The sequence below is a fragment of the Bubalus bubalis genome, chromosome 21, assembly GCF_019923935.1.
Source record: "Bubalus bubalis isolate 160015118507 breed Murrah chromosome 21, NDDB_SH_1, whole genome shotgun sequence".
NCBI classification, from domain to species: Eukaryota; Metazoa; Chordata; class Mammalia; order Artiodactyla; family Bovidae; genus Bubalus; species Bubalus bubalis.
In genome coordinates, this window is record NC_059177.1 from 51,074,563 (window position 1) to 51,187,851 (window position 113,289).

The 113,289-nt window shown below is 54.2% G+C and overlaps 6 protein-coding genes across 15 annotated transcripts; all 6 read left to right on the forward strand.

The window, feature by feature from the left end:
* The first annotated feature begins 2,363 nt into the window (after positions 1–2,363).
* Positions 2,364–25,966, forward strand: IP6K2 (inositol hexakisphosphate kinase 2). 4 transcript variants are annotated; one of them, XM_006065145.4, is made up of 6 exons: positions 2,364–2,519; positions 18,106–18,436; positions 20,308–20,530; positions 21,650–21,825; positions 24,563–24,738; positions 25,195–25,966. In XM_006065145.4, exons 2-6 carry the CDS (start codon positions 18,235–18,237, stop codon positions 25,693–25,695), a joined length of 1,278 nt encoding a protein of 425 aa, XP_006065207.1. In that variant the 5' UTR covers positions 2,364–2,519; positions 18,106–18,234; the 3' UTR covers positions 25,696–25,966. The 4 variants fall into 4 exon arrangements, 2 of the variants coding, with proteins under 2 accessions (XP_006065207.1, XP_044790150.1); XM_044934215.2 differs by lacking the exon at positions 2,364–2,519 and having other exon boundaries at positions 17,991–18,436; XR_006547507.2 differs by lacking the exons at positions 2,364–2,519; positions 20,308–20,530; positions 21,650–21,825; positions 24,563–24,738; positions 25,195–25,966 and adding an exon at positions 19,316–19,450 and having other exon boundaries at positions 18,184–18,818.
* A 1,806-nt stretch (positions 25,967–27,772) lies between these two features.
* NCKIPSD (NCK interacting protein with SH3 domain) lies at positions 27,773–40,129 on the forward strand. Its single transcript, XM_006065147.4, has 13 exons — positions 27,773–28,062; positions 30,557–30,666; positions 30,880–31,084; positions 31,261–31,351; positions 31,551–32,059; positions 33,240–33,410; positions 33,541–33,627; positions 33,725–33,863; positions 33,949–34,029; positions 34,202–34,330; positions 34,433–34,525; positions 34,647–34,819; positions 39,205–40,129. The coding sequence occupies exons 1-13, from the start codon at positions 27,892–27,894 to the stop codon at positions 39,406–39,408; spliced, it is 2,163 nt and encodes a 720-aa protein (XP_006065209.3). The 5' UTR covers positions 27,773–27,891; the 3' UTR covers positions 39,409–40,129.
* Positions 40,130–47,104: 6,975 nt separating this feature from the next.
* On the forward strand, positions 47,105–72,917 carry CELSR3 (cadherin EGF LAG seven-pass G-type receptor 3). The gene is made up of 35 exons (XM_044934224.2): positions 47,105–51,122; positions 52,973–53,623; positions 54,226–54,451; positions 54,682–54,797; positions 55,117–55,205; positions 55,314–55,471; positions 56,017–56,180; positions 56,439–56,564; positions 56,657–56,826; positions 57,465–57,650; positions 58,187–58,303; positions 58,796–58,967; positions 59,135–59,276; positions 59,375–59,495; positions 59,788–59,971; positions 60,261–60,362; positions 61,970–62,064; positions 62,285–62,494; positions 62,724–62,919; positions 63,167–63,322; positions 63,644–63,818; positions 64,382–64,549; positions 64,775–64,901; positions 64,990–65,196; positions 65,394–65,568; positions 65,788–65,900; positions 66,858–66,937; positions 67,450–67,573; positions 67,979–68,095; positions 68,201–68,349; positions 68,597–68,712; positions 69,005–69,163; positions 69,685–69,885; positions 70,700–71,588; positions 72,782–72,917. The coding sequence occupies exons 1-35, from the start codon at positions 47,381–47,383 to the stop codon at positions 72,807–72,809; spliced, it is 9,951 nt and encodes a 3,316-aa protein (XP_044790159.2). The 5' UTR covers positions 47,105–47,380; the 3' UTR covers positions 72,810–72,917.
* A 2,557-nt stretch (positions 72,918–75,474) lies between these two features.
* SLC26A6 (solute carrier family 26 member 6) lies at positions 75,475–86,317 on the forward strand. Of its 7 annotated transcripts, none has more exons than XM_044934225.2 (21): positions 75,475–75,626; positions 77,690–77,848; positions 78,155–78,294; positions 78,528–78,638; positions 79,165–79,328; positions 79,524–79,688; positions 79,767–79,919; positions 80,301–80,383; positions 80,468–80,615; positions 80,874–80,987; positions 81,112–81,189; positions 81,505–81,600; positions 81,692–81,798; positions 81,975–82,044; positions 83,156–83,248; positions 83,341–83,445; positions 83,797–83,892; positions 84,985–85,164; positions 85,404–85,458; positions 85,713–85,849; positions 86,052–86,317. In XM_044934225.2, exons 1-21 carry the CDS (start codon positions 75,604–75,606, stop codon positions 86,064–86,066), a joined length of 2,292 nt encoding a protein of 763 aa, XP_044790160.1. In that variant the 5' UTR covers positions 75,475–75,603; the 3' UTR covers positions 86,067–86,317. The 7 variants fall into 7 exon arrangements, 6 of the variants coding, with proteins under 6 accessions (XP_044790160.1, XP_044790161.1, XP_044790162.1 ...); XM_044934226.2 differs by having other exon boundaries at positions 84,988–85,164; XM_044934227.2 differs by lacking the exon at positions 75,475–75,626 and adding an exon at positions 75,643–76,432.
* A 144-nt stretch (positions 86,318–86,461) lies between these two features.
* TMEM89 (transmembrane protein 89) lies at positions 86,462–90,014 on the forward strand. The gene is made up of 2 exons (XM_044934231.2): positions 86,462–88,804; positions 89,176–90,014. The coding sequence occupies exons 1-2, from the start codon at positions 88,511–88,513 to the stop codon at positions 89,359–89,361; spliced, it is 480 nt and encodes a 159-aa protein (XP_044790166.1). The 5' UTR covers positions 86,462–88,510; the 3' UTR covers positions 89,362–90,014.
* Positions 90,015–101,546: 11,532 nt separating this feature from the next.
* Positions 101,547–110,602, forward strand: LOC102405660 (cytochrome b-c1 complex subunit 1, mitochondrial). Its single transcript, XM_006065162.4, has 13 exons — positions 101,547–101,705; positions 101,957–102,097; positions 103,806–103,892; positions 104,955–105,084; positions 105,268–105,466; positions 106,008–106,087; positions 108,081–108,196; positions 108,398–108,541; positions 108,824–108,984; positions 109,074–109,159; positions 109,454–109,542; positions 109,847–109,922; positions 110,368–110,602. Exons 1-13 carry the CDS (start codon positions 101,637–101,639, stop codon positions 110,430–110,432), a joined length of 1,443 nt encoding a protein of 480 aa, XP_006065224.4. The 5' UTR covers positions 101,547–101,636; the 3' UTR covers positions 110,433–110,602.
* The last annotated feature ends 2,687 nt before the right edge of the window (positions 110,603–113,289 follow it).

Sequence of the window (113,289 nt, forward strand, 5' to 3'; positions counted from 1 at the left end):
TTCTTGCTTATTTTTAGTAAATGCTCTTATTTTAATTATATTTTCTTATATTTATCACCTTAACATTTTCTCTTCTCTTTGTAATAGTTTTCAAGAAAACTATGTAGTAGTTTTATATATTTACAGTCATTGCATTAACTAAAGAGAGGATGAGGATTTGGTAAGTCATTTGAATTTCTGCTGTGTCCATTCTTGCCAGGTACCCAGTGTCTAACCTGGGGAAGCCTGCATTAAGCACTTATGGAAGGAATGGAAGAGTGAATTAAAACTGAATGGCCTCCAGGGAGACCTCGCCCTGTCCAGCCTCCTCCCCACACATAGGAGCACTGGAATGGGAGATTGGGTGGGCAGAGGAAGGGACAGGATACATCTGTGAGCAAAACAGATTTTCATCTGAGCCACCAGAGTGCACAGAATGTGAGATGTTAGAAATTTTAGGAGGTGAGCCATGGTGCCAGAGGCAAACAAAGGAGATGCTGGCAGAGGTGATAGGGAACAATGTTGCCCCTTCCACTCTGGCTTTTCTTTGAGGGAGTTGCTACTGCAGGCTTCTGAGCAGGGTAGGAGAGGTTCTGATTTATATATACATAGGCTGACGAGAGGCGGAGAAGGCAATGGAAACCCAGTCCAGTACTCTTGGCGGGAAAATCCCATGGGCGGAGGAGCCTGGTAGGTTGCAGTCCATGGGGTTGCTAAGAGTCAGATATGACTGACTCTTTCACTTTTCACTTTCATGCATTGGAGAAGGAAATGGCAAACCCACTCCAGTGTTCTTGCCTGGAGAATCCCAGGGACGGGGGAGCCTGGTGGGCTGCCGTCTATGGGGTCGCACAGAGTCGGACACGACTGAAGCGACTTAGCAGAAGCAGCAGCAGCAGGCTGGTGTGAGAAGAACAAACTGAAGGTGGCAAGGGCAGCAGGAAGAAACTGGGACATGACTGAGACATTGTCCTGGGGAGAGATGGTGGTGCCTTGAACTAGGTGGAAGCCATGGACCTGGTAAGAAGTGGTTTCATTGTGGGTAGATGATTCTATGGAAACTTTCTGATGCATTGAATCTAAGTGGGAAAGAAAGTCATCAACATGTACTCTGAGGTGACTGGCCTGAGCAGTAGGAAGGAGAGAGCTGCCATCACTTGCGCTGGTGGAGCTGGGGTAGAGTAGCTTTGGGGGATGAGCTGGAGCTAGGGTGGCACAAGTTGAGTTTGAGATGCCAAGAGGAAAGTCAGAGTGAGATGCCTAGTCCACAGCTGGACATTGATTGAGTCTGGCACTCAGAAAAGGTCTGACTGGACATACACCTTTGGGACTGATTGACATGTAGGTGGGATTTGAAGTCATGACCCTGGGTAAGATTATGAGAGCAATAGTGTAGACAGAGAGAAGATGCAGACGAGAAACCACTGACGGCAGAGGAAACCAGAAGCATGGAGCCCTGGGAGCCACACAGGGAAGGTGCTTCAAAGAGAGGAGAGATCAGCTGGTCACAGGAAATCTTTCCAGCCTGTCATCATAAGGGCAGGCTTTTTCTTTTTTTCCCCTACTGCTTTTGTTCACTCACTGCTGTATTTCCAGTATGGCGCGTAGGTGCTCCATAAATACTTGTTGGATGAATGGGTATGTTCATGAATCCACACTTCTGTGAGCTCCCAGCACAGGTGATTTTGATTTTTTTTTTTTTTTTTTCTTAAGAGCAGAGAACAGGTAGGAGGCCCTACCCACTCTCAGTAGCATCCTTGTCCTGCCTTGCCTTTGACAGCCACATTGACATTCACTCAGGTGGGAGCCCTTCTGGCCAACAACAGGGCATAGGACAAACAAGCTTCAGACAAGCACTGAAGGGTGGAGCTTGGTGGAACCTGGGTTGAACCCTGGCTCACCCACCAGTCCACAAAGGGACTAAACAGCCCTTCCTCTGTTCACCCCTCTATTACCCAGTCATTTGTCCTTCCATCTACATCCAGTCATCTGTCCGCCTATGCATACAACTGCCCTTTATCTCCCGTCTACAGCCACTCTTTTGTCTATCTTTCTATCCAACCTCATCCAGCCCTCTGTCCATCCATCTACTAGGGTGACCAACTTCCCAAGTTGCTGCACACACTCTCGATGTGAAGTCCTGCATCCCAGGAAACTCCTCGGTCCTAGGAAAAATGATACAGTTGGCTCATCCATCTGTATCCCTGGCATCCCTTATTACACCCATGGGTTCGAAGCCCATCTGTCCACCCACCCTGACCTCCTTGGCCACCCTCTCCCTTGAAGGCAGACAAGAGTCCAACCCTCTCCCTAACTCCGCCCATTCTCCGCCCCTTCCGGAAGCGGCTACAGCGAATCCGGGCGCCCTAGCAACAGCGCTTTTTGGGCCGCCCAGTCCGCGAGCTGGGCTCCCGGTGCGAGCCAATAGTGAGGGGCTCAGGGAGTGAGACGCAGGGGGCGGGGCTCGGCGCGGCGGCCGCCATCTTGCTGGGAGAGAAACAATAGGAAGGAAGCTCCGAGGGACCGGGCTGAGGCAGCAGGTAATGCCACCTTTCCTCGGCCTACGGCCCTGCCGCCCCGGGGACTTTGGAAGAGGGTTTCTCTGGGTCTTTAGGGAGCGAAGTCTCTGGTCATTAGGGGTGTCCCCAGGTTTTGTGGGAGGGGTTCTTCCCCGGTTAAGGGTGTAAGAGAGATCTCTCAGGGTCCCTGTGGGGCCAGATTTCCCCCGGTCACTTGAGAGAGGCATTATTTCTTCAGGTTACTGGGGAGAGAAGATCTCCCCTGATTTTGAGAGGCAGAATCTTCCCTGGTCATTGACGGGGGGGGGGGTCTCCCGAATATTTTGGTGATACGGGGTCTCTGTTGGTCATTGGAGTCTCCGCTCTTTGTAAGAGGGCAAGATCTCTGGGTCGTTGAGGGAGGTCTCCCCAGGACATTGGCGTCCAATATCTCGGGTTATTGATGGGGGTCTCCCTGAGTCTTCTGGAGAACTCAGTGCCTCAGGTACGGTTACCTGAGGCTGGCAGCTGTGCAGCCATTTTGAGTGTTGAATGTCAGTTGGGTTTGTCAGCTGGTGTCAGCGGGAGGAGAGGGGGGTATTTGCAAACCTAACCGTCTTATCCCCCAAAGCCCTAAAATGGATCCGAGGACGTCTTCTTCATAGTGATAAGCTTCACCATGGATGGAGCGTGCAGATCTTTCACGTTGGGTTGATTGCAGACTGCATTTTGTCTCTTGCGTCCAAGTGATTAGTTTCGTTTTTGGATTTTATTCAATTTCTTATAGCCGAATTGCAGAAAAATGAGTCCAAATGTTGTGAAAAGAAAATGTAGAAACCAGTAAAATCTAGTGCTCTTAGATACTGGGGAAGTAAAACTAATCACTGCTTGGAATGAAACATTTTGGTAGTGAAATGTACCTAGAACAAGAATAAGATATAATCATGTGAAAGAATAGTTTTAAGCAGTGGAAGTTCTGAAAAGTGATAACAAAAAATGTTGCAGATCACAAGTTTTATGATACTTTGTATAAAGCACCATGATTACAGTAGTTTTCATGAATTCTAGTATTTAATTATTTGCTGTATTTGCATTTTTAGCAGGGTAACATTTTAAGTGAACTAAAATGCTTATTTACATAGATTGCTCTTGTGGAGTTTGTGTAATTTCATCCTGTAACGTGGTGTTTAGGATTTAAAGATAAGTTTCAGGCTGGTATTGTTATTGTTTTAACTTTAACCACTACCAAAATTAGAAACCTGAGCAAGATATATACTTTTATCAAATTGGCGTAATGAATATGTTATCATGTTGACGTAATAAACCAGTTGATCACTTGGTATTTTTTTCTGGAGGAAAAAGTTGAATGGTTAGCTGGTATTCTACTTGGTTTACCTGCTTTGTAACTTTAGACTTTAGAGTAGAATTCGCAGGAATTGTTAGGAATCAGTCAGATGAGAGCTAGGACTGGGGTTGATACAGTTGTAAAAGCCAGTTTAGCAGATGTAATAAACTTCTTTTCGTCTCAAGGCTTTGCAGGTGACATCCACCAGCCCTATATCTGTCTGAGCAGTGGAAGGTCTGAGGAAGGCACGACTACTGACTGATGAACTGTAGCCAGTCTTTTTTTCAGAGGGGTGCCAGAGACTTCTGTAAGCACTGAAGATGTCACCCGTCGCTAGGCAACAGGGCTAAGACTGAGCCTCCCCAAGGCCAGCTTGCTGAGGTGAAAATTTTCCATTGTTTGGCTCAAAAGGATGCGCTGGGGATGAATTTTTCCTTGAAGTGAAGTTATTTTACCTCGTGGGGTAATCACCTTAAAGACATTGAACACATTTTTGTATAGTAAATGATTGCTTTCATGTGATTACATTTTAAAGCATATTTTTGTTTTTTAAATAAATTATATTTTTGCTTATTTGCATACCAACTAGCAATAAGCAGTTCTAGTGTTTGCAGTATATTCTGGTAGCAAGGAAGAAGCCTTTTCCCCCAAAATTGAGTTAAGTGTTTACCTCAGAATCCTCAGAATTTGAAGGAAAAGAGTCTCCGAAAATGATGGATAAGGTGGTTTAGGTCTGTTAACCATCCATCCATCACCAGCCTCTGCAGTTAGGAACTCCTATCCGATCTTTTATCCGATCTTTACACTCTGCCTTCCTCCCCTCCCCTTAAAAAAAAAGTTGAAATTTTAGGAGGCCTGTCCCCAAACTATAATATCCATAAGTATTTCATGGCATATCACCAAGACAAGGGGCTACCCACAGTTTCTACACCAGTAGGCCTTTTGTTTGTTGTTGTTCACTTACAGAGTCACGTCCAACTATTTGCCATCCCATGAACTGCAGCACACCAGGCTTCCCTCTCCTTTACTATCTCCTGGAGTTTGCTTGAACTCATGTCCCTTGAGTTGGTGATGCCATAATTTCTTGATTTTTCTCAAATATTTAGTCATGGTCAGATGGCCCTGATTGTTTCATTGTTTTTTTTTTTTTGTTTTTTTTTAATAGTTTGTTCAAACTAGGATCCAAATAAAGTCTGCAATTGCATCTGATGAAGTGTCTCTTAGATACGTATATCAGTTAAGTTCAGTCGCTCAGTCGTTTCCGACTCTGCGACCCCATGAATCGCAGCACACCAAGCCTCCCTGTCCATCACCAACTCCCGGAGATACGTATATGGTCACTCTGTTTTGTAATTAATCTGTTGAAACAACTGTCATTTATCTTGTAGGGGTTCCCACATTCTGGCCTTAACTGATCACACCCTGCGTTTGAGACCTTTTGACAATGGTGGCCACATTTGAAGGGGTCACAACACCTGTATATCTTTTTAGTGAAGAAGTTGTGATGGAGTAGCCAGGACTCAATCAAAAGTGAGCCCCGAACCGTGAACTCTTGAGGACTGTCAGGGACCTGTAGGGCCACACAGTGTAAGACCCTCCTCCTCCCTCTGTGTCATATGGTCCAAATTTTCCATGTGGAACAGTGAGTCTTACCCTTGGCCTCCAGGAGAATGTAGGGATTTTGCTCCTTGTCTCCTCACAGACCTCCTCCTCTCACTAGTGTTGCACCCTCTGCCCACAGGCTGTTCATTTACAGGCATCTTGACCCAGAGCTCTTCTTTCTTTGCATGTTACTTCGAGTGCCATCTGCTCTTTCCTTTGCAGCTAATTTCCAAATCTGTTTTCAAGTTAGGTTCACTTAGGCTTCACGCCCACCTTACCAATTACCTGCGGTACATTTCTTCTTGATGGCTTGATCATCCCTTATATTTAATTGTTGGCAGGTCAACGCACATCTTCTCAGTTGTATCTGACTTCATGAACAAAACATCCTTGTTCTGACTTGTTTTGAAGACTTAGTATCTGACTCATTCCTGTAATTTGATTCCATGTATTAGGGGTTCTGAAGAGAGGGTCTGTGCTCGCCAGCTCCACACATCTTATGCAGAGTTCAGGGAGGGTATGCATTTTCAGGACAGAGGCCTACAGTTGTCTCAGATTTTCTCCCGGGTCAGCTGCCCCCTCAAGGGTTTAGGGGGGCTACAGCGTGCTACACCTCACCCTCCACCAGATCCTTCTCTATCTTCTCCCCTCCCTCCTTAATTCCCCTGTGTGGGCTGGGCTCTGTGGGTGCAGTGGAGAAGACAGGAGGCCTTGTGCCCTGCCATGTGTGCCACTGAGTAGGGGAGAAGACGATAATGAGGTCACTCCAGGTGAGACAGGTGTCTGGAGATGGCAGTTCTGATGTCTTAGTGGTCCTGGAGCCTGGGGGCTGTCAGGATGTTTTCTCACCTGCCCTCTTGGGACAAACAGATGCAGAGAGACTCATAAGAGGAGGAAGCCCAGGTGGTGAGATGATGGAGAGATCAGCTTGGTTGCAGTCCTGATGGCCTCCTGGGGGTCACAGCCCTGTTTGTTGGGGGGCGGCTCTTCCTACTGTCATATCCTCCCTCCAGGGAACTCCCAAACTTGGGACTGGGAGGGTGTGTTGGCTCCTTCTATTTTACCTTTAGTTTTGACATCTTCCAGTAACCAGATACTAAATTCATAAGCTTACAAAGTTACCTGAAATATTTCTGTGGTATGAAACATGACAGAGAAGCGTGAGAGAGTTTTCTAAGGCACTCAGTTTTTCTTTAAAAGCTTAAGGATTTCTTTCGAACCCCTTTTACACATGAGCTTCTAATAAATATGAAGAAGATTGGTATCTCTTCCTTTGTTCCTTAGGTAAGAATGCAGACGGAGAAGGCTCCCGGCAAATGCTGGTTCCTGCTGCCCCCACCCTCCACTCATGTCACTGTAGTAGTGACCGGCTGGACCTCTCTGAAGCCACGTTTTTCCTTGTCTCTTCTGCCTGGTTAACTTTCCTGATATAAAATGTTACCCTAGTGCTCCAGGATGCAGTAGCTCACATACCTTGTGGGTCAGGTCAGAGTAAAGAATAGGTGCAATCTTTTAAAATCTATGCTCTGTCCCAGTGGCAGTTCTACTTCTAGGACTTTTTCTTACAGAAATACTTCACAGGTATGCAAAGACAGATACAGGCATGCTCACTGCATTATTATTGTAATTTCAAAGTTGGAAATAGTGTCGGTAGGGAAGTAGATAAATACATTACGATTTTGTGTGACTATTACACAGCCTTTAAAAGGAATCATGTATAGATAGATGTAGCAGGCTGTCTAAGCCATATAGTTTAGTTGGGGGGAAAAAGTGGCAAAACAGAAGACAAATGTTGAATAATTTTACTCAAAATCATAGAGACAGAAAGTTGAATGGTGGTTTCCAGGGGGCAGTGCTTGGCAGAGTGGGAAGTTACTACTTAACATGTATAGAGTTTCAGTTTGAGATGATGAAAAAGTTCTGGAGATGGTGGTGATTATTGTACAACATTGTGAATGTACTTAACGCCAGAGAACTGTCTACCCCAAAATAGTTAAAAAGGTAAATTTTATATTGTGTGTATTTTATCAGTATTTTTTAAACATTAGGTGAGAAAAATAAAGCTGATTTTACTGGCGGGAAGAAAGGCAAAACAACGTATATAGCCTGATCCTGTTTCTGGAAAGAATAGAAAAGTGCACTGAAGAAAATCGACAGGATGAAGAGACCCCAAGCTAACAATGGTGGTCATTTTATCACACTTGTAACCAGTTTAAAAGTCTCTTTTGTAAGAAGTGAACAGGATGTGCTTTGGCGCTCTGTTCCTTTACCTGTCACCCCTTTCTTCACCCTCCGCCTCCACCAGGGCAGGCTTAATACGCCCTTATCCACTTACACTGTCAAGTCCATCCTCTGACCTCCATCTCCCGCTGGACTTTCTGTAGGAACTGGGACAGTGGACAGAGGACAGCTCACGTTTGAGGAGTGCATTACCCACCCGTAAACGAGGCAAGAGGCTGGATTTTTCATTGTGTTCCCATCTCATGGCACCTCCTTAAAGTTACCGTGCCTGGTGTACAGATAGAGACATGAGAGTACGTGAAGCACCGTTTATACCCAAGCATCAGACAGGCCCAATATGTCAGGGAGAAGATTTGTAAAAGAGTTTTTTGGTACAATTTAAGTGTGCAGACTTACAGAGAGGTATTGAAAGTTGGGTTTCTTCTAATATTTATTTTTAATTGCACATACGTGTTTAGTTATTATCTCTTTATAAATAAATAACTTCCTTTAGAAGTTACGCTTTTTATCCACACAGGAAATGGCAACCCATTCCAGTACTCTTGCCTGGAAAATTCCGTGGATGGAGGAGCCTGGTAGGCTACAGTCTGTGGGATCACAGAGTCGGACACAACTGAGCAGCTTCACTGATTGGTCATGAATTGGTTCTCTGAGTTGCCTGTGTGCATTTCTGCCATTACCGTGGCCACAATTGGAGGTGCTCTCCTCTTAAATACTTTCCACTCCTCTCAGTGTTGACATTGTCACTGGAACCTTTCTCCAAGCTGGTTGTGACCCCTGCAGTGCCGCCCTTTTTTGTGTTGATATTTTAAAATAATAGCTTTATTAAGATACAGTTCACATCTCATGTGACTCATCCCAAAAAAAACCCTGTATCCCCCACCCGCCGTGTTGCCCCCTCCCCGCTGACCCATCCACCTTCCCGAGAGGCCTCGCACCCTGGCTTGTTTGAAAGGACACCACTGCACTGTGTCCCACCAGAACTGGAGAGAGGAAGTCAGCGCTGCCCAGCTGACCCTGCTGTCAGCTGTGGTGGTATCTTCCAGAGACCGTTGCCTTGTGACCAGGGAGGCTGTAGCCCTTTACCATTTTGCCATTTTCCACATGGGAGATTGGAGGTTGAGGACTCCCACTTACTCAGTAAGAGTTAGCTGCCCCTCGGCGTGTGAAATCTTCCCAGATCAGGGGTCGAACTCGGGCCACCTGCATAGGCAGGCAGGTTCTTAATCAGTGGACCACCAGGGACGTCCAAAGCTGCTGTATTGGTCCTGTTAGCATGGGACGCTTTGCATACCCTTGAGGGGAGCGTTCACCTGAACGAGGTATTGTGAGACCCGGAGGAAACTGCCCTCCGAGCACGGGATCTGGTATAGCGCAGGGCATGCCTTGGTTCCTCCACCGGCAGGCATAGCACTCATTGCGCTGGCCTGCGCAGGTTGGGGCTGCTTGGGTTCTGTGGCTGCCCATGAGGACTGAATCATTTTTGGCACCATTTGTTTCAGAGAATGGGTTCACGTGTCATCTGGTTTGGGAACTGCTGAGAAATGAGCAGGGTAAACACTGACCGCAGGCAGGGAGCATATGATCTTGCCTGAAGCTAATGGACTGTTGCTTTACTGGCACAAGAGAGAACCATGAGTCAGGGTAGGAAAGTCCCCCATAGATCAAGATCAGTTTTGGCCAGTCTTCAAGCATCACTTCTGTTGTTCCTGTTGGGTATGTTGCCTACACAGTGGTAGGAGTTGCAGTTGCATCAAGGAGGAAGAGGTGCCAGATGGAAAATGGCCCTTGAAGAGCGGTAACAGGCTTTTTAAGGAGGACTTAGAATTCTTGGTCTGTGTATGGAATACATTTAGGTTCAGTTCAGTTCAGTCCAGTCTCTCAGTCATGTCTGACTCTTAGCGACCCCATGAATCGCAGCACGCCAGGCCTCCCTGTCCATCACCAACTCCCGGAGTTCACCCAAACTCATGTCCGAGTCGGTGATGCCATCCAGCCATCTCATCCTCTGTCGTCCCCTTCTCCTCCTGCCCCCAATCCCTCCCAGCATCAGGGTCTTTTCCAATGAGTCAACTCTTAGCATGAGGTGGCCAAAGTATTGGAGTTTCAGCTTCAGCATCAGTCCTTCCAATGAACACCCAGGACTGATCTCTATTTATAAGTAGATTTGATATTCTGGTAAAGGGGACATGTGATAACTTAGAATCAACAATTTAGATTTTCTTGAAGGAGCAGTGCTCCAGTTTTAGTTTGAAAAACTTTTTAAATTGCTCAAACTCTGTCATTCAAGCATTGTAACTGATAAACGTATTTCTGGGTTGGCGGCAAGTTCCTTCTCCTTGTCCCCCCTCCATCTTGCGGCCCTCAAGTCTCATTCCAGAAATCTGGTCTGATGAGGCAAAGAGATCGACCAGTGTGATCCTCAGAGAATCCTCTGGGAGGCTGCTGTTCGCCTTATGGAAAAGTTTGTCTGCATTTTTGGAACAGAATCTGCTGTTTTATTTGTTCCTCAGAATTGGTGGAAGGATCTGCATTGTTGTGACTATCATGAAATACACTTACAACTTGTAGTTTCTCCTTTATTAAAACTAGAAGAAGATGCTAATGCGGGGGGAAATGAACACCTGGTGTTGGACCCCAGGCATCTGTGTCAGGTCAGTTGCAGGGCTTCTGTGTTGTCTCTCCAGCCCTGCTGTGTTCTTTGGTGGAGCCACTGCTTGCTGTGACATGAGGGTGACCTCGTTCATCTCAGAGAACATCTTGTTTTCCATGATGAGGCCTAGGTGGTCTGGTGCCTCAGTGCAGCCGTGTGTAGGGGAGTGATCGCAGTATTTACTCCAGAAGGCTGTGGGAGGAGGGGAGGAGTTACAGAACAGACTAAGGGCTTGGTAAACAGTAGCTCTTGTCTCTGGCATGGTTGTATCCCATCGTCACTGAAGGTTGAGTTGGTCACTTCCTCCTCTGACCTTTCAGCACCTTGTACACACTCTGGGGGCAGGATTATTGGGATTATTATCCTCACTTGTTTACATGTCGTTGGTCTCCCAGTGTCTCCATTGTGGAGTAGAGCTGTGAGCTTGCAGTGTGGGTGGCATCAGTGTCTTTGTGGATGAGTTCATAACCTTCGAGAGCTGAGCAGCCATCTGTATTTTTCTGTTTCGGTCATAGTGAATTCTTTTGTTCTTCCTCCTAATGTTTTCAGTCTCAGTTATAAAGATAATAGACATGCTCCGAGTTTGAAAACATTTCAAGAAGTTTGAAGCATTCAGGAAACTAAAGAGAAGGGAATAATGATCTTACCACTTAGTACAGGGCAGATCCAGCTTTTCTGGTGGCTGAGGTTTATATAATGTAACATAAATATATGTAATTGATTTATATAAACATATAAGTATCATCCATCTTTAAACAAAAGAATTTACAGTTATGAAAACTGTAAATAAGAAAATGAACTTACCTGCAAAACAGAAATAGGGTTACAGATGAAGAAAACAAACTTAGAGTTACCACGGGTAAGAGGGGAGGGATAAACTGGGAGATTGGGATTGCCATATATATATACACTACTGTATATAAGATAGTTAGTAATAAGGACCTGCTGTATAGCACAGGGAACTCTACATAGTAACCTGTAATGGTCTATGTGGTAAAAGAATCTAAAAAAGAGTGGATATGTCTATATGTAGAATTGATTCACTATGCTGTACATCTGGAACTAACCTAACGTTGTAAATCAATGATACGCTAATAAAAGAAAAAAACACCAGTAAGGTAAGAAAGTAAATTTGGATTGAAAGAAGGAAACCAAAAAAAAGTCATACATTTAAAAAATCGGTACTACAATACTTTTTTTTTTCTCCTGTGGTGAGTGGCACGTGGGATCTTAGTTCCCTGAACAGGGATCGAACCCATGCCCCCTGAGTGGAAGTGTGGAGTCTTAACAACTGGACCTCTAGGGCAGTGCTAATACTATAGTACTTTGCCCCTGCCTTTCAGGGCACTGTGCTGACCGCCTCATTTTATGACAGCAGTGTCGTAATTTTTCTATAAAAAGGTCACATAGGGATTTCCCTGGCGATCCTGTGGTTAAAAATTTAATATTTTTTTTTATGCAGTGACTCCAGGGCCTTGGAAGGAGATGAACAGCCATGACCCCTGTGAGTCAGTGTTACTTTTTTAAGTGATAACTTAGCAACCTGAAAGCTGGGTCTTTGGGATGTCAGCTCAATGCTAACGCAGAATTTCTGAATGCTAATTAGTATATTTGTAAATGGCGAGAGGATTTTAATCTTCTTGTATCCACATTTTAAAGTTTTATTCTTCAGTGACCATGCTTTTGCCTGATTTTCTACAGAGAGAATTTTCCAAGAGATTGGCTCTTATTAGATTAAGAGCTTAGGCTCTGTTGACATGAAACGGTTCCACAGCAGCAGGTCCCAGATGAGTGTTCAGGTGCAGGGCCCTTCATTTACACGCCCCGGTTAATGCAGACTTAATACAGTGGGAGATTATAAATACAAAATTAACACCTAGTCGATGCCGAGAATGCATTTGGTGAAGGGTGTGGCTATTTAATGGTGGTACTCCCTGTATGATTGGGGTGGGTTTGGATCATTGCAGCGGGTGCCTTTCGAGATCTCTGTTGATCTGTGTGCAGCAGATACTCACGACGCAGAGGTGATTTGAGGCACCTCCTATGGGGTGCTGACTCTGTGCTGGTGCTCTTCTGGGCTATGGAGATTGAGCAGTAAACAGAGCAGTCACGAATCTCCAACTTTATGGACTTGGTTTTCTGGTAGGGGCAGGGTGGAGGAGACAGAAAATGAACAGGACAAATAAAACATATACAGCATGTTAGATGGTGATAAGTGCTGAGGAGAAGATAAAGCTGAGTTGTGTAAGGCATGCGGATGGGGAGATATGGCACCTTCAGATGGGGTGGCTAAGGAAGACTTCATTAAAGAGGTAATGTTTGGATAGAGAGCTGAAGGAGGTAAGAGAGTGGGCCAGAGGGATATCTGGGAAAGAGTGTACCATGCAGAGGGAATGGCAAGAACAGAGGCCCTGAGGTAAGTGTGTATCAGGCATGTTTGAGAAATAACAAGAAAGCCAGGATAATTGAAGCAGATTTCTGTTGACCTTTCGTGATGGGTGTTTTACTGGAAGGCTTATTGGACCATTTTGTGTCTCTTCTGCTTATTTGTGTGTAAAGGATGCTTTTGCTTTGACTTTGCAAGAATTAAAAAAGATAACTATGCAACTGGTATAGGTCTCCTAGTATTAGCCGTGTGTGCGTGCTCAGTTCAGTTCAGTCGCTCAGTCGTGTCCGACTCTTTTTGACCCCATGAATCGCAGTATGCCAGGCCTCCCTGTCCATCACCAACTCCCGGAGTTCACTCAGACTCACGTCCATGCGGTCGCAGCCGCCCGCGCTAAATGGGTATGTGTGCTCAATCCAGTCCAACTCTTTGTGACTCTATGGACTGTAGCTTGCTGGGCTCCTCTGTCCATGGGATGCTCCAGGCAAGAAGACTGGAGTGAGTTGCCATTTCCTTCTCCACTCTTAGTATTAAGAGTAAAAGCCTGCTAAAAACTAGGCTTTGAAGGTGAGCAGATGGCTTCAGGATTAGCAGTGGGTGTCATGGATTTAAGAGAGAACATGGCTGTCCCTGAAAGTCTCTACCGTCAGGGAGCGCTCTCACAGAAAGGGCAAAGCCCTTACTTTGACCAGGATGGCGACCCAGGCTTACCTTGCTTGCATGAGTGACTCAAGATGCTCAGTGGAGGCAAGTGAGCCCAGTTAGAATAGACAGGAGGGTAATAGGGGGTGAATTCCAGCCAGTGTGTTTGCATGTAGAAACTATTTGTCAGCTGATAGGATCTTTTAACTACAATCTTTCTGATTGTTTTAATTTGTACTTGTTCTGAAATTTTTGTAAATTAAAAAAGTATAAGGAAAAATTCAAGCTCTTTATTGAAATATAATTTATATACAGTAAGATTCATTGACATTAAATCTCTAATTTGATGAGTTTTGACAAATTTATGCAGCCATATAATCACTGTCCAGTCACAGCATAGAACATTTTCATTACCCCTGAATGTTCTCTTGGGCCTCTTTGCAGTCAGTCCTGGTTCCCTACCCTCTGCCCCCTGGCAACTACTTACGTACTTTCTGCTATTGCTTTATCTTGAATGTCATGTAAATGGAATCATACAGCAGACATTCTTTTGTAATTGGCTTTTTTCCAGTTAATCATAACGTTTTTGGGATTAATCTTTGTTGTTGTGATTAATCTTTGTTGTGTATATCAGTACATTCCTTTTATTGCTGAATAATATTCCATTATATGGATACATCACAGTTGGTTTATTCATTCCCCCATTTGATGGACACTGGGATTTTCCCCACCTTTTAGTTATTGTGACTAGTGCCACTGTGAACATTCAAGTACAGTGTGCTTATGTGGACATTTGTTTTCATTTCTCTTAGGTCAGTACCTATGAGTAGGATTACTGAGTCATGTAATAAGTATATGTTTAACTTCATACGAAACTGCCAAACTGTTTTCCATGGTGGCTGTACTTCTTTTTTCCTACCAACAGTGTTTGAGAATTACATTGACTGACCCTGGTGGTATAGTCATGGGTTGTGAATGGATGTGGGCACTGGCTCTGAGGCTCATGGAGGAGGTTCAGCTGGTAAAGGTTGTTTTGTTGCTGTCCCCTGTGACTGCTCAACCCTGGGGCTTTTCTTGAGGCAGAGTAAGTGGCCCCAGCAGATCCCGTCTGTAGCCTCCCACGTTAACCAAATTCTAGATGTGTGAGCTAAGGGCCCAAGGATCTTAGTTGTTTTATTTTCAGTATTTTAAAGGATACAACTATTAAGGCATTGTTTCCAGCAGAACCTTAAACAGGCTTAGGGGCATGAGCTGTGGGGGAAATATGTGTCATGTCCTAGGATGAATCATGTTCTGCATTTCTCACCGATTGATAGTTTCGTGGACAAATGTGAGGCAATGTGGAAAGCTAAAACAGATGCTAAACGTGAAGTCAGTATTTTCCGATTATTCCCTTTCACACTAGGTTCAGGGTCCATCACATGGACTTCTTAGCAACCATTAATGTTTTAGGATTCCTGGGAAACCAGGCCTTAGACGACTCAGATGTTGAAAAACCTTTAAGAGGCCCACCTGCTCAAACCACACGTGGGAAAAGATTAGCCGTGAAATGCAGCAGGTTCTTGGGGCATTTTTCTTCTGACCAGGCTGAAGCCACTAGAGATATGCTGCTGCTGCTGCTAAGTCGCTTCAGTCGTGTCCGACTCTGTGTGACCCCATAGACAGCAGCCCACCAGGCTCCTCTGCCCCTGGGATTCTCCAGGCAAGAATACTGGAGTGGGTTGCCATTTCCTTCTCCAATGCATGCATGCATGCTAAGTCGCTTCAGTCTTGTCCAACTATATGCGACCCCATAGACAGCGGTCCACCAGGCTCCTCTGCCCCTGGGATTCTCCAGGCAAGAATACTGGAGTGGGTTGCCATTTCCTTCTTCAATGCATGCATGCATCCTAAGGCACTTCAGTCGTGTCCAACTCTGTGCGACCTATGGACAGCAGCCCACCAGGCTCCTCTGTCCATAGAATTTTCCAGGCAAGAATACTGGAGTGGGTTGCCATTTCCTTCTCCAGGGGATCTTCCTGACCCAGGGGTTGAACCCACATCTCCTGCACTGCAGGCAGATTCTTTACTGACTGAGCACAAAGGGAAGCCCTCAGAGTAGATGTCTACCTCAGGTCTTTCCTTCCCACCTTACAGACCAGAAAACTGGAACCCAAAGGGAGCCAGTGACTTGGGAGTCTTTCTCCAAGCAATGAAATGGCAGAACTGGGGCTAGAATCTGGTTCCATCTAACTACAGGATCAGTTTTCTCCCCAATTCTGCCATTTAGGAGTTTCCTCCATCATCAGACTTGGCACAGGCGGGAAAGGGCCTTAGTTTTCTTGCCTCTGTGTAAGGTGATGATTCTTCTCCAGGGAGCAGTGTTCTGCGAAGTGCCAGAGTTGGGTGCTGGAGGGAGGGTGGCAAGGTTCCATACCAAGGTTCCAGCCACTAATGAACACATGGGAGACCTGGGAGAAGGTGGAGACCCTCACTGGGCTTTTCAGCCTCCAGCCACACCCATGAACCATACTCCAGAGAGCTTTCATGAAGGGCCAGTTACTGTTTGGGATTTTTCACTGGAGTAAGAGAGATGCCTGGAGAGAGATTTTTTTTTTTAATTGAATACATTTAAGGAATCTTGAACAGAGTTATTAGAAAGGGTGTTAGGCATTTGGTGTTAGCATTGCTGTGGCAACAAAAGGAGTTTTCACATTTGTGAAAGGTTTGAACTGTGTTTCTAAAGCCTGGCCGATGAAGAACATCTTGTGCTTTCATAATTTAATAATTATGGTACCTAGTTCTTTCTTGGGTACTGGCAGACCGATCATGAATCAGTAGCTTTCCTTTGGGGTTGGCTCTTACTCCAGAGGTCTTTTTCATTACTGAAAAACTGGTGTGAACAGCTCTCTATAAAGCTAAAGGGCTTGTGTGGCCACGCATCTCAGAGCTCCACCTTCTGTCGAGAGTCTGGAATGGCTGGAAGGTACTCGTCCGTTTAGCTGATCGCCTGTGTTGTGTCTTGGGACGCTTCTCAGCACCTGCCCTCCTGAGGGCTGCTGTAATGAGAAGGTAGTGCCGGGTGTGAGAAATCAGAACCTTTGACTTTCTGCTCTTTGCATGTAGGAAAGCGTATTGATTTTTAATCCCTGAGTCCAGTGGGAGGGAGCCCACTGTCAGTTCTCTCTGAAAGAAAAGAGTAACACCAACTAAACTCTTTGAAAGAGGCTGCTTTATAAATAGAAAATATAAAAATATGGTGAAAACACCATCACAGGACAAGCTAAGTGCCCCAGGTACGTCTGAGTGCGGAAGCACATGTGCCAGAGACCCTGGGCCCCAGAGGCAGCTGTGGAGGGACAGACAACAAATTGAAGTTTGTTTGGAAACTCCGGCTTCTTGGCTCTAGCCCTGGATGAGTTTCCTCAGCTCCCCGAACCAACTTCCTTGTTTCTGACAGGGAGAATAATGTCTCATAGAAAGTATCGGGAGGATCAAATTAAGTCCCTGCAGTGAGCCTAGCACAGAGTGGGTGCTTTACCCACCTTAGAGGACAGTGGGCAAACCTCCATCCGACCCATTCTCACCACCACCACCGACTCATTTGGAGTCGTGGGAATTGGAGGAGTTCCCAGCAAGAACCCCTTACAGATACTGAAGCATAGCCCAAGCCCCCCGTTAGTATTGCTAGTAGCACCTGTGTACTCAGTCTGTAAATTCTAGACGGAAAACAGAATGAACATGGCATACCCTGAAACGGTTCACTAACGTGTGGAGGTGTGCTTTCTGAGATCCAGTGTGCTTGGGGATCTGAAGTTCCTGGACCTCAGTGGACAAGGGCCCCAAGAATGCAGCTTTGGTTTAAAGGTGTGCCCCAGCTTTTGGAGATAGGGAGAGAACCAGTAAAAATAGTCTGTGACCTAGAACACTGTGTATCTTTTTTAAAAGAGTTAGCCAGCCGTGATCTGTTGTTTTTAGATACAGAGGTTAATCATTAAAGCTGGGCCCAAGCTCCACTGCTAATAAGGTTAATGGGCCTTGTTTTTGGCCTTGAGCAGGGGCAGTGCGCACACCTGTTGGGGGCGGATGGTGGGTAATCTTACTAGGTGCATAAGCAGGTTTCCCTTTAAATGCATTTTATAAAAACATAAATAACGACCAATAGGGAACCCTGTTACCACCATGTAAACCATGCTGTGTTAGTATAGATTCATCATTATCTGTAACCAGTGTACCACTCTGATGGAGGATATTAATAATGGAGAAGGCTGTCTATGCATGTGTGCGGCAGATGGGTATGTGGGAAACCTCTGTATTTTCTTAGTTTTGCCATGAACCTAAAACTGCTGTAAAATATAAAGTCTATTAAAATATATTAATTAACGGAGAGCCTTGGATGTCAATTACTCTTAAATCTAACAATTGTAGTAGAAAATGGTACGATTTAATGCGACTATTAGGTTTAAAATTGTGATTTCACCTCCTCGTGGCTTCGTGGTAGTGGCTTTCTAAGGCCTGGTGGGGGAGATTGGAGCTGTTTGGGCTTCGCAGCCAGTCCCTGCGAGTCGGCATCCGGCCCCGCCCGGCATCCGGCCCCTCCCGGGACAACGGCGGCTGTTTGTTTCTGCGGGAGTGGGCGGGACCGGGGCGGGGCCGAGTGGGCGGCGTGGGCGGGACTCCGCGGGAGCTCAGGCTGTTTTGTCTTTTCTTCTCGAAGAGGACGGCCAGCGCCTCTAAGGCGGTGCCCGGCTGTTAACAACTCCGTTGTCACTCTCCGCAGAGCGTCCTGGCCCACACGACCGCGAAGCTGAGGCCAGGGAGACGGACGCACGGACAGACGACAGACGGAGGACGCGCTGGCCGCTGGACCCCGCTGCCCCCCCTTCTCCCTGCTGCCCGCACCTGGAGGATGAGCCCAGCCTTCAGGGCCATGGACGTGGAGCCCCGCGACAAGGGCATCCTGCTGGAGCCCTTTGTCCACCAGGTCGGGGGGCACTCGTGTGTGCTCCGCTTCAACGAGACGACCCTGTGCAAGCCCCTGGTCCCCAGGGAGCACCAGTTCTACGAGACTCTCCCAGCTGAGATGCGCAAATTCACTCCCCAGTACAAAGGTGAGCCCGCAGCTGCCTTAGGGGTCGCCAGCGCCTGGCGAGGACACGTGAGGCGCCGCGGCCAGAGGAGGTCCGGGCAGCCACCCTTGGAGCCCTCACCCCTCCCACCCGCTCTGTGTTTTCCCTCCTCCTCCTCTTGGCCCTCCGCCCAGCACCTCACACCCTCAGTTTACAAGCCCTGGTAAGATTGCTCAATTCTGTTTTGTGGGTTTGTTTTATTTTTGGTGGAAGTGTAGTTGTGTTTTATGTTCAGGTGTCTCTTGATCACGGTAACCTATAGTCCCCCATGAGGGGACATCGGGGAAGACTTTGAGAGGATTTTACCCAGAATACTTGCCGCCTGCTTTTTGTCCTCCAGGAAACCAGAAGCCCTGGTGATTAGGTAGGCTGGGAGCAGGGTTGAGTCAGTTGGAGCGCAGGAGTGGGAGGCTTGTGCTGATTAGTTGAAGCCCTTTGCTATTACGGAATGTCCCCGAAATTGCTATATTACGGCAACTCTTTGATTCACATATGGTGACTCTCTCCCTTTTTCTAATGGGGGGAATCAGCATGGTGTGGTCTTTCCTGGGGAGGGGGGATCCTTTGTAAATCAAAGAAGAATCCTTTAAGGAAATTAATTGTAAAGCTGCATTGCCTGCTTAGGCAAAAGACTCTTGAACAACTTGGGTTCTTCTGGGACTGTCGAAACATATTCTTTGAGGATAGAATGTTACAGTCGCCTCCGTCTGTACTCTGAACATGCATGGTGCTTTGGTGGGGGTGGGGGAGTTGGGGCCCTCACTTGGTCCTCTCTATTGTTTTTTCCAGGACAGAGCGAAAGGTCCCTTGTTAGCTGGCTGCCCTTGCCCCCATTTTTTCCCTGGTTCTTTCCCACCACAGGAAAGTGTGGTCCCCTGAATTCCCCACCCCAGCTCCTCTGCGCCCAGAGCCGGGTACCACCTCAGAAGCGTCGTCTCTCTAAGCACGCATTCCCTTGCAGCGAGCGAGCAAGCGGGCAGGCAGCAAGAACTGAGCAAATTGAGTGATCCCAGGCCAGAGAGGCCTGGGAGGAAAGGTGTTCAGCCAGTCGGTTTTAAGGCACTCGTCGGCACCTGCTGAAACCCTCCCACCCGACAGCCCCCTCCTCAAAGACTGTCTCATTACACATGGCAGGTTCTAGAGACTCGGGGAGAGCTGCTTTCAAGGCCACTACGCGTCTGTGTTCCCAGCCCAACCCCGTTTGCCTTGTGTTCATCTTGTTCTCTTGTGACATGAGACTGCAAAGACCAATAAAGGAATATATTTGAGAAGGACGAAAGGCTTGGGTGCCCACCGTGTGGGGGCGCCGCAAGAAGCCTTTGCCGGGTGTCTTGTGCTGTGTGCTTTGTTTTGTTTGCTCCTTTATTTTGTTCTGCTTGCCCAGTCTTCCCTTACCCTCGGACACTTCTTACCCCTCAGGCAAATCTCTGTTTAGGCTCTGCTTTAAAGCAAGCCTCAAGGCCGTCGGAGATTCTGTTTAAGGTAGTAAAAAAATCCCACAAGATTTAAAAAGCAAATGTCCTCATGTCTCTCTCAGGATTAGAAGAATTACATAAAAATTAATAAACATTTTCAATGATGGAAAAATGTGTCTTGTAATTCTTTGGCTCTTGCCTCGTTGAGTGAATCATAGAGGAAGACTCTCGGCCATGTTTGCTCCCTAATCGCTTGTCTTGTATGGTGTCATCTTTTCTAGCTGTTTTGATATTTGTTAGGTTTGCAGATGAGTTTGGGGCCTCTGGCAACATAGAGACTAAGGAACAGGGTAAGAAAAAAACAAATGTTCCAATCATGTTATTTGTAACACATGTTCCCGTGGAACTGAAAGTCCTCCGTGTTCACCCTCCTTCTAGGTGTGGTATCCGTGAGCTTCGAAGAAGACGAAGACAGGAACTTGTGTTTAATAGCATATCCAGTAAAAGGGGACCACGGAACTGTGGACAGTGTAGATAATTCAGACTGTGAACCAAAAAGTAAGCTGCTCAGGTGGACAAACAAAAAGCATCACGTTCTAGAAACAGACAAGACCTCTAAGGACTGGGTACGGCAACACCGGAAAGAGGAAAAAGTGAAGAGGTGGGTATAGACTTGAGAGGGGACTGGACGCGGTAGGAGGGGAGGGGTCTCAGTTACAGCCCAGTGCCCCGGGGCTGAGGGCTCACATAATGGACTCAGTAGGTGCCGTGTCACTCGGGTCGGTTCCCACGTGGCGTCCCCGGCTTCTCTTTGCTTGACTCTGAGTTAGATTGTGCCATTTTGGGTGAAACAACTGTCGTGGCAGCTGTAAGAGAGTTTGAGTCACTCATTCCTCCTGCAGCTGTCCTGTGCCAGGCCCCGCGTGGCATCTGGGAATGTAGCAGTGACCCAGACAGAAGCCATCCCGTTACCGCAGGTGTTCACTGATAGTGGGAGACAAAATGGATGCATCTGGGGGATCCCCCTAGGCAGAGCCCTCCCAAGTGGCACACCTTGACAGAGCTTATGAAAAGATAAACTGTGTATGCATATGTATTAAAAACGTAGCTAAGGACTTCCCTGGTGGCTCGTGATAAAGAATCTGCCTGCCAGTGAAGGAGCCACAGGTTCAATCCCTGGTCTGGGAAGATCCCACAGGCCTCGGAGCAGCTGAACCGAGTGGCCCACAACTGCTGAGCCTGCTCGCCCTGGAGCCAGCACCGCAGCAGGAGGAGCCGCCGCAAGGGGGCGCCTGTGAGCTGCGGCTGGAGCGCAGTTGTCACAACCAGAGGAAAGCCCACGGAGCAGCCAAAGATACTTTTTTTTTTAGTGTAGCCAAGTGGATTGACTTATTCTCATGGAATTTCACTTCAGCCTCTGTCTCCAGCGTCCTGAGTTAGGGAACTTGGATGTACTCGAGGCCAGGGGGTGGTACTGCCTAGAAGGTGGGAGCAGGGAAGGCTGCCTTGTGGGGTGTGGGCTGGAGGGAGAGGCTGTCCTTGCATCTTAGGTTTTCCTAAAGCAACAAGCTAACCCCTTAATTTTTTTATTAAATCAACTGTCTTGAGGTGTGGTATACTACAGTAAAATGTACCCATTTGAAATGTTTAATGTGTCCACTGAAACAGCCACCACATCAGAGCATCAAACTTCCTATCATTGCAGAAAGTTCCTTCATGCCTCTTTGCCCCTGACTTCTGATGAGATGTTATGATTTATCAGCTTCTTGTCTCTTTATAGCCATAAGTTAGAAGAAGAATTTGAGTGGCTGAAGAAATCGGAAGTTTTGTACTACAGTGTAGAGAAAAAGGGGAATGTAAGTTCTCAGCTTAAACACTACAACCCTTGGAGCATGAAGTGTCACCAGCAACAGTTACAGAGAATGAAGGAGAATGCGAAACACCGGAACCAGTACAGTATCCTTTGCTCACAGGGCATCTCTGCATTGGGGAGAGGGGAGCACAAGGGAGGAGACCCTTCAGGCTTGGAGAGAGAAATTGGATTTTTTAAAGTCATGGTTGTGCCAGGACACCCTGTGTGATAACTGGGCAGACATCACTTCCCTCTGGGCTGAGCGCTGGTCTGGGAATGCACGTGCTGGGGAGGAAGTTGGATGGGTTCCTAGGGGTGAGGGTCACCTCATGGAGGGGCCAACTTGCATTCGGGGTGCTTTACCCTGGAATGCAAGGAGCTGGTTTATGTTTTCACACACTTGCAGAAGTCCCCAAGTAGAGCTTAAATGCCAGGGTCTGCGGTGGGGTTGGACTGATCTTTCAGTCTGGTTTACCAGGCTGCCACATGAAGAAATCACAAGGGAAAGGCTCCTTTCTTTTTTTCAATCAGGGAACCTGGATGCATACTATAGAGAACGCACTGAACCTAATGGTACCGTCACCCAGTTCCAGCATCTGGTTAACCCGCTCATGTCAGTCTCCTGTCTCTCTATACCCAGCACCCCCAGTTGAACTCGCTGTGAAGCAAGTGTCAGATAATTCATCTGTATACACTTCAGCGTATATCTCTAAAAGATAAAGATATTTTAAAACACAATCGTTACTCCTTGAAAGTGGACAGTAATTCGTTACTGTCAAATATCTGTTTTCCCATTTTCCTAATTGTCTCATAAATGTTTTATTTATGGTTTGCTTGAATGCGGGTCCAAATGATGTTCACATGTTGCATTCAGTTGAAACGTTTAAGTCTTGTAAAATACGTTTCTGTTTTTTTCTTCTTGGAAATTTCTTGTCAGAGAAACTGGGTCTTCTAGAGTTACCCACCCTCTGGTTTTTACTGATTACATCCTGTGGTGTCTTTTACACATTACTGTTTCCCCTCTGTTTCCATTAAGTTGATAATTTGATCTACAGGCTTGATTAGATTCAGGGGCAGTTTGAGGGAGTCAGGGCAAGACTACTTCAGAAATGGTATTTACCCGTTGATTGGGAAGCGGAGTTTCATTGTCCTTCTCTTTTGTATTGCCATTGCCTTACATCAATTTTTTAAGTAGGTGGTTTTTTGTCATTCCTTTTTCATTCATGAGCTGGAATCCTGCTGAAAGAGAAGCTTTTCCTCATCAACTAAGTGCTTATCATGAAGTATAGTTCAAATAGGAAAGGCAGGTTAAATGTTTATTTTCCTTAGTTTACTATTTGAAATAACGAGATGGTTTCTTAACATCCTCCAAAGGTAACCAGTGAGGTTTTCCGCATCATCATGAACCCATGAATTTAAGTTTTTGAATGCGGCATGTGGGATCTTAGTTCCCCGACCAGGGATCAAACCTGTACCCCCTGCAGTGGAAGTAGAAAGTCCTAACCGCTGGACTGCCAGGGAATTCCCTAAACATACTTGACGTGTTTCAGTTCATTGCAGTTATTTCTGATGCTCAAATTGTCCTATGCGTGGCGAGTGTTGTAAAAAACTTGTAAAAAACTAGGCTCCTGAGTCATTTTTACACAAGCCCAGTTGTCTGTGCAGCTGCCTTCCTTTTCTGGAATGCAGAGATGGTACAGGGTCAGGTATGTTTCATACTCCAGATGTGCATTCAGTCATTCCTTTAAAGCAGGGGTTGCAAGCTTTTTCAGTAAAGGGCCAGATAGTAAATATATTAGACTTTGCAGGCCATACACTATCATAGCTCTGTCATCTGTAGCATGAAAGCAGCCATAGATGATGTAAATGAACGTGGCTGTATTCCAGATAAACTCCTAGTTATGGTTGCTGAGACTTGAATTTCATTCCGTTTTCATGTGTCATGTAATATTATATACACTTTTTGACCTCTTAAAAATGCAAAAACTGAAAATTCCCTGGTGGTCCAGTGGTTAGGATGCCATGCTCTCACTGCCGAGGGCCTGGGTTCAATCCCTAGCCAAGGAACTAAGATCCCGCAGGCCATGTGACCAGAAAAAGAAAAAATTGATTTATAAGAACCACTTGTTCCTAACTTATCAGCTGTAAAACAGTGAGCAGGGGCCCACGGTTCACCAGTCCCCTCTGTAGGAGCTGGTCTGGGCATTGTGCTAAGTCGCTTCAGTCGTGTCTGACTCTTTGCAACTCTGTGGATCAGAGCCCGCCAGGCCCCTCTGTCCATGGGATTCTCCAGGCAAGAATACTGGAGTGGATTGCCATGCCCTTTTCCAGGGGACCTTCCTGATGCAGGGATTGAACCGGCGTCTCTTATGTCTCCTGACTTGGCAGGCAAGTTCTTTACCACTAGTGCCACCTGGGAAGCCCCAGGGGAACTCATACATCTGGTCATTGTTTCTCTGCCTTTTCAGTGCCCCCATCTGGGAAATACATATTTATTTGAAAAGAGAAAACTTGATGAGTTCCTAAGTGACATTTCTAGTTCTTGTTTAAGACTGGGATTACAGAACTTCCTAATGTTCTGTGTCTGATTTAGGACAGGTTGTTGTTGGACTGTGGTCCACATCTTGCTGAGTCAGGAAATGGTGTGTGTGTCTCCCATGCTTCTCTCACGCCAGTTCCCTGGCCAGAATTGCAGGTTCCCTTTAGCCTTCTGGTCAGCCCTGGGCCACCCGCCTGGGAGGTAGAGCAGGATTTCTGGGACGCCATGTGTAGGCCCTGCACCCTGGGAGTGCCATGGGGCAGCACCTTTTCTTTAGAGGGGCCTTATCCTTAACCACTCAGAATTTATCTTACTGGAGAACCTGACTTCCTGTTATGAGGTGCCTTGTGTCCTGGACCTCAAAATGGGGACACGCCAGCATGGTGACGATGCTTCAGAGGAGAAGGCAGCTAACCAGATCCGCAAGTGCCAGCAGAGCACGTCGGCAGTCATCGGTGTGCGCGTGTGCGGCATGCAGGTGAGAGTAGTGTCGGCACATGGTGGGCGTGGGCTGGCTGGGCAGCCGGGAGCTGCCACTCTCCCACCATGGCAGAGCCCCATTTTCTCAAAAGATTCCAGATTGGACTGATCCTGTTGCTCTCTGGTGAGGAAGGAAAGCCTGTGTGCGTGGGTAATGCTCTCTGGGGCTGGCCGAACTGGCTGAGTCCAGAAGCTATGGACCGGAGAGAGAGGAAAGGGGAGACATTGGGCACTCTCCACCAAGCCACACACTAAACAGAGGGCTGGCGACGGCGCCCAAGTCAGAGGGCTGTAGGGGTGTTGACTGGCAAGGACAGGGCCTTGTGTGACTGGTATACTGAACGAGTTGAAGGATCGGGTCCAGGGCTGTCGTCTTGCTGCCACTCTCCTGGGGCTGGGCCATCTCTGCCAGAGATGCCTGTCGGTCCCTGACCTGCTGGTCTCCCTCCCACAGGTGTACCAGGCAGGCAGTGGGCAGCTCATGTTCATGAACAAGTACCACGGACGGAAGCTGTCCGTACAGGGCTTCAAAGAGGCACTTTTCCAGTTTTTCCACAATGGCCGGTACCTGCGCCGGGAGCTCCTGGGCCCGGTGCTCAGGAAGCTGACTGAACTCAAGGGCGTGCTGGAGCGACAAGAATCCTACCGCTTCTACTCAAGCTCCCTGCTGATCATCTATGACGGCAAGGAGCGGCCTGAAGTGGCCCTGGACTCAGACGCGGAGGACTTGGAGGACCTGTCGGAGGAGTCTGCTGACGAGTCAGCCGGCGCCTATGCCTACAAGCCCCTCGGCACCAGCTCGGTGGACGTGCGCATGATCGATTTCGCGCACACCACGTGCAGGCTATATGGTGAGGACAGTGTGGTCCACGAAGGCCAGGATGCTGGCTATATCTTTGGGCTCCAGAGCCTGATAGACATTGTCACAGAGATAAGTGAGGAGAGCGGGGAGTGAGCTCTGGCTGCACCAGCACCTGAGAGACTCTGTGTGTCCCGGGCACAGCTGTGCTGCGTCGGGGAGGCGGCCAGTATGGCCAGGCGGTGGCCCTGCAGCCTGGAGCTGATGCGCAGAGGCCTCTGGGAGTCCCAGCCTGAGCCAGCCCCAGCCGCGCTCGGAGTCTTTATTTATTTTAACTGTTTCTTCGACATTCCACATTTGATGATGCAGATACCTCTTTCTTCCCTGAGTGTAAATGTTCTAATACAAATCTTTTTGTTAATTGTAACAGTGCTGCTGTCGTTCTTGCCAGGGATAGGGGGCCGGCAGCCAGCCCCCCTCCCAACCCTCGGAAGCTTCCAACGTACCACAACCTCCACCCTGGTCCAGCAGTGTCCCCCTTGCCACTGCCCCCACCCCATGGGCCCTGAAGTCACCATAGCCTCTTGGCTAAGTCCTCAGTCCACTAACCAAGGACCCACAGGCATAACCTTAAATGGGTCCATCCCAGCACCCTTATGCAGAGAACTGCACTTGACTCTTGACACAGGTCTTTCCCTGCCCTCACGTAGGTTTAGTCAGAGTTGGACAGCAGGTGTGCCTAATCTTGGGTCCAGCTCCTGTGCCACTGGCAGCAGCTAATTGATGGGACATTGTGATGTCGGGCATCCTGGAGCCAATCTTGGGACCTTAGGTGGCCACCAGTCTTTGGTCTGTTGGCGGTTATTGGCTCTGTGGTCAAGGTCCCAGGAGGTAGGGCGCTTGATGGGAGGGTGTCTTCTGGGCCGAGTGGGCATCTTGGCCACACCATCTGCTAGCACTCCTACCCAGCCCTGGAGCCCACAGCAGCCATGCCAGTGCCATCCTTCATGTGGTTCCAGCCTGGGCAGCCCCCAAGAGAGCTGTTTCTGCTCTGTTCTCAGAGGGTTTCAGGGAGAAGTGTGGCACGAGATCTTGAACTGCTGACACAGGCACGAGGGAGAAGGATACAGAACTAGTGCCAAGAAAGGAGGATCTGGATGTCCAGGTCTAGCAGCCCCACCTCTTACCTGAACCTCTCAGCACCTCTCCCAGATCCACTATGCCTATATCCACTATATCCAAAATCACCCAACTGCATACACTGGCCGGGTTGTGCCTACCTGCTGCCTGGGTCCAGGCTTCCAGAGAAGAATGTGGCTGGACCAGCCTCTGGACGGTGATAGGAGGTCCCAAGGACACTGGGTTTACCTAAACCCAGGTCCCCTTGGTTTTCCCTGCTCCCTGCTGCTTCATAGGACTACAAATGACCTCACCAGGTCAGGGCTGACTGGAAGTTGGGCCAAACAGGCTCTTAACGCCACATGGTACCCCACTCCCCATCCACCAGCCCTTCTATCTGCTCTCAGAAGGAAGCATCAGAAATAACCGGGATTTGTAAGTCTCCAAAGACAACAGAAGAGAGTGATGTGAAAGTGACTGATAAGGGTGGGAGCCTGACCTTATGCTGTGAGGAGGGGAATAGCGTCCCAGGCAGAAGAATGGATATGCAAGAACCCACGTTAGAGAGGAAGAGAGAAGTTAGTGGCAGAGGAGAAGAGATGGGGACTGAGGATGGGAGGACTATGGACAGCGAAATGGCCTGACCTGGTTTTTGTTTCTGCAGCCCCCTCTCCACTCTTGCTCCCCGTTGCCCACCGCTGGAGCTTAAAGAAGTGAGCTCAGCACGCCTCGAGACACACAGGAGACCCGGGGTCGCTGTCCTTAATTTAGTAGGTCAGGATCCACTTCTCTGGGGTGGCATAGATGCAAGAGGCTTATCAGCACAGGACACAGGCTCTGCCTTTGGGCTGCGGGCGGACTCTCCTTCGTGAAGTAGGGTGGGCCGCAGTATTAGGGCTTGAGCCGGTAAAAGGAGTGGAGGGCCGGGCAGGGGCAGCTGGGGCTGGGGCTCTAGGCGGGGTGCCGGGTCAGGGAGTCTGGAGCTTGGAGACGACCAAGTCCTCGGAAAGGGCGGTGGACTCTCGAGAGCCGCGCCCCTTGGGGCCGCCAGGGGGCGCCGCGCTTCCGCGCAGGAGCCGACACTGTCGGGGCGGGACTGCGGCGGGCGGGCGGGCGCGCGCGCGCACGCGCCGTGTGTCACGGGGCAGGGCGAGCGCGGCGAGGAGGTGCCGGCCTGGCGTCCTGGTTCCTCAGCCCCCCGCCGTCTCCCCTGCCCCGGCGCGACTCGGCCTCATGTACCGCGCGCTGTACGCGTTCCGCTCGGCGGAGCCCAACGCGCTGGCGTTCGCCGCGGGCGAGACCTTCCTGGTGCTGGAGCGCAGCAGCGCGCACTGGTGGTTGGCGGCGCGGGCGCGCAGCGGTGAGACCGGCTACGTGCCGCCCGCCTACCTGCGCCGCCTGCAGGTGAGTGTGCCCCTCCCCGGCCCGGCCTCCGCCGCCCCTAGACTGAGCTCCATCACCGGCCGGTCGGGACCTCCGGCAGATGAGGACTTTGAGAACCTGACCGAGAGACCCCGCGAGGACTGGGACCCTGAGAGCCCGCTCCCCCTACAGAGGACCAGGCCCTTGACAGGCAACTCTTGAGGACTCCAGACCTACCTAAAGCCTAACTCTGGGACCGAGACCCCAGACCCAACATCTGAATCCCCAGCCGAATACAATTCAAGAGTCAGCCCCGAGATTCCAGTACACCAGATTCTGAGCAGTTCCCCCGGTCACTGAGACCCCTGACTTAATTGGCCCCTCGCCTGAATCACCAGGATCCCAACACTCTTGCCTCCTCTTCCGCAGCTTCCACCCCTGAGCCCCCCGGCACCCCTGGGCACTTTCTGTTTCCCCAGCCATCTTCCACGTCTTCACCCTCCCATCCCACCCCCTGCACTTGGACCAGGGAGCCGTGGACACCCCCATCCCCTAAGTGACCCCCCAAGCCCTGAGACCTCAATATCTTTTATTGTCCTGTACTTAGTCAGCCCCTAAGCTCTTCCAAAAACACCCTTGTCAGTCTACTTTGAGCCTGGGTTCCCAGCTCCTGCTGACACTCCCTGGCACTACAAGCCTCAGGCCCTGACTTTTCAGACTTCCTTTCTTGGAAAGTGAGGGAGCCTGAGCCTTCCTTGTCCCCAGCCTGGGGTGGGGAGCTGCTCCCTTAGCAAGGAAGTGGGACTTCCCCATGGCTTCCCTGGTGTGGCCATAGCCCCCCTGTTTCCTTCCACTGGAGGTACAGCCCCAGTTCCTGTTTCCCCCAGAATAGTCCTGGTGTGGGGGTTGGGCTGCATTGTCTCCAGCTGGTCTATTCTGATCTCAGGGGGAAGGAGGGCCCAGAGCCTCCAGGCCTGCCCTGTGCCAGACACCCCCGCCCCATCCTAGTCTCTGGCTGTAGGAAACATCCCAAGCCGGCCCAGTTCAGGACAGAAATAACAGGATAAATTTGGAGATGTCATCTGTGGCCTTTATTCGAGGGGATGGGCCTGGGGCCCTGGACCCTTGGCCTCATGGCATCCAGGAGTGTCTGGGTGAGAGTGGAAGCCCCGGACACGAGGGCTGCTGGGTCTGGAAGTGAGCATGTCAGAGCCAGTCTCTCTGGGGCTGGGGGCTTGTTGGAGGCCTCCAAGGAGAGTCCCCCACTTCCCCCCAGGGCCTGCCTTGGCTATTGGGCTGGGTGTTTGGGGAGGGCAGAGAGGGTGCCGTCTTCTCTGTCTCTTGGTTTCTTGCTGCACATCTCCCTCCGTCTCCGTCTCCCTGGCTGTCTCTGTGTCATCCTGACTCTCCCCTTGTGTGTGTCCACATCCTCCAACTCGCTCCCCTTCTCTGTCTCCGAATCTTAATTTCTTTCTGTGTTCTCTCTCTCTGCTTCTCTCTTTTCCTCTCTCTCTCCCTCCCTCTCTCTCTCACCATCTTTCTTGCTTTCTGTGCATCCTCTGCCATTCTGTCTCTGTCCCCTTTTCTGTCTGTCTCCTGCACTCTGACACGCCCCCTGTTACCTTTGGGGCTCTGCTGATCTCTGAGTCCATCTGTCTGTCCCCATCCGAGAAGCCTCTCCAACCCACTCTGGTGTGATCTCACCTTAGTTCTGAGGCCCCTGTGCCTGATGGACCATGGGTGCCAAGGGCAAAGGAGGGGTGGGAGTGACTGGTCCCACAGTTGCCAGCCCCTTACTCCCCCCACCCCATGCCAGCCAGGCTGGGTCAAGGGGACCCCTGAGTTGCTGCGGATGGCGACACAAAATCTGGGGCAGGGGCCAGGTTCCACGCTTATGTCTATCTTCTGCCACAAACCCAGAACTGCTGTTTCCCAGCGCAGCTCTGGAGGATTCCCTTCTCACAGCTAGAGGGGATGAGGGCTGGCAACACGGGTGCAAAGAGGAGGTCCCTTTGGCCTGTCCTCAGCTACCAGGGCCTGCAGAAGGCTCTCTGAGGATGGGTCTGTCCTGGTTTTGTGACGGGTCAGCAAGATCCAGAGGGATTTGTTCAGAGCACCAGACCCTAGAGGCTCCCTGCTTGGCATCTCAGCCTGGGATCTGAGCCAAGCCTGGCGATAGATTAAGTGTGCACTCCTGGCCTCAAACTGGGGGTCCGTGGGCTGTGTTTTTGCTTCAGAGCCCAGACTTTCAGAGATGACTTAGCCAAGAGCCTCGCCATAGGTAAAATCCCGAGCGGGGACCCGATATATAAAGCAGCAGCCTGGGCCCCTCCCTGTGGCCCAGCTTCCTGAGTGACGCAGTTTGAGAACCCCGATTGATATTCTAGTTCATCTTGCTGTGTTGATCTCTAGTATTCCAGGCTTTAAGAGCAGTTGTGGCCCTCTGGCTGCGCCAGGCTCCCTCCAGGGCTGGCTCTGGCCTCTGTGCCCTCACCTGGCCCCCAGGGCTAAGACCCCACTCCTGCCCTCCTCACAGGGCCTGGAGCAGGATGTCCTCCAAGCCATTGACCGGGCCATTGAGGCTGTGCACAACGCGGCCATGCGGGATGGTGGCAAATACAGCCTGGAGCAGCGCGGGATCCTCCAGTGAGTGTGTGTTGGTGGGGGGGCCTCCCAGTGAGCCCCGGGGGATGGGGTCCTTCCGGGACTCTAAAGGGCAGGGTTGCTAGTGCAGAGACAGGTGGGGCATGAAGGTGATGGGGGCCCTGGGCTAGGGTGGGCAGTGTCCCTCAGGGAGCATGGGCAGACTTGGGGAGTTGTAGGGTGACTCCCCCAGTAACCTCCCTGCCCCTGCCTCAGGAAGCTGATCCACCACCGGAAAGAGACCCTGTCCCGCAGAGGCCCCTCTGCCCCCAGCCCTGCAGCTATGACCCCGTCCACCAGTGACCACCATCTGGATGCCGCCGCCACCAGGCAGCCCAATGGCATGTGTCGAGCTGGGTTCGAGCGGCAGCACAGCCTGCCCAGTTCTGAGTATCTCGGGGCGGACGGAGGCCTCTACCAGGTACATGGTGAGAGCAGCCTGGGCAAGGGAGATGGCGGGGGGCTTAAGGCTTTGTCTGGAGGCTCCAAGCGTCCACCCCGGTCAGCAGTGCCGCCTGGAGCCTTGGTCCTGCCCCGCCGAGCTCAGGCCTCACCCCAAATGGCAGTCTGCCCTCAGATCCCACTTCTGTCCTCCAGATCCCGCCACAGCCTCGCCGAGCAGCGCCTACCACGCCACCCCCGCCTGTGAAGCGCCGAGACCGTGACGCCCTGATGGTCTTGGGGAGTGGTGAGAAGGCGGGGATGGGGGAGTTGAGGGATGGGACACCCTGTGCTTAGAACGGTTGCTCTGCCTATGTCAGAAAACTGGAGGCTCCAGGCTTGGGGGTGAAGACAGGGCAGGGGTTGGATGGCTGGGGGCTCTGGGCTTGGGGGGATAGGGGTCCCCGGGGGGCTGCCCCAGCACAGCATCCCCTCTCTGCCCACAGGTGGCCACAACACCACGCCCTCCGGGGGCAGTTCTGTGTCCAGCGGCGGCTCTGTCAGCAGCACCTCCCTTGACACCCTCTACACCGGCTCCAGCTCATCCGAGCTGGGCCCCAGCTGCTCACCCACGCCCCCACCTGTGCCCCGCCGAGGCGCGCTTACCGCTGTGTCCCAAGCTCAGCCCCCTCCCTGCAAGGTGCCAAACCCCGAGCCCCCTACAGAGGAGGAGGCAGCGGCGGCAGTGGTGGAGACAGCCCCAGCTCCGGCCCTTGATGAGCTGGAGGCCCTGGGGGCACTGAACCTGGGGGCCACAGAGGAGAAGGCAGTGGCTGAGCCCGCCGTGCCCAGGACCATCGGGGCAGAGCTGATGGAGCTCGTGCGGAGGAACACTGGCCTGAGCCACGAGCTCTGCCGCGTGGCCATTGGCGTCGTGGTAGGCCACATCCAGGCCTCCGTGCCGGCCAGCTCACCTGTCATGGAGCAGGTCCTCCTCTCGCTGGTGGAGGGCAAGGTGAGGGTGGGCCAGGGCCAGGGGCCGCCCCGCCACCTCTGCCCCTTCCCCGCCCGCACATGTATCCAGCCTTTACCTGACAGGTATTTGTTGAGCTCGAGCTCTCGGCTTCCTTGTGCTGGGTGTTGGGGACTTTTGGGGACAATCCGTGAAGAAGAAAGGGAGGAAGAATACTGCAGACAGAGGCTCAGCTTGGATGAGGGCCATAAGGCAGCACCTCATGCTCAGCTCACAGGAGGGATTGGAACGAGGCCAGCATGGCTGGAACACCACAGAGCTTCGAGAGCTATGATGGAGGCCTGAATGCTGACTCAGATGGTGGGGGGGTGTGGGCATCGTGGGATGGGTGGCATCCCTTGCCAAGGGTGGGGGGCACTGATCAGGGAGCAGGACTGGGGGCCAGATGGGCCGGAAGTGCCTCCTTCCTTGGGAGCTGCAGCTCTGGTTCGGGGTGTGGGGAGCAGTGAGGCCATGGGCTTGCCTGTGCAGGAGCAGTGGCCAGCAGGCTCAAGAAGAACATGGAAGGCAGGTTGACAGGCCTGTCCCACTTTGTGTAGAATCAGAGAGTACAATCTCAAGTCACATGCAGGCTGTGAGAAGTCCATGGCCTTCCTCACAGAGGATGTTTATGCAGGGACAGGAGGCAGGTTGTTGGAAAATTCCCCGCAGACATGTCTCGTGCAGAATCCTGTCTCAGGAGGTTATTAAGACTTGGGGGCGCAGGAATTCCTTGCAGTCAGTCCAGTGGTTGCGACTCCATGCTCTCACTGCCAAGGGTTCAATCGATGGTCAGGAAAATAAAATCCCATAAGCTGCTGGTTTATTGGGGGAGGTGGCGGGGGATGGGGGGGAAGACTTGGAGGCAGTAGAATTCCTTGGAGAGGGTGTGCAGAACAGGGCTAGTGCCCCTGGGGGCCTCGATGTTGAGGGATGGGCTATGGGAAGTTGATGGGGAACAGCAGGGAGGAGGGAAGAAAACCAGGGGCTGGTCCGCTCACCAGTCCTGGGAGGACGCTGGCTCCAGGCAGCCATTGTAGGTGAGGCCCAGGGCCCCTGGTCTGGCACAGGCCAGGAGCGCACACCTGGACCTCGGGGTCTGGGTTGAGACCCAGGCCTCGAGGGCCTCCTGGACATGGTGCGGGGCAGGTGTGCTGAGCACCCCCTCGCCGTCTGCCCACAGGACCTGAGCACCGCCCTGCCCTCAGGGCAGGTCTGCCATGACCAGCAGCGGCTGGAGGTGATCTTTGCAGACCTTGCCCGGCGGAAGGACGATGCCCAGCAGCGCAGCTGGGCCCTGTATGAGGATGAGGGCGTCATCCGCTGCTACTTGGAGGAGCTGCTGCACATTCTGGTGCGGGCTGGGGGCCCCCAGGTGTCCCCACCCCTCCCCCGTGCTCGGGAGTCTCCTCTACTGGTCCTCGGCACGCTCACGGGCGGCCACGCACACTGAGCGACTCCTTCACATCTCCTCCCCCCTGCAGACGGATGCAGACCCTGAAGTTTGCAAGAAAATGTGCAAGCGGAACGAGTTCGAGTCTGTCCTGGCCTTGGTGGCCTACTACCAAATGGTGTGTGTGTGAGAGCGAGGGGGGGTGGGGGGACACGGAGGGACCCAGGCAGAGGTGGGGCATCCGGGCACTGAGCACACACGGGGTCCCCTGCCAGGAGCACCGGGTGTCACTGCGGCTGCTGCTCCTCAAGTGCTTCGGTGCCATGTGCAGCCTGGACGCGGCCATCATCTCCACGCTCGTGTCGTCCGTGCTGCCCGTGGAGCTGGCACGGGACATGCAGACAGACACGCAGGGTGAGCGAGTGAGGGCCAGCTCCCTGCCCCCTGGGGGTTCCCGCCACCTTCAGGGGCTCTGACCACCTGCTCTGCACCCCTGCAGACCACCAGAAGCTCTGTTACTCAGCCCTCATCCTGGCCATGGTCTTCTCCATGGGCGAGGCAGTGCCCTACGCACACTATGGTAAGAAGGCAGGTCACGGCCCAGCTGACTGCAGGGAGCCCACAGCCTGAGGGCTGGGGACCCCCCCGACCGGGGTCGCATGGAGCGTCCCCAGGGCTCACGAGAACCCAGGGAGGCTGGGCGGGGTGGGCGGTGGGGCTGGTCTGCAGACCTCAGTGTGCCCCTCTCCTAGAGCACCTGGGCACACCCTTCGCCCAGTTCCTGCTGAGCATCGTTGAGGATGGGCTGCCCTTGGACACCACAGAGCAGCTGCCGGATCTCTGCGTGAATCTACTTCTGGCTCTCAACCTGCATCTGCCAGGTGAGGGCGGGGCCTGGGGTAGCTGCCTCGCGCTGCAAGGGTGGAGGAGGACCCACCAGGCTCAGCACCGGTGCCCTCGTGCACACCCATGTCCTTCCTCAGCCCCGGACCAGAACGTCATAATGGCCGCCCTGAGCAAACACGCCAATGTCAAGATCTTCTCCGAGAAGCTGCTGTTGCTCCTGAACAGAGGGGGTGAGTGCCCAGGAATCTGCACAGGGCCACTTAGGTCCTGTGACTCCCCACCACGCCCCTGCCGTGATGCCTGTTGGCGCTCCCCAGAGGACTGCCCTGAGCCCTCTTCCCCACCTTCTAGATGACCCCGTGCGCATTTTCAAGCACGAGCCACAGCCGCCGCACTCCATCCTCAAGTTCCTGCAGGACGTGTTCGCAAGCCCCACCACGGCTGCGATCTTCTACCACACGGACATGATGGCGCTCATCGACATCACCGTGCGACACATCGCGGACCTGTCGCCCGGAGACAAGGTGCCTGGACGTGGCTGCAGCGGGGTGGGAGCTGTCACAGCCTGGGGGGGGGGACCTGAGACGAGGGTGAGGGGCATGCTGGAGCCGGTAAGTAGGGGAGGCCGCTCAGCCAAGACAGGTGTGCCAAGACCCAGGGGAGCCCGCCGTGTGGTGATCAGGGGATGCGCTGTCTGGAGACAGGAGGAGTGGTGGGAGGTGAGAAGAGCAAGTGGAGTTTACTCGAAGCCTTGGGGGCTGCGGCAGGAGGTGGTTACCTTGTAGGGGAAGTGATCTGATTACCATCCTGAATGAAACGGAGGCTGTGAGATCACAGCAGAAGCGGGAGGCTGGTGCGGAAGCGGCCGCCGCCCTCCAGGTGGTACATGTGGAGTGGGAGAGGAGGTCAGGCCTGGATGTGTTGGAGGTGGGTTGGCAGGACTCACTGCTCAATTGGTCTGGACCAGCCTGGTGGAGGAAGTGCTGATCCCTCTGGTGGGGAAGACCTTTTGAATAGAGTTGTGTTTTGATGCGTCGAGATTGAGAAGGTATCTGCTGGACATCCAGGTACAGAGGACGTCAGCGAGGCGCTGGGGTGTGAGTGGGGACGGGAAAGAGACACTGGGAGTGCGCTGTGCATACGTGTGCTGGGAAGCCCGTGACAGTGCGGTCACCTTGGGTGTAGGATGCATGGGTCAGAGGGAAGCTTAGGCTTCAGTCGGGGCACACAGGAGATACTCAGGAGGGAAAACCAGGAGAGCAGGAACCCAGAGACTTGTGTGTGAAAGAGGAGGGGATGAGCCGTTGCCACAGTTAGGAGCCTGAGTGAGACGAGGCCTGAGAGGGAGACACAGAATTTGCCACACGGAGGTCAGGCGTGACTGACCAGCAGTGTCCATGGAGTGGAGGGAAGAGAGTCCAAGTAGGAAGTTGAAGAGAAGATTTGACGTTGGAGGGGAGTGGAAAGAGAGGGAAGGTGGGAGCACTGAATGGAAACAACCCTCATGTGTTTTTATGTAAACTTGAACTTGTTACTCAGTCCTGTCCAACTTTTTGCGACCCCATGGACTGTAGCACATCAGGCATCCCTGTCCTTCACTATCTTCCAGAGCTTGCTCAGACTCATGTCCATTGAGTCGGTGATGCCATCCAGCCATCTCATCCTCTGTCATCCCCTTCTCCTCCTGCCTTCAGTCTTTCCCAGTATCAGGGTCTTTTCCAGTGAGTCAGCTCTTTGCATCAGGTGGCCAAAGTATTGGAACTTCTGCTTCAGCAGTAGTCCTTCCAATGAATATTCAGGACTGATTTCCTTTAGGATTGAGTGGTTTGATCTCGTTGCTGTCCAAGGGACTCTCAAGAGTCTTCTCCAACACCACAGTGCAAAAGCATCAATGCTTCAGCATTCAGCCTCCTTTATGGTTTTTCTTTATGGGAAAACCAGAGCTTTGACTCTTTGGACCTTTGTTGGTAAAGTGATGTCTCTGCTTTTTAACACACTGTCTAGGTTTGTCACAGCTTTGCTTCCAAAAAGTAAGAGTCTTTTAATTTCATGACTTGCTCAGTGATTTTGGAACTCAAGAAAATAAAACTATCACTATTTCCACTTTCTCCCCTTCTATTTGCCATGAAGTGATGGGACCAAATGCCATGATCCTAGTTTTTTGACTGTTGAGTTTTAACTCAGCTTTTTTACTCTCCTCTTTCACCCTCATCAAGAGTCTCTTTAGTTCCTCTTCACTTTCTGCCATTAGAGTGATATCATCTGCATATCTGAGGTTGTTGATATTTCTCCTGGCAGTCTTGATTCCAGCTTGTGATTCATCCAGCCTGGCATTTTGCATGATGTACCCTGCATAGAAGTTAAATAAACAGGGTGACAATACACAGCCTTGTCGTATTCCTTTCCCAATTTGAAACTAGTCTGTTGTTCCATGTCTGGTTCTAGCTATTGCTTCTTGACTCACGTACAGGTTTCTCAAGAGACAGGTCAGGTGGTCTGGTATTCCCATCTCTTTAAGAATTTTCCAGTTTGTGTGATCCACACAGTCTAAGACTTTAACATAGTCAATGAGGCAGAAGTAGATGTTTTTCTGGAATTCCCTTGCTTTCTCTATGATCCCTCGAATGCTGGCAACTTGATCTCTCATTCCTCTCTTTTCTAAACCCAGTTTGTACATCTGGAAGTTCTCAGTTCATGTACTGCTGAAGACTAGCTTGAAGCATTTTGAGCATTTCCTTGCTAGCATGTGAAATGAGTGCAATTGTGCGGTAGTTTGAGCATTCTTTGGGATTGGAATGAAAACTGACCTTTTCCAGTCCTGTAGCCACTGCTTAGTTTTCCAAATTTGCTGGCATATTGAGTGCGGCACCTTGCATCACCTTTTAGGATTTTAAATAGCTCAGTTGGAATTCCATCACCTCCACCAGCTTTGTTCATAGTAATGCTTCCTAAGTCTCTCTTGACTTCACACTCTAGGATGTCTGACTCTAGGTGAGGGACCACGCCATCATGGCTATCCAGGTCATTAAGTTCTTTTTTTGTATAGTTCTGTGTATTCTTGCCACCTCTTCTTAATCTCTTTTGCTTCTGTTCTGTTTATGTAAAGGGGAGTAGAAAAGGTGGGGGATCACTGGAGGGAGACATGGGATCAAGGGAAAGTCTTTTTTTTTTGTAAGTTTATTTATGTATTTTATTTTGGGCTATGCGAGGCTTTGGTTGCCGCACAGGCTTCCCTAGTTGCGGTGTGCAGGCTTCTCGTTGCAGTGGCTTCTCTTGTTGCAGAGCATGCACACTAGGCATGGGGGCTCAGAAGTTGCAGTTCCCGGGCTCTAGAGCACAACAGGCTCAGTAGTTGTGGTGCACGGGCTTAGTTGCTCTGAGGCACATGGGATCTTCCTGGACCAGGGATCAGACCCGTGTCTTCAGCATTGGCAGGCAGATTCCCAACCACTAGAACACCAACTCCAAGAGAAGGTCTTTTAAAGGTGGGAGATGCTGGTGGATGTCTAAGCCAGAGGGACTGATCCAGCAAGCCAAGTATGGCGAAGAGGCTGAGGTGCTGGGAGGGTCAGCCACTGTGGGAGTCAAAAGTAGGTCAGGCGGCTGGTGAGAGTTCAGGCCTGCATAGAGGGATGGCGCCTGGCAGGACCTGGGCAGTCCATTCAGTAGCAGGACAGTAGTTGAGGTGAGGATGCCAAGGGAAGACCAGGAGTTCCTGAAGTTGTGCTTGTTTTCTCCATGAAGCACAAGGCCAGCTGGTCAGGGACTTTAGATTTGGCAGATGCAGAGAAGGTGGGCAGTGGCCCTTTAAGGAGCGGTGGGCCCAGTGGAGAAAAGTGGCAGCGGTCCTGGGCAGTGTGGTTTGTGGTGGGGAATGGTGTCCAGGCTTGTGCACGGCTCCGTAATGGTCTGCTGCTTAGCTGTTTATACTAAAATTTGATGGGCAGGTGCTTTTTGGCCTGACCAAGGTTGGGAGTTAGCAGGGTGATACTGCCTAAGAAAGGTTTGGGTACTGACTCCTCTAAGGAGACGTGAGAGATGGTAAGGGGGCAGATGGAGAAGAAGTACTGGGGCCAAGTCAGCGGATCAGGGTCTAGTGAAGGTAAGGAGCCCCTGGGGTGTCACATTGGAGGGACTGTTAGAGCCGTTAAAGCCAGAGGTGCTGGGAAGGTGGGTTGGGAAGGAGGGTTGGATATGGATTCAGAGCAGGTAGAAGGTAAGACGCCTGGTCTCAGGGATGGGTTGGGTTTGGGATGTGGGGAGAAAGGACTCAGAGAGGACACCTGTAGTTTTGACTTGAGCATTTGAACAGATAGCAGTGCTCTTTATTAAGATAACACAGGAAAAGCCTTCAGCTTTGGGCAGATAGGGATGATTGTGAGTTTGATGGTAGACACAGGAGTTTGAGTTCTGAGATAAGCAGGGCATGACCAGTGGGCAGCTGAAAATTCTCATCTGCAGCTCCCTGGAGAATCTAGGAAAGAAGTCTGAGTGTGGGTCACTGTTTGAAGCTGTGGGTGTGAATGAGATCTCCCAGGGTGAGAGGAGAGAAGCAGAAGGGCCTCCAACAGACAGATAGCAGCCCCACAAGGGCCCAGCATCAGACACGGGTAGGGGCTCACCACTTCCTCCTGCCACCTCTCTGAGCCAGGACTTCCTGGGCCAGCCACGTTCTGGGACTGCGTGTGGACTGCGAGGACTTACTTATTTACTCACGCAGTGACTGTCGAAGGCCAGCTCGGTGCCAGGTTACATGCTGGGTGCTGGGATGCAACCCTGATCTTCAGTGGTGTCAGGCGGTCACATCCATGTGGCCGCCAGAAGGCGGTAGTGGCCTGTCTGTCCCTGTCTGGTGGCAATGGCACACAGCACCTCCCTGGGTCCCTGAGCTTGCCTGCTCTCCCCACAGCTGCGCATGGAGTACCTCTCCCTGATGCATGCCGTGGTCCGCTCCACGCCCTACCTGCAGCACCGCCACCGGCTCCCCGACCTGCAGGCCACACTGCGACGCATCCTGGCTGAGGAGGAAGCCTCGCCCCAGTGCCAGATGGACCGCATGATCGTCCAGGAGATGTGCAAGGAGTTTCCGGTGCTGGGCGAGGCCCCCAGCTAGCACCTTCCTCTCCTCCCTTCCCTGCAGCCCTGGGCAGGGTGCAGGGGACTCAGAGGCTTGGCCCTAAGAATGTTTTGCACAGATAGTATGAGGGGAGGTGATGGTAGAAGGGACCTGAGCAGGGACCCCCACCTGACATAGAGCTAACGCCAGGGGCCAAGCACAGAATTGGGGACCACACGCCAGGAGCTCTGCTGGGGCACGGGGAGCGTGTGAACTGAAGCCCCTCCATCTCCTGGTAGGCTGCCTCTTCAGCATGCCCCCACCCCCGCCCTTATACACACACACAGTCCTGCTGCTGCTCCAGGCTGGGCCCGAGCCCTCAGCCCCCGCGCCCACCTGGTCTGTGTCCTGGGCTTCGGCACGCCGTGTCCCTGGGGTGAGAGGGGGCATCCTCCGCCAGCTCTGTTCTTTGCCTTAGCTTCGCAGTGAGTGCCGCTCGTGTGCTCTGCCCACCCCCAAGCCCCGCCCCGTGGGGGCAGTCGCTGCCCCTCACTACGACCCCCAGAGGTCTTGGCCAAGCTGCTGCTTTGAGAGCAGAATCTTAGAGACAGGCCATCCCTCCTGGAGCCTCACAGAACAGGGTGGGGCGGGGGTGATGGCACTGATAAAGCCAATGACAGAATCTATTTTCTCTGGAAAAACGTAGACTGAGAAGCCATGTGTATTTTCCTGTGTGCTGCAGCTCACCTTTGGAAATAAATCACAAGGCATCTGGAAACAGGCCTCCCTGTATGATCCTGAGGGGTGCTGGGAGAGGGTGGGCAGGGGTGCGGGAACCTCAGGACCTCATCAGTAGCTTGCCCTGCCCTCTCCAGCCTCCAGGTGGTCTGTCAGGACCTGAGGACCACCTGTCAGGTGGTCCCTGACAGGCCCCTCCATCGAGGTCCCTTGAGTTCCCACATCTTGCCTGGGTTCCCACTTCTCCTGGGCCACAGCCACAGCCACCGGGGGCCCAGCGGTCCATCTGCAGGTGACTGCCCCTGCAGACTTCACTTACATCTCTCTCTGCCTTGAATGCTGTGTCTCTCTCCCCCATTAAAACCCCTATAATCCTTTACAGCTATTCTCAAATGAAGCATCTCCCCCCACCCCCACCCCCCCGCCCCAGCCTTCCTGAACTCCTCGGCCTGCCCAGCTGTTTCCATTCCTCATTTGTCTTCCACTGGATCCAGCAAGATCCCCTCACCTTGCAGCCTTAGCAGGGATTTGGTAATTACCGTAGAACCAAAAGAGTATCTCAACGAATACGGGGTTATAGATGCACACTGCTGTCAGGGGAATCAGAGGCCAGCGTTGGGCAAAAACTTCCCTTGTGGGCTGCTGAGTTATCAAGGGCTTGTTGCTGTAAGTCGGGGAGAAAAGTCAGAACCCATAGGCGGACACCAGACTGCAGTGGTTTCCAACAGTCCCTTTCATTCTGTTACTCAAGATGATTCTCAGAGGATTCCACACTTCAAAAATCAGATACTGTGACTTCTGGCCATGAGTTTTCCTTTCTTAATGGGATGCTGACAGCAGGGGGTTGTTACTCTCCCAGCAGAGCGAAATGCAGCAAAGAAAACCCCCTGGGGTGGGGGTCCCAGGAAAACAGATCTGTGGGTGCAAAGCACAGGAAGACAATGAGACATCCTTCCTGAACTGTTGACTCTTCTAGAAGGTTAGGTGTACAGGTTCACCTGGACCGGAGGAGGAACTGACACAGTGGCCTGCAGGAAAGCTCCATGTGGTACAGCACAGTCACTTCATCCTGGAGGCCTCTGCCTCCCTTTCACAGCCAGAATCAACACCGCTGACTTCCAGGTACAAGTCCTTTCTCATCGGAGAGCTGAAGGCAGAGCCCTGTGGTTCTCCTCCTGAGAGCGTGTAAATCAGGGATGAGCCCAGGCCCTCAGGAAGCTGGGACAGGGACATTCGGTGGCCTCCGTGCCTTGCTCTGTTCACTGCCAGGCTGCACACGCTGACCTCGTGGGAAGAGCAGGGCTGGGCTGTGCCATCTGTCCCCGTGCTGGCCCCCGTGAGGAACAAAGCTCAGCCCTGTGGTGGGAGGGTCGGAGCCCCTGCCTGCTTCTGCGTGAGTGACTGTCCAAGGGGTCCTTGCACGTATTCATCAGGGCTACTTGAGCCCCAGCGGACAAATTTAAAGAAATGCCAGTTCCAGGCAGCAAACAGGGGCCAGGACTCGAGGACCCCTCAGCAAACACCTTGATGGTGGTCTCACCGCACAAAATTAAAAGCACCAGGGAAAACAGTTAGCCAGAGAATTCCTCAGGGAAGGAACTATCTGGGAGAACAGCTCTGCCTGCTTGATGGTAGACATGGATATGGTTAGGGGAAAGGGCAGAGACAGAGAACCAAGCCACTCAAGGAAAGAGGGGTGTTTGGGTGGGGCTGAGGAAAACTCACAATTTTGAGGGGCCCTGCGGGCTGGGGGTTTGGGCCAATCTCTAGGCTAGAAGTGGGTCCCTACAGGTGTGGCACACGTCCGTGCAACACAACTGAGGACGGCAGGCTACACGTGCATAAGGCAACTCCAGGGCAAGGGGGTCAGGCGAAGACCACCTGCCTGCTCAGCCCCCAAAAGATACAGACTCAGGCTCCAAGTCCGAGAGTACAACCTTTTCTTTTTTTCCTGTTTAATGGAAGAAGAACATACTGTGAAACTGCAGAGCGCGAATATGAATGACAAGATGCTTATCTCGTCACCAGCCAGTGTCACCAGCTCCCCAAGCCCACCGTGCAGCCCCCTGAATCACCACCTCCTCCCTTCTCCCCAGACCTCCTCCCTAGAGGTAATTCCTCAGGAGTTTTGCCCGTTTTCCAGCTTCACTAAATGGAGTCACGTTAGTACTGGCTTCTTCCCTCACCGTCAGATCTCACAGTTCGCCCACCATAGTACGCAGTTGCGGTTGGCTCATTCCCACTGTCGTGTATGGTGCACCCTCGTTTATTTATCCACGTTGACAATCTTTCCGTTGTTTCCAGTTTTTGTCTATTTCAAATCATGCTGTCAGGAGCACTGTTGTACTCGTCTTTTGGTTGCTCATATGCATTATATTGGGGGAGTGTATATTCTCAAAAGTGGAGTTGCAGTGAAAATGCCAAATAGCTTTCCTGAGTAGTTGTACCAATGTATGCGCCTCCACTGGTGTCTGAGTGCCAGCTCCTCTGTCTTTCCCTAAACATGGTATTGTCAGTCATTTTTATTTTAGTCATTCCGGTGGAGTACAGTAATACTTACTTTCACATTTAAATTTCCCTGATGACTAAAGAGGTTGAGCATTTTTTCATCAGTTTACTGGCTATTTAAATCTTCTCTCGTGAAGCACCTCTTCACGTCTCTTGCCCATTCATTGACTGGGATGTGGATCTTTTATTGGTTTATAGTATGTATTCAGGATATGAGTCCTTGGATTGTATATCTTAACCTATCTTCTCCCTATCTTATCTTAATGTCTTAACCTTATCTTAACCTATCTTATCTTAATGTCTTTGGATGAAAGAAGTTCTTAATTGTAATGTAATCCAGTTTTTCAGTATTTTCCTTTATGGTTAGTCCATTTTGTGTCCTCTTAAAAAATGTTTGCTTAAAAGTCATGAACTTTTATGTTCTCTTCTAAAAGATGTATTGTCTTTCCTTTCACATTCAGATGTCAGATCTATCTAGAATTGATTATGTGGGTAGTATGAAGTAGGGGGTCTCATTTTTGTCTACATGGATGTCCAGTTGATGTGGCATCATTTACTGGAAAGCCCATCCTTTGCTTGTGTTGGCTCTTAAGAGCCATGCTTGTAAACATTCAAGCCTTCATGCACCTGTAGGCCCCTCTCTGGACTTTGTTCTGTTTGTCTGTCTATTCCTGTACCAGCAACATACAGTCTTGGTTTGGTCGCTGTAGCTTTCCTGATCTCTAGTAGAGGAAGTTGTTCTTCTTCTTGGGTTTCCTTTGGACTGTCTTGGGTGTTCTTGGCCCTCATACATTTTAGAATCCAGTTTGTCGGTTGACACACGCACGTACACTACACAGTCTTTACTGAGTTGCATTGAATCCATATATCATTTGGGAAGAATTAGCATCTGCACAATACAGGTATACCACATTTTATTGCACTTCACTGATACTGCATCTTTTACAACAAATTGAAAGGTTTTGAAGGTTTGTGGCATACCTTCAATAGATAATAGATGATAGAAAGTCTATCGTCACCAGTCTTCCAACAGCATTTTCTTACTTCATGTCTCTGTGTCACATTTTGGTAATTCTCATAATATTTCAAACTTTATCATCATTATTATATCTGTTATGCTGATCTGTGGTCAATGATCTCTAATGTTATTTATTTTTGGCTGTACCAGGAAGCCTGCTGTCTATGGGGTCGCACAGAGTCAGACACGACTGAAGTGACTTAGCAGCAGCAGCAGTACCAGGAAGCATGTGGGATCTTAGATCCCCAACCAGGGATCAAACTTGGCCCTCCGCAGTGGAAGTGCAGGGTCCTAACCACTGGACTGCCAGGGAATTCCTTGATGTTACTTTTAAAAAGATGATGCTTAGGCCCACCCAAGGATGAAAAAAAAAAAAAAAAATTGATTATGATTCACTGACGGCTCAGATGATGGTTAGAATTTTTTAGCAAAAAGGTGTTTTGTTGGTTTTTTTTTTCTTTTTCAGCCATTTGTCATGAAGGATCTTAGTTCCCTGAGCAGGAATCAAACCTGTGCCTCCTGCAGTGAAAGGCAGAGTCTTAACCACGGACCAACAGGGAAGTCCTAGCAATAAGGTATTTTTAATTAAGGTATGTACATTTTTTTTAGACATAGTACTGTTGCACACTTAACAGACTGTAGTCTAAACACAAATTTTATATTCCCTGGGAAACCAAAACATTTGTATAATTCACTTTACTGTGATATTTGCTTTATTGCGGTGGTCTGTAACCAAACCCACAGTATCTCTGAGGTATGCCTGTATTAAATCTTCCAATCTTTGAACATAGATTTGCATTCCATTTATGTCTTTATGTTTCTATTTTTTCTTTCAGTGTTTATTGAGATATAATTGACTATGTAGTTTAAGGTATACAACATAATGATTTGACTTACATCATGAAATGATTATGATAGTGTTCAGCGTCAATGTTTTATTGTATGTGTGAAGAGTCATTGCACATTCTGCACTATATTTATTCCTGGAATTTTACGTTGCACGATGCTACTGTAAATTGCATCATGAAGAAAAGTTTTCACTTGTTGATATATAGAAATTACAACTGATTTTTATATATTGACTTTGCATCCAGTGACTTTGCTAAACTCTAATAACTTATCTGTAAGTTCTTTTCACTTTTTTGCATACACATTCCTGTTGCCTGTGAATACTTTTTTTTTTTCCTTTCTAATCCTTATACCTTTTTACTATTTTTTTTCTTTTTTTACCTTACTGCACTGTTGAAGCCCTCCAATATAATATTAAGGCTTAAGGTCAAGAATTCAAAGTGTTGTTTTTCTCTAGTAATGCTCTGCTGCTCCAGAGGTAAGGAATTCACAAATAGTCTGTTTTAACTAGGGTTAAATTTTAGCCCAGTGAGTTTGTCTAAGAAGAGCCAGGGTAGGAGAATTGTTATCTGACTGGCTAATGGTTAAGGTAAGGACTTCCCAGGTGGCTTCATGAGAAAAGAATCCCCCTGCAATGCAGGTGACAAGGGCAAATACAGGGTAGAGAGGAAAAGGCATGAGGAGAGGATCTGAAATGTCTTAGAGGGCAGTGGAAAGAGGAGCTCTACTTGCTTTGCCTTTACAGGGAGCATGAGAAGCTGTCACCGGGGGTGGGGCATAGAGGTGAGGGCAGAGGGAGAGGGACAGGCTTCCACGGAAAAGCAGCCGAAAAGAGAGGACAGCAGTGGAGGCAGAACTTCAGGGAGGACACGGAGCGTCCTCTGCAGGCACCAAGGGTGTTAAGGCAAGGTCCCAGTCTTCTAGCCCTAGGACAGGGAGCAGGGCATAACATGGCCACGATCCCTTTAAACCTCAGAACATTTGCCCACACAGCCTCCAAGACCTAGGTGGCTCTTCCATCTTTTGGTTATTCAAAGATCTACTGAGGCAGATGGTTACACTGGCTCAGGCACCTCCTCTGGGATCCAGCATCCTTCTCCCTAGCGTCCCACCTATCTACCACCTTCGTTAGTGTAAAGCTTTCCGCCTTCCTCTCGTTAGATCGTGAACCCTGAGGACGAAGGTGCGATGGAAACCATGTCTTTGGCTTCCCTCCTCCAGCCCCTGCACCGAGCTCCCATCCAACCAAGGTCTGCCTTCAGCACCTCTCCAACGCCCATAGTAACCCAGACCGTACTTTACTTTGCTCTGACCTTAGGAAGTCCTCAGATTCTGAGACACCAGAGGGCACCACTGGAGCCCACCCACCGGCTCTCCGTAGTCACATGAGGTGCTGGAACGGGGAATCCTGCCTCCTGGAAGCGAAAAAGTCAATAAGGGGGCCTAAGAATACGCCATTTGATTGGTTAGTGGTGATGTCATAGGTACCATTTGGGGCGGGCCAGAGGCCGTAGCCCGAGTTCTCGGCTGGTTCCAAGCAGGAGCCGCGCCCCTTGGAGCGTTCGGGGCCTTAGCCCTAAACCTCTCCTCGATCCAGGAACGCCGATGCCTTCTGACTGTGGCGTTGCAGCCCACTGTCGGTGCTGCTTTGCAGGCTGGGCCGTAGAACACCTCCTGGATTGTCTCTCCCGGCTATTCTGGAACCAGTGGAGCCTCCTCCCCCCAGACAATGAGTCTGCCGTGGGGGTGGAGCCACCCATTGTCCCAATAGAAACAGTGACTTTCTGATTGGAACGCTCGGTGTTCACGCCCCACGCCCCCGCTCGTCTTCGGTGACGTTTATTCCCCGGCGTCTGCCCATTGGATCTTACTTGAGTCTTACTTGAGCCTAGAGTAGAACAGCGCGGGCAAAACTGAGCTTTTCCATTAGTTCCTTCAAGGGGTTAAGGGACGCAGTCGTAGAGCGCAAGGGAGGGGATCTGAGGAATCCGAGCCTCAGTCCTGCGGCAACGCAGGGTTCATGTGGTGTTCCAGAACACTGGAGACCCCCTACCTAAGAGAGGGGTGTAATTTCCAGTGGAAGAGCAGCCGGCCGAAAAACCAGGGAAGTTTAGCCTCTGTTCCGGCTTCGGGCGGGTCACCTCTGGTCCCTGCTCGGTTGGGGCGCTCCAAACAAGCAGATGGTCGCGACATGTTTCATGAGTTAAAACTCACTGATCGAACGGTTAAGGCTGTTTGGGCAGCTGGCACCCCAAGTCACTTCCGACCTCATGATGGTATCTCCACCCAAGAGTTGAGAGAAAACTCTGCACATCGTAGGCACCAAAATTTCAGACCAAAATCCGGGACAGGGTTCGGAACTAGTGGTCAGGAAGGCGGGGCATAAGAGATCCGCAAGCAGAAGGCCGAAGACAGAGCTGAGACAGCGCCCTAGAGGGAGGGAGGCGGGTGAGGGCGGTAGCCACGAAGAGGAGGGTGGGACCAGGGGCGGTGAATCTCCCTGCCCGGTTCAGCACCGTGGGCAGCACTTGCGTTCTGCCCTCAATAAAGATGGCGGTCATGACGTCTAAGTCGGCAGCTGCCATGCGCGGTGGCCTGTACCATAGGATTTTGAGCTCCGGGGCGGGGATGGAATGAACCATCGCAGCGGCCGGGAGCCATGTTGGAGCGGCGGGAGGCGGCAGCAGCGTCAGGGATGCTGTGGTGGGGGCGGCAAAAGCCGGGGCCGCTCGCCAAAGGGCCTCTGGCCGCGAAGTAAATGGTGCCCAGAGGGTGGCGGCGGCGTGGAGCGACAGGCCTAGAGGCAGGGGACTGGGGTGGCGGCAGGGGTCCGGGTGGGGGTCCGAGCAACGAGGCGGGCCCAAGGCCTGGACCGGGGTGGAGGACAGTGGAGGCAGTGTGGGGAAGTGGGGGGTGATGGCGAGGCGGCAGCCGTGGTGGGATCTCAGGGGGCCGACGACCCCGCTACTCCTGCTCCTTTCCCTCCTCTCTTTGTTCCCTCTTAGCCGGGAGGAGCTGGGGGACGGTGGGGGCCACGGCTGGGATCCGGGGGTAGCTGCTGCTACGGGACCAGGGGCGCGGATCGGCAACGGAGCCTTAGCTCTTTGTCCCGAGCCTCCCGGGGTCCGAGAGGATGGAGAGCCTGGCCTGGGAGTCAGGGAACCTGTCTTCGTGGGGCTCCGAGGGGGAAGGCAAAGCGCCCAAAGCGGTCGAGGGCCCCCGGAGCAGCCGGGGCTGGGAGCGGAATATGGGGTCAAGACATTTGGCAGCCGCGGGCGGGAGACCGGACAAGGACCAGGGTCTCTGTTATGCTGGCGCCCAGAGGTCTCCTCTTGCAGGCGGATAGGGCCTTTGCGAAGAGATAGTCTGTCACCAGAGGGTTTGTCCCCAGGGGTCCCAGGCCCGGAGAACAACCCTCCCTTCCCTTCGGACCTTCTGATTCGGCCCCGTGGTTCTCAGCCGGTGTCCTCTCGGAGGAATACTGGGAGAGGCTCCTCCCCAAAAGTGGGAACCACGCGCTGCTGCGGGGAACTGTGGGGACCAGGGCGCAGGGGTCAAAGCGAGAGAACAGCGATATCCCGAGCGAGGAGGACAGGCCCCCGGTCGGACCGCCCTCCCAGGGCCGTGGGATCTGGCCCCGGACTGGATTCAGCACCTCGCACAGCGAGGACAGCTCCCGAGTCTGGTTCAGCACCGCGCGAGTCTCGGACAGCTCCCGAGCCTACGCCCGAGCGCATGCGCTCCCGAGGTCTCTTCCGCCGCCGCTTCCTCCCGCAGCGCCCCGGGCCGCGCCCCCCTGGGGCCCCGGCCCGGCCTGGAGCCTGGAGAATACCCTTAGAGGGCCGGGCCCGCCCCCGTCGCGCCGCGAACCGCCACCCACAGTTTCCGCAGTACAACTACCAGGCACTAGTGCCGGAGAATGAGGCGGCGGGTACCGCGGTGCTACGCGTAGTGGCGCAGGACCCGGACACCGGAGAGGCTGGGCGCCTAGTCTACTCGCTGGCTGCGCTCATGAACAGCCGCTCTCTAGAGCTGTTCAGCATCGATCCGCAGAGCGGCCTTATCCGCACAGAGGCTGCTCTGGACCGCGAGAGCATGGATCGCCACTACCTGCGCGTGACGGCGCAGGATCATGGCTCACCGCGCCTCTCTGCCACCACCATGGTGGCCGTTACAGTGGCCGACCGCAATGACCACGCGCCTGTATTTGAGCAGGCGCAATACCGGGAGACGCTTCGCGAGAACGTGGAAGAGGGCTACCCCATCCTGCAGCTGCGTGCCACAGATGGTGACGCGCCCCCCAACGCCAACCTGCGTTACCGCTTTGTGGGGCCGCCAGCTGCGCGCGCCGCCGCCGCTGATGCCTTCGAAATTGATCCGCGCTCGGGCCTCATCAGCACCAGCGGTCGTGTGGACCGCGAGCACATGGAAAGTTACGAGCTGGTGGTGGAGGCCAGCGACCAGGGCCAAGAGCCCGGGCCGCGCTCTGCCACCGTGCGTGTGCACATAACCGTGCTGGACGAGAATGACAACGCGCCTCAGTTTAGCGAGAAACGCTACGTGGCACAGGTGCGCGAGGATGTGCGCCCCCATACGGTGGTGCTACGCGTCACAGCCACGGACCGGGATAAGGATGCCAATGGACTAGTGCACTACAACATCATCAGTGGTAACAGCCGCGGCCACTTTGCCATTGACAGCCTCACAGGCGAGATCCAGGTGGTGGCCCCTCTGGATTTTGAAGCAGAGCGAGAGTATGCCTTGCGCATCCGGGCTCAGGATGCAGGCCGCCCCCCGCTGTCCAACAACACTGGCCTGGCCAGCATCCAGGTGGTGGACATCAATGACCATACTCCTATCTTTGTCAGCACACCCTTCCAGGTCTCTGTCCTGGAAAATGCACCCCTGGGCCACTCAGTCATCCACATTCAGGCAGTGGATGCAGACCATGGAGAGAATTCCAGACTGGAGTATTCCCTAACTGGTGTGGCACCCGATACACCCTTTGTGATAAACAGTGCCACTGGCTGGGTCTCTGTGAGTGGTCCATTGGACCGTGAGTCTGTGGAACATTACTTCTTTGGTGTGGAGGCCCGAGACCATGGCTCGCCCCCACTCTCAGCCTCAGCCAGCGTTACAGTGACTGTGCTGGATGTTAATGACAATCGGCCTGAGTTCACCATGAAAGAGTACCACCTCCGACTGAATGAAGATGCGACTGTGGGCACCAGTGTGGTCAGTGTGACTGCTGTAGACCGTGATGCCAACAGTGCCATCAGCTACCAGATCACAGGAGGTAACACTCGGAATCGCTTTGCTATCAGCACCCAGGGGGGTGTAGGTCTGGTGACGCTGGCCCTGCCCCTGGACTACAAGCAGGAACGCTACTTCAAGCTGGTGCTAACTGCATCTGACCGTGCCCTTCATGATCACTGCTATGTGCACATCAACATCACAGATGCCAACACTCACCGGCCTGTGTTTCAAAGTGCCCACTACTCAGTGAGTGTGAATGAGGATCGGCCAGTGGGTAGCACCGTGGTGGTCATCAGTGCCTCTGACGATGATGTGGGTGAGAACGCTCGCATCACTTATCTCCTGGAAGACAACCTGCCCCAGTTCCGCATTGACGCGGACTCAGGGGCCATTACCCTGCAGGCCCCCCTGGACTATGAAGACCAGGTTACTTACACACTGGCTATTACAGCTCGGGACAATGGCATCCCACAGAAGGCAGACACTACTTATGTGGAGGTGATGGTCAATGATGTGAATGATAACGCTCCGCAGTTTGTGGCCTCCCACTACACAGGGCTGGTCTCTGAGGATGCTCCGCCTTTCACCAGCGTCCTGCAGATCTCAGCCACTGACCGGGATGCTCATGCCAATGGCCGGGTCCAGTACACTTTCCAGAACGGGGAAGATGGGGATGGAGATTTTACCATTGAACCCACCTCTGGCATTGTCCGCACCGTGAGGCGGCTGGATCGGGAGGCAGTGCCGGTGTATGAACTGACTGCCTACGCAGTGGACCGAGGTGTGCCCCCACTCCGGACTCCAGTTAGCATCCAGGTGACAGTGCAGGATGTCAATGACAATGCACCGGTCTTCCCAGCTGAGGAGTTTGAGGTGCAAGTGAAGGAAAACAGCATTGTGGGCTCGGTGGTGGCCCAGATCACTGCAGTGGATCCGGATGAAGGCCCCAATGCTCATATAATGTACCAGATCGTGGAAGGGAACATCCCTGAGCTGTTCCAAATGGACATCTTCTCGGGAGAGTTGACAGCGCTCATTGACCTGGACTACGAAGCTCGCCAGGAATACATAATTGTTGTGCAGGCCACATCAGCCCCTCTAGTCAGTCGGGCCACTGTACACGTCCGCTTGGTTGACCAGAATGACAACAGCCCTGTGCTCAACAACTTCCAGATCCTCTTCAACAACTACGTATCCAACCGCTCGGACACCTTCCCCTCAGGCATCATTGGACGCATCCCAGCTTATGATCCAGATGTCTCTGACCATCTCTTCTACTCCTTTGAGCGGGGTAATGAGCTGCAGCTGCTGGTGGTAAACCAGACCAGCGGGGAGCTCCGACTCAGCCGCAAACTAGACAACAACCGCCCACTGGTGGCCTCCATGTTGGTGACTGTCACAGGTGAGGGGCGGGGGTTAAGCAAGTGAGCCAGTGACCTTAGCCTGTCAGGTCCTCAGGGTCCCCCACAAGGCACTTCAAAGAGGGGTTTCCAGACTTTCCAAGAATCCCTTAAGTGCTGGGTTCCTGCACCCCACAGGATCTGCCATAGACCTCCCAGGTTAGGGTCATATAGTCTCTGCTTAGGGTCTTGGACAGTCTCCACTGAACCCCAAAGATTCTAGGGCATTATGAGCAGACCTCATAAAGACTCTTAAACTACTTTATTTAAATAATTATTCTATTTTTTTATTTCTTTCTGGCTGTGCTGGCTTTCTTTCAGTTGTGGCAAGAAGGGTCTACTCACTAGTTTCAGCATGCGGGCTTCCCATTGCAATCGTTTCTCTTGTTGCAGAGCGTGGGCTCTGGAGCACTTGGACTTCAGTAGTTGAAGCACAGGGGGTCAGTAGTTGTGGTTCCGGGCTCTAGAGCACAGCTCAGTAAGTTGTGGCACACGCACTTAGTTGCTCTGTGGCACGTGGGCTCTTCCTGGATCGGGGATCAAATCCCATTTGTCTCCTGCATAGGCAGGAGGATTGTTTACCACTGAGCCACCAGGGAAGCCTAAGAACCGTCTGCTTGTTAATCTAGGGATTGCTCTCCTCCTTCTGAAAGGCTGGAGTAATGCTCTGGATGTCCCAGGAAAAGCCAGCATCATACCCCTGTTCAGATGAAGGGTTACTTTGGGTCCATTCTGATTCTCAGCCTGTGGAGAAGAGGGAGGCCAATCATTTAGTGGTCAGGAACAGCATCTTCCTTTGGCAGCTTCAGACAGAGAGCAGACCCATATTAGCCTGGCTGCTATCGATGGGGCTGACTGAGCCCCTGCCCATTGGGAGAAAGTCTGGAGATCCACTTGTCTCTTCTGCAGCCGTGGATCAAGGCTTTTACAAACTGTTCCCTCAAAGGAGAGCGCGGGTGGGAAAAGCTCTTGCAGGCCTAAATACTGGAGGCTGCAGGGGTTGGGACAGGCTTTACCAGTGCTTATTCTCCAATTCTGAGGCATAGGACTCCTGGCACTGCCAAAGAAGGCACGTCTTCATTCATCCCTCAATTCCCTGGACAACAAACCCTGTCGGCCACCCAATGTGTGGAGACGAGGCATATATGCACCTCATCCTCATTTCTGAGGGTGGCCACTGAAATTGCAGGACCCAGGTCTGGGGTGATGGGCAGCTTGCTGATCCAAGGATGCTGCGGAGGAGGTCAGGGTCCAAGATTCTCTTGGAGAGAAGGAATTTGCTGACCCAGGGTTCTGGGAGATGCGGTTGAGTGGTCACAGGCCTAGGGACCCTTCTAGTGAGCTGGGAAGACAGTTGGATAACCAGAGATAGGGAATAGGTGATCCCTCACCTGGAGGATATTCTCAGAGGGGATGTTTTGCTAGTTCTGCAGTGCTGGGGAATGGGAGGAAAGAAAGTCAGTCATCAGTGGCCTTTGCTCCCTTTCTATCCTGATTGGCCTGCTGACCATAAACCTGGGGAAGGGTGGGCTACTGATCACTTAGGGACCATCTTGTGTGCTTTTAGAGGAATGACCTGCTGACCCATGGGCACTACTGGCCGGCAGAGAGTGGGTGGGTTGATCCCTGGCTCAGGCCATTCCCCATGCCGGAGGGAGGAGACAGGAAACAGTACCTTGCTGACACCTTGGTGCAGAGAGTTGGTGATCATAAGCTGAGACCCCCTTGTGTCCTGGTAGGGTCAGCCCACTAACACAGAGGTGCTGGGGGACTGGGCTAGTAACCCTCCTCTGTCCCTGGGAGGGGCAGGCGCTGACCCCAGACTGACCTCTTTTCCCACTTCCACCGGCAGATGGGCTGCACAGTGTGACGGCCCAGTGCGTGCTTCGCGTGGTCATCATAACTGAGGAGCTGCTGGCCAACAGCCTCACCGTGCGCCTGGAGAATATGTGGCAGGAACGCTTCCTGTCGCCACTACTGGGCCACTTCCTGGAAGGTGTGGCTGCGGTACTTGCCACCCCCGCCGAGGACGTCTTCATCTTCAACATCCAGAACGACACGGACGTGGGGGGCACCGTGCTCAACGTGAGCTTCTCGGCGCTGGCGCCCCGCGGGGCTGGAGCCGGCTCTGCGGGCCCCTGGTTCAGCTCCGAAGAGCTGCAGGAGCAGCTGTACGTGCGCCGCGCCGCCCTGGCCGCCCGCTCGCTGCTGGACGTGCTGCCCTTCGACGACAACGTGTGCCTGCGCGAGCCCTGTGAGAACTACATGAAGTGCGTGTCGGTGCTGCGCTTTGACTCCTCTGCGCCCTTCCTGGCCTCCGCCTCTACGCTCTTTAGACCCATCCAGCCCATCGCAGGCCTGCGCTGCCGCTGCCCGCCCGGTTTCACGGGAGACTTCTGCGAGACGGAGCTCGACCTCTGCTACTCCAACCCCTGCCGCAATGGCGGCGCCTGCTCGCGGCGTGAGGGCGGCTACACCTGTGTTTGCCGGCCGCGCTTCACGGGTGAGCGGGGCGCGGGGCTGGGGGAACATCAGGCAGAGTGGGGGGCGGAAGTCAGTGCAAGTGAGCATTGGGCATCACTCTTGAGCCACCCGGGGTCAAGTTGGGCGCGGTTATTCCAGAAGCGGTAGAACCCGGCAGAGAGGGAGCCTAAGGCCGCGAAGAAATAAAGGTCTTGGCTGGGCCAACCCCCTGGTGGCTCAGATGGTAAACAATCTGCCTGCAGTGCAGGAGACCTGGGTGGGGAAGATCCCCTGGAGAAGGGAATGGCTACGCACTCCAGTATTCTTGCCTGGGAAATTCCATGGACAGAGGAGCCTGTCAGGCTACAGTCCATGGGGTCGCAGAGTCAGACACCACTGAGCAAGCATCTAACAGTTTAACTGGGCGGAGGAAGAGGAGGGGGCGTGACCCTGGGGAGGGGCGTGGCCGGAAGGGGAGAGAGGGTAGGGTCTGGTATAATAGGGGCATGCTCACAGCGAGCGGGACTTTTGCGTCTTCTTGGCTCTCACCTGGAGATCCTGGCCTTCGGAGGGGCGGGGCCCGCTGGCGCCGGGGGCGGGGCGTGGTCTGACCCCGCCTCTGCCGCCAACTTGACCCCCTAGGCGAAGACTGCGAGCTGGACACGGAGGCCGGACGCTGCGTCCCGGGCGTCTGCCGCAACGGGGGCACCTGCGCCAACGGGCCGGACGGCGGCTTCCGCTGCCAGTGCCCGGCGGGCGGTGCCTTCGAGGGTCCGCGCTGCGAAGTAGCGGCGCGCTCCTTCCCGCCCAGCTCTTTCGTCATGTTCCGCGGCCTGCGACAGCGCTTCCACCTCACGCTGTCCCTCTCGTAGGTGCTCGCCCGCATCTGCGCGCCCGCACGGGGTCCCCACCACCTCCAAGACCCGGGTTCCTGACTGCCCCCATCCTGGCGTCCCATGGGACACCGCCCCCTCCCCGCCCTCCCTCATCACTTCCTCCCTCACCTAGCCTGGGTGGGCTCCCTCAGACCTTCTTGTCACAGGGATGGTGGGTGTGAGGAGGGGGTCTTACTTGTGACGGGCCCCTCCCCGACCCCAGGTTCGCCACGGTGCAGCCCAGTGGGCTGCTCTTCTACAACGGACGCCTGAACGAGAAGCACGACTTCCTGGCCCTGGAGCTCGTGGCTGGGCAAGTGAGGCTCACATATTCCACCGGTGGGTGCCCCTGCCCCGTGGGTCAGTGTAGGGGCTAGAGGGTGCATGTGTGGGGAAGTTGGCTGGGGGGGGTGTGAACCCCCCCAGGCCCTCCTGAACATGTAGCTCCACCCATGCCCAACAGACCACTTTCTCCATGAAGGCTGTGCTTCTCCCACGTGTCCAGAGGCACTCTGGTCTGGCCAGTGTGGCCACCAGCAGGGGGACGTTATCTGATGCATCCAGGGTCACCCTGGGAGTAGCTGTGCTTGCATGACTGGGTAGGGGGAGGGGAGGCCTCGCAGCTCCAGACCAGCCTCCATACACATCTGCCCTGCAGGTGAGTCCAACACAGTGGTCAGCCCCATGGTTCCAGGGGGCCTCAGTGATGGGCAGTGGCACACAGTGCATCTGAGATACTACAACAAGGTGGGCACCGCCCTTGGCCTGGGAGCGTGGGGAAGGAGCTGGGATACCAGGTTCTGGGATACCAGGTGACCCCTGGGGGTCCTGTTGAGTGACGTGCCAGGTCTCTAGCCCCGGACAGATGCCCTGGGGGGTGCTCAGGGCCCCTCCAAGGACAAGGTGGCTGTGCTGAGCGTGGATGACTGCGATGTGGCTGTGGCTCTGCAGTTTGGGGCTGAGATTGGCAACTACTCTTGCGCGGCTGCTGGCACGCAAACAAGCTCCAAGAAGTGAGCTCCCCAGCCCCTGAGCCCCAAGCCCCCTGCCTGCCAGAGCCCACCCCACCTTTCCAATACTGCCTCCGAACTCCCCATCCTTGCCCAAACCACCAGATTTTCCTTTCCCCACTTGAATGCTGAAACTCCACCTCACCTTAGCCCCCATCTCTGTGTTCTACCCCAGACTCCCTGCTTGTACACATTCCACCAGGCACCCACTCTCCCAAATTCTCTACTCTCTTGGTCTCGCTAATGCCCCACAGGTCTACCTGACCCCTATCACCCCCCTAGCCACCCTTCTGGCTCCCTTTTTCATCCTCATCTTCAACCCCAGCCCCTTCCACCTTTCCCCAGACCATCTGCCCATCAGAAACTCTCCTTTGCACCCCCACAACTGAAGTCAGGCCCTAGTCCTTCCTCAGCCTGATCTTACCCTCCCCATTCAATCACCTTACCCTCTGAGTCCTACCCCCTCCATTTCCTATCCCCTCCCCCAACCCAGGAGCAAGCCTACCCTGGCCCCAGTCCCATGAATGACCTGGACCCCTGACCCCCAGGTCCCTGGACCTGACAGGCCCTCTGCTCCTGGGGGGTGTCCCCAACCTTCCCGAGAACTTCCCCGTGTCCCACAAGGACTTCGTTGGCTGCATGCGGGACCTGCATATCGATGGCCGCCGAGTGGACATGGCATCCTTTGTCGCAAACAATGGCACCGTGGCAGGTAGGCCACGTCCCCATCATAGGGAAAAGGTGGAGGGCTTTATGGATGGACTCAAACTCTGACCTCCTCCTTGTCTCCTCTTCTGGCAAGCATTCTGCTGCAGTCTGGCCTTTAGGACCTGAGTCCTACCAATTCCACCCCCTGCAAGAACATGGGGCTGAGGTCTTGGGCACTTTCAGCCCCCCAGGCCCTGTATTTTGTCCAGCGCTCGTGCCCTCTCTCGTGTTCTCATGGCCTCCACGTACTTTTCTCTCTCAGGCTGCCAGGCCAAGCTGCACTTTTGTGACTCGGGCCCCTGCAAGAACAACGGCATCTGCTCAGAACGCTGGGGTGGCTTCAGCTGCGACTGCCCGGTGGGCTTCGGAGGCAAAGACTGTCGGCTCAGTGAGTGGGCAGCCTGGGGCAGGAAGGGCCTGTGGAGTTTAGCTTCTGTTCTCAACGTGAGGCCTGTGACTCTGCTTCTTTTACCCCACCAGCTATGGCCCATCCCCACCATTTTCGTGGCAATGGCACACTGAGCTGGGACTTTGGAAATGACGTGGCCGTGTCTGTGCCGTGGTACCTGGGGCTGGCGTTTCGGACGCGGGTGAAGCAGGGGGTCCTGATGCAAGTCCAGGCTGGGCCACATAGCACGCTCCTCTGTCAGGTGTGTCTGTCCTCCTGAGCCCTTCCCTAGACCCCCAGCTCTCAATCTTTGAGGCCACCAGCACCATTCCTGTGGTTTCAGGCCTGGTCCCTGGTGGCTCAGATGATAAAACATCTGCCTGCAATGCAGGAGACCTGCATTTGATCCCTGGGTTGGGAAGATCCCCTGGAGAAGGCAATTGCAACCCACTCTAGTATTCTTGCCTGGAGAACCCCATGGAGAGAGGAGCCTGACAGGCTACAGTCCATGGGGTCGCAAACAGGACATGACTGAGAGACTAAGCGTGCATGCGTGTGTGCACACACACACACACACATACACAGCATACTTCTCTACTAGGAGCACTGATCATACTTGACCCTGCTCTCGACCTTGGCCCTTGACCCTCTTCCTTATCATATCCTCTGCAGGTGCAGCATCCCAGCCTAGCTCTCCCCTGCCACCTGCACTAATCCATGACCCCTGCCCCTTAACTTGACTCTCAGAAGCATAGAGTGCCCTGGCATAGGGCCCTCCATGCCAAATATAGCCTGTCCCTCTTGTACTGACCTCTGCTCTTCGTGACCCCACCTCCTGACACTCCTGGCCCCTGCCCAGTGTGGGGCTCTGACCCCAGGGCTGTGCCTCTCTGCCCGCAGCTGGATCGGGGATTGCTGTCTGTAACAGTGACCAGGGCCTCAGGCCAGGCTGCCCACCTCCTCCTGGACCAGGTGATAGTCAGTGACGGCCGGTGGCACGATCTGCGGCTGGAGCTGCAGGAGGAGCCAGGTGGCCGGCGGGGCCACCATGTCCTCATGGTCTCATTGGACTTCAGCCTCTTCCAGGTCTGACTTCTAACCCTGGGGTGGTCCATTCTCAGCCTTCCGACCAGACCCACCTCATCAGAACCCCACTCAGTCCAACTCCTCTTCTTCCGTCCACTGCACATAGTCTGATGTTGTGTCCCGAGTCCCCCTCCTCATGTCCTTGCTCTAAGCCCACCCTGCTCCGCCCTCCTCATGTCAGGGAGGCTATGCAGATTTCTGGCCTGGTCTTGGGGTACCTCTGTGGCTAGCACTTTGCCAAACTTCTTCTGGTCTCCTGATCGTCCCAGCTCAAAATCATGGAATTTCAGGGTCTATTCGGAGTCCAGGAGAGAGGGCCCAATCCAGAGCCCAGCTCCAGACTAAACCTTCCTGTCATTTATCCCCTGTGCTCCAGCAGGTCCTCTGTACTCGGGAGCATCTCATGCCCAGACCAGCCCTCTGGTCCAGAGGTCCAGAGCATGGTGCAAGGCTAGGATAAGGCCAAGGCTGACACTGGGGTAGGGCAGGGGTTCATCGGTCCCCCCTTCACCATGCTGACTGTCCCCTTCCCCCAGGACACTTTGGCAGTGGGGAGTGAGCTGCAGGGCCTGAAGGTAAAGCGACTCCATGTGGGAGGCTTGCCCCATGGCGCTGAAGAGGAGGCTCCTCAGGGTCTGGTTGGCTGTATCCAGGTGAGGGTCAGCGTGCAAATATGAGGTGGGGCATTAGGGTGAATGGTCAGAGATCAGGGGTGCCTTGAGAGCCGAGATGCTGCATTCACCTGGAGGTTGGTATAGGGGTAGTGGTGACCAGAGCCATCAGAGACAGGTCAGGCCCTTCTGTGCTGTTGGAGGTGAGTCCAGCTTAGATGATCAAGGGCCATTAGAGGCCTATGTCAGGGAGAGCATAATTAGGGTTCTCATGGGGGCACAAAATGGGAATATTGGATCAGGGTTTAGGGTACCCCCTCCAGTATTCTTTCGTGGAGAATTCCATGGACAGAGGGGCCTTGCCGGGCTACGGTGCATGGCGTCACAAAGAGTCGGACAAAACTGAGCGACTAAGCACACCGGGGTTTGTACGGAGATTGCATGTCAGGGGTCACGAGACCACGTGGGTAGCTCTGCTGGACTCGGGGCTGAGGTGCTCTGACATGGGTCTCACCTTGCCGCCTATGCCCGCAGGGAGTATGGTTTGGCTCCACGCCTTCGGGGTCCCCAGCCCTGCTTCCCCCAAGCCACCGGGTGAACGTGGAACCTGGCTGTGTCGTGACCAACGCCTGTGCCTCTGGACCCTGCCCTCCCCATGCTGACTGCCGAGACCTCTGGCAAACCTTTTCCTGTACCTGCTGGCCAGGTGGGGCCTGGGTGGGGTGTACCTGCTGGCTGGGTGGGGGCAGGGTGATCTGGGGCTCATGGTGAAGACTGGGGGACCTGGAGAGGAGGCAGGCGCCGAGAAGGACAGGTGCCTTCTTCCTCCCATGCCTGTGGCCAGTGTCCTCAGCTCCCTGACCCAACCCACAGGTTACTATGGCCCAGGCTGTGTGGACGCCTGCCTCTTGAACCCCTGTCAGAACCAGGGGTCATGCCGGCATCTCCCAGGGGCCCCCCATGGCTATACCTGCGACTGTGTAGGTGGCTATTTCGGGCACCACTGTGAACACAGGTAAGGGGCTGGGGGCTGAGGTGATGGAAAGAGTTGGAGAGGGTTGGGAAGGGTGGCTGAGCTATGGCGGAGGCATCTCACCTGGCTCTCCACCCCAGGATGGACCAGCAGTGCCCACGGGGCTGGTGGGGGAGCCCGATGTGCGGCCCTTGCAACTGCGACGTTCACAAGGGCTTTGACCCCAACTGCAACAAGACAGACGGGCAGTGTCACTGCAAGGTGCGCCTGGCCCCTGACCTTTCACCTGTGCTGTAGCCATTCTGTGAGGCTTGCTGACCTCTGACGCATCCCCTGACCCCTTACCCCTACCCTGTGACCTAACTGCCACCTCTTGTCCTTGACATCTGACCACTCCCTTACATTTCCCTTGAGGCCCGTCTTCCTTCTGGCCTGTGAGCACTGTTCTCCCAACCCTTTGCCCTTGATTCCACCCACTCCCCAAGCCCTGACCTGAAATCCTCACCTTAAGCCCTGACCCCTGACCTCCGGCCCCTGACCCTGTCTCAAACAGGAGTTCCACTACCGACCGCGGGGCAGCGACTCATGCCTGCCATGCGACTGCTACCCAGTGGGCTCCACCTCACGTTCCTGCGCCCCCCACAGTGGGCAGTGCCCCTGTCGCCCAGGAGCCCTCGGCCGCCAGTGCAACAGCTGTGACAGCCCTTTTGCAGAGGTGACGGCCAGCGGCTGCCGGGGTGAGCAGGCCCCCCGGGCAGCAGGCTGGCCCTGGCATGTTGCCGCCAAGTCCCATGGCGTGCTTGGCTCTCTGGGTAGGGGCTCTGGATGGCTTCTTGTGCTGCCCAGGGGCTCCCACATTGGCCCCAAGTATTTTGATGGCCTGTCACAGAATCTGATGGGCCAGCTCCCCTGAGGCCAGCAGCAGAGTGGTAGGCAGTGGGCCTGGGGTAGGTGAGGGGTCAGTGGATGTGGCCATCCCTGGCCCCAAGCCCTGGCTGCCCACCTCACTGTCTTCTTCCTCCCTAGTGCTCTATGACGCCTGCCCCAAGTCCCTGAGATCTGGTGTGTGGTGGCCGCAGACCAAGTTTGGCATCTTAGCCTCAGTGCCCTGTCCTCGGGGGGCCCTAGGTGAGTACGTGGGGGACAGGCACATTGCTGAGGGTGGCGATCGGCCTGTCCTCTGACCGCTAGAGCCACCTCTTTTCCTGAGGTGGTTGGCCTTGTTCCTGCCAAGAGGTGGGAGCTGGGTGGGGGGCGACATTGGTTCCTCATTACCTCTTTGTGGCTCTGGCTCCCTCCCCCTGACCCTCACTGAGCCTCCGTCTGTTTCTCTTGGCTTCTGGGCAGGATTGCGGGGTGCAGGTAAGGGGTACGTGTTTGCTCAGGTGCGCTGCCCCCTCCCACTGCCAGAGCTTTTGCAGACCCCTCCTGCTGCCTGAAGTCCCTGCAGACCCCTCCCCACTGCCTGAGGTCTCTAAAAGCTCCTCCCAATTGCTTGAAGTCCCTGGAGGCCCTTCCCCACATACACATTTCCTAAGGTCCTTGTAGACTCCTGCTCAGTTCCTCAGCTTCCTGCAGGCCTCTTTCTACTGCCCAAGGTCTTGAAAGACCTCTGCCCTCCATTGGAGGACCCCACAGACTCCTCTCCGTTGCCTGAGGTCCTCACAGAACCCTCTCTGCTGCTTGAGGTCCCCGCCATGGCTGGACCAAAGCTGTCTGCGTGTGCATGCTCTTGTGTGTGTTTTCCTGTGCCTGTGCACGTGTCTATGTCTGTCTTTTGGGAAGGGGTCTCTGTGTTTAAGTCAGTGTTCCTCTTGCTGGTGGCGACAAGCTCTCTTAAGGACCAGGTCAATTTCATTCAACTTTCATTCCAGTCTCACAGATTAGGGAGAGATGGCAGCAAAGTCTTTGGGGCAGTTGAATTTTGTGTGGGAATTTTGATCCCCACCCTATTTTGGTCACAAAATTCTACTGGAAAACCTGGATGTCTGTGTGTGTGTGTGAAAGAGAGAGAGAGAGGGAGCATTGTGTGTCTGTGTGTTTGTCCTGGGTCACACAGCATCTACTTGTGTGTAGGTGAGAGCATTGGCTTGTGTGTTTGGGTGCGCATGCACCCACCCACACACACACACACACACACACACACAGGGTTTCCCTGATAGCTCAGCTGGTAAAGAATCCGCCTGCAATGCAAGAGACCTGGTTTGATTTCTGGGTCGGCAAGATCCCCCGGAGAAAGGATAAGCTACCCACTCCAGTATTCTTGGGTTTCCCTGGTGGTTCAGTTGGTAAAGAATCCACCTGCAGTGTGGGAGACCTGGGTTCGATCCCTGGGTGGGGGAGATCTTCTGGAGGAGGGCATGGCAGCCAACTCTAGTGTTCTGGCCTGGAAAAATCCCCAAGGACAGAGGAGCCCGGTGGCCTGCAGTCCATGGGGTCGCAAAGAGTCAGACACGATTGAGCGACTAGCACACACACACACAGTCCCGCCCTTGTGTTCTCCTTTATGTCATGGCTGTTTGAAATGGTCCCCAGACCTCTAGGAACTGACTGATAAGCGCCTGGGGCCCATCTTTGCTGGGGCTTGGGTCTTCTCCATCCCAGGGTGCAGCCATGGATGCCTACTCCCTGGTCCCTGCATCAGGGCTTCCCCTGGGGTAGAGGAGGGTGCTGCGGTTGCCTCCTCAGTGAAGGGGTCCAGGCCCCAGGACTGATTGAGAGTCACCTGCCTTCAGGTGCGGCCGTGCGGCTGTGCGACGAGGACCAGGGTTGGCTGGAGCCTGACCTCTTCAACTGTACCTCCCCGGCCTTCCGAGAACTCAATCTGCTGGTGAGACTGCCTGCACCTTGCCCTGCACACGAGACTGGCCCCAGCAGTGGCCCTGGCCCGTCTCCCCAGGCCCGTGATGGGCCCTACACATCATGCCCCAGCCCTTGACATCCTGGGCTTTTCTGTGTAGCCCTTTAATCTGGCCAAACCCTTCTTCCCATGAGGCTTTTGAGAAAGGCCCAAGAGACCACAGAGTGACCACTTCTTCTTTATCCGGCAGCTGGATGGCCTGGAGCTGAATAAGACGGTCCTGGACACGGTGGAGGCCAAGAAGCTGGCTCAGAGGCTGCGGGAGGTGACCGGCCACACCGACCACTACTTCAGCCAGGACGTCCGAGTCACTGCCCGCCTGCTGGCCCACCTGCTGGCCTTTGAGAGCCGCCAGCAGGGCTTCGGGCTAACAGCCACACAGGACGCCCACTTCAATGAGGTGGGGCCGCGCCCGGGGCTCCCGATCCCCTGGCCCCGGACCCCCGCCCCCCTGCTCAGGCCCCTCCTGATCCCCGGGAAGTGAAGCTCACGGGCTCTTTCTCCCGCCTTGTCCACTCCAGACCTACTCCCTGCCTACTGGGGCCCCCCTAAGCACCTGGCCAGACCCCTCAGGCACCCCCTCATGTGTCCTTACCTGGCTGGGCCCGCTTTTACCTCCCTCCTCCCAGAATCTGCTGTGGGCCGGCTCTGCACTGCTCGCTCCGGAGACCGGGGACTTGTGGGCTGCGCTGGGGCAGCGGGCCCCCGGAGGCTCCCCGGGCAGCGCCGGGCTGGTGCAGCGCCTGGAAGAGTATGCAGCCACGCTTGCGAGGAACATGGAACTCACGTACCTGAACCCCGTGGGGCTGGTGACACCCAACATCAGTATGTGGAGGGTGGGCTGGGGCAGGGGCCTGTGAACTCAGACCAGGAGGTCCGAGGGGCGGGGGCTCTGAGTGGAACATTAGTGGCTCGAGACTGTGCTTGGCAGGGACGCAGGCTCTGCGCTGGTAGCCAGGAGGCCATATGGGTGCTGGGACTTGGGTCCAGAGTCGGGGGAGGCGGGAGGGGGAGATCCCTCAGCACAGGGTGGAGATCCTTGCTGGGTCTCACCCCTCTTCCTCCGGGGCAGTGCTCAGCATCGACCGCATGGAGCACCCCAGTCCCACCCGGGGGACCCGTCGCTACCCTCGTTACCACAGCAACCTTTTCCGGGGCCAGGATGCCTGGGACCCTCACACGCATGTGCTGCTGTCTTCCCAGGCCCCACGGCCGTCCCCCGCTGAAGGTGAGAGGTCACCCCTGGGCCGGGTCCCGTTTCCCTGCCCCACCCCTGCCCAAAGCGGAACCTCGCATGGCCCTCCCATCACTTCTCCCCTTGCCCAGACCCTCCCCCTCACTGCAAATGACCTCTCACAGGCCTGGATACTCGGGATTCAGCCCCAGGGGCCTGTGAGTTCTTCACTGGCACCTGCTCCCTGCACTCCCTGGTTCTGGACCCTCAGGGAAGAGATTCCCATGCTTGATGCTGGCTCCGGGTCAGAGCTGGGTCTGTGGGTGCTTGGGGGTCAGAGGTCACTGACAGCGGCTCCTCCCCCTCCTCCGGCAGTTCTGTACCCCAGTGGCAGCAGCATGGAAAATGCCACCACCTCGAGCATGGCCCCCCCACCAGCCCCTCCAGAGCCCGAGCCCGAGCCTGGGATCTCCATTGTCATCCTCCTGGTTTACCGCACCCTTGGGGGGCTGCTCCCTGCCCAGTTCCAGGCCGAGCGCCGGGGTGCCAGGTATGAGTAGAGTTACCCCCAGGCCTCTCAACCCTGGGCTGCCTGCTCGCTCTGACCCAGCTTAGACCCCCCCACACTTATGGTGGACAGACAAGCAGGTTCACCATCATCCAGAGACGCGCCTGGCCACACTCCTGCTCTGCGAGTCTCGTCCGTGCCGGGCTCCGCCATGTCAGTGTGTTTGGGGGACTAGATAGACACAGAGCCACAGCTGGGCCAGTCACATAAAGGATACAGGAGCCAGCCAGACAGGCAGACTGGCCAATGGAGATGGGCTGACCGAAAGGGGCCAGCTGGGGGCATGCAGGGAGACACAAAGTCTACAGCTGCTTAGGCTGCAGGCTCCAATGTGGGCAATGGATCCAAAGCCCCTCAGCTGTAATTCTGCAGAACCAGGCCATGGACTCCTGGTGTTGAGGCCACTCAGTAGAGGTTGAAGGGGTTCTCAGAAACAACACCCAGCCCAGGGTGCCCCAAGCTCTGGGCAAGGGAAGACAGGGAGGTGGGCAGTCAGAGCTTGGGAAGGCCGGCGGCATCCAAGCTCAGGTGGGGTGTCTCCTCAGGGTTCCCCAGAACCCAGTTATGAACTCCCCGGTGGTCAGTGTGGCTGTGTTCCACGGACGCAACTTCCTACGAGGTGTCCTGGAGTCCCCAATCAGCCTGGAGTTCCGCCTGCTACAGACAGCGAATCGCAGCAAGGCCATCTGTGTGCAGTGGGACCCGCCTGGCCCGTGAGGACCTCCACTCTGGAAACCCTTGGTCCCCCTGGTAGCCCCTGGGAGGCCCAGCCTGCCCCTGGGGCCCCCACCCATGCCCCTGTGCACCCAGACCCATGAGGAATGCAGCTCCCGAACTCCAGGCGCCCGCGGCCCCTCCCAGTGCCTCTCATAAACCCCTGCCTGGCGACGGGGCTCTCCCCCGAGGGGATGGTCGGTCTGACTGCGCTGTGGCCACAGGGCGGACCAGCATGGCTTGTGGACCGCACGGGACTGTGAGCTGGTGCACAGGAACGGGTCCCACGCACGGTGTCGCTGCAGCCGGACGGGCACCTTCGGGGTCCTCATGGATGCCTCCCCCCGTGAGGTGGGGCTGGGTTCAGGGAGCTGAGGGAGTGGGAGGCTCAAAGGGCAGGGGTGCCTGACAGTCCCTGCGACCCTCCCTGTTTCCGCAGCGGCTGGAGGGTGACCTGGAGCTTCTGGCGGTGTTCACCCACGTGGTCATGGCGGTGTCTGTGGCTGCGCTGCTGCTGACCGCGGCTGTCCTGCTGAGCCTGCGCAGCCTCAAGTCCAACATGCGGGGGATCCATGCCAACGTGGCTGCTGCCCTGGGGGTGGCTGAGCTCCTGTTCCTGCTGGGGATCCACAGGACCCAAAACCAGGTGCAGGGGCTGGGTCGGGGGACCCGTGTGCTGCTGACCTCATATGGCCCAGGAAGGTGGAGGGGGCCAGAGTGCATGGTCAGAGGTCAGGGGTGCTCAGTCACTTTGGGGCAGGATGCTGGGGTAGGGTGCGGTGGTTGGGGATTCAGAGGCGGAGTGAGGCGGAGAGGTCCTGATGTCCCCCCCACCCCCACCAGCTGCTGTGCACCGCGGTCGCCATCCTCCTGCACTACTTCTTCCTGGGCACCTTTGCGTGGCTCCTCGTGCAGGGGCTGCACCTCTACCGCATGCAGGTGGAGCCCCGCAATGTGGACCGCGGCGCCATGCGCTTCTACCACGCCCTGGGCTGGGGCGTGCCTGCTGTGCTGCTGGGTGAGGGCCTTGCTCCCTGGCCTGTACAGGCTTGTGACCCCTGACCTCCATCCATCACGTGGGCTGACCCCTGCCCCTGATCGTGACCCCAGCCTCAGCCCCCTGTGCCACTTGTTCAGGGAGGAGCCTGCCCTGCCCCCACCCCAGCTTCTCCCCAGGTACGTGAGAGATGGCAGCTCTGGAACACACCCCCTCTATCCTGTACCTTCTCCTCTGCAGGCCTGGCCGTTGGCCTGGATCCCGAGGGCTACGGGAACCCTGACTTCTGCTGGATCTCCATCCACGACCCCCTCATCTGGAGCTTCGCTGGCCCTGTCATCCTTGTGCTCATGGTGAGTACCCTCTACTCAGTCCCGCCTTGTGCTCCCCTCAGTGGGATGGAATGGGAGGTGGCCCTGCAGCCGGTGTGGTGGTATCAGCCGAGGGGTGCCAGGTGGCAGTCTGCAGGCTTCCTGGGCTCAGCCTCCTCTTCTGTTCCTGCCCAGCTGGCATGGAGATGGGAGATGTGGGGTCACAGGCTCGGCTGCTCTCCCTACCTGTCTATCTCTCCATCTCTATTTTTCCATCCCTCTCTGCTTCCCTTTGATGGACTTCCCTTGTTGGACTTTGCCAACAAAGGTCTGTCTAGTCAAGGCTATGGTTTTTCCAGTAGTCATGTATGGATGTGAGAGTTGGACTATAAAGAAAGCTGAGCGCGGAAGAATGGATGCTTTTGAACTGTGGTGTTGGAGAAGACTCTTGAGAATCCCTTGGACTGCAAGGAGGTCCAACCAGTCCATCCTAAAGGAGATCAGTCCTGGGTGTTCATTGGAAGGACTGATGCTGAAGCTGAAACTCCAATACTTTGGCCACCTGATGGGAAGAGCTGACTCATTTGAAAAGACCCTGATGCTAGGAACGATTGAAGGTGGGAGGAGAAGGGGATGACAGAGGATGAGATGGCTGGATGGCATCACTGTCTCAATGGACATGAGTTTGAGTAAACTCCAGGAGTTGATGATGGACAAGGGGGCCTGGCATGCTTCAGTCCATGGGGTTGCAAAGAGTTAGACATGACTGAGCGACTGAACTGAACTGTTTCCCTATCTCTGACTTTTTCCATGATTCTAAGCTCTCTGTTTCTCCTTGGTTATTATGTGTGTGTCTGTATATCTGTGTATATTTCTCACGGGTTCTGCCTCTCTGTCTGTGAGTCTCAGTGTCTTCTGTCCCTGTCTCTCTGTCTGTCTCTCACTCTCTCTGTCTCTCTCTGCCCTGCTCCTGATCCACATGTCTGGCTGTGGGTCCAGATGAATGGGACCATGTTTCTCCTCGCGGCCCGCACATCCTGCTCCACTGGGCAGAGGGAGGCCAAGAAGACCTCTGTGCTGTGAGTTAGCTTGCTGGGGGAGTGGGGAATTTTCAGAATGGCAGCCCTCTCCTGGGTGGGGTTGGGGGGCTTCCTGGAGCACCCCTGGTTCAGGCTGGGCTCCAGATTCTGGGTAGGGGATGAAGTCACCCTTCATCCCCTAGCCAGCAGTCCCTCTCTGGTACCCTTGCCTTACTTCGGCCCCACACGTCTGTCTCCACCCTGCTGTCTCTCCAGTCTCCCGATGCCTGGATGGCTCACTTTGCCCTTTGCCTTGCGTTTCCATGTGCCTTCCATGCTTTCTCTCATGCCCCGCCTCCCAATTCCAGTCGGCTTTCCCCATGTCCCCTCGTGGCTCCCTGAGTACTCTCCTGGTTCCGCCTGTGACCTCCAGACTCCCCTAGTGCCCTCCTGAGACCCCCACGTTTCCGTGTGAGTTCCTTTCCCTCCACGTCCCTGTGTGTCCTCCCATGTCCCCCACGTGAGCCCTGCGTGACCCTCGCGTGTCTTGTCCTTTCACGTTCCCTTGGCAGGACCCTTCGCAGCTCCTTTCTGCTCCTTCTACTGATCAGTGCCTCCTGGCTCTTTGGCCTTCTCGCAGTCAACCACAGCATCCTGGCCTTCCACTACCTCCACGCTGGACTCTGTGGGCTCCAGGTAACCCTGACACCGCCCCCCTGACTCTGGACCCAATGGGGCTTCGGCAGGGTGGGGCCCGGGGCCTTAACCCCAGGCCTGGAGCTGATGCCCACCCGATGATTGACAGCTGACTGCTGCTGAGCCTGGACTGCCCTTCATCAGTGCTGAGGCTCCTGGCTGCTTGCTGGTCCACATGACCTTCACTGACTCCAGTCACTCATGACTTCTCACTACTTCTGTTACCTTTCCCTCACTCCCTTACCACCCCCCGGGGGCTCCGCACAGCCTCACTCTCATCTGCAATGACTGATCCCACTTGTTGACCCTCAGTGACTTCCACTGGCCCTAGCTGACCCCCTCACAGCCCTGCTCTGACCTCTCATGGCCCTCACTGTCCCCTCTCTGATCCTCGCTGACCCGCAGGGCCTGGTGGTATTGCTGCTCTTCTGTGTCCTGAACGCAGACACCCGGGCTGCCTGGACACCAGCCTGTCTGGGCAGGAAGGCAGCGCCCGAGGAGGCCAGGCCGGCGCCTGGGACGGTGAGGGGCCCTCTGGGCAGAGGAGTCGGGGTAGGGTCCCCGGGAGGCCAGCGTTGGAGGCTTCCCCAGGGCTGGCTCACGCGCCTGTCCCCTCCACCACCCCAGGGGCCTGGCGCCTACAACAACACGGCCCTCTTCGAGGAGAGCGGCCTCATCCGCATCACTCTTGGTGCCTCCACTGTCTCCTCGGTGAGCAGTGCCCGGTCCGGCCGGACCCAGGACCAAGACAGCCAGCGGGGACGCAGCTACCTCAGGTGAGGGCAGGGCCGCCTCGTGAGGGGGCATACGGCCCAGGGCTGGCATTACCAGGTCCTTGGGCTGGCTCCACCCGTCTTGGCCATCTGTGCCTCTGCTCTGCTGCCTCTGCCCCAGTGTCTTCTGCCACACACCCAGGGGCACCTTCAGAGCCATACCGTGTGCGGCTGGCTGGGTACTCACAGGTGCCCTGCTTCCAAAACACCCCGTCACATCCCTCTTTGATGGGGGCTCCTGCGTTTCTAGGGACAACGTCCTGGTTCGACATGGCTCGGCTGCTGACCACACTGACCATGGCCTCCAGGCTCACGCTGGCCCCACTGACCTGGACGTGGCCATGTTCCATCGAGATGCTGGTGGAGGTGGGGGCCCGGGCCAGGGAGGAGGGACTCAGAGGGTCTCTCCCCCATTCCCCTTTCTTCTGCCCCCAGGTGGGAGCAGCAGCTGACAGGGCTGGGGCAAGCTCCCCCAAGGTCGCAGCTCCAGGAAGCACCTACCCAGACAGCCCCAATTCTCCTGGCCATGACCCAGCCCTCCTGTTCCTGCCCCCTACTCCAAGCTTGCCCCGAGTTCCCAGAGCCTCCCTCAAGACCCCCCACGGGCCTCACCTCCCCGGCCACTGCCGTGTGTTCCTCCTGACCTTCCCCCCTCCAGGCGCAGACTCCGACTCTGACAGTGACCTGTCCTTGGAGGAGGAGAGAAGTCTGTCCATCCCATCCTCAGAAAGTGAGGACAATGGCCGGACGCGGGGCCGTTTCCAGCGTCCACTCCGCCGGGCAGCCCAGAGCGAGAGGCTCCTTACCCACCCCAAAGGTAATAGGACCCCTCTGACCCCATGGGTGACCAAGAGATACCCCATATTCCACTTGGGTGTGAACCCAGGAGCCCCGCTAGCCCCTGAAGATTCCTGGGACTGACTTTGGGGTCATCGTGGGGTGCCCCCACACCTCTCCCCATCCAGCCTCTCACCAGAGCTCTGCTGGCTAGAAACCCAGAAGGGGCCCAGGCAACAGACGAGCAAGGTCAGGGACATCACAGGGTAATGTGTCATCCCTCCTCTTCCCTGAGAGTTGGGGTTCAGCCTGGTCTTCCTGACCCCTCAGTCATCAGGTTCCCGCACCGCCAGTCTCTGTCTGTCTCAAGTCAAGAGTAGGGGGAGCTTATCAATCCCTGGATGGTTCCATGGATCTCCGAGAGACACCCTCCTATTCCTACTGCTGCTGCATCAGCGAAGCCCAGATCTCAGGCATCATTAGGGTTAGGGGGCTACGGAGTCCGGATTGCGGGGTTGCCAGACCCTGCGGTGACTCTTGTAATCGACCCTGGCTCTGCAGACGTGGACGGCAATGACCTCCTGTCCTACTGGCCAGCCCTGGGGGAGTGCGAGGCTGCTCCCTGTGCTCTGCAGACCTGGGGCTCTGAAAGGCGCCTGGGGCTGGACACCAGCAAGGACGCAGCCAACAACAACCAGCCTGACCTGGCCCTGACCAGTGGCGATGAAACCTCCTTGGGTGGGGCCCAGCGCCAGAGAAAAGGTATGGAGCCCTCGGGGTTTCCCTGGGGGTCTAGTGGTTAAGGCTTCACCTTCCAATGCAGGGAGTGTGCCGGTTCGATCCCTGGTTGGGGGAGCTAAGATCCTACATGCCCCGGCCAAAACCAAAACAGAACAAAAGACTGACTTTAGCCTGTGCTCCAGGGACCCTGGGAAGTGGCCAAGTCCTGAGCCAGAGGATTTCATCCTCTTAATCCAAACAGCCTCACAGGGACCCTGAGGACTTATCTCCCTTGTGTGGGGGGTTCTGCTCCTCTATGCTGCTTCACGGTCCCACAGGACAGCCCCATTCTGGCCTGAGACTTGCTTGCCCCACAGAGACCCCAGGGGCCACTCTTGCCTTACCTCAAGGGATTCCTTCTTGTCCCCCTGGAAGGTTTCTTCCCCCTGGTCGTGCTTTCCAGGGGTCCCAAGGGGTTGTCCCTGTCTCAGCTCAAGGGGTCTCTGCCTCTACTCCTGCGTCACCTCCGGGACTGCTCCTGCCCCAACCCTGGGATCCCTGTCCCTTTGACCCTGACCTGGGGGCTGCTCCTCCTCTGATCTTGGGGGATGGTTTGCCCCTACCCCCACAGCAAGGGGACCACCCCTCTCCTGAGACCGTGGATTACTGCCACCTCACTCTTACCCCTGTCCTGCAACCTCTCTGCGATTCCCAGGAGCGGCCTCTGTACCCTTTCCCCAAATGGTTTCTGCCCCCAAGTCTGTGACCCAGGGATCCCAGACGCTGCTGCGTCCCTAGCCCCAGGGGAGTTCCTGGCCCTCAGACACACACTGTCCCCCGCATGTTCCTCCCGCAGGCATCTTGAAGAACCGGTTGCAGTACCCGCTGGTGCCACAGACCCGAGGCGCCCCCGAATTGTCCTGGTGCCGTGCTGCCACCTTGGGCCATCGTGCAGTGCCGGCTGCCTCCTACGGTCGCATCTGTGCTGGCGGGGGCACCGGCAGCCTGTCGCAGCCCGCCAGCCGCTACTCTTCCCGAGAACAGCTGGATTTGCTCCTGCGGCGGCAGCTGAGCCGCGAGCGGCTGGAGGAGGCCCCCGCCCCGGTCCTGCGTCCCCTGAGCCGGCCGGGTTCCCAGGAATGCCTGGACGCCGTGCCAGGCCGCCCGGAGCCCAGGGATCGGGGAAGCACCCTACCACGGCGGCAGCCACCCAGGGACCACCCTGGTGCCACAGCGGGCCGCTTCGGGTCACGGGATGCGCTGGACCGAGGGGCACCCTGCGAGTGGCTGCGCACGTTGCCCCCGCCCCGTGGTGCCCGGGACCTTGACCCACAGCCCCCGCCTCTGCCCCTGTCTCCCCAGCGGCAACTCTCAAGGGACCCCCTCTTGCCATCCCGGCCCTTGGACTCTCTGTCCAAGCGATCGAACTCAGGGGAGCAGCTGGACCATGCGCCTAGCCGGCACCCCTCACGAGAAGGCCTTGGGCCACCCCCACAGCTGCTCAGAGTCCGGGAAGCGCCCGCCAGTGGCCCTAGCCACGGACCCTCCACAGAGCAGCTAGACATCCTCTCCTCCATCCTTGCCTCCTTCACCTCCTCGGCTCTTTCCTCCTCCGTGCAGTCCTCAGGCACACCCTCGGGCCCTCACACCACCCCCACCCCTTCTGCCACTGCCTCTGCACTCGGACCCTCCACACCACGCTCCGCCACCTCCCATAGCATCTCGGAGCTGTCGCCCGACTCAGAGTAAGTGGCATTCAGCCACCTGCTCACACCCCTGTCAGTTTAGGGCAATCTCCCATGCACCCTGCCCTATATTCCGCCACCAGATGGGGTGAGGTTTGGCAGAGAGCGTGGGCTGCCCTGGGCTCGGCACGGGCAGAGGGCAGAAGTCTGGCAGTGAGTGGGGTGATAAGCAGGAACTGGGTGGCTATGTGACCTGGGCCTGCACCTCCTGGATGCAGGAGGCGAGTCAGGTACCTTCCAAAGGGCTTGAGGTCCTGGAGGGGGAGGGCAGGAGATAGCCTGGAACGTGGAAGGGGAAGGGAGGAGTCTCTGCTTGGGAACTTTGCTTAGGGTGGAGTGTGGATAAGGAGAAGTCAGACGTAGGTGCAGGCTTCGAACTTCAGTTTGAGAGTAAATCATTCATTCTCTTGCTCACTCAGTCAATGTGCAGCTCCTCCTACCTGGAGGCACTGTGGGGTGGGCCACACAGGAATTGAGCTGGGACCTGGTGCATCTCGGGCATTTGTGGGGTAGAGGATTAAACTGGGTACAGGAGTCAGAGAGGTAGTGGGGAGGAGCCAGAAAGGACCAGGCCTCGGAAGCCGAAAGTGGAGCTGAGTTTTAAGGAGGAGGAACAATTAGGCCAGGTTCTGTGGAGGTCCGTAGGGTGACAAAAGCCTTCGGAGGGAAGGAGACCCTGGGACTGGGGAAGGAGACCATCAGAATCTGAGCAGAGATTGGGGGGAAGACAGGAAGGAGAGGGTGCAGGAGGAGATCTGAGGTGCCCAAGGCTCTGGAAGGGGGTGGGGTGAGGATGAGGGAGCTGGGAGCACCCCCTGGGCCCTCCTGCAGCCTAGCCTTGGGGTCTGACTGTTGGACAGGGCTGGGAGGACTGAGCAGGGGTTCAGGCTCTGGACTCACACTTGACCTCTCTGAACCTGTTTCATCATCTGCAAAATAGGCCTGCGGTAGCAAACTTGTTGAGGTGTGGAGATTAGGGAGATTTTTTTGGGGTCAGGTGTTTAACAGAACCTGTACATAGTAGGTGCTCACTCAGTGCTTAGAGAAAAGACATAGGTGGCAGCCAAAGGGCCTGGCTGGGGAGTCTGAGAGGCGAAGCTGATGGGGGAGGCGGCCCGGGTCAGGAATGGTGGGGTGTCCAGGGGGACCTGACTCTCAGCAACCGCCTTCCATCTCCACATTCAACTCTGCAGAGTTCCCAGAAGTGAGGGTCACTCCTGAGGAGCGGCTGAGCAGAAGAGGACCAGCGGGGGGCAATGGAGGATCTGGGCTAACAAAAGTGACTCTGGACTCGGGACTCGGCCTCCCACAGCCCCGCCCCCAGCTCTCCCTGTTGCTGCAGCGCTGACTGTCCATGCTCATCTGTGAGCGTGTGCAAGTGTGTAACAGGCGCGGGGAGTGAGGGAGCTGGGGAAGGACTTTTATACATTTTGTACCTTTGTAACCAGAGAGATATGCTTATGTTATTTTTCAGCTTTTCTGTCTCCCAGGGTTCTGAGGCTGGGCTGGGAGGGGGAGGGGGACAGAGGGGAAAGAGGTACAGAGTTTGGGCCCATTTGGGTCCCTGGCAAATTATTGGCTCTTTCCTCTCATCTTAACGGGGAGGATTCAGACAGGAGGGGTAAATGCACCCCCACCCCCCTATTCCCTGGTTGATCTGCATACTGTCGGGGCCCCAAGTGCAGAATTAATCTTTGCTTTTGCTTGGATGTCCCACAGGGCACACTTTGGGGACTCGGGGGGGGGGGTTGGTCTTAAAAACAGGGGTCCTCTGACCTCCTCACAGGGGCTCGCTCATGCTGCCCCTCCCCGTGGATGTGTGTGTTTATTATGCGGAGTCCCTGCCACTTACTGCCTTATGTCCCAGGACTGATGCTGTGGGGCGCTGGTGGATCAGCAGATGTCATGTTTACAGATCTAGGCTTCCCTTCTCCCACGGGGAGGGGCTCAGGCCTCTATTCAGACATTCCTTCAGAGGGTGGATGGAGTCCTCGCAACCCCTGCCCCTGCCGTGTACAAATGTCGTGGTGCCATTTGGTTCCCTGACACTGCCCCCTGCTAGAATTTATTCTGAAGGGTGATGTCTGAGGGGGAGCAAAGGGAGCAAAAACAAGGGAATTAAAGACTCAGAATGTAGGTGCCACTGCCTCCCATGTTTACAGGAGCCTCCCTGGCCCCAGGCACCCGGGCTGCAGGAAGTGACTCAGTTCCATCGCTCCTTGATTCCCTTGTAAAGGGAAAAACGACTGTTAGGACCCAGTTCACAGACTCACTTTTTTTACTTCGTCTGATGTCCAGAACTGGGGGCTTTGACATTTTGTTACTTTGTTTACAGGTCAAGAGTTTAAAACAGTTTTTACACTTTGTTTACAGTTTAAAACTTTGTGAACTTTTACACTTTGTTTACAGTTGAGAATGTTTTGTTTGTTTTTTTCCCCCCTTTGTTTACAAGTGAAAGGTAGAGAAAGTGGGAGAGGGGCTTGGAGGACCCACCTGTGAGGACCCTGAACCTGGTCATCTTGAGGGCTTTCTAACCCCCTAGTCGTCCCAGGCCAAAGGTCAGCCCTGAGTCCCCTGTTGAACAGCAGGCCCAGAAGGCCCAGTGGTAAGCGTAGGCATCTTCTTACCACTGGGAACTGCAGCCGTGCAGGGCTGTGGAAGGTCTGTGCAGATACCCACCTCCTTCACGCATACTCTTGGGAGGCAGTTTTCAAGGAGATTAAAAGTTCTACTTTACTGACTGGTGCCAAATCCCGCCAGCCAGGACCCCAGCTCTCCTTACCCAGAGTGACCCCAGCCCTTGAAGGGTTGAAGGGTCTGCTGTGGGGAGAGGGGGTTGTCCTTGCTATGTCCTAGGTTCTGTAGCTGCCCCTCTCTGGGAGGGGGAGCCCCCCCCTCCAGCCCAGTGGCTCCTTTTCCTGTCTGTGTAAATTGTTCCGTGAAGCCGCGCTCTGTTTTGGGAATAAACTTCTATAGAAAATGGTTATTGCTTCATTCTGTTTGGGGGTGGGGGATAGGGTTGGAGGGTGGCTATGAATGATTTCCCGGGGTTGACCTTGGGGAGAAATCTGAGCACTGCCCCCTCCTCCTCCCCGAGAATATTCGGCTATTTTTAGCTCATTTCATTGAAGATCTGGACCAGGTTGCAATCTCATCCTGAATTCTGTCCCTTCGACTTGAAGCCGGGCTTGAAGTATGAGCACAGGGTAAGGCCCCGTCAAGGCGGCAACTTGATGGCTTCCTAAGTCTGCCCAGCCTGCCGCCCTGACTTGGCATTTGCTCTGCCTGTCAAACCGACCCTAGGAGCTGCCCTCAGTCCATTGACACCACTGACCCCTAGCTGTCGGGACATCCCGTTCATCAGGAACCCAGGCAGAAGCCTTTCGACATCATGTGCTTCCTTTGGGGAGGGTGGGCGGGGGCGGGGTGGGGGGCGGAGCTCGCAAACTTTCAGGTCTGTGGGTCCAGCGTTGAAGGGAGCCCTTGAGCCCCTCGGGTCTTAGAGACATGCCAGATCTCAGGGCCAAAGCCTGAGGGTGGTGCCCTCATGGAGGCATGAGAGGCCCCACGGACCCGGACACCCCACGGAGAGCTAAGGCTCTGGTTATCAGCCGCGCCCCTAGACATTCTGCTCCCCACCCCGAGGGCACCCTCCGCAAGAAGCCAGGACTTAGTGTCAGCCCCATACCACTCAGGAACCAGCTCAAGTCCTTAATCCCGCTTAGTCCCACAACCCGCTCAGGCAAGAGAATTAGTCGGGCCACGAGGAGGAGCCAGAGCCAAGTCATAGGGAAGGAAAGGGTTAAATCTCCCTCCTTGGGGTTCGCTGAGTGGGCGGAGCGTCCCTTAAGCCCCGCCTCAGCACGCTGACTGGCCCAAGCCTTCCCCGTTCTGCCCGGGGATTGGCCGCTGGGAGTGAGCCTCATGCCTCGCCTATGTCCCGGCCCCGCCTCTAGGGCCGTAGCGGCCTCTTGCCCGAGCTTGAGAGCTACCGCCTCTCGGATGCCCACCCGCCATGGGGCTGTCGGAAGCGCCGGGGTGAGTGCAGGGCGCGGCCTCGGTTCCTCGTGTTCGAGTGCCCGAGGGGAGGACCACCCCTTGGCCCCCGAGCAGGCGCCCGGCATGGGTTAGTTAGGAAAGTGGTGGGGGCACCACCGAGTTCCGAGCAGGCATTTCCCGCCTGCCGCGCCTCTGTTTACCGCTTTGTGGATTTTCTGCAGGCGGCCGCCCAACCGTAGCGAGGGATGGGGCGGGAGCCCGCGCGACCCCAGCCCCTATAGGCTGCGAGGAAAGCCGCTCCAGCGCCGTCCGAGGGCTAGCCGGGAGCCGCCGGGAGGCGGCTGTGTGCGGAGGAGCTCCGGCCCAGGAGGTGCGCCGGTGCGGCGCGTTGGGGCCCTGGACGTGGCTGCAAGAGTGTCCATAGCGGGGGCTTGAGTCCACCCAGCGATGCAACTGGCCCGGGAATGAGATCTCCGGTCCTTCTGGGTGCCGGGCCCTCCTAGAGGGGGGGGCCAAAGAGCTAGGCCCCGCCCTCAAAGCGCGGGTTCGGCGGCTGGGGGAGGCGAGGGGGCGGGAGTGGGCGCCCTTTAAGACTTCAAGTGACTCACGGAGGAGGGGCGAAGGGGGCTCAAAGATCTCTGTGAGTCGGCAATGCCAATAGTCTCAGGATCGTCCTTGCACCCACTCCACTCCCTCCTTCCACCGAGACATCCAGGTTAGAGGCCCTTTCCAGGTGAGCTCCTGCCGGCCAGCTGGGAACCTTACCGTAGGTCAGAGCTTTTCACAGGGCAGAAATTTCCTGACAGGTGAAGGCTTTCCCCTTGAAGAGGGGAGCTACTCTCCAGGTAAGCTTTCCCCCTCTGAGATCCCTTCCTAGGTGAGAGCTTTCCCCACTCAGAGCTTACCTTAGGTGAGAAATCCTTCCTGATCAGAAGTTCCCTGGCAGGTGAAAACTTTCCCCCAGGGAAGCGCTCACTCTCTAAGAGCTCCTTTTCCCAAGGAAGAACTATTTCTGGGACAGCTTCTCCCAGGTGACAGCGTGCCCCAGGTAAAAACTCCTTCCCCAAGCCTGTGAGTTCAGTCGATCGATCGTTCATGTCCTACTCTGCGACCCCATTGACTGTAGCCCACCAGCCTCCTCTCCTCTGTCCATGGGATTCTCAGGGATCGCACCTGCGTCTCCTGAATTGCAGGTGGTTTTTTTGTTTGTTTGTTTTACCACTGAGCCATCAGGGAACCCTAAGAACTCCCTCCCACCCCCCAGATCTCCTATTCCAGTGAGATCATTCCCCTTATTCAGATGGTAGCCACTGGGCAAATCAGAGATTCTCCCCAGGACAGACCTCACCTAGCTGGTGAAAACTTACCTCTTAGGGAAGAGCTTCCTATTAGGCGAGATCCTCCCAGAGATCATCTTCTCAAGTGAGATTGTCCCCCATTAGTAAGGGAGCGTCCCTTTCCAGGCTCGAAACTCTTCCCTCCTGGTGAGAACCATGCCCTTGGATTTCCCAGATGGGGCCTCAGTTGTCTACCACCTGGACCGTGTGACTGGAGTTCTGGGGGCAGTCTTAGCCCCGATGCTTTCCTTTTCTTAGAGCTGCCTCCTCCTATAAAGAGGCTTGCCTGGTGTGCTGGATTCCTTCTCCCGTGTCTGCACTCTCAGACAACACACACTGGGCTCGTAGGGCGGCTGGATAAGGACTCAGACTGGACAGGGATTGGCTGGCGGAGAGCAGGGGTTGGGGGAGGAGGCTGGGAGGAGCAGTCAGCCTGCGAGCTAGATTGGCGAACAGAACACCAAAGGCTGGACAGCCACACCTGGGCCGAAGTGTGGCTTATGCTCATCCTGCTGTCTCTTTGTGGGGGACTTTGGCCCAGCGAGAGTCTTCAACTAGCCAAAGTTCAGGTACTGCCCCTGCCTGGGCGTGGGCCTTGGGGCCTGCAGGAGGCGGCTGGGGGGTTGGACCTGTCTAGATCTTGAGACCTAGAAAAGCCAGGTGGGGCATCCTCCAGTCCCGGGTGGAGGTCTAGGGGTGGCTGGGCCAGGTTGTGCCCACACTGTTTCTGGCCTCACGACCCACCCCACCCCCGCCTCCAACCAGAGAGAGGGACACGCAGGCACTGCTGTCCAGGACGCAGGCCATGGAGCTGAGGCAACGAGACTACCGTGTGGAGCGGCCACTGCTGAACCAAGAACAGCTGGAGGAGCTGGGGAGCCGGAGCCAAGCACAAGTGACGCTCCAGTGGCGAACCTGGTTTCGGTAAGGTTGATGGTGGGCCCTGGCCAGGACCGAGGGAGCCCCTGCCTCTGAGACCTACTTGGGCTTGGGCTTGGTGGCTCAGTCGGTGAAGAATCTGCCTGCAATGCTGGAGACTCGGGTTCAATTCCCAGGGTCGTGAAGATCCCCTGGAGAAGGAAATGGCAACCCACTCCAGTATTCTTGCCTGGAAAAGCCCCGTGGACAGAGGGACCTGGCGGGCTACAGTCCTTGGGGGTCACAAAGAGAAGGACACGACTGAGCAACTAAACTACCACCAGCACCTAATACCTACCCTGGTGTCCCCAGGTGCTCCCGTGCGCGGGCCCAAGCCCTTCTGCTTCAATACCTCCCGGTTTTGGCCTGGCTCCCCCAGTATTCTGTGCGTGACTGGCTTCTGGGTGACTTGTTGTCTGGCCTGAGTGTGGCCATTATGCAGCTACCACAGGGTAAGCAACACTTGACCTGGAGACTGTACCCTCAACCCTTGGATGGTGATCCTGACCCTTCAAGGCCTTAGCCTGCGGTCTGTGCACCCCACCCCCACCTCAGTCCCCGCCTTCCCCATGGCCAAAAGCATGACTCCTGCCCCTGGGACTGTGGTGCATGACCCAGGGCCAGCATTTCCGCGTCCTTTCAAGCCCCTGACCTCAAGTCTACATTGCTACCATTCCACCTCTAGGCCTGGCCTATGCCCTCCTGGCTGGACTGCCCCCCGTGTTTGGCCTCTACAGCTCCTTCTATCCTGTCTTTGTTTATTTCCTGTTTGGGACTTCCCGGCACATCTCTGTGGGTGAGTGGAGCCAGGCCTAACCTTGCAGGAGCACGCCCGCATTCCCCATGGGGGCAGGGAGAGGGGGCACTGAGCAAGGCCGAAAAACCTAGGGAAGAGGGAGGGAGGCATTGGTGTGGGCATTCTAGGTGGGACTGGGCCTCTGACCATGCAGACACAGATTCAGATGATTAGAGGCCCTGACACAGGAGGATGTGGTGGGTGAAGCCACTCATGGGGCCCAGATTTCCAGGCACAAGCCTGGAAGCCTGAGTCAGGCCATGCGCCCTTCCCCATTCCACTTTTCACTAGGGGAGCTGTCCTGAGCCCGTGGACACAGTCTGGGCAGGGGAAATGATGCTAGGCATCCTCAAGAGCCTTGGAACTTGGGGTGCATACCTGACCGTCAGCACTGCCCTCCATTAGCACAGCATAGTCTGGGGACATTTGTCTAGAACTGGGTGTCTCCTGGTCACTCCCTTAAGACCCGGAATCCAGGGCAGGCCATGTTCTCCCCGCTTCAGACCACCCTGATCTGCCCTTGCAGGCACCTTTGCCGTCATGTCCGTGATGGTGGGCAGTGTGATGGAATCACTGGCTCCGGACGATGCCTTCCTGCTGGGCTTGAACTCCACACTCGATGTGGCAGCCAGAGACGCTACCCGGGTGCAGCTGGCCTCCACTCTCAGTGTCCTTGTTGGCCTCTTCCAGGTGCAGAGCCATCAGGAGTACATGCCCCTGACTGCCAATCCCGCCCCGCACCCCCACCCCACCCCATCTGACAGTTTTCTCTGAGTGTCTGACGATCACCTCCCCCCTCATCGCTCATGATCTCACCTGCCCTGGGCTCTGCCCCGGCCACTGCTAGGACCCTCACCTCCCCTGACTGTCCCATGCACCCCACAGGTGGGGCTGGGCATGGTCCACTTCGGCTTCGTGGTCACCTACCTATCAGAGCCTCTGGTCCGAGCCTACACCACGGCCGCATCCATGCACGTGTTTGTCTCGCAACTCAAGTATGTGTTTGGCCTCCATCTAAGCAGCCGCTCTGGACCGCTGTCCCTCATCTATGTGAGTGAGGGCAGGGAGGAGGGACAGGTGGATGGGCCCAGGACCGGGAGGGCTGGCTGTGACCCCGCCTCCCCTCAGACAGTACTGGAGGTCTGCTGGAAGCTGCCCCAGACGGTGGTCGGTACCATGGTCACTGCCATAGTGGCGGGAGTGGTGCTCGTGCTGGTGAAGCTGCTGAATGAAAAGCTACGGCGACATCTGCCCATGCCACTCCCCGGGGAGCTGCTCACGGTTGGAATTTCGGGGGCCCCTCGGGGGTGGGGATGGGGTGGGGGGTGACGTGGGGTAGGGGGGTGGTGGCAGACTGGGGGAAGGGTAAGTGAGGAGATTCCCTGCCATGTGGGCATCCCCCAGGTTTTTAGAAACTAGCCGGAGTGGGGACTGAAGACGGGGTGGCGGGGAGGGGGGAACCCCAGCAGACCGCCCCTGGCAGCATCTCCTTTTCTCAAAACGGTGGTGTGCCGCTCTCAGCCTATCACTGACATCTCCCCACCTGTCTGAAGGTTTCGCTTCAGGCTTCTCTCTTTACCCCACGGGGTGGTTTCTCTGGTTTCTCTCCTGCTTCACAGTGGTGGTGCCAGGGCCTCCCCTGACCCTGTCCTCTCCCCGCAGCTCATCGGAGCCACAGGCATCTCCTACGGTGTGGGCCTGAAGCAGGCATTCGGGGTGGACATCGTGGGCAAAATCCCCGCGGGGTGAGCTCCGGCCCCTGTCGGGTCAGGGAGGGTTGGGCGGCCAGGCCTAGAACCTTCCTTTGGCCTCACCAATGCCCCTCACAGGCTGGTGCCCCCGACGGCCCCCCGCCCCCAGCTGTTCGCAAAGCTTCTGGGTAATGCCTTCGCCATCGCTGTGGTTGGGTTTGCCATCGCCATCTCGCTGGGCAAGATCTTCGCCTTGAGGCACGGCTACCGGGTGTACAGCAACCAGGTCTGGGGAAATGGGATGCGGGACACGGAGCGGGCAGGGGTCCCCAGACCCCAGGCCCTGGGAAGGGGTGGGGGGATGGAGTACCAGGCGGGAGACAGGGAAAGAGCACACAGATGTGCTGGGGCCGCGTGGGGGTCGCGGGACAGTGGTCAAGTCTTTGTGGGCTGCAGAGTGGGCATGGAGGTGGGGGTGCGTCGGCCTGGACACGGTGACGCCACACCGCTAGTGACGTGTGCTCGCTCCTCACTCCCCGCTCAGGAGCTGGTGGCTCTCGGCCTCAGTAACCTCCTCGGGGGCATCTTCCAGTGCTTCCCTGTGAGCTGCTCTATGTCTCGGAGCCTGGTGCAGGAGAGCACGGGGGGCAACACACAGGTGGGCATAGGTGTGCCTCCGCGTGCGCTGCTTTGCTGGGTGGTTCTCCCCCTTCCCCCCCCAGGCTCTCCCCACTTCTCCCCTGCACTCCAGCCCACCCGCCCTGCTTATACCCACTCCACAGGTGGCTGGAGCCGTCTCCTCCCTCTTCATCCTCATTATCATCGTCAAACTGGGAGAACTCTTCCAAGACCTGCCCAAGGTGAGCCCCCAGCCCATCCAGCCAGGCTCGAAGGCCTGGGCCAGGCCAGGAACTCAGAGCAGTCCATCAGGTCCCAGGAGAAGGGGAGGGATACAGGGTCAGGCTGGAAATCTCTGGGGAGAGGTTTGGAGTGGAGGGGCAGGGGTAAAAACCTTAGCGTCAGAGTGCAGGCATTAGGTTCCGAGGGAAGGAGGTAATTGATGTCGTGGAGGGTCCTACCAGGCACTCCAGGACAGTCTGGCTCATCCGGGGGATTCAGGGTGGTGAGCAGCCAGCACCTCTCACTAGCCCCTGGTGGCCTTCCTCGTCCCCTAGGCGGTCCTGGCTGCCGTGGTCATCGTGAACTTGAAGGGCATGGTGATGCAGTTCACTGACGTGGTCTCCCTCTGGAAGGCCAATCGAATGGATCTGGTGAGACGGCTAGGATGCTGGGGACGGGGTCAGGGCCCTCAGCCCCAGTGACCCTGCTGGAGCCTGTGGACCGCGACCCTTCTGTTTGCAGCTCATCTGGGTGGTGACCTTTGTGGCCACCATCCTGCTGAATCTGGACCTCGGCCTGGCAGTGGCAGTAGTATTCTCCCTGATGCTCGTGGTGGTCCGCACCCAGATGTAAGTCACCCCTGTGATGTCGTACCCCCCATTCCAGCTGCTGAGGGGACGAGGTACCCACTGGCTTCCTCCAGCTTTCCCACATCTTGTGGCTGGTGGGGGGGACCCCAGGCTCCTTAGCCCCCATTGCCCCCTCTCCTAACGCCCCCTTCTTGTGGCACTGTCTCCTTCTACAGGCCCCACTACTCTGTCCTGGGGCAGGTGCCAGACACAGATATTTACAGAGACGTGGCAGAGTACTCAGGGGTAAGCAGCAAGGGCTAAGCCAGGGGGTGACACGGATGGGGAGGGACGGGGCAAACTGGATCATCCCTTATCAGTGCCTTCCATGCCTGGCGCGGGCAAGGGAGTGGGGTGGGGTGCTAACGGTGCTTTGGTCCTTGAAATTTCAAGAGAGGAATTTGGGGTCCCCCTACACATACACTCAGAGTGTGGGCCTTGGGGCCCGGGGGTGGGATCCGTCTTGGAGGCAGCAGTACAAGCCCCGTCCTGCAGAAGAGCCCTGGGTCAGAAATGCAGAGGGGCAGGATCCAGAGCACCAGGATGTAGGGGAAGTTGTTTCCGGATCTGATCAATGGAGTTACTGTCCTTTACCTCCTGAGAAGCCTCGTGCCAAGCTCTGAGAACAAAGGCGGGGGCTCCGGAATCAAACCAGCTCATTTCCCCTCATGGAAACTTGAAGGTTGAGCCCAGTACATGAGGCAGAGTGGGAGGGTGGGGAGGGGGGGGACATGCAGGGAGGAGCTCAGCTGGATGGCAAGGCAGGTGGGGGAAGTGGGGGTCGGGGGGGTGCAGGGACATGGTTCAGGCCTAAAGGCCGAGCAGAGACCTGGAGTGTCCTGAGTGGCATGGGAGCCGGGGAAGCCTTGGCTGGGCTAGCAGCTGTGGAGGAGCTCCGTCTGCATCCAGGAAACAGCCCCCCAGTGCTAGGGTTGGACACCCAAGCAGAAGCTGAGAGCGGCTAAAACCTGACCTGGCTGTGAGGCTTGCAGGATCTTAGTTCCCAGACCAGGGATCAAGCCCACGCCCCTGCAGTGCAAGTGTGGAGTCTTAACCACTGGGCCACCAGGGAACTCCCCCAGCCTGGGTATTGGCAGAAGGACTGGGGGGTGGGGTGGCAGAGGTTGAGGACCCCCTGGAGGAGGAAGAAGAAGCTCCGACAGGCCCTGCTGAGGGGTCAGGATGACCTCACCAGCTCCTGGGAGGGCATGGGCCACAGGCTGGGCCTTGTGTTGGCTGGGGAGCAGAGGGCTGGGGTGGCAGGTATCAGGGCACACGGGGGGGAGGAAAGAGAGGAGGGCACGATGCAGCTAGGAGAGACGAGGGCTCAGCCACCCCCAACCTGACCTGTCCCCAGGCCAGGGAGGTCCCAGGTGTGAAGGTCTTCCGCTCCTCGGTCACCGTGTACTTCGCCAATGCTGAGCTCTACAGTGACTCGCTGAAGCAGAGGGTGAGGCCTGGGGTCCGCGGGGCAAGGGCGAGGGGCAGAGGGTCCCTCCTCTCTCGCAACCTGCACATCCCTTGCGCTGTCCTTCGCTGCAGTGTGGTGTGGATGTGGACTACCTCCTCTCCCAGAAGAAGAAGCTGCTCCGGAAGCAAGAGCTGAAGCTGAAGCGACTGCAGAAGGAGAATAAGCTCCCCAAACAGGCAGGGCCCTCCCACCCCTCCCAGCCACTCACCCTCATTCTTCAGCCCTTCTCCTCGCTCCCCGATGCCCCCAGGGACCCTGCTTTCCTCCCCTGGCAGGTCAGGGCTCTAGGGGGAGTCTGATTTTTTCTCCCGCCTCCTAAGCCAGTGGTGGCAAGCATCACAGTCCTCTTCCCATAGTGGGTCACAACCCCACGGCCTTCAGCCTGGCTGCTCCAGGTCCCAAGCTTCAGTTCCTGGTCCACCTACCTACCTGCAGAAAGCCAGGGGACAACGCCAGGCCTGCCCGGCCTGATTGTCACCTGACATCTCAGACACCTCTTTGCTGGCCTGCCCCCTTTCCCGGCCTAGGCTGCCACCTCCAAGGGCACGTCCGTCTCCATCAACGTCAACCCCACTGTCGTGGACATCGAGAGCAACAACGATGTGGAGGGCTCCAAGGCCAAGGTGAGACTGGAGGGAGGGGGGAGCTTCAGGGATGAGGGTGCCCAGGGGATCCCGGGAGGAAGTCCATGGACCTACCAGCTGTGGGTTCAAGGTTGTCATGCCAGTGGCAGGAGGAGGGGAGTGATGGATCCAATACTGTGCAGGGAGACCTCTCGTGATATGCCATAGACTTCTGCTTGGGGCTCTCCAGTCTGTAATCTGATGCCTGGACAAAGACCTTGAATTTGTGGATCCCATAAGACTCCACAGTCTGTGCTCATGGGTGGAGCAGGGATGGGGAGGGGCTGGGCATGTGGGAAAAATCTGGGGTCAAAGAGGACGCCGATCTCAGGTAGAGACTCTGGTGGACATCAAGTGGGATGTCTGCGTGAGCACGTGTGTCCATGCGTCTCTTCCGCTTTGCTTCAGCGCCCCCTACCCACTCCACTCTGGCCCCCTGAGGATGGGGCATGGTCTCTGGATCCCCTTCCTTCTTTTTTTTCTTCAAATAATTTTTATTTGCTAATTTCTTTTGCTTTTGGTCATGCTGGGTCTCTGTTGCTGTGCGGACTTCTCTAGTTGCAGAGAGTGGGGGCTACTCTCTGTTGCGGTGCACGGGCGTCTCATGGCGGTGGCTTCTCTTGCTGCGGAGCCCAGGCTCTAGGCGCCTGGGCTTCAGTAGTTGCGGCACGCGGCTTAGTTGCTCCGTGGCACATGGGATCTTCCTGGATCAGGGATTGAACCCACGTCCCCTGCATTGGCAGGCGGATTCTTATCCACTGCACCACCAGGGAAGTCTCCCCTTCCTTCTTAAATGTCCCTATAAGCGCAGGCCCAGGCGGTAACAGAGCACAGCCTGTGTGCTCCCCGAGTCTGGGTGTCCTCTCCTGGGTGTCCCCATGTGTCCCTCCTGTCTTTGCATACCAGCTCCCGTGTCCCTGTCCTCCTGTGTTCCCTGCATACCCAATATATATGTGCATTTACGTGTATGCTCTCACGTCTGATTGTGTCTCCACACATCCGTGCATGTTCCCTGCCTTCCCCTCCGCTCCCTGCCCGCCTGCCCTCTGGCCCTTACCATGGGCGGCCCTTGCAGTGTGTCTGGTTCCCCAGGAGGCGAGCGCAGGGACTGAGCTAGAGGATACAGGAGCCTGGGCTCCAGAAGATGCCAAAACCTCAGACATGTCCTCGCTGAAGGCCCTAGGCCTGCCTCAGCCAGATTTCCACACCCTCATCCTGGACCTGAGCTCCTTTTCTTTCGTGGACACTGTGTGTCTCAAGAGCCTGAAGAATGTAAGGGGCTGGGGGCGTCCCTAAGAAGGGCCTTCGGGGAGGACAACCCTGATCTTCAACCCTGACCCTAAACTAGCTCCAAGAGCCCTCTGAGCCTGGTCCCCCCACCCCGAGCTACCCCTCTGGACTCCCTCCCCCCACCTCCCCTGAGCCCCCCTCTGAGCCTGGTCCTCCCTGAGCTACCCCTTTGAACTCCCTCCCCCCGCCTGCCCTGAGCCTGGCCCCCTTTCGTGCCGCAGATTTTCCGCGACTTCCGGGAGATCGAGGTGGAGGTGTACATGGCCGCCTGCCACGGTGTGTGGGGTGGACACAGAGAGAGAGGTCCGGGCAGGGGGTGGGGGTTCCGGCCGAGAAGTCTGCCAGGCAGCACAGGGAAAAAGTCTTTCTCTGAAACTGGAGGTCAGAGGTGTCCTGGGAGGCTGGGGTCAAGGGTCACGAGTGGGGGATTAGCTATAAGCCACAGAGGTGGTGGTTAGGGGGATGTTCTGCCAGCGCCTGGAGGTTCCTGGTGGCTCTGGAGTCAGGAGAGACCTACTCGTTGCCCACAGCTCCTGTGATCATGCAGCTTGAGGAAGGGCACTTCTTCGACGCTTCTATCACCAAGCAGCACCTCTTTGCCTCGGTCCACGACGCTGTCCTCTTTGCACTCCAACACCGGAGGTCCGGCCCCGTCGACCCTGTTTTGGTGAGTTGACCTCTGGCCTGCTGAGCTCTGTCTGTTTATCTCCTGCTCGTCCCCTTCTGACCCCATTTTGGGAAGTCCGCCCTTCCTGGATGACTCAGAATGGCTCTGTCCCTCAGGGACCCACCGCCTTCCCCTCCTGCCTGGAGAGGAGGCTGTCCTCTGGAAACTGACAGGACCCTCCTCTCCTCCTCTCCCGGCCCAGGTTACCAAACTCTGATCATGCTGCCATTCCGCCTGAGACTGCCTGCCTCTGAAGGTTTGACAGGGTACACGTGAGAAACCCCCCACCCCTGGGCTGCCTCCGGACGTCACCAGGAGTCCCCTCCATGCACGCACATTCACACACATAACTCAGGGATGGAGGTCCTGGGACTCCAAATTCAATGCTCTAGGCTGGGGATGAGACACTGGCCGAGTTGGAGGAGCAAGCGTGCTTTTAACCTCAGGAATAAAGATTTGTTTGCCTGATATCAGGGTCTGCTGTGGCTTGGTGGGGTGAGGGTGTGGTCCGCAGCCCTGGCTTCTGACCCTTCCTAAACCCCAGAGTTGGAACTGGAGTCAGAAGTTGGGGGAGAAGTTTGAGGAGGGCAGGATCAGGCAGGGGGAGTGTGGAACAGGGGGAGTGTGAAGCTGGGGGGCCAGGCCCAGGGCAGGGACATCCCCAGTCCACATTCCGCACCCCATCCATCCCCTGCTGCATGCAGCCCTTGGCACCTGTGTCCTCATCTATAAAGTGGCTGGAATCAGAGCTGCTTCTCAAGAATAACCTGTTCACAAGGACACCTAAGCAGGTGAGGGCAGGCCAGGTGCCACTGGGCAGCCCTCGGGGGCTGTGCTGTGAACACCTGCGTTCAGAACACCTGTAGTGAAGAGACTGTGGGCATTCCCTGGTGGTCCCATGGTTAGGACTCAGCTTTCACTGCCAAGGGTGAGGATACGATCCCTGGCTAGGAAACTAAGATCTCACAAGTCACACAGCATGGTCAAAAGAAAAAAAGAATGTGCATGATTGTTTTACTTGGGGAAAAATTGCCTATTCCTATAACTAGACTATCTGGACTTTGCAGGTCACTGTCGACCAAGAACCACGTGCAGATTTCAGCCATAAAACACTGACATCTGGGCGTGCGGCCCTGTGAACAGCAGTGGTCCTTTGGGCCAGCTGATGCTGAGTGATCAGGGCTAGGCTGAGGGGTTGAATCTTTCTGGGCCTCTGTCCTCCTCAGGAGAGAATGAGAATAGTACCCACTTCATGGGTTGCTCAATGAGTATTCAATAAGCAAATACCACATAGCTTGCGGCAGCGCTAGACTCGCGTCACCTGCCGAAACACGTGAGCCTGCCCTTTTCAGGTGCGGGGCCAGTGGACGGGGCCCTCTTGCCTGGCTGTTTCTCTCCCGGCCTTCAGTGCCTTGCCCCCACCGCCCCCCCATCCTTGCCCAGGAAGTCAGGGTGCTTTGTCACGCAGTCACACTGCCTGTCACGATGTCACAGTCTCCAGCTATAAGGAACAGTGCCTGGCACCTGGAGGTGCTGGGTAAATACTGGTTAAGTGAAGCGTAGGCGCTGGAGTGGAAGGAAAACTACAAACACGGACCTGTAGTTACAGGGAGACTTTGTGTATTGCCCTGTATTTTTTTTTTTTTTTTTACAGATTGAAGGTTTGTGGCAACCCTGCATTGGAGCCAGTCTATCGATACCATTTTTCCAACAGTTGCTCACTTTGTGTCTCTGTCATGCTGTGATTCTCACAGTATTTCATACTTTTTCAATTTGTTATATTTGTTATGAGGATGGGTGATCAGTGATCTTTGTTAGTGCTATGATTTGCCAAAGGCTCCAATGACGGTTCGCAATTTTTAGCAGTAAAGTGATTTTTTTTTTTACTAAGGTATGTACTTTTTCCTAGACATGATGCTATTCCATGCTTCATAGAATACCGTGTAGTGTAAATGTAACTTTTATATGCACTGAAAAACCAAAAAAAGTCACGCAACTCGCTTTATGTATTTTGGTGGGCTGGAACTAAAGCACAGTATCTTTGAGGTATACCTGTACTTAGAGATGCTTTGAAGAAAGTAAAGCAGGGTCATGTGAGAGAGAGGGGACTGTGTTACCCAGGATGGTTCTAGAAGGGAGGCTCAGGGAGCAGGTGACACTTGAGCTGCCATCCAGTCATCTTTTTGGACAGTGCTCCTGGCGTAGGGGGTGTTCCAGGAACCCCAGCGTGGTCTGCATGGTTCAGCAGGGGAGACCAGGGCATGGAGCACCTCACAGGCCAGGGCGAGCCTTCAGGCTTCTTTCCTGAGAGTATGCGCCCGCATTTTTGGGTGTTCACGAGTGGTCCTTGGGGCTGAGTCTGGGAAGCAGGGAGCACGTCTATACTTGGCTTGATCGGCCTGTCACTGGTGGAGAGCAGCATTAGGAGTTGTGGGTCTAGAATTTTAGGAGTTGGATGCTAGGTGAGGAGGAGGGGAGAGGGGGCATGCCTTCGGTTCTGGACCCCCAGCCTGCCCCCCATCCCATGGTTCTTGGCCGCGCTGCCCCTCCTGAAAGCCATGGGCCCAGCCGGAACCTCCTGCCTCGCCTGCTCCCCCCGGGGGAGGGGTGTTTGCCTGTTGCCAGGCGCCCAGGTTCCGGCCCCTGGCACTTGCTGCAGCCATGCTGCACATACAGTCCTTCCTGCCATGGCTGCTTCTACTGACGATGCCCATTTGCACCCACGCCTGGTCACGGCCCATGTGGTACCAGGTGGGCCTGGACTTACAGCCCTGGGGGTGCCAGCCAAGCAGCCTAGAGGGTTGTGAGAGCAGCCTGGGCTGTCCCGGCTACTGGATGGGCCTGGGGACGAACCGCATCTACCCGGTGGCTGGGGTCACGGTCACCACGACCATGATGCTGATGCTCAGCCGTGCGCTGATGCAGCGGCGGCGTTCACAGGCCTCTAAGAGCGAGGTGAGCCGGGCTCCGTGCCCACCACCTCTTACCTCTGTTCTACCCATCCCCCGACTCATGTCTCCTGCCGCCCCTCCCTCATCCCTTCCTCCCCAGAGGCCTTACGTCTGTCCACAGCCAACAGTCCCTGGCCATTTCCTGTGGGTGGTACCCTATCCCATCCTCCCCCTGGCCATTTCCCGTGGTAGGGGGTACCTGTCCCGTCTTCCCCCTGTAATATCTCTAGCCCTCACCCAGCCTGCATGGGCCCCACGACCACACGAGGCCACATTGGCTGCTCCCTGATCCTGTATCACCCTAAGCCCCTGCTTCCCAGCATGCCTCTGTCCCTTCCCTCTGTTCTCACTCCTGCCTCTCGGTCCTGTCCTCAGCATCCGCAGCTGGCCGCCCACCCCTGCGCCACTTGGAAACGACGTGGCCCGATCTCAGACCACGCCCTCCTCCTCGGCGTCCTGCATATGCTGGATGCCCTCCTGCTGCATATTGAGTGCCACCTGCAGCGTCTAGCTGCCCAGCAGCGCTCCCAAATAAAGGGGACTCCCGCCCAGACCGGGTGACCCAACACTTTCCTCTCTCTGCCTGGTGGCTTGTTGTGGTTTGTTGGACCAGGCTCAGGCCAGTGTCTCGTTCTCTCCAGACCTGTCGAGACCCTGTGCCCCTTTCCTACTTTCAGAGCCAGCAGACCCATCGAGGCCTCAGTGCTCCTCGATGGTGGGGCAGGTGGGGCCCGGGCTGGCTCACACTGCTCCATCACCCCCCGTCCCAACTCAGCCCTCCTCTTTAGGGATCATGCTCACAAATGCAACTGCTCCTCTGGGGCTTCTCGGGGTCCCCAGTGTGGGGGGGGGAGACTTGGCCATCAGGGCAGGTGTGTGTGGTCCGGGGAGGGCAGCCCAGAGGTGACCATGTGGCTGAGTCAGCTAGGGCTCCTGGTTGAGCCTGCGGGGCCCGAGCTGGGGCTGGGGGTTAGAGGGTGGGCCCTGGCAGCCTTCATCTTTATGACATCTCAAACATGCAGAGGCATCTAAGTGGCTCTTGCTCTAAGACCCCTCGGAAGCGGGATGAGGGCTAAACCTCCCCAAGGGACCCTCACCGCCCCCTTCCTCCCTTCCTCTACCATCAGATCAGATCAGATCAGATCAGTCGCTCAGTCGTGTCTGACTCTTTGCGACCCCATGAATCGCAGCACGCCAGGCCTCCCTGTCCATCACCGACTCCCAGAGTTCACCCAGACTCACGTCCATCGAGTCAGTGATTCCATCCAGCCATCTCATCCTCTGTCGTCCCCTTCTCCTCCTGCCCCCAATCCCTCCCAGCATCAGAGTCCTTTCCAATGAGTCAACTCTTCACATGAGGTGGCCAAAGTACTGGAGTTTCAGCTTTAGCATCAGTCCTTCCAAAGAAATCCCAGGGCTGATCTCCTTCAGAATGGACTGGTTGGATCTCCTTGCAGTCCAAGGGACTCTCAAGAGTCTTCTCCAACACCACAGTTCAAAAGCATCAATTCTTTGGTGCTCAGCCTTCTTGACAGTCCAACTCTCACATCCATACATGACCACAGGAAAAACCATAGCCTTGACTAGCTGGACCTTTGTTGGCAAAGTAATGTCTCTGCTTTTGAATATGCTATCTAGGTTGGTCATAACTTTCCTTCCAAGGAGTAAGCGTCTTTTAATTTCATGGCTGCAGTCACCATCTGCAGTGATTTTGGAGCCCAGAAAAATAAAGTCTGACACTGTTTCCACTGTTTCCCCATCTACTTCCCATGAAGTGATGGGACCGGATGCCATGGTCTTCGTTTTCTGAATGTTGAGCTTTAAGCCAACTTTTTCACTCTCCACTTTCACTTTCATCAAAAGGCTTTTGAGCTCCTCTTCACTTTCTGCCATAAGGGTGGTGTCATCTGCATATCTGAGGTTATTGATATTTCTCCCGGCAATCTTGATTCCAGCTTGTGTTTCTTCCAGTCCAGCGTTTCTCATGATGTACTCTGCATATAAGTTAAATAAGCAGGGTGACAATATACAGCCTTGATGTACTCCTTTTCCTATTTGGAACCAGTCTGTTGTTCCATGTCCAGTTCTAACTGTTGCTTCCTGACCTGCATACAAATTTCTCAAGAGGCAGATCAGGTGGTCTGGTATTCCCATCTCTTTCAGAATTTCCCACAGTTTATTGTGATCCACACAGTCAAAGGCTTTGGCATAGTCAATAAAGCAGAAATAGATGTTTTTCTGGAACTCTCTTGGTTTTCCACGATCCAGCGGATGTTGGCAATTTGATCTCTGGTTCCTCTGCCTTTTCTAAAACCAGCTTGAACATCAGGAAGTTCACGGTTCACATATTGCTGAAGCCTGGCTTGGAGAATTTTGAGCATTACTTTACTAGCGTGTGAGATGAGTGCAATTGTGCGGTAGTTTGAGCATTCTTTGGCATTGCCTTTCTTTGGGATTGGAATGAAAACTGACCTTTTCCAGTCTTGTGGCCACTGCTGAGTTTTCCAAATTTGCTTGCATATTGAGTGCAGCACTTTCACAGCATCATCTTCCAGGATTTGAAATAGCTCAACTGGAATTCCATCACCTCCACTAGCTTTGTTCGTAGTGATGCTTTCTAAGGCCCACTTGACTTCACATTCCAGGATGTCTGGCTCTAGGTCAGTGATCACACCATCGTGATTATCTGGGTCATGAAGATCTTTTTTGTACAGTTCTTCTGTGTATTCTTGCCATCTCTTCTTAATACCTTCTGCTTCTGTTAGGTCCATACCATTTCTGTCCTTTATCGAGCCCATCTTTGCATGAAATGTTCCTTTGGTATCTCTGATTTTCTTTGAAGAGATCTCTAGTCTTTCCCATTTTGTTGTTTTCCTCTATTTCTTTGCAATGATTGCTGAACAAGGCTTTCTTATCTCTTCTTGCTATTCTTTGGAACTCTGCATTCAGATGTTTATATCTTTCCTTTTCTCCTTTGCTTTTCACTTCTCTTCTTTTCACAGCTATTTGTAAGGCCTCCCCAGACAGCCATTTTGCTTTTTTGCATCTCTTTTCCATGGGGATGGTCTTGATCCCTGTCTCCTGTACAATGTCACGAACCTCATTCCATAGTTCATCAGGCACTCTATCTATCAGATCTAGGCCCTTAAATCTATTTCTCACTTCCACTGTATAATTATAAGGGATTTGATTCAGGTCATACCTGAATGGTCTAGTGGTTTTCCCTACTTTCTTCAATTTCAGTCTGAATTTGGCAATAAGGAGTTCATGGTCTGAGCCACAGTCAGCTCCTAGTCTTGTTTTTGCTGACTGTATAGAGCTTCTCCATCTTTGGCCACAAAGAATATAATCAATCTGATTTTGGTGTTGACCATCTGGTGATGTCCATGTATAGAGTCTTCTCTTGTGTTGTTGGAAGAGGGTGTTTGTTATGACCAGTGCATTTTCTTGACAAAACTCTATTAGTCTTTGCCCTGCTTCATTCCATATTCCAAGGCCAAATTTGCCTGTTATCCAGGTGTTTCTTGACTTCCTACTTTTGTATTATAGTCCCCTATAATGAAAAGGACATCTTTTTTGGGTGTTAGTTCTAAAAGGTCTTGTAGGTCTTCATAGAACCGTTCAACTTCAGCTTCTTCAGCATTACTGGTTGGGGCTCTACCATAGGCTAGGCATCAGGTTCTGCTGATGTACAGAGGAGAACTGGCTCCTTCCTCACCCACTCACAGACAGGGTAGGGTGGAGGTGGTGGTGAAGCAGACTCAAAAAGGCAATTTCTCTGCAGAGAGGTATGCTAGCCCAGTTGGGGTGGAGCAGGGCTGACTGCTGGGACCTGAAGGATGAGTGGGGTGATGAGAGGAGGAGGAGAGCTCCAGGCAGAAGGATAAGCACATACAAGGGCCAGGTGGGGAAAGAGACTTTGACCTGTTGCAGGAACTGTAAGGTGCTCAGGATTTCAGGGGAGAGAAGGAAATCTGAGGCACAGGAGACAGCAGGCTGGGGATGGGGGCAGGAGTTGGTCAAAGAGAGTCTGCAGTAGGCCAGAACAATAGTCCTCAAGATATCCATGGAATCTATAAATATATTATAGTCCATAGCAGAAAGGATTTTGAAGCTGGAATTAAGCTGAAAGACATTACAATGGGAAGATTGTTCTGGATTATTTTGGTGGGCCCAGTGTAATTGCATGAGCCCTAAGAAGTGGAAGAGGAGGGCAGGAGAGTTGGTCAAAGTATGAGGTACTAATCGTCTGCTGCCAGCTTTGAAGATGGTGGCAGAGATCTTCCACCACCCAAAGATCCAAGGAATCCAGATGGCCTCTAGAAGCTGGGAATGACCCTTGGGTAACTGCCAGCAGGAAAACAGAAACCTCAGTCCTTCAACCACCAGGATCTTAGTTCTGCCAACAACCTGAATGACCAAGGGCACAGACTCTGCTTGAGCCTCCAGAAAGAAACAACAGCCCTGCTCATGCCTTGATTTTAGCCCGATGACATCCATATTGGATCTGGGGCCTACAGAACTGTGAGATAATAAATTTGATTTCTTCTAAGCAATTAAGTCTGTGGTGATTTGTTGTAGCAGCAGTAGAAAACTACTATGGATGTTGGTATCAAGAGTGAGAGATAGTGCTGTAACAAATCCTAAAAATGTGGAAGTGGCTGTGGAATTGAGTAGTGAGCAAAGACTGAAAGGATGTCAGAGAGCACAATTGTTCAGTTACTAAGTTGTGTCCACCTCTTTGCAACCCCATGGACTGCAGCACGCTAATCTTCCCTGTCCTTCACTATCTCCTGGAGTTTGCCTAAATTCATGTCCATTGAGTCGGTGAGCATAACAGAAAAAGCCAAAAGTGTCTTCAACCAGCTGTTAGCAGAAATGTGGACATTAAGAATGTTGCCAGATAGGGCTCAGAAGAAAGATAGGAACGTGTTACTGGAAACAAGGAGTAAGAGGAATCTTTGTTAAATAGTCGTGGGAAGCTTAGTGGGATCATAACCCATTTTGAATGGAAAGCAGAACTTGTAAATGATGAACTTGAATATTTAGCAGATGAAATTTCCAAGGGAAGTGCTGAAGGTGCTGCCTGATTGCTTCTTGCTTCAAAATGCTGCTGAGAGAAATTAAAGAAAATCTAGATAAATAGACATTCCATGTTCTTTGATTGTAGGCCTTTGTATTGTTAAAATGGCAATACTACCCAGAGTGGTCTACAGATTCAAGGTAATCCCTATGAAAATCCCAATAGTGTTTTGTTAGAGAAATAGACTAGCCCATCCTAAAGTTTATATGGAATCTCAAGGGACTCTAAATAGCCAGAACAATTTTGGAAAAGAAGAAGAAAGTTGGGGGACTCACTTTCTGATTTCCAAGATGTACTATAAATGTACTGGAATCAAAACAGTGTGGTATTGGCGTACGAGTAAGACAGACAGACCAATGAAATAGAAAGCCCAGAAATAAATCTTCACATGCATGTTCGGTTGATTTTCAAGAGTGCCAAGGCCATTTAATGGGGAAAAGAGAATCTTTTCAAAAAATGGTGCTGAGAAAACTCAATATCCAAATACAAAAGAATGAAGTTAGAGCCTTACCTGACATCATATACAAATAAAAGGATCAAAGATTTAAATTCAAAAGTTAAAACTATAAAACTCTTAGAAGAAATCATAGATGCAATTTTCATACTCTTAGAGAAAAGCAATGATTTGTTAAGTTTGGCATTAAAAGAACAGGTAATGAAAAAAATAGATAAATTGGATTTCATCAGAATAAAAAATCTGTGCATCAAAGAACACTATCAAGGAAGTCAAAAGGGAGCTCACAAAATGGGAGAAAATATTTGCAAACTGTATATCTAATGAGGGACTAATATCCAGGATACCCGAAGAATTCCTACAATTCAACGACACCAACCAACCAAATTCAAGAATGGGCAAAGGACTTGAATAGATGTTATCTAAAGATGATATACAAGTGGCCAATAACCACCTGAAAAGATGCTCAACATCACTAGTCATTATGAAAATACAAATCAAAACCACAGTGAGATATGATGTCATCCCCATTAGGATGGCTATTATGAGGGCAAAAATGGAAAATTACAAATATTGGTGAAAATATGAGAAATTAGAACACTCTTGCATCACTGGCAGGGATGTAAAATGGCACAACCACTATTAGAAAAATTTGGTGATTCCTCAAAAAATAATGAATAGAATTACCATATGACCCAGCAATTCCACTCCTCTGTAAATACCAAAATAATTGAAAGCAGGGTCTCACACAGATGCTTGTATGTCAGTGGGCGTTCAGTGTAGCATTATTCACAATAGCCAAAAGGTGGAAAGAGCCCATGTCCACCTACAGATGAACAGATAAACATCATGCTAAGTGGAATAAGCCAAGCATAAAAGGACAATGTTAAAAGATAAACAGAGGCATGCTGAAATTTTTAAGAGTTTATTTGAACAAAATTTGATTCAAATCAGGCACATCCAATCTGGCAGATAGGAAAGAGTTCGACCATTCCTTGGTGGCTCAGGGGTTAAGACCCACACTCCCAATGCAGGGGCCCTGGGTTCGATCCCTGGGCCACAGCTAAGGATTCTGCGGGTGTACAGCAACAAAGGCCTGGCATACCACCTAAGTAAGTAAATAGATAAATATTAGAAAAGAAAAGAACTCCCAGGAACTGAACAAAAGTGGAAGACTTTTATACGTAAAAGGGAGTATGAACAAAGATACTATAGTTGGCAAAAAAAAAAGCAGTTGGTTACTGCAAATTTCTTGTCCTTTAGGGAATGGCATGGTTTATCAGGCAGATGAAGTAGTATTGATCAGGTGATTCCTACTCAACTGCTTTAAGAGTAATTTCTAGGAGAGGCCAAGCTAAAATTAAGACTTGGTTTGGTGGCATGCTGCTTAGCATAAGTGACTCTATTTGGGGCCTGTTATCTTTTAAACAACAAATACTGTATGGTCCCAGTTATATGAGGTACCTAGACTAGACAAGTTCATTGAGACAGAAAGTAGAATAGAGGTTGTTAGAGATTCAAGGAAAGTGGAAATTGTGAGTTATTGCTTAATGGAAATAGAGTTTCTGTTTGGTATGAAGAAAAGTTTTGAAAGTAGATAGTGGTAATGGTTGCACAATATATATGTATATTTTTTTGCCACATAATGCAGCTTGCAGGATCTTACTTCCCAGACCAGGGATCGACCTAGGCTTCGGCAGTGAAAACACCAAGTTATAACCACTGAACTGCAATCCCATGGATGGAGGAGCCTGGTGGGCTGCAGTCCATGGGGTCGCGAAGAGTCAGACACGACTGAGCGCCTTCACTTTTACTTTTTACTTTCATACATTGGAGAAGGAAATGGCACCCCACTCCAGTGTTCTTGCCTAGAGAATCCCAGGGACGGGGGAACCTGGTGGGCTGCCGTCTATGGGGTCGCACAGGGTCGGACACGACTGAAGCAACGCAGCAGCAGCAGCAGCAATACCACTGTAATTAATACACACTTAACTGTAATAATTAAGATGCAATAATAAAGATGCTAAATGTTATGTACATGTTAGCATGATTTAAACACTAAAATAAAAACATAAAAAGAAAAAATCAAGACCAATAAGCTTAAGTGTATATCAAACAAATATTGAGTGAGAAGAATAAGGTGAGTGTTAGAGCCCTCTCAGACAGCCTACGTGGACCTGCTTTCTAGTTTTGAGACTTTCTGGGGGAAATAAAAGGAGTCTCAGAGATGGATAGAGAAAGGAGGCCTAGTCAGGAATTGCTGTTTCAGCACCTCCCTGGTGGTCCAGCGACTAGGACTCCACATTGCCACTGCCAGGGGTGTGGATTCGATCCCTGCTTGGGGAAATAAGATATTGTGTACAGCTCGGCATGGACAACAAAACAAAACAAAATTGCTGTTACAAAAATCTGCTTGCAATTTAGGGGGGAAAAGCTATTTTGATCTCACCTCCCCCCATATGCCAAGTAAATTTCAGAAAATCAGTGACTCATTCAAGACTCTTGCCAAATCATTGCAATGACCATTACTTGTACTTGACCTTTCAGTAGCATTTCCTTTTTGACCAATCTCTTGAAACAACATCTACCACATCACACTTCCTGGTTGTCTTTGTCCTTTCCTTCTCACCCCAGGGTATCAGTGGGGGTGAGGAAGCAGGTACTGGGTGTGGATTTTGAGAGGAGTCAAGGACGAGTCCTAGATTTTTAGCCTGAGCAACTTGGCTAATGGAAGTGTCATTTACTGAGATGAAGACAGTTATGCAAGGAACAAGTCTGGGAGGAAAAGTAAAGAGTTCAGCTTTAGCACGTTAAATCGAAATGGCTGTCAGCTCTCCGGGGGAGATGGCGAGTAGATAATGGGAATACAGGAGCCTCTGTCGGTATAGACAGCACGGAAGCCATGAGACTGGATGAGATGACCAGAGAGCAGGTTTTTATCAGGAAGGGAAAAGGTGTCAGGATTGAGCCCTGGGCACTCATTATATATAAGTCAGGAGGTGAAGCAGAATTAGAAGAGGAGCTAAGGAGGAGTGTCCAGGGAGGTAGGACAATAGGAAAGAATGGGAAATAAATGTGGAGAAGAGATGAGGCTCTAAGGAAGAAAATGTGTCCAATCAGGTTAAATAAGACTGAGAACTGGCCATGGGATTTAGCAACCTGGAGTTCATGGATGACCTTTACAGCTGTGGTTTTGGAGGAATGAATAGGGGGTGGACTTGGAGTGGCTTTGGGAGAGAGTGGGAGGAGAGGAATTGGAGGCAGTGAGCTCTTTGGAGGGATTCCCAGGTGGCTCAGTGGGTAAAGAATCCACCTACAATGCAGGAGATATGGGTTCAATCCCTGGGTTAGGAAGATCCCCTGGAGGAGGAAATGGCAACCAGTCCAGTATTCTTGCCTGGAAAATCCCAGTAACAGAGGAGCCTGGTGGGCTCCAGTCCATGTGGTTGCAAAGAGTCGGACACGACTGAAATGACTGCGCACGCGCGCGCGCACACTGCTGGAAGGAAGGTACACAGTGTGCTCGCTGGTCACCGGAAGAAACTGTGTCACAGCAAAAGGAGCCTAAGAAAACTTGACAGTGAAATGTACTGTGGTGTCCTGGACAGGATCCTAGAACAAAAAAGGACATTAGATGAAAACCAACTAAGGGAATCTGAATAAACTATGAAGTCAGAGTCACTCTGTCATGTTTGACTCTTTGTGTCCCCAAGGACTATACAGTCCATGGAATTCTCCAGGCCAGAATACTGGAGTGGGTAGCCTTTCCTTTCTCCAGGGTATCTTCCCAACCCAGGGATCGATCCCAGGTCTCCCGCATGGCAGGCAGATTCTTTACCAGCTGAGCCCCAAGGGAAGTCCAAGAATTTTGCACTTTAGTAATAATAAATGTTTTAATACTGATTCATTAATTGTAACAAAGTTATCAGAAAAAGGTAAGATATTAATAAGGCAAATTGTGCATGGCTGTATGTGGGCAGGTATATATGGGAAATTCTGTACTTTCTGCTCAGATTTTCTGTAAATATAAAATGGTTCTAAACATCAGTAATTAAAAAAAACTGTACTAAAAAACTAGGAGATTCTATTTCACTTTATTTTTCATGTCTAGATGATAACATCATTTTAGTCACAAGATATTAATCAATGCACACTTAAGTATCTTCTCTTTGATGTTTAACATAATTTTGTTTGTTTATTTTTGGCTGTGTTGTATCTTCATTGCTGTATGGACTTTCTCTAGCTGCAATGATCCAGGGCTGCTCCCCCTCGAGGTGCTCGGGCCTCTCATTGTGCTGATGCTCTCTTGTTGCAGAGCAGGGGCTCTAGGGTGTGGGGGCTTCAATAGTTGTGGCACAAGGGCTCTAGAGCAGAGGCTCAATAGTTGTGGTTCAGTTCAGTTCAGTTCAGTTCAGTCTCTCAGTTGTGTCCGACTCTTTGCGACCCCATGAACCGCAGCACGCCAGGCCTCCCTGTCCATCACCATCTCCCAGAGTTCACTCAAACTCACGTCCATCGAGTCGGTGATGCCATCCAGCCATCTCATCCTCTGTCGTTCCCTCTTCCTCCTGCCCCCAATCCCTCCCAGCATCAGAGTTTTTTCCAATGAGTCAACTCTTCGCATGAGGTGGCCAAAGGACTGGAGTTTCAGCTTTAGCATCACTCTTTCCAAAGAACACCCAGGACTGATCTCCTTCAGAATGGATTCGTTGGATCTCTTTGCAGTCCAAGGGACTCTCAAGAGATGGGCTTAATTGCTCTTTAGCATGTGGGATCTTCCCAGATGAGGTTTCAAACCAGTGTCTTCTGCACTGGCAGGTGGATTCTTTACCACTGAGCCACCAGGGAAGCCCCTTCTGTTTCATTTTCATAAAAGAAAGTTCTATTTTCATTGAGTGATATTTTGAAAGGTCACAAAAAATCTCATATATCTGTAAAAGGAAGTTCAGTTCAGAAATATGCCATTATTTCAAAAGCAAAAAATACTTTTAATAAAAGTTTTATTTTACTTTTTAAAAAAAAATTTCTGGCCATGCACAGCGGCTTGTAGGATCTTAGTTACCCAACCAGAGATTGAATCCCAGCCACTGCAGTGAAAGCTCCGAGTCCTAGCCACTGGACTGCCTGAGAATTCCCTAAAAATTTAAAATCATGTATTAAAATAAAACAGAAGTGTGAAAATGGTAGCCTCTTTCCCCTTCCCCTGAATTTATTTTCTGTAAGTCATCTGACTGAGACTTTACAGTGAGTTCCTAGGAATTCTCTCTGTTGCCTATGCAAGTCCTCTTGATGTGTGTTTTGTTTTCCAAACAAGGAATCTTTTCCACAAATTAGTCTCTAAAATTGTTCCTTTTTTCTTAGCAACACATTGCTAAATTCTTTCCATGTTAACCATCTGAATTTACTCCGTTCCTTTAAAAAGAAGACCGTGACTTTTCAACAGCCGCCCAGCAGTCCTAGGTTCTAGCCTGGTACTTTAGCCCTGAGGGTGATAGAATTCCAGTTGAGCTATTTCAAATCCTGGAAGATGATGCTGTGAAAGTGCTGCACTCAATATGCCAGCAAATTTGGAAAACTCAGCAGTGGCCACAGAACTGGAAAAGATCAGTTTTCATTCCAATCCCAAAGAAAGGCAATGCCAAAGAATGCTCAAACTACCGCACAATTGCACTCATCTCACACGCTAGTAAAGTAATGCTCAAAATTCTCCAAGCCAGGCTTCAGCAATATGTGAACCGTGAACTTCCTGATGTTCAAGCTGGTTTTAGAAAAGGCAGAGGAACCAGAGATCAAATTGCCAACATCCGCTGGATCGTGGAAAACCAAGAGAGTTCCAGAAAAGCATCTATTTCTGCTTTATTGACTATGCCAAAGCCTTTGACTGTGTGGATCACAATAAACTGTGGGAAATTCTGAAAGAGATGGGAATACCAGACCACCTGACCTGCCTCTTGAGAAATTTGTATGCAGGTCAGGAAGCAACAGTTAGAACTGGACATGGAACAACAGACTGGTTCCAAATAGGAAAAGGAGTACGTCAGGGCTGTATATTGTCACCCTGTTTATTTAACTTATATGCAGAGTACATCATGAGAAACGCTGGACTGGAAGAAACACAAACTGGAATCAAGGTTGCCGGGAGAAATATCAATAACCTCAGATATGCAGATGACACCACCCTTATGGCAGAAAGTGAAGAGGAACTCAAAAGCCTCTTGATGAAGGTGAAAGTCGAGAGTGAAAAAGTTGGCTTAAAGCTCAACATTCAGACAACGAAGATCATGGCATCCGGTCCCATCACTTCATGGGAAGTAGATGGGGAAACAGTGGAAACAGTGTCAGACTTTATTTTTCTGGGCTCCAAAATCACTGCAGATGGTGACTGCAGCCATGAAATTAAAAGACGCTTACTCCTTGGAAGGAAAGTTATGACCAACCTAGATAGCATATTCAAAAGCAGAGACATTACTTTGCCAACAAAGGTCCGGCTAGTCAAGGCTATGGTTTTTCCTGTGGTCAAGTATGGATGTGAGAGTTGGACTGTGAAGAAGGCTGAGCGCCGAAGAATTGATGCTTTTGAACTGTGGTGTTGGAGAAGACTCTTGAGAGTCCCTTGGACTGCAAGGAGATCCAACCAGTCCATTCTGAAGGAGATCAGCCCTGGGATTTCTTTGGAAGGAATGATGCTAAAGCTGAAACTCCAGTACTTTGACCACCTCATGCGAAGAGTTGACTCATTGGAAAAGACTCTGAGGCTGGGAGGGATTGGGGGCAAGAGGAGAAGGGGACGACAGAGGATGAGATGGCTGGATGGCATCACTGACTCGATGGATGTGAGTCTGAGTGAACTCCGGGAGTTGGTGATGGACAGGGAGGCCTGGCGTGCTGCGGTTCATGGGGTTGCAAAGAGTCGGACACGACTGAGCGACTGATCTGATCTGATCTGCGATTCGCAAACATGCTGTGCTTGCGCTTCCGGCCCGCTCGCCCACTCCAAGCACTCAGTGCAGTCGAGGCGCCCACGGTTCGTGAGAAACGTCGGGCACTCTCCCACGAGTGAAGGGGAAAGATGAACTGGATCCAGAACAGACCTGAGCAGGACGATGACTAGCCAGGGGCATTGATGCGCGCTGGTACCCAGGGACGCGAAGACAAGCAACAGCGACCTTCAGGGAGTAAGTTAATTTTTCCGATCTCCTCCGCCAGGGGGCGGCCGAGCGCCAAGACCCCAGTACTGCGCCTGCGCCTCGCGCCTCTACGCATGCGTGGCGCGGCCCAGCGTCCTCTGGCGCTTAGAAGATGGCGGCTTCCGCGGTTTGCCGGGCAGCTGGCGCCGGGACGCGAGTGCTGCTGCGCACCCGCCGCTCGGTGAGGTGGCAACGAGAGCGCAGAGCTGTGGGGAGCGGGGCTTCGGAACGCGGACCGGGAGCGGGCTGTTAGTGCCCGTAGAGAATGGGGAGGTCGCGGGGTCAGGGCCGTGGGAAGGTCACGGCCCAGGGCGCGAATGGGAGTCTCGTGGACCACCTGAGCACGGGGACGGGGATCCCACACTGCAGGCCTGCAAGCTGAGGCGCGACCCCCTACTCTAGTCCTCAGTCCCGGTCGCCCTTTTCCAACAGCCGGCCCTGCTGAGGTCGTCTGACTTGAGGGGCACCGCCACCTACGCCCAGGCCCTCCAGAGCGTGCCAGAGACGCAGGTCAGCCAGCTGGACAACGGGCTGCGAGTGGCCTCGGAGCAGTCTTCTCAGCCTACCTGCACGGTGAGCGGAGTCCGCTGTCAGGAGGGCGCCTCCATGTTGGGCACGGCCTCCTTTCCCAGGTCGGGGTGTGACCTTGGGCTCTATGGTTTGGGTCAGACTCTCCTCAGTCACCCTGAGGATTGACCCTCCTACTCCAGTCGCGATTCTAACCATGCCTTGACTTCGTGGAGGCAGTTCTCACTAAACCAATGCACATTTAGCATGTGATGCCTGCCAGTCAGGAGGCCAACTCCCTTTTCAGCTTTTTCTTTAGCAGCCCATTGGATTCAGAGACTTAGGTGACTGCCAGCCTCATGGCCCAAAGTTGTAATCCCTTGGCTAGATTGGAAATGTATTGCAAAAGAAAACCACTTGAAAATTCCAGTTAAATGGATAATTTTCCTGAAGATTGGCTCAAAGATAGATATCTTGGTTAGGTAAACAGGAGAGAAGATTCTCAAGAGGTGATCTGTCTTTTTCTCATTCCACCCCCACCCCCTCTCCAAGTGGTTTGATTGGTAAATTCTTTGAGTTTTCCAGGAATAATGTCCTGTGATGCAAGTTGTGACTGAACACTGCAAAAGGTGATGGGTAGCTTTCTTACTACATGACACCTGTATAAGCTGACACACAACCTGTTAAGAAAACTTGATCGAGAATGCTGTATTTCATGGACACTAAGATGCCCAGGGCTTCCCAGGTGGCTCAGTGGCAAAAGAACCCACCTGCTAATGCAGGAAACACAAGAGAAATGGGTTTGATCCCTGGGTCGGGAAGATCCCTTGGAGAAGGAAATGGCAACGCACTGTGGAATTCTTGCCTGGGAAATCCCATGGCAGAGGAGCCTGGCAGGCTACAGTCCATGGGGTCACAAAGAGTTGGATGCGACTTAGCGACTGAGAGCAAAAATGAAACAAAAGATGCCCTTGATCTTAAGGAGCACCGCTGTGCTCAAGTGCCAGAGAAAGAATGCTGTCAATTGTAATCAAGGAATACTATGGATTACAAAATGCATCTGTTGAAGGTGTTAGATGAGTAGTAGATGATGTTCATGTAAGAATTTATGGTATATAGCGCATACATGAACGTCTCTTAGAAAGTAGATGTGAGCATTTTAAATCAGCTACAATACAAATAGTAAAAGAAAAGATTAGATCTGTGTTACCATGGGGGTGAGTAGTGTGATGTGCATTTCACAGCACACAAGGAAGCTATTACAATTATAAGAATCTCTCATTGGGTGCCAAGGTGTGTTGGCAGTGTTAGGTGTCCAGGTCTGATTAAAAAGATTTTTTAAGTATGAATGAGCCTCCTCCTTTAATGACGAAAGAACGCAATCTCCAGGACAAAAAGAGGGTGTAATTTTTAGGAAGGAGAAAAAAAGTTGTTTGTAAGTGATTAGTAGTTTGCCGAGAAGAAACAAAGAATCAACTGAAAAGTGAGACTGAATTTAAGAATTTTCTGCAGTGACGGGACAGGTGAATGTGCAGTTAGAAGCTTCCCTGGGAGTCTCGTCACCAGCAGAGATCAGCAGGGATTAAAGGTGATGCAGCGTGACTAGTCAGTCAGCTGGCGCCCGAGCTTCCAACCTCGGGGCCTACTGAGAACATCTTCCCCACCTGGAACCGTGAACCCCTGTCTGGGGCTTGTTCTGGATCCCGCAGGGTCGGGTGTGAGTGGGGGCTGGGGTCTGTTTGTTTGTTACCTTTCTTGGTGATTTCTTGTCCAGGTGGGGGTATGGATTGATGCCGGCAGCCGTTACGAGACTGAGAAGAACAACGGGGCCGGCTACTTTGTGGAGCATCTGGCTTTCAAGGTGAGGCTCCTAAGTCCTGCATCTCCCCTGTACTGAGGGCTTCCTGCTGTCCCTCCTGAGTATGCCAGTCAGAAAAGTTAGCCTCCTCACTTAGGACTGTTAGCAAGGGGGCGGAGGGAAGCAATCTCTGTCTGGCTTTCCTGGGAGACGCCACGTGGGCCAGGCCTCTCCTGAGTGAGTTCTTACCTGGTAAACCCCTGCACAAGGTCCCCAGAGCCAGAAAAACCCCAAGGAGCATGGGAGCCCTGCTCTTCATCAGAAGCCAGGCCTGTGTTGTTTGCCTGCACAGATGTAGAATTGTGGATGTACACATGCATTGTAACAAGTCCAGCAACTTAGTTTTTGTAAAATGCTGTGTATCTCTGATTTGTAAAATCAAGTAGGAGCTTTCATGAGGATGAGAACAACCCCTTAGCCATCCTGTGTTTGCATGGAGTAAACAATGAGTTTCTAAACGAATGAAAAAAATAGAGATGATACGGGGTTGGTGAGGGTATGGAGCAGGAATGGGCAGCTAGCCAGCTCCAGCGTCACACATGTGCGTGTCAGTCTCAGCATGCGGGTGTGTGTCATTGGACAGCAGTACTCACACACACACATGCAGGACGAAGGCTGAGCCCCACAGAGGCCCCTGGCACACACACAGAATCATACATGGTGTGAGGGAGAGTGGGGAGCAGCATTGCCTGAGCACAGTGTGAGTTCACCTGACCACGGCTGTCAGTAAGCGAGGGCTGGTGAGGTCAGGCTGCCATGGGCGCTCTGCAGTCACATGCGCTCCCCCGAGCTGTCCCCCCTCTTGGTGTGGGGGTGCTAGATTTCTGTTAACACTTGCTTTGGGCATGCCCTTCTTCCCTGGCCCCTGGATGTCTCCATTCTGTCGGGCCACGATGCTGTTGCCTTGATGAGCTTAAGGCCTGCTGAGCACTTGGTGACCCCCAGACTCTGGGCCCTGAAACCCCATAGTCTTTGCTGAGGGCACTACCTTGTGGACCAGTGGTCCTGCTGGGACTTCAGCCTATGAGGATGCGGGATCTTGGGCTCCCATGTGGCTGGTTCCAGGGAACAAAGAATCGGCCTGGCAATGCCTTGGAGAAGGAGGTGGAGAGCATGGGGGCCCATCTTAATGCCTACAGCACCCGGGAGCACACGGCTTACTACATTAAGGCGTTATCAAAGGACCTGCCAAAAGGTAAGCCTGGAGGGCAGGGCTGGCACGCAGTAGGGCTCCCCGGGTGCAGAGGACAGGCGCTCAGGAGCCCCTGGCCTGACTGAAGAATGGGGTGACCCTTAGAGAAGGGCCTTGACACCAAAGGGGTCAGGCCTGGGGGGTTTATGCTGTTACTGTCTCCACACCTGTCCTCCTTGCACCCAGCTGTAGAGCTCCTGGCCGATATCGTGCAGAACTGCAGCCTCGAGGACTCCCAGATTGAGAAGGAGCGGGATGTGATCCTGCAGGAGCTGCAGGAGAATGACACGTCCATGCGGGACGTGGTCTTCAACTACCTGCACGCCACAGCCTTCCAGGGCACACCTCTAGCCCAGTCCGTGGAGGGACCCAGTGAGAATGTCAGGTGCGAGCTGGCCGGTCCAGGGGCAGGTCGTCCACTTATTGGGGCCTGGGCAGGCCACAGCCGCAGGAGTTTGCATTTACTTGGCCGAGTGCCTGTGCTGTTTATTTTCCTAATTCACACAACTGGAGACGTTTTCTGTGTTGCCACATGTTCCCCAGGAGTCTTTTTGAATGTTTGTGTGGTCCCCACTCAAATTGCGGGCTTTGTTTCCATGTGTGTGTCCTGCCAGCCTGAGGGAGGGTGCTCTGGGGGTCCCTCCACGTGGCTTCTTGTCCTCTGGTAGGAGGAGCCCTGCCGCTGCCCCTGAAGCCCCCATGTCAGCCCACACCCTCCTTGGAGGGGACTCCAAGCCTATCCTGAAGTTGGACGTGAGAGGCCCCAGTGAGGGCTGCCCTCTTGGCCCCAGAGTGGCAAGTGCCAGAGATGGGGCAAGGATCTGGTGAAGCTGAGTCTCCTTGTCTGTCTCCTCCGCCCCATTTCGTGTGACCCACATCACTGCGGTCTGGGAGCAGTGTTGACCCCTTGGCGGGGTGTCTTGCAGGAAGCTGTCGCAGGCAGACCTGACCGAGTACCTCAGCCGGCATTACAAGGCTCCCCGAATGGTGTTAGCAGCAGCTGGAGGTGAGCAGCGGGCTGGTTGAAGCCCTGTGGTAATGGGGGGTGGGCTGGGCTGGGCTACGGCCTTGATTAGCAGGGCCAGGTCTCCTGGTTCTGACTGTGGGGGATCCTCCATTCCTGTGGACCCTATTCCCGCCCTGTCCTGTCCTTGAGGGGCGTGACCTCGGTCCTGTGCTCTCTGAGGTGGGGTGGGATTCTGCTGGGCCACCTAGGGCTGCTGCTCGCCTTTCATGCACGCCTCAGTTGGCCTGCTGGCCTCTGCAGGCCTCAGGACTTTCTCAGGCTCACCTGGTCCTTGGAGACGCAGGTTGAGGCTGGGGGAGATTCAGGCCTCCAGCCTGTTCCTCTTGGCCTTGTGGGAAACCGGACATCGGATGGTAGATGCAAAGTGCCCCAAAAGGAAGGCACGGTGTGGTCAGGGGATTTTTGTGGGGGACTCAGAGGTTAGGGTGGAGAAGGCAATGGCACCCTACTCAAGTACTCTTGCCTGGAAAATCCCATGGATGGAGGAGCCTGGTGGGCTACAGTCCATGGGGTCGCTAAGAGTCGGACACGACTGAGCGACTTCACTTTCACTTTTCACTTTCATGCATTGGAGAAGGAAATGGCCACCCACTCCAGTGTTCTTGCCTGGAAAATCCCAGGGACGGGGGAGCCGGGTGGGCTGCCGTCTATGGGGTCGCACAGAGTTGGACACGACTGAAGCGACTTAGCAGCAGCAGCAGCAGAGGTTAGGGAGGTGCTTTTGAAGTACTTGTCATTTGAACAGAGAACTGAAGAGTGGTGGGATTTAGTTACATGGGGAGTGGGGGGTCTGCGCAGAGGGGCAGAGCAGTGTCACGGGCTCTGTGATGGGAGGCTTGCTCTGCTGCCATGTGGTCTTCCCTGGTGGCTCCGCTGTAATGAATCCACCTGCCAGTGCAGGAGACGTGGGTTTGATCCTTGGGTCAAGAAGATCCCCTGGAGAAGGAAATGCAGCCCACCCCAGTGTTCGTGCCTGAAAAAATCCCATGGACACAGAAGCCTGGTGGGCTACAGTCCATGGGGTCGCAGAGTTGGACACAACTTAGCGACTAAACAACAGCAGCTGCTGCCATGTCAGGGCCGAGTGGAAGCAGGCGGATGCAGGGAGGGCTTGTGGCAGGTGCCTGGTGGGAGGCGGCAGGAGGAAGGGAGAGAAGCGGATGAACTCAAGACGGGTTTGTAGATGGAAGCCTGATGGACGTCTGAGCCAGGAGGGGACAGGAGCAGGTCAGGGATGCCGCCCCAACGAACGGTAGCTGGCTGGACGAGAGAGACTGATAGGAGGAGCTCGGCTGGTGACCTTGGGGCTAGTGAACCAAGAGTAGTTTGAGCTCCTGACACATCAGACCTGCAGGATCTGAGCTCAAGGAAGGAAAGAATAAAAGGCAGAGGCACCTGGCGGCCTGTACCTGGGGGTGCCGCTTTGTACCACAGCGCCCACTGGTCAAGGGGCTGGGGCAGCGGAAGCTGCTGGTGGAGAGGAGGTCCGGCAAGGGCATGAGACATGAGTTTGTGACATTGCTGCTCCATGTCCCTGGCACAGGGGGCCCCAGAGCTAGTCACAGCTCTGCGTGGCGCTTCTTTGTGCCCTCTCACCAGCCCTACAGAATCTGCTTGAGGAAGGGCTGGAGGGGTGAGGCAGGACGGGTGGCCTCATGCCCAGGGGCACCAGTCTTGTGTGTGTGTGTGTGTGTGTGTGGTGCTGGTGAGAGTGCGTCACGTGAGGGCCCGTCCTTCAGTCTGGCTGACGTCTGCTGCTTCCTTGTGGCCGAGGTGGTGGGAGCTGTTGGGCCCTGGGGGTCTGCCCTGCCTGCTGCCGAGCTGGAATGAGTCTGTGGAGGCTCCTCTGCCCTCACCTGGTCCTGATGTCCTGTCTTGGGGGTTCTCCCATCGAGGCAGGACACGGGGTCCTGTGCCTCTGTGTGGCGTCTTGGGCCCGGCTGACCGGTAAGCACACTGTCCATCTCGGCAGGGCTGGAGCACCGGCAGCTGCTCGACCTTGCCCAGAAGCACTTCAGCGGGCTCTCCGGGACATACGACGAGGACGCTGTGCCCACCCTCAGTCCGTGCCGCTTCACTGGCAGTGAGGTGGGTGGGGGTGGCGCTCCCGTGGGCCTGGCTCTTTCACGACTCCGGAGGTGCCTCGGGAGTTGGGCCGGGGTCCCGCGGCTGCTGCCTCCCAGGCACACGTGGTGATGCTTGCATGCACACGCTCCCAGCCACACTTGGCACCTTTGCTGTCGCCGGGGCGGTCTGGCTGTCCCTCAGCTTTGCCACGTCCCGTTTCAGATCCGCCACCGTGAGGACGGCCTGCCTCTGGCCCACGTGGCCATCGCAGTGGAGGGGCCTGGCTGGGCCCACCCGGACAACGTGGCCCTCCAGGTGGCCAACGCCGTCATCGGCCACTACGACTGCACCTACGGTGGCGGCGCAGTGAGTGGACGGCGGGGACCTCGACTCGGGGGAGGCGCAGCTGGGCGGCGGCGGGGACCTCGACTCGGGAGAGGGGCAGCTGGGCGGCGGCGGGGACCTCGACTTGGGAGAGGGGCAGCTGGGCGGCGGCGGGGACCTCGACTCGGGAGAGGGGCAGCTGGGCAGCGGCGGGGACCTCGACTCAGGGGAGAGGGGCAGCTGGGCGGCGGGCGCTCATCCTGCAGATTTCAGGGGCGGGTGGCAGAGAGGAGGGCAGGTGCTGACCACCCTGGCCCCTGGTAGCACCTGTCCAGCCCATTGGCTTCCATCGCTGCGACCAACAAGCTGTGCCAGAGTTTCCAGACCTTCAACATCTGCTACGCAGACACTGGGCTGTTGGGCGCGCACTTCGTCTGCGACCACATGAGCATCGACGACATGATGTTCGTCCTGCAGGGCCAGTGGTGAGTGGCGGCCGCTGCTGGCCCTGGCTGCGGGAGGCTTGGGGACCGCAGCGTCTCTCAGGATGACTCCCACCTCGCCCCTGCCCTAGGATGCGCCTGTGCACCAGCGCCACAGAGAGTGAGGTGGTCCGGGGCAAAAACCTCCTCCGAAACGCTCTGGTGTCTCATCTGGATGGTGAGTCCTGCAGCCCTGTGGCTAGGGGTGGGGTGGGTATGGGCGGTGACAGTCCCAGCACGACCAGTGCTCCTGACCAAGACCAGCAAGGACGACGTTGGCGGTCACGTTGTGTCCCACCACTGCCCCTTCCCCAGGGGCCTGGGGTTTCAGGGACCCTTTGTGGGCGGGCCTGAGAAGCCCATGGATACAGGTCAGGTTGTACAGGTGAGGATTGTGGTCTAGGATCAGGCCGAGTCAGTGCAGAACCCTGGAGGTTCGGTGCGGGCCTGTGAGCCTCCCTCACCCTTGCAGGCACCACTCCCGTGTGTGAGGACATCGGACGCAGTCTCCTTACGTACGGCCGCCGCATTCCCCTGGCCGAGTGGGAAAGCCGGATTGCGGTAACAGGCCCCTGGGGGGAGAGGGCTTTGGGAGTCTTGAGCTGCCAACTCACAGAGGGTGGGGCGTTGAGGCAGACTGCTCCTGTGGGCGCCCCGGGGGTGTAACCGGGGGGCAGGGCAGAGGCGTGGGTGGCTGTGGGGTGCCTGGGGCCCGTGGAAGCCTGTGGCCAGGGAGCCCTGCCGCCGTTCCCCTTTCGGGTGCGGGGTCAGACCCTCGGTGTGTGGGGAGATCTTGGTCACTGGATGCTGTTGACTGGTCCCCAGAGGCATTGCCCCTTAGTGTGCCCTCTGCGTCGTCCTGTAGGAGGTGGACGCCAGGGTGGTGCGTGAGGTCTGCTCCAAGTATTTCTACGACCAGTGCCCGGCAGTGGCTGGATTCGGTGAGTCGCCTGGAAGGTCCGCTCTCTGGCCACCTCCTCAGGCTGCTGTCTGGGCCTCCCCTTTGCCTCTGCTTCCCCCCCTTCCCCCAACTTTCATTGGGAGCAGCAAGTTGGGGCCCCCAAGAGGCTCTGCCCAACTGCCTGGCTGCCAGGGAGTTCTTGCTTAGAAAACTTGTCCTGGCAGCTCCCTGACTCCCTGCCAAGGTGCCTCCATCAATACCCCACACCCGCCAGGTAACGGACACCTCCGCGTGTGGGGTGGGGCTCCAGAGGCCAGAGCGTGAAGGGGCAGGCTCAGCACCCCCTGGAGGAATGTTCTTCACCCTCTTTCCACTAAAGCCTGCCTTGTGCTGCTCTGGGCAGCTCTGAGTGGGGCGCGGCATGGGGCCAGGTGTCCCTGTACCACCCAGGTGCCCCACCCTGACGCCCCACCCTCTCCCCACAGGCCCCATTGAACAGCTTCCAGATTATAACCGGATCCGTAGTGGCATGTTCTGGCTGCGCTTCTAGGCAGGAAGCCTGTGCTTCTAGGCAGGAAGCCTGTGCTTCTAGGCAGGAAGCCTGTGCAGGCAAGAGGGCAGGGCCAGGATTCGCGGTCCCCCCACGACAAACACACCACCTCGGTCCTTCAGACCTGTGCTGCTGCTGACCCACCAACCAATAAAGTCTTGCATCGAGAACTGCGTCGTCCCTCTCTCGTCCTTGGCATGGAGTCCCTGGGCCATGGTGGGGGAGCGGGGACTTCCCCCGGGTCTGCGTGTCCTGGAGGCTCTGCCTTCCCACAGGCTGATGTGTCCTTAGTCAGGGGCGAACGTGGGGGCTGTAGCCTGGAGGCCGGAAGCCTTTGATGCCTGCGGGGAGCCGAGGCCAGCTGTTTGCAGTTAGCCACATGGGGGATGCTCCTCACCAGCCTGTCCCAGGAGAGGGGTGTGGGGGGCCATGGGAACTGCAGACCCAGCCTTTATCCTGCTAGGGCTCCCAGCCTAGGGATTCAGGTGGGAAGCCCCTTGTTGTGGGTCCTGGGGGTCACCCTCTGGGGGACCCTGGACCCCCCAGACCAGGAGAGCCCAAGAAATGTCCTCGAGGAAGCCGCCTCTGTGTGTTTACTCTGGATTCTGGGAGGAGGATAGCCCGGGGCATAGTGTTCCCATTTGGCTTCTCACTGCTGCCTGGACAGGCAAGGCAAGAATCCTTTGCCTCGATTTGCCGCTGACTCAGGCTCTAAGAATATCCCTGAGCTCAGTGGGGCCTGAGCCCCCTCCCTCGACGCGCTCTGTCCCAGGCAAGTCCTGAGCTGCTGGCCTGGCAGTCCCCTCCCCGTCTCCTGAGGACCTGCTGGAGCTCACAGCTGTCTAGTCCCCTTGCCACCTCTGGGCTCCGGTCCCCAAGGCAGGAGGGCAGATAGGCCCTCTTCCTGTCCCCCCCACCCTTCCAGTCAGGGTTCCTAGGAGCCCAGTGTGGGGTGGATGGAAGTGTGGGGCCCAGTTTGCCTGTGAGGGAGGTGGTGCTGGCAGTGATGGACAGGGTTCTGGGAGGAAGTTTGCTGAGAAGGCGGCTATTCAGAAGTGTCCAGAGCACCTGCAGTTCACTCCCACCACCCCGGTATTCCTCTCCCTTACCCTGTTTGTTGCCATGGCTGCCTGCTGTCCCATGTTTGAGCCCCGGGAGGATGGGCCTTGGTTTGTCTGCTAAGCCCAGGCCTGGCCCTCAAAGGCCACAGGTGTGCTGGACACAGCAGTCAAGCTCCCTGGGGTGACGTCCTAATGGGCCTTGCAGACCTAGCCAGGGAGTTTGATCTCTCCTCTGGAGGCGTACTGAGGGAGATGTGTTGAGGGTTACTGGGAAGAGGAGTGACTTGCTCAGCTGACAGCCTGGGGACTCAGGAGCATTTCCGTGTGGTCCCGGCGAGCCTTCACTGTGGCAGCTCTAGTAAGAAAGGGCCTGGGCTGCGGGGGGCACAGGCTGGACAGCATCCCCAGCAGGGCTGGGGTACCACAGAGGAGGGGTGGGTTGGAGGAGGATGACCTGCCCAGCTTTGGCTGCCGTTCTGAGGAATTTGGAAGTGTCTTAAGACAGTGGTGGGATGTGTGGGGTGGAACCCCCCAAAAGAGGCCCCAGATGGAGACGTACGGTGCAGAGACTGAAGTAGAGGAGGAAATGTCCAGGGGAGTGTAGGAGGGAGAAAAAGACCTCTAGGGCCCCACTGCCCAGATGGAGGGAGCTGGTTTCTGGGGCTGGGCCCTAGGCTGTGTGCCTGCCAGGAGGCTGGAGCCAGGGGCCTCAGAGGGCCACACCCCTGCTCATGAGCCTCCCGGGAGCACCAGACAGGCACGCGTCTGCAACCTAGCTTCCACCAACAACCTCTCCTCCCAGCCTTTGAGTGACCCCCCTCACAGCAGGCTGCCCTTCCTTTTGGGGGGTCACTCATGGTTCTGATGAGATGGACACCTGTTCCTCCAATCTCCCCTAAAGGCCAGACCCAAATGTGTGTGTGTCTACACTGTGTACCAGCCCTGCTCTGCACAGCCACCCTTCTGTGTGAGAAGGGGTAAGGGTCTTGAGGCGGGGCTGCCTCTGTAATGAGAGCCTGTCTGGTTCTCTGCAGCCCTCACCTATAGGACCTATAGGACAGAGGACTGGGTGATCCTTGGATGTGGCTGAGAAGATCTTCACCTTGGGAAAAGGTTCTGGGCCCTATGGATCACAGTGCTGTACCCATGATAATTTGGGGCTGTCCCTGTAGCCTGCTGGATAACAGGAAGACCAGCTGTGCGGATGGGCCTCACCATGGCCAGCTCTGGCCACACCAGAGACCCTCAAGCCCTAGAGGAGGTCAAAGCAGACAGGTTCAATAGACGTGCCATCCCCATCTCTTCCCCATTAGCCCGTGGAGCCCTAGGAGAGGTTGGCGGGGTGGGCCAGGCATGTTGGAAGGGGCACAATGGCAGCGGTGAGTATAGGCATAGTCTCCAGGCTTCCCAGAATTACTCAGGAGTAGCAGAAAAAAAATAACAGGGCCTGCTCTTGGGAGTGACTCTCTGCCTCGGTATCACCCCCTATAATGAACACAAATGCATATACAAAGAGGGTCTCTGGCCTGCAGGTGTGTTAGGGGACTGTCCATGATCACAGAACCTGCAGGAGACAGATGGGAAGTCAGCCTGGTAAAGGGGAGAGGAGCGGGGTGAAGGTCGTTATGAAGGTGGACACTACAGGTGGAGCAAGAAAGAGAGGGCAGCAAGAAAGGGAGGGGGGGACCAAAATGACCTCTGGGCCTGGCAGAAGTGATGGGTGGATGGGGGTCTCAGAATGTGTGGTCAGGGGCCTGGCTGGAGCAGGACAGGCCCACCAGTGGGGGTGGAGGCAG

Bases quoted from the DNA above. Each gene is read 5' to 3' on its own strand.
- IP6K2 (XM_006065145.4), top strand. From the start codon at position 18,235: ATGAGCCCAGCCTTCAGGGCCATGGACGTGGAGCCCCGCGACAAGGGC. The intron at 18,437-20,307 runs GTGAGCCCGCAG...CCCTCCTTCTAG, and splicing joins ATTCACTCCCCAGTACAAAG to GTGTGGTATCCGTGAGCTTC. The intron at 21,826-24,562 runs GTATCCTTTGCT...TTAACCACTCAG, and splicing joins GAAACACCGGAACCAGTACA to AATTTATCTTACTGGAGAAC.
- NCKIPSD (XM_006065147.4), top strand. From the start codon at position 27,892: ATGTACCGCGCGCTGTACGCGTTCCGCTCGGCGGAGCCCAACGCGCTG. The intron at 32,060-33,239 runs GTGAGGGTGGGC...GTCTGCCCACAG, and splicing joins TCTCGCTGGTGGAGGGCAAG to GACCTGAGCACCGCCCTGCC. The intron at 34,526-34,646 runs GTGAGTGCCCAG...CCCACCTTCTAG, and splicing joins GTTGCTCCTGAACAGAGGGG to ATGACCCCGTGCGCATTTTC.
- CELSR3 (XM_044934224.2), top strand. From the start codon at position 47,381: ATGGCGAGGCGGCAGCCGTGGTGGGATCTCAGGGGGCCGACGACCCCG. The intron at 51,123-52,972 runs GTGAGGGGCGGG...TTCCACCGGCAG, and splicing joins CATGTTGGTGACTGTCACAG to ATGGGCTGCACAGTGTGACG. The intron at 58,304-58,795 runs GTGAGGGTCAGC...CTATGCCCGCAG, and splicing joins GTCTGGTTGGCTGTATCCAG to GGAGTATGGTTTGGCTCCAC.
- SLC26A6 (XM_044934225.2), top strand. From the start codon at position 75,604: ATGGGGCTGTCGGAAGCGCCGGG. The intron at 79,920-80,300 runs GTTGGAATTTCG...CTCTCCCCGCAG, and splicing joins TCCCCGGGGAGCTGCTCACG to CTCATCGGAGCCACAGGCAT. The intron at 85,459-85,712 runs GTGTGTGGGGTG...CGTTGCCCACAG, and splicing joins GTACATGGCCGCCTGCCACG to CTCCTGTGATCATGCAGCTT.
- TMEM89 (XM_044934231.2), top strand. From the start codon at position 88,511: ATGCTGCACATACAGTCCTTCCTGCCATGGCTGCTTCTACTGACGATG. The intron at 88,805-89,175 runs GTGAGCCGGGCT...TCCTGTCCTCAG, and splicing joins CACAGGCCTCTAAGAGCGAG to CATCCGCAGCTGGCCGCCCA.
- LOC102405660 (XM_006065162.4), top strand. From the start codon at position 101,637: ATGGCGGCTTCCGCGGTTTGCCGGGCAGCTGGCGCCGGGACGCGAGTG. The intron at 108,542-108,823 runs GTGAGTGGACGG...GGCCCCTGGTAG, and splicing joins GCACCTACGGTGGCGGCGCA to CACCTGTCCAGCCCATTGGC. The intron at 109,160-109,453 runs GTGAGTCCTGCA...TCACCCTTGCAG, and splicing joins TCTGGTGTCTCATCTGGATG to GCACCACTCCCGTGTGTGAG.